At 42.5% G+C, this 110,597-nt stretch overlaps 3 protein-coding genes across 7 annotated transcripts; 2 read left to right on the plus strand and 1 right to left on the minus strand.

Annotated features, from left to right (window-relative positions):
* On the plus strand, positions 31,189 to 73,543 carry LOC110404333 (hepatocyte nuclear factor 4-beta-like). 4 transcript variants are annotated; one of them, XM_021408491.1, is made up of 16 exons: positions 31,189 to 32,826; positions 38,300 to 38,424; positions 41,947 to 42,057; positions 45,066 to 45,294; positions 49,749 to 49,944; positions 50,640 to 50,786; positions 51,759 to 51,886; positions 58,401 to 58,605; positions 60,346 to 60,440; positions 65,767 to 65,873; positions 66,647 to 66,802; positions 67,149 to 67,236; positions 67,803 to 67,955; positions 70,047 to 70,283; positions 70,900 to 71,013; positions 71,851 to 73,543. In XM_021408491.1, the coding sequence occupies exons 7-16, from the start codon at positions 51,772 to 51,774 to the stop codon at positions 71,985 to 71,987; spliced, it is 1,407 nt and encodes a 468-aa protein (XP_021264166.1). In that variant the 5' UTR covers positions 31,189 to 32,826; positions 38,300 to 38,424; positions 41,947 to 42,057; positions 45,066 to 45,294; positions 49,749 to 49,944; positions 50,640 to 50,786; positions 51,759 to 51,771; the 3' UTR covers positions 71,988 to 73,543. The 4 variants fall into 4 exon arrangements, with proteins under 4 accessions (XP_021264166.1, XP_021264169.1, XP_021264167.1 ...); XM_021408494.1 differs by having other exon boundaries at positions 72,062 to 73,543; XM_021408492.1 differs by lacking the exons at positions 31,189 to 32,826; positions 38,300 to 38,424; positions 41,947 to 42,057; positions 45,066 to 45,294 and having other exon boundaries at positions 49,450 to 49,944.
* ZDHHC7 (zinc finger DHHC-type containing 7) lies at positions 74,100 to 92,427 on the minus strand. 2 transcript variants are annotated; one of them, XM_021408496.1, is made up of 8 exons: positions 92,272 to 92,427; positions 87,539 to 87,624; positions 85,382 to 85,704; positions 83,307 to 83,431; positions 78,184 to 78,280; positions 77,629 to 77,710; positions 77,223 to 77,353; positions 74,100 to 76,171 (listed from the first exon to the last, which is right to left on the minus strand). In XM_021408496.1, the coding sequence occupies exons 3-8, from the start codon at positions 85,685 to 85,687 to the stop codon at positions 75,995 to 75,997; spliced, it is 918 nt and encodes a 305-aa protein (XP_021264171.1). In that variant the 5' UTR covers positions 85,688 to 85,704; positions 87,539 to 87,624; positions 92,272 to 92,427; the 3' UTR covers positions 74,100 to 75,994. The 2 variants fall into 2 exon arrangements, with proteins under 2 accessions (XP_021264171.1, XP_021264170.1); XM_021408495.1 differs by having other exon boundaries at positions 92,161 to 92,426.
* Positions 96,377 to 105,305, plus strand: LOC110404484. The gene is made up of 11 exons (XM_021408823.1): positions 96,377 to 96,643; positions 97,629 to 97,763; positions 98,726 to 98,850; positions 99,186 to 99,254; positions 100,156 to 100,269; positions 100,557 to 100,672; positions 101,179 to 101,234; positions 102,669 to 102,721; positions 103,321 to 103,448; positions 103,643 to 103,799; positions 104,806 to 105,305. Exons 1-11 carry the CDS (start codon positions 96,440 to 96,442, stop codon positions 104,936 to 104,938), a joined length of 1,290 nt encoding a protein of 429 aa, XP_021264498.1. The 5' UTR covers positions 96,377 to 96,439; the 3' UTR covers positions 104,939 to 105,305.

The raw sequence follows: 110,597 nt of genomic DNA on the forward strand, positions 1-110,597 counted from the left end.
TATTACATTTCTGCTCCAGATTTAGCTGCTCATCTCTGGCATGTGAACCCAGTGATGAACAAGTGATCATGGGGAAGTGTAGGCACAAAATGTTATTATTTTTGTTTATTTCTCTCTGCAGCCAGAAGAGTAAACACAACTAGGCTGAGCAAATTGCAGTCTTGCATTCAGTCTTGCATTCATGATCTGAATTAGCAGCTCTATAACATTCAACCCCTGATATTTCCTGTCTAGGAAAATGCAGATTTTCTGTAGTGGTGTCACCCTGATGAGGACGTCATTACAGGACGAATAATGTCTATCATGGAAAAAGCAGAACAGAAGATGATATCAAATCTCATGCATATTGTGGCTGTGCAGTTAAAGATGGCAGTGAGGAAAAGGTATGAGCAGCGTCTCCTGTGGGTATCTGAAGGGCTGTGGGGAGGGGTCTGTTACATGGGCTCATCAAAGGGTTCCCTAATTAAAGGGTCATGAACGGTTCTCACAATTTGTTACGAGATATTGCATGGAAAGAAAAAGACCATCAGGTGCCATGGGAAGCTCTGGTCTGCAAACTGCAATGCCTCTGATTCATGTATACGTGAGGCACTATTTTATAACATCCGCTTACTAAATTACAACTGTCTTGGTGATCATTTCCTCATTTATTTTATTGTTTTCTGCTTTAGACTTGTTAAAATAACTGCAGAGTGTTGGTGGGCTGCTGTGGAGCAACGTTGGGGTATTGAGTCATTTGGTTTCTGAATGGAGTGTCTCGCACAGATGGTGCCCTCAGGGCGTGGAAATACCTCTTCCTGAACAACAGTCACTCCTTTTAGTTGGCAATGTGGTGGCTTAGATGCCAACTCTCATGCAAGTGAGTCAGAGGGTAATGGGTTTTCATCATGCCTTATGCTGCAACCCCAACACGCAGCATGGGCTTTTAGTGTTTTATGGCAGGAATAGGAGCTATGGGGGATGGAAGGCATTTAATAGTCCAAATACAGGATTGAGGCCTGCAGGGAACAGGATATGAGTGTGGTGGCTATGGTAGTTGGCTGCACTCACTTAGATCTTTAGTTGCTCTTCTGCCCCACGCTGGCTGGGACAGAAGACTGGATTTTTGGTCAATGGATAGGAAAGCATGTAGTAGCCACTGTGTGTAGCACTAGACAGAGAAGTACAAGTCATGAGAGAGCTTTGGTGCCCACATTAGCATGATCTGAGGGACGACCATTTTCTTATTAATTTTTTTTTTATGGGAAAGTTGAGCCTCTGTCTTTTGAACTCCATGGCATTTAAAATAAGGAATTATCTTTTTCCCTGGAAAACTTTAGTTTTCTCATGGGAAGATGAGAGCACGCTCAGTCTAAACACTAAAGGAACTCACTTGTTGCTTGGCAGACTTCTTCAGTTCTCTGGGAAATTTGTGGGTGGTTGTTTTTTGCCTCCAATCTGTCTTGTAGATGTATCACCTTGACTTCTGACATCTCATGGTATGAATTCAGGCAGCAGCAGACAATTAGCAAACTGGGATACTTCTGATCTAAATAGAGGCATGCCCTTATTAGACACAATTTCTCTTCCTTGTGATAAGTCTTTTGATCTGTTTTGATATCTTGGAAAATCTGTATAACTGCTCTCTGGTACCTCAGAAATACAATTTGAATTCTGCTTCAACTTCCTTGCTAAATGAATGATAATCTTAAAGGAAAGTTTCAATTAAAAAAAAAAAAAAACCTTAATGAAAGAAAATTAACATTCTGCTTTGGATTTTTCATCACTTGAATATGTGGCTCAGTCTGTGTTCTTGCCCGTAAGCTGTGAGACTGAAAATGTAAATGACTTCTTTAGTGTTTGAATAGGACACTCAGTTTTTCAAGGCACGGTAAACCCTCTTTGGCAGTATCAGAGGTGGTGTAAATCAGCACAACCTGATTGCAGTTGATGTATCTACTTTACTTTTTGGCTGCAGGTGTTTACAGACGAAGATATACAATATCATACATGATAAACTCAACCCCATATTCTGAGACATTACGACTGAAAGCAATCTCATCACTCTCCAAGGTCCAGAATATGACTTGGTGTGGCTTGCAATTCTTAGTCATGAGTTATGCCACTGCTGACGATGGTTTCCTGTTACAGCTGTAAAAGCGGCAAGGATTCAGCCAGAGCTGCCCTCTCACAGGGAATCACATTAGCCTGGAAATAGAAATAAACTTCACATGGCATTTCTCCTAACTGACTGCTTGCTCCTCTGAGATACATGATGTAACAAGAAGCCAATGTCAGCAAATGCATCACTCTTCACTTACTATAATGTTATTGCTAGAAGCTAGCTTGGTAACAAAGAACAGAAATCTGATTAAATGGTCAGATGAAGCACAGGGTAGATTCAGCTGTTCTACAGATGTGAAATTACAGAAATCCACTTAGTTCTGGATTTTTTTAGAACAAATCAGCTCCTTCACTTCTTTACCATGCAGTCTCTTAAACCCCACCACAGCCTCTCCACCTCAACAGAAAGAACAAATATCCTCCACATGCGTTTATTCTGCATAGAAAGTCATCTGCAAGAGATGGGTTTTAGACTCTGTAGTTCTAGAGCTGAATTCCTGTTAAGAGAATGGCAAACGAATAGGCAAAAGGATTTCCTCTGTGCATTTGTCCATTGGATGGACTCAACTCTTCTCTTGGCCTTCATGTTTCTTCACTTTTCTTGACATGCCTGACTGGATTGCATATCGAAGTCTTGAGTCCGATAAAGAAACCAATACCTTGTGTCATGAGTATGAAATTAAGATACATTTCTGTCACACAATTGTCCTTTACCCTTTTGATCTATTGCAATGCTTCTTTATGTAATGGCATGCCTCTTGGAACAGAGTTCTTGGAACTCTCTTTTCTCTTCTGCTCTGCTCCCTACATGGTCATACACTGGAAGATATTAAACGAAAAAAAAACAGCAAAGAGGATATGTTTTATATTATTTTGTTTATAAGAACACTCTTGACTGGTAAATAGCTACACCCTTCATAAGTGTACTCAGTTCTCTCTTTGAAATATGAAACAGTGATGCTTTCAAGAAGCAGCTCTTCTTTGTCAAGAATTTTTGTTTGTTTTAGGATACCCGAATAGTCTGAAAATCAAGATCTTTCCAGAAAACATGAAAGTTTGGGCAGGCCGTATTATTATTTCTTCTAAGCAAGCCATGCAAAGTTCAAGCTGTGACTATACAGAAATCATTTTTCATGATGCCAAATGGTTCTTGCTGAGTAGAGTGCTTGTAATAGAGAGTTTGCAACGTAAGGGCTGGGGCTGATGCTGGGACCTTCTATGGCCACAGCAGCTGGTGGAAGTGTCTGTGGAGGTGAACTGACCATGAGATTCAGAAATGCTGGGCCCTTCCAATTTAGAATCAGCTTTTGGACTCTAGAAGTAAATAAGAGCTGAATTTAGGGATTTCTGCAAGCAGAGTGTAATTTGTTAGAGCAATCAGGGCAAATAGCCAAGGACACACTGTCCCAGGAGCAGGGCCCATGTATTTGGATCTCACTACTGAAGTGTTAACGAGACATCCTCAAGTTGCTTGTGGGGATGCAGGATACAGTTGGATGGGCTGGGAGCCAAAGGAAGTGATCTGGAGAGGATGTGTCAGAGTGGACCGAGGCTCAGCACCTGGTGGAAGCCCTTGGGGTCTGTGTAGCCATCCCAATGGCAGTACCAAGAGAAAAAGCAATCTAAGTCCCACTCGGCCTGTGCTGAGGATTTGCTTTCAGTATCGCTTTATGATGGTCCTTGACAGAGATTGAGCTTAGAATCTCAAAGCAACGATTCAGGCAAGTCTCAGCAGTATGGGAAATACAGCTGCAAAAACTGTATGCTTTGTGACTGTGGAGGGATACGTCCTTCCTTTGTCTTCCTGTGAGGGCAAGAGCTAAGAGGGTGGTCAGTCTAGTTGGGCTCAGTTTTGGGGTTGTTTGAAGGGAGACATCTCACATATCTGCACAGAACACCACCCTCTCCCAGCTCTGTGTTACTGCAGATTAGCATCACTGTTGGGCCATTTACTCATCCTGCTTCCCATCAGTGGAATGCAAGCACAGGAAGCTAGCTAGTACAGTGAGAGATGATATGAGCAACTATTAGAAATATTCACTAATGTATGGCCTGTTACCATTATCTCAGCAGCTGTCCATGTAATTACAAAGGGGCTTGTGTGGGTCTGCTGTCAGCCCTATAGCAGCTGCAGGAGAGGGTGCTATCCCCTGCCACCTAGCCATGGTGTGAGTAACCCAGCTTTTCTTCCAGGCTGTGTAACTGAGGTAAGAGAAGAACCCAAAGAAAATGTCTTTCAGGGCAATGTCTGCAAATGGCACACTGTGGTGGGACAAATGAGTCTATTCTTGTTTGCACTTTGACAGTTGGCTTTGGCAGCCTCGGAGTCATTGCAGCCCATGAGCATCAAAGAGTTCCTGTTTGGATATGGGCAAAGCAGACTTTCCCGAAGGAAAAAGCAGGACCACATTATTCAAAGTAGTTGTGTGTAATTGAATAAAGAAGCTTGGCGCCTTGCAGGGGAGGTACAGCCACCGTTTTGTGTCTTGCCATTTCACATCACATAGAAGTTGCAGAAGACTTCAGACATGGGAAGGCCTCCCAGAATAAACATTCATCAAATACAAATGTGCACTGAGACTTGAAAGTCTGGTGAGAAATAATTATATTGCATTAGCTGTGTTATTACCCACGAGGCAACCAGTGTATGTCCATGCTGCAGCCTCCAAAAAGCTGCCAGAAGAAGGGATGCAAGGAAGGTAGAATATTTCTATATGGCTGTATACAGGGCAAACACAGCCTCTAAAACAATGTGATCTGCTAGAGAAAACTTGATTTCTCCAAAAAACTTGAGATGCTGAAAGAAAAACAACTTTATTCTAGTTGGAAGTGTAAAAGTAGTAGTGATAACACAAAATATTTCCTGTGTACTTTGTGTAGAGGAAGGAAGCACAGTATAGTTTGAGAAGTGTTCGGATGTTCTGTTCTAACATATAACTGTGATTGCATCAACTGCAAAATAAAATATCCCGAGTCAGCAAACATTTTCATTTGCTTTGCTCAGTTTCTTCATTGAAGATTTGAAACACTACCTTGAAGTCCGCTGTAATAGAATCTGAGGAGATTTAGACAGAATTTGAATATATTTTCTTATGCAACTGGTAAACACTGAGTAATAATCGTGAAGAGAAATGTCCTAGTCTGAACACAGCATTTTTAAGGTTCAAATCAGCTTGTGTTTGTGGAAATTTTATGCTGTTTTTCAAAGTTTATTTTCTCAAATGAGACAGAAACATCCAGAAATATCACGCCTTACAGAAAACAAGTTGGAGTGAGCCAAATAAAATGATAGTCTCCATTTGGCAGGGAGAATAGATGATGCAATTAGCTGATCTTTGTTAAGAAATGAGTAGAAAGGTATGAATTTGATAGATAGCCTTTTTCTGTCCAGAAATGTCATGGCAAACAGAGCAGAAAAGATAAACAGCAAAATACTTTGGCAAAAATGAACGAGACTATAGTCAGATAATGTTCAACTGTAAGAGTTGAGATCTAAAAAAGAATCAAATAAATCTCTATAGTTTATTTTTCTTCTGCCTTTCAAGTTTCCTTCAAATCTTTCTCCCATTTGCAGAATTTTTCTCTGTTAGAAATCTGGTCTGGTCTTTTGAGCAAAAGGAATACTTTCAGAAATCACAGACAAATAGTTTTCTCTTTGTTCTTTTTCTTGAAGGTATTGGAAAACACAAACGGATTGTGTGAAATCTCAGCTACTGTGAAATTGCTGAAGGCAATTGTGGCATACTGTAGAAGAACTGGGATTGATAAGTAAAACTCAGAACAAGTAATATAAAAAAACCCTCTAATGAGGCTTTGAAAAGCCCTGTCTATGTCTCTGTATCCACTCTTGTTCTTGTTGGCTTTTTTCCCTTCCTTGTCATAAACAGGTACTGAAATACGGAGAGAGAAAACGATGTGTTGTGTTTATGTCAAATGGAAAAGGATTAAACTCGTTCTTAAGCTTGTCCAGAACACCATGAAGCACTTGAACTAGCCCCTGCCATGCCCATTTCCACTGGCTTTCATACATTATTACCAGGTATTTCCTCACGAAATGTAAATGAGACCTAAAACGTGGCACCAGTCACCCATTCATGTTTTGGTAGGCACAAAGTTTTAGGCAACTGCTCTAGTTCTAGGGTTTCAGTGAACCACCAAATCTTTTAAAACGTGCCACTTAACAGCAGGAAGAGCACAATTTGGTGACTTATATTCCCCCCTGAAGCAAACTCAATAGCAGAAACATTTATCACAAAGAACCCCAGGATGGTGTTGTAACTGGGCTTGCTATGGCTTGGTGGTCATGGCATGGATCCCTGAGTCTTGGTTGACAAATCATTGTGTGTTGCTCACCCAGAAATTTGACATCTGTCCAAATCCATATTTTCACGAGCCAGATGCCAGAGCAGAGTCTTCAATGCTGGTGATGCTGGTGTGTGGTTCCCATATTATTTCTCGACCAAATCATACTCTGCACAAGATCTTATCATTTCCTCATACAATAATAACCAAATCTTTTCAATTATATTACATTCCTCTATCAGTGCAACTGACATCCTGTCTGCCTTCTGTGCTACAGCTGCACACGGAAAGCTTCAAAAAAGCTTTAGGAATCTTTTCTATGATCTCCTAGATCTCTGGTATAATTTGCTAGATGCAACCTCTGTCAGTTTTTACAGCAGCTCCCATCTGGGTATGGGGGATAGATTGCTTCAGGGAACATTGCCCAGCGTGGTTGTATGTCATGTAATCAATCCTTGGTTATTTGCATCCTCTTCAAGAAAGCGGAGCCGCTGGTGCGCTGGGAGTTCGGTATGTCCCCGGAGGTTTGCCTGGCATCACAGGAGCACAGGTGCTGCAAGAATTTTGCTCCTGCAGAGCACGGGGCGCAGCAGGGGACAAAATCAGCATTTTTTTGGTGAAACTTGAAGTGGTGCAGAGGAGGTTTTGCAGGCTACTGAGACTTTGGGGGTAGTGTTGATTCTTCCCTTGGTGGCATAGTTTGCATCTGTTTAGTTAATAAGGGTGCAAACGTAACCTTAATGCCACCGTGCTTCTCAAGCACATTAGCAGCGTATGTTACAAAGACCCACTGCTCACTGGGACGAGGACTTGTCTCTTCCACCCATTCCCACTGTATGCTGTAACACTGGCTTATAGCGTTTGTTGCAGCAAACGCAGATACTAGTCTGTTTAGTATTGTTTTTTTTTGAATAACTCTTTCCAGATTGGATTGCACAATGACAGCTGGAACAGCTGAACTGAAAGCCCCGAAACATCTGTGTGCGTTAGCAAGACACCCAAACGTAAGTTTTTACTTTTGACATTTCAGCTCCAAGTTACAGATTGAGTAGCGCTGTCTCTTCCTCTTTATAACCCATTTTTTATTTTCTTTTAAAAAAGAGCCTCAAAATCCTACAGAGGATCAAAACCACTTTTTAAATGAAATCTGACCACAAAGTATCTCTCAGGCGTCATGCTACTTGATGTGCTCAGCTTGCACGTTCCCACAGCACACAATCCAGCCTTTCTGCAATGGCAGAAACCTCAAAATGTAACTCATAGCTCATTCAGGTCAATTGCTGCTGCTCCCAGGGGACAGGTATCCCAGTTATTATGGGCTCACAACAAAAATATCATTGAAAGCAAACAGTGTCCTCATGAGAAAACAGACCACACTCTACTTGTGGTTGGTTTGCCTTTGCATCTGTGCCAAAATTAAGTTTTTACAGCATTTCTCTGGGGTGGGTGAGTGAACTAACATGTTGTTAATATATATATTTACTGCTGCATTCAGGATGTTTGATGTAAAGTGGGGAAATAATCCTAACAACGCATCAGTAACATACACTGTTTATGCCTGAAGATGTGCTCAGGGTTCTCAACTGGAGAAATTCCAGAAAAGGGATTTTGCTGCAGAGGGAAGCAAAATGTCATTTGTTTCTGGGTCCTTGCCCGGGTCCGTGACATCTTGTCCCCATTGGGTACACCTGCGTTGTGTTGGACAGATACCTGTTCTGCTTTTAACAAAGAGTGCACTGGAGGATCAGCTGTCCCCACCCATCCTTTGGATTTGCCATGTTTCATTGTACTCAACCTCAGTTTTGTTCATTGAAAAGACAGTTTCTTTGTGTGCTCCTCACTGGGGTTGTGGAAAGCTCTTGATTCTTGTTTTCCTGATAATGGTATTTGTGTTCTTATCTGCAAATATCCTGATGCAGTTTTTCTAGGTATGGAATGCTCTTTTTTCACCTCTCTTGACAAAACAGTGGTCTTACCCCAGACCCTTTCCTTGCAGTGTTGATTCTGTACTTTTCAATGTGTCCTAGAGCAATAACACTGGTTTCACTTTATTCAAACCAGGGCTATTGTCTACTCTGTGCTTCACATAGCAAAGGAACCCCTTTGCTTTTGTTAGGGGAGAGACATATGAAAAACCTTTGCAAAACAGGAAGCAATGACAAGATGTGAGTTTATTGGGTTATTAGCCCTGGGGCATGAAGTTTTCATTATATGATATTGTTAAGGTGGTAGCATCCAAAGGTCACTGAAAGTGTCAGACCAGAGATGCACGTTAGACTGATGTCTTGCAGTTCAAGTGCTGGATCATTCCATTCATTGAAAGTCATTTGTTAGATTATTAGCATAATTTATGCTAGCCTGGACTGGCATTTGCTGGTGAGTGTGTTCTTGTTATGTAAGATTTATTGTGCAATTTGCTTTGGTAATTTGAGATCCCACTGCATTCCTGGGAACTGTGATGCAAAGAGATACGTTGCAGAGGTGGAACTGCAGGGGCTTTAGCTTATTTTTTCTGGGTCAGGAGAACTCCCTTTAATCGAGCAAGAGCTGCTGAAATGTGAGTTCCCGTCAAGGTATTGTGCAACATACACAGGATCAGAGCTCACAGCAAACTGTGGTTCTGCCATAGTAGTCTATGTGAAGATGTTTGTTGATCATTTTACAGGTCAGGCTCTGAGGGAAGTGGATTAATTGTCTGGTCCTCAGAGGTAGTAGATGTGTTATCTTCTATATTACACTCTAATTGGTTTTCTATTTCCTCCATCTTGGGAATATACTCCCAGAAATACCTGACATACGTGGAATCTACTCAATTTGGAACTAGGAACTACTTGAATAAACCACAAAACCAATGGACTCTCATTTTCTATTTCCATTTCCTAATTACATTTTATTATATAAATGTGATTAAATTTGATAACAATGGAACCCAGTGTACCGAACATTCAGGGAAAAGAAATGAGATTGGAAAGAAAACAACCTTCAACCTTTAAGAGAGTTTGGACTTTTTCTCTTTTAAATAAAACCATCTGTATTTATATTTTGGAAGTTTGTCTAGGCCAAATGTTGACAAACTCTACTATTTCCTAATCTGTAACCTGGATGGTGACCCCTCCAAGTAGCCAGGCATGTCCTTAGACTTTATATGCAAAATATGGTGTGAGAAGCCAGAGAAAGAAATTGTCAGAAGTATTTTTAAAAAGAAAAACAAAGAAAAATGAAGGGACGTATGCTGCCTTAGAAAAAATTCTGTCATTTATCCTTCTAGCAACCTGGAAGTCTCAGCTACCAGGTTAGTCTCAGTGCACTATAGGGTAATAAACAGTTCTCATCCTTTTGGAAAATTTCTGCTTTTTTCCCCTTGATTTCAAGTGCAAACTGGAGATCGAAGCCCTGAACGTGCTTGGATCCAAGCCCTGGTTCATTTCCACATCCTGATTTAGTTTTAACTGTGTTTATGCACATACAGAAACAGAAAAATATCTTAACATCAGCTATTGAATTCATATTAATTAATGCTAAGGAAAATAAGAATGAAGAAAAAGAAGAAAAAGAAGAAAAGATAACATGGGCTCTCATTCAGTTTAGAGTTTTGAATTCAATTCCAGCCTATAACCCGAATTATCTCTGGGCTCTTACAACTGAAGAAACTGGGGTGCCCACACAGCGGGTTTAAATTAGCAGAGCAGCAATAATTAGTCCCAAAATCCATTACCAGGCTAAGAAGCTTATTTCTGTGGGATATTGTGAAGGCTGAGCTATCTTTTGAAGCATAGGCCCATTAAACATGTTGGTTGAAGCCTTTGACTTCAGACATTTCTAAAGCTGTGGGTTTCTTAAGGCTGAAAATAGCACTGGATTTAATCACTACCTCCCATGCTCATATGACCCCTGAACATCACCAGCCCTTTGATCTGACCCAATCCATATGTTCCTGTGTTCTTGCTGTCTTCTCACCTCTATTTTAACCTGAGTTAGCTCATTGGGGTTGACCAAACTGAAATAAAAACATTCTTTCTTTTCAAAATAGCCGTAACGTCAGGCATCTTTGTTCAAACAAAATTCTGTTCAAGTGACTGCAGCAAAACTGAGAAAGGATGTAGGATCCGGTTTTATTTTTAAGTTCTTGCCTCTACGATGATTCAGATTGGCTTGGTTTCAAAAAAAAATCCCTTCCTCCTCATGCAATAAATCAGTGTTCTGGCTTTTGTCCTGATGAAGAGACTTTTTTTCTGTTGCCAGTGTTATCCCCAGTTCTTTGTCATAGTTATAGGAAATGATTATCTTCAGGGCAGACTTTGCCTTGTCAATCCTTCTGACAGCTTTCAAAAGGCTGAGAAACATGACCTTTGGGTTGCAATCCATCTCCTCTCCTTTTCTTCTCTAACCAGATCACATATTTTGGCACAGACTGACAGGGAAGTAATGGAATCACCATCCCTGGAGTTGTTCAAGAACCACAGAGATGTGGCACCGAGGGACGTGGTTAGTGGGCAGGGTAGGATGCGTTGGGATTGGGCTTGTTGACTTTTTCCAACCTTAATGTTTCTGTGATATAAGATTACAGGCTCTTCTCCTTCTTCCTCCTTTTCTTTGTGTTTTTTCTTCTTTTTTTCCCCTGTTAAATGTTGTTTCTCCGAAGGCTTTAGAAAGAATCCAGAGGAATTTCAGTTTTGGAGGTCAGTGCAATAAATTAAGCAAAGAAAGTGAGTGGCTTTGGTAGGCTGACAGCATGAACGTATGGACATAACAAAGTGGAATCAGTTCCTCAGAGACTGTAAATTATTGTGGCTCCTGCAAAATTCATATGGCCACACTGATAAAAAAAAAGAGCTGGGGAACTCATACAGAAAAATGTTAGAGCCACTAAATTGATTTCCAGACTAGGCTTGGAGTTATATAAAATCTTATTCTCAAAAATTTCCTAGTTTTAATCCATGATTTATATCAGCAGCTTGCCATCTAAAACTGAATTTTAGGAATGCACTTAAATGCATGTTTAATTACATTCAAAACAACATGAGATTTATATTAAGTTCCACTAAAATCACACAGAATGGTTGAGGATGGAAGGGATCCCTGCTCAAAGCAATGTCGATAACAGCAGGTTGCTCAGGAGCAAATTCCACTTGAGTGCTCGTCTATATAAATTTCTAAATCGGGACTTTTCCTTCGTATTTGAGGGGAGTGGGACTACAGGAAATCTTGTTTTCTTGTTTTTCTCCTGTCATCTTAAAGTCCAGTGTCCATGGCAAATGTGGTGATGGTTCAACTGAATTGCAGTTATGTGTTACTGTCAAGACAACAGCAATCCTGACTCTTCAATAACTTGTATGGAGAAACTCCCAAAATACTCACTATGAACAGAGCAAACATTTTTTGTTTGTTTGAATTTTTTTGAAATCTGAATGCTTGAGTCCAACATTAAATGCTTCACTTCAAGTTTTTTGTCTCATTCTGCTGCTCTAGGAAGAGTGGCCTATGAAAAGTCTACAGGATCAAAACCAGCAAAGAACTGATTGTGCCACGTCCATATGAAAGTCAGCATCAAGAGATGGCAGCTTAGTGAGCGTGGTCCCGAAGAGGCTGTGAAATCCCTGTCTTTGGAGATTTTCAGAATTTGGCCAGAGTAGGCCCTGAGCAACCTGTTCAGTGGGGATTTGGTCCAACCAGAACCCCCTCCTAACCTACATAGCCGTATGTCTTGCAGCTGGTGCTTGGAGGTGCTTGCTGGCCGCATGGCTTCATACCTCCACAGTCTAAGCTCCACACCAATGCAGAAAGTCTGTTTCTTTACAGGACTCCATCGTTTTTTGAAGCACTCTGCTGCGTTTATCTCCCTGCTCTCCCTGCAGGAAGGCGGGCTGGCTGGCAGCACACTGCAGGGACTGAGGGGCCGAAGAAGTGGAATGTAAACTCCAGAATATTGTCTGGACTGACTCAATGTGCCATCAGGTGTGAGGCTTGGATAGAGATTTGTGGAGCTTGATGCCGAGCCCAGACAGAGCTTGAATTCACTTAAAAGCATGTCCGGCTAGACACAGCCATTGTGTCGAATCCTGGAACATGAATATCCTGTGCACTTTCAATAAGAGCCACAAAAGTATTTGGTTTTACAGGTCACTTCACTTGTTTCTGGACCCCACCTATGATAAATAGCTCTGTCTACTGCACTTGGCTCTTGCAAAGCTGTGTGCTCATGCCTGTAGGTGTACAGATTTACCTGAGATGGTTTTTGCCTTTTGACCTGAGTGGTCCAACCCCCATTCTGGAAAGACATACTTTGTGAGCTTGGCATAAGTGGTATTTATTTGAGTTTGCCCTCCAGGCTGCCTCGTGCTCATTAGACAGGCCTGTGGTGGAGAGCGTACATCTTAGCAATGGCATCAAGAGGATTTATTTGGAGACAAGTTGAGATTAAGAGTGCCACTTTTGACTGTTATAAATGGAGCTGTTTTCTCTTCCCACCATTATTTATGCTGTGATAATATTGCATCAGTAAAATATACCACTCTGGTATTGTCAGCTCATGATCCCACCTGTCTAGGGCTGTGGCCAAAGCTCCTCCATCATGCATGCTCTGTGACCTGAGCTGTCACTGCTCTGTTATACCACTTCTCTACTCTTAACATCACAGCACATGAAGTAGCAGCTGCCTTCAACCACCACCACTAGCTTCAAAACTCCCAGTAGGGTTAAACTCAAGATATTGTCTGCATTTATGAAGACCACGTTATAATCTGCTAAATGGTCACCCAGGCAATAGAGTTTATTTTTTGGGAGCCAATAGCACAGAGGATGTTGCTCTCTTTTGTGTAAGTCTCCATTATTTATGCTGCAATGACACTTTCTGGGCAGCAGCCTGAACTGGAGCTAGTGAGCAGACAGCCTGGGGTCATTCCAAGAGCAGTGACTGCAAAAATAAGCATATTGCTATAGCTGTGCCAGTGCAGACTGGTGCATCAATGCCATCCTGTTTGCTACAGATCAGTGCCGTCAGCCCAGAAGCTGAGACACAGCACAGATCCCCTTGTTGGCAACCTGGCTGAAGGGGGCTTGTGGTCTCCTGTCCACCGTGGATCTTCCTTCATCATGAAAGCAGGTAGGTAGCAAAATACAGCAGTTTTAAAGGCTCGGAGAGGCCAGAAGAATCCTACCTCAGGCTTGGCAAGGCATAGCATTGCAGCACATTCCTTCATCATTGTAACTCTGGGCTGGGCCTTTATGGCCAGACAGTGCTGGCAAGGCAACAGAAAGTTAGTTTGTGTTTTTTGGTGGGGGAATAAAGATTAATGCTACTGACTGTAAACTCAAGGTGAGGAATTTTAGGAGTGCAAAAATGTCCTGACTCTGGATTGTGCCAGAAATTAATATCTTTTGCACAGATTACAATGTTGTCTTTCCACTATAGTCAGGGCCTAAAAATTACCTCTCATCTGAAAAGAATAATGTCTCTGAGGCAGCATATCCGATCAGACTTGGATGGTTTTGCTTTAGGTACAGGTGTCTTGACTCTGTTACTGAATCCGCAGGGTGGAAGGATTCCAAGGCTGAACGGCACATCATTCCCCAGCAACTCATACCAGATGTTAAAGAAATGAAAAGAAATGAAAGTCAGCATTTCCTGGGACAATGGTATCAAGGTATTTCCTAGGCTTTTGTTTCATTGCTTGAAAGCTTACGTGTGTCTCGTGTTTCTAATGAGTTTTTACTTCAGTTTGAGGGGGACAGGTGGACAGTTTGCACTGTAGCTGGCTGTTATTAGTTAAAATGGGGGTTGACAACATTAAAACCAGAAGGAGTGAGTCCTGTGAGAAGGACAAGGGTTAGAAAAGGGGTCATTAATGTTGAGTTCTCTGTTGGCAGCGTGTCAACAGCAGAATGTCTGTCAGGGGTATGTCTGTGCAGGCTGTGATTGTCATCTATGATAGGACAGAGTTCTTGGTTCTGCGTCACAGCTCCTTTACACCAGCCCCAACAGGTCTCCACGTAAATGCCTTAATTTTGTAAAGCTGTCATGCTCTCCATGATCTTTCTAAAATATTTTTTCTGCTGGTCTCCAGCTGCTTATTACCACATTGTGATTGCTCTACTAAAAAGCTCAGAGCTGCAAGGTACCTCTGGTCCCATCAGCCCTTCAATCCAACCAAAATTGTTTGGGAGAATCTTGGGTTGAATTTGTCAGGGACTGAGATAATATGACTATCCATAGACATAATTATTATAAGCACTTCTGAACCACTGTATTCCTGAATGCAGTATCCTACCTAGAATATGTGGAAAGAATGTATCAATGGTGAGTTAAGAACCTAAAAATGTGCTATTGAATTCTCTATTGAGATTCAGTTACCATAAACAGTAATTAAATAGTTATTGGGCTATCCACTGGCATGAGGAACATTGAATACTGTTATGTTTTCCACAGGCAAAGAGCCAGGCTCAGGCCAGAGTCAGTCTTGGTGCCTTTTATTTCATGCAAAGGGAATCACAAACATGAAGCTTTCCTTCAAATCCCTGCAATGAGAACTCCCATGGTATCTCCCATCCAAAACGAGGATGCCATCTGCCTTTCAGTGCCCTGCAGCAAGCAGCAGTACCTGCTACACAGTGGGGACAGCCAAGTGACAGCTCCTCTGGTCCTTGGGACATGCCATTACAAGGGGTACTTGTTCCCCAGCATGGCCCCATCTTCTGGCACATGTCACAGCTCATTCAGATGGTGGGTGGATGCCCAACCTCTGCTTCAAGGAAACAGCAGAGCCCATGGCCACGTCCCAGCAAAGCAATAACTTCTGTTTACTTAAACTTTTCTCTCGCTGCTTTTCCCCTGCAAGCATCCTCCTATCCCGTCCAACTCAGGCTTGAAGTGACCTCCAGCACTTTGGGTTGAGAAAGAAGGAAGAAGGTAACCTGGCTATGCAACCCTGTTTTGGGATATTGAATTCATTAGTCTCCATTATGAATTTTTTGAGACCGTCATTTCCAGCTTCAAGGTTAACAGCAGCTGTGCCAGCACTCAGATTCTTACCGGATGCTGCCTCTCCCTGGGGAAGTATCATCTTCCCCTTTTTCGTGCTTTTCTTTTAAAAGCAAAGAAGATCCCTTGCAAAAGAAATAAAAAATAATCAGAGCAGCGAGAATCGACGTTTCTACAAACAGGGTCTACCCTAACGTGCTGGAGGTTCTGCAAAGCCTAGTGCTGAGAATGTTCAGGGACCTGGGAGGGAAACTGAGGCACTGGGAGGAATGCGCAGTGGGGACAGCAGAGCAAAAGGCGTGAGCCCTAATTCGCTGCTCTAGCTGCTCATCTCTGCAGCTCCTCTAATGCTTCTAGTGAATATGTCAACGGGGTTTACATGTCAAGGTGCTACAGTGACAGGAGTTGTATAAATAGATTAGATAGAGAGGTTTGCTTAAAATCAACTGTCAGGCTCTGAAGGCTAATAGTTTCCATCCCGAACAACTGTCTGAGCGTTCAGCTCGTATAAATCTCAGCTCTGTGTTCACTGCTACTCCAGCTGACGCTTCAGTAGAGTTCTGTGAAAAAAAAAAAGGCACAAAGTACAAAAAGTACCCCCCCAAAAAAAACAGAGAGAAAGCAGAAGATGCAGCCAAGACATTGGTGATAAAGTGGAGCAGAAGAGGCAGCCGAAGCCTTGGACTGCAGCACAGGACATTGTGTACTGGAGTCAGGAGAGGCTCAGAGAGATCAATATTTCTTGTCCTGCCACATGCCAAAGCACTGTGTCACCAGTGGGGAGAAAATCCATCACGGAGATCTGTGGTAAGTGAGTGATACAGTGTGACATGCGGATAACAGTGGATAATGTCGTAAGTCTATAAAAGAAGATATATAGACCATATACTATTGCTTAAAATAATAAGCTGTTTGGTGGATGGTTTTTCTCACTCCCTGAATCTGCATTTTTTTTGGTGCTCCTGTGCTTTGCCTGCTGCTTCCCCTCTGTGTTGCACTCTCACTTTCTTCTCATATTTCCTGAGCTTTGCAAAGAAGAGCAAAACTTGTTATTCCCCTGACTGATAGTGACAGCATCTTCATAGGCTTGGCTGGGAGTAACATTTTCTACCAAGCTAGGGATTCTGGCAACATTTTTCTCACTTCTACCCAGGTTTTTCCACTGCCATGGATAGAAGAGGCACTGGGAAACTGCCTTGTTTTCTCCCATGTATAGATGAAGGCCAGGAAATCTTTGCCTCTGTATTCAGACTGAGATGCCTGAACAAGGGATAAAAGGTTGCAGGCATCTGGTCTCCTTCTCCTTGTCCAGGAGAGACCTTGGGCACCAGCTGTGAGTCTTGGGGTCACACAGCCACACACTACTGCTTAGAATTATGGAATTATTATGGTTGGAAAGGACCTCTAAGATCATCTAGCCCAACCATCCACCTCCCACCACTACTGCCCACTAACCATGTCCCCCAGTGCCACATCTTCTTGTTTCTTGAACACCTCCAGGAACAGTGACACCACCTCCCTGGGCAGCCTGCGCCAGTGCCCAAACACTCTTTTGGATAAGTTTTTCCTAATATCCAGTTTGAGCAACCCCTTACTCAGGAGTTGCGGAGGACTTGCTACCCAGCTATAAATTCTGAATTTTCCCTCTATTTATTGAACTACTCATTGGTCTTCTGGTCTGCCCGGTGGCAACACTGTCCGGTTTATTCTGGAGCTACTTCAGCAGAATCCATTTCCTATGTCACATGTTCATAACAGGTCAGGCTTTGGCAGCTTTTTGGTCGTCTTACTCAAATATGGATATTTACTTTTGGCCACAGAATTAGCTTGCTCAGAGTTTTTATGATGTCTGTTGGAGGCTTCTGTATTGCACTTTGGCTTGCAAACCTGTTTTTGGCATGATGATTTGATGACAAAAAGGATTTCTGTTTGCTTGGAAGATGCTATCATATAATGGTAAAGGGACTGTAAAATGATTGCTGGGATAACATCAGGCTATAAACTACAGATTAGCTGGCAAAATGTAAGGAAGTACTCAAGTAAAATCAGACTTCACTTGTAATCTTTTGGGAGCAGGAGCAAACAGAGAGTAACCCCAAAGCAAAGAAATACATGGTGGGACAGTCTCAGGCAGTAAGAGTGAAGCAAGGTGTCCATGTGTTGGGACTTTGGACATACCAGCTGTCTCTAATACTGAATGCTGAGCCTTTGCAAAACCCTGAAATTGATTTTTAAGACTCTGTTTAGTGTACAGCCAAGGAGCTCCTTGCTGATTTTTTTCCACTATAACTGGCAGAAATGCAACAGATCATAACTGCTTATGAAAGATTGCACATCACTGTCTCCCTGTGAGCCAAACAACAGTGAAAAGCCAAGAGCATCCCAGATACATTACAACTAACATTTAGATGAAACTGTTCCATAGCTACATATACCTGCCAAGAATGTCTCCATGCATTGGATACAAGGACAGAGATTCATTTTTACATCTTTCAAGAATTACCATGAAAATATCAAGAAGTCTAGCTGATATCAGCAGAAAAAAAATGAGTTTTTGATTGTTTCAGAAATTAGTCATAGGTAATGTTCCTTCTGTGGATGGGTAAGAGAATCATTCCTCCAATGCTTGCTGTAACCTTTTATTGAGTAATCATTGCAGACTAATAGAGCTGTACATGAGTGATGGGCAATTTGTTGGCTGCTTTATGGTGCAAAGAAATTTGGATGAGATAAAGCTCTGACCTCATGTAATTTGAAAGGATAATGACTAGCACTTCCTTGGCACAATATTAAAACCAATAGAAAAATTTCTACTATATTTTAGAGAGTAATTAAATTACTCAATTTTGATGGTGCTCACTTGTTAAATCTCCCCCACACTCACCCATGTTCACCAGGTGCAGCAAAATTCAGGTGGATGGTCCACAAAGAACCATAGAATCACTAGGGTTGGAAAAGACCTCTAAGATCATCTAGTCCAACCATCAACCCATCACCACCATGTGCAGGAAACCACGTCCCTTCATAGTGTCTCTCCCCCATTCTCGCCATCTGGTATTAATCTGTTCACAGAAACACCATAGCTGTCTGTTGAGAGAGGAAGAAAGAGAAGTTAACACCGGCAAGATAATTACAGTAGAACTACAGAGGTCAGAAAAATCTTTTAAGGTAATAAGTAAAACAAAGAGACATCAGTTGAGTGAATCCAATGTTTGCAGGAGATGTTGCATGTTCTCTTTCATATTAATGAGTGATCTTTTCAACCAAGGTTTAAATCAGTGATGTTTTCTACTGTAGCTCAATTTCTATGTTGTCTTTCAGATTATTTATTTTTCACTGCTGTTCCCATAAATACTAAATTTATAGAAAATCTGTTCTTTTCTTTTTTTTTAATGTTTAGACTTGTCTCAAGTAAAGGAAAAGAGGACAAAGGGGTTTTCTTCAAATGCTTGAAGAAATACACAGCTGAAGAACATTTGTTTTGAAGTTCATACATGCAATGTTCTCCGTAAGTTACCTATCATAAATCTGAAGCTGATGTTATAGTTTTGATCGTACATTTTTATGATGCATTTTATGTCTCATTTCCAGACAGATTTATAGCCCTTACAGAATACTAGATGAGCTACTCCACATACTTCATGTCAACATGTTATATTTTCTTCTCTGAAATTTCTGCTGTTTAAAAGTGAGCCATATGGCATTCGAAGTACATTTGTCCTTATAATTTTTGAACTGCTCTTGGTCATCTTGGTGAAAATAGCCAAGGGTTTTGACTCCTCAAATAGTGAGCAGTAAATGAGAGTTGATATCTCTATGACTTCCAACACCAAAACCAGGTCTTTATTTTATATACGTGTTGAATTGACCACCCGAGTTTTGAAATGATTAAAGTGCAAGGTGAAGCCTATCTAGCCTACAAGTGTCCTTTCCAAAACAATCCCAGAAAGAGAAACAGAGAGAGGAGAGAACAATGCTCCTCTTTGCAGGCTAACAGATGTGAAACTATCTACAAATAACAGAGTAGCCAACAATAATCCAGCACAAATCATGAGCAGTTGGAAAAAAAATCTTTACACTGGGTTTTGAATAAATGCTGTGGCTTGGAAACAAGTACAGGTTTTGCCCAAATATTCTGGCTGATGCTATGTCTTTGCTGGGTCCCGTAGGAAGGTCTCATCACCATCCTTGCATCATGTTCTACCACCCAAATGTCTGACATGTGTCAAAGCCAGACAAACGAAAACACCAAGTTATTTATATTTACTTGTGAATAAACATAAATGTGTTTATACTCATGTCCAAAACCCTTAAGATCTTCTGAGGACTGACTACGTCTTTTAGAACTGGGTTACTCTTTGGCTTATTCATAAACACGGGACATGCAGGCGCAGGAGGCAGCTGCCCAGGATATCGCATCACTGCTTGCTGTAACTACAAGGCCAACGTGTGTTTTACATGCACTGCTGTACCTGACTCACACAGGATGTGGCTTTTTTGAAGGCGTTCCTTGAACTCACAGTGTGTAAATCCACTCTACTAATCCCCAAAGAGGAATAAGTATTTCCCATGTGGTGTTGCAAGGATGATAGCTGTATCCACAGCATGGTGAAATGAGAGGCTGAACCAGAGGAAGGAAACGATGATGCCTTGATCTTCTGATCAGGCCATCCACTGGGGATGTGTTGTGGCCTGGTGGTGGAATAATCCATCTCCCGTTCTCTGTGCAAGGGGAGAGACAGGCATATTGCTGAGACCTGCTGGGATAAGTCACCTGGAAGGTTCATCAGACCTTATGAAGATGGCATGGGGAAGTTTATGCTAGTTTATCCTGGAGTTGTCCATGTTTTCCAAACCAGGAGAGTGCTTGGAGGCAGCAGCAGTGGAGGGACATTGCAGATGGGTTGGCAAATACATCAAATGCCAGCAGTGGTGAAGGTCCCACAAAGCTATTCACTAATCCACCTTGCTGCAGAGCCCAGGAGCAGCTGGTTTTCAGGGAGCCGCTTCAGAAGCAGAGATTTACGTTGTGTTTGACAAGAAGAAAGTCCATTTCAGCAGCTCCTGTTTGCATCTGGCGCATTGCACGGAGGCTGTTCGTTTGCTTGCTTTCCAGTCCCACATGCTTTGCTTTGGCTCTGGGGATCAGGTGCTCAGGGACATGGGGAATAGCCCCCGTTCAAGGACAGAACATCTTGTTAAAATACTTTCTTTCTATAAAAACGACAGGGACTTTTTTTAAGGCTGTTGCCTGCCAGTTCACGAAGCAGAGCTAAGAACAAATTCCTCATGTGCAGCATATTTCTTTTTATGACCTGAAAGGCAGCACACAGAGCAGTGTTCAGATTTTCTTTCGGCAGCACTGATTTATCTCGCTCCCAGCCCCTGCCCCTAGAAACAGTCTATCTTCTGTTGTTTTTATTATTGTTATTTCTTAAATCTTGGTCTTTGCAAAGTGTTTTTTATAGCAGCCAAGATGCTGCCTGGCCACCTTCTCACTGATGTGCATCAAACTTGGGAGAATCACTACACTTCAGATAGATAGGTTATTAATTCGTGTTGCTTTGGTGAAGGGTTGTCAGGGACAGAGAGAGGTGGGCTCAGCTTCCTCCAAAACTGACTTTTAGACCTTCATGCCTCCACGTTGTGAGGAACGAAGCATCGACCATTCCATTTCTGCCTTTTGTTCTCTCATGACACGTTGCATTTTTGCATTGTACATGTCATTGACCTCACAGCTAACTCCTCCTGGCATTTTCGTTCCATTCTCCATCACTGTTGTCTCCCATAAATGTCTTTGTACCTGCACCTCCATTCTCTTTTGCAGCATCCTGCCCTCTTCTCCCTCTTTGCAAGGCTGAGTAGGGATTTGTCAAAAACTTCCCCTTAAAAGGTTGTCAAAACCATTGAAAGTGCTTTTGACTCAGCTTGAAAACAAAAGGTTCTTTGTTTTCAATTCTGTGCTTTTCAACAAAGATCCAATCTTTTCCCCAGCTGAAGAAGCATTTTCAGTTCATTTCCCTAATACGTTACAGGCTCTCTTTCTCCTACAAATCTCTCTAAATAATATCTCTAGTAATCCTGCTTCTCATGTTCTCACCAGGAAGTGTTGCATATCTTATCTGTCTTGCCCATTTTCTTGTATTTTTTTTACCTAATCTAGCTTAAGCTGTAAATTCTTCAGGGTGAAGAAGAGGGCTACATTTTGGCAGCCTTTGTTTGACAATATTGACTTAACATGGGTTAGAGTGCCAAGAATGAAAGCAGCAGGTGGTACTTTCTGCTCAATGCAAGTTCATGTTTAGAGAAACTGTGGCTTTTTGCATTTTAAATAAGAGAATGGGTTCAAGGCAGAAGAACCTGGTGTTCTTCAACCTACTGTTCTGCAGCTATTCGTCGTGGTTGGATGTTTCCCATCCGTTCCTATATACTAAATAATGGTCATCTCCCCACCCAGGTGCCTGAACCTACTGAGACTCATGGTTTGACCCTCATCCAAGAAGTCTTTCCAGAGCGCCTAAGTGAGCTGAAAATGCAAATGCAGTGTTGAGTTGGTAGCATCCTGTGCTGATTTAGATTTCTTCAATGACTGACCACGTAGACAAGGACATCTTCCTAAGGGATTTGTCTATTTTTCTATCAGTTTCATTGAGGCTATCACAGATTGCTATCTGTGAGAGGAGAGGTGCTAGAATAAGGGCTGTTATGTTTGCAGCCTCTGAGAGACGTGGAGGAAATCGTAAAATAGATTTGCAAAATGTGTACAAGTGGTAGCAAACCGCGAACAATGGAAATGGGCAGGTACTTATGAGTTAATGCTCTTTGCCATGGCTTCTTCCTTGCAGAAATGGAATTTGTCATGCTAATAGGAATTCTGTGTGCTTTTATCAAAATCCTTGAGCTAACGCGATCCAAAATGTTCAGAATTTGTGAAAATATTTACTTTTTAAATCTTTTTCAGTCACTGTACTTACAGAAAAATCATTACTCAAGTCACAGGCATGGGTTGATGGTTGGACCAGATGATCTTGGTGGTCTTTCCAACTTCAATGATTCTATGATTCTAAATTTGAATATGACTCCTTTCAGTGGTATTCTAGGAACAGTGGCAGAAAAAAACAGACCTAAAGATGCTCACGCCTATTATTATGTGATGAAAGTCCTATTTCTGTCTTAAATTGTCACTCATTTTTCAAGACTGATTTTCCACGCAACGCGAGAAATACTTGATTATTTCCAACTGGAGAAATGTATAAAATAACAACGAATTGTTGCACTTGATAGAGCCTCATGGCTGGTGGTCTGGCAGCTGCTCAGACGATACATTTGAACACTTAGATGAAAGCATCTTGGAGGGTTTTAAAAGCCTTTCTTAGAAATGGATATATGTGCGATTTGGTTTGCCTCTTTTCCCCAGCCATGACAAATAAATGTTAGCAGTGTCAGGAGGAAGAGTCCTGGTGAAGGGCAACAGCAGCTGGAAGGAAAATACCAACAGCCCTGCCCTTGGAAGAGTGGGAATGTTCTGAGAGAGGCATCAAAGGAAAACCCCATGTGTTTCCTGCCCCTCTGCCAACTTTTTTCCCACCATTGAGGAATATGAACCCTTTTCCTCTTGGGAAAATGGTGTGACCCCATAGAGGAGCAGTTTTAGACTGGATTCTGTAGCTTTTTCTCTGTGTATGGGAATTTTGTCCAGGGTCAGGGTGGTTAATGACAGATATAATTAATCTGATGTTATTCAAATCAGTTGATGAAAACTGAAAGTAATGACTGTATGAGTAACAGCGGAAGGGAAGATGTGCACTGTGGTGTCTGCTGCAAAGTCTAATTTTCTGGAAACAATGAATAATATGGCTTTTTCAAGGGAGGATTTGATGAACATCCAGGCTGAAGGAACTGGTTTCATACACAAATCTGTTCTTAGAATCAAGAGGCTGCAGCTATTTACTCCTACAGCTCTCCATATTGAGTTCTGGAGTGGAAGGACTCTATTTGTACCATTTGCAGAAGTGTGGTTGCTGCAAAAGGATCAAGGAGAGATGACACCAAAGGTTCCTTGCTGCCTGCTCACATTTGCTCTTCACTATGTGGAGACCAAGCAGGTGTCACCTGAAGTTAGTTTTCAATCTGATGCAACATCTGCAGGTCTTGTGTGGTTGGACTGTGAAACATCATGAACACTACATTTAAAAAGTGACCATTGCTTCTGTTAGCATTGCACATGTTGACCTTCACAGTCTGCAAGGGCTAACAGAAATCACACAATGCTTGCTCGGCATGCAGTAGTAACGCCATCTTGAAAGAGACTAAAGGAGCATTTGTATTCAATAGATCTAACCTTGCTCCAACAGCCTACCTAGCTGGGAGTGCCGGAGTTTTACCCAGGAAAACAAAATGCCAAGAGAAAAGTGAGTCAGATCTGTCCTTCCAACCAGATTTCCATAGGTGAAGCAGAGGAGACCGAAGTGATGGGCTGTGGGAGGAGGCACATGATTGATGGGAACTGCTTTTATAGTGCTAGCAAAGCCAGAGCTTTTCAGCATTACTGAAGTCAATTCAAGCTTCTTCATGTTTTCCTCAGTTCTATTTTTCAGTGTGGTCTAGAAGTCTATCAAGGACTGCGGCTTAATTTTCCAGAGATTTGTCAGGATAAAAAGATGCCATTTCCACACAGCCTGTTGTTCCCATGTAAATATGTTTTTAGGCACAGAGAAAAATAATTTTACAGAGCAGAGAAGCTGCAAACCCTTCTGGCAGTGTCTATGGCAGCGTAAGTGCTCTGTTTCCATCACTTCTATTTATGAAATCCAAAGACCATTTTATCTCTTAGATTCCCATAAGATCTGCTATAGCTTAGTCAGGAACCGTGAATTACTGCTTAGTAGGAGTTATTTCAGGGAAACTGCAGAGGTTGGAGAGAGGCTGTGCCTCAGCACACAGCCATACTGTCTATCCTGGTTCCCCAGAGGGACCCTAGAGATGCCTTCTCTTCTCCCTTCCAAGATGCTAATTCAACTAGTACTGGAAATGAGAGTTTCCTTTAGAACTCAGGTTCAGGTTGGATATTAGGAAAAATTTCTTTGAAGAAAGAGTGGTGATGTGCTGGCACAGGCTGCCCAGGGAAGTGGAGGAGTTGCCATTCCTGGAGGCATTCAAGGAACGTGGAGATGTGGCACTGAGGGACGTGCTCAGTGGGCATGGTGGGATGGGCTGTGTTGGGCTTGGGGATGTCAAAGGTCTTCTCCAACCTTAATGTTTCTACAATTCTATGAACCCCGTTTATTACAGTTGATCTTAGGTTTTGTGTCACTGATCACTGGCACCTTAAGTATGGCATCTCCACAGAGATGGAGAACAAGCAGAAACCTACACAGCCCTGACAGCTGCTCAGGTCTCCCTCAGTCCTGGCAGGGACAGAAGTGACTTTTTTCCCATAGACATTCTGTCACTGCCGAGGTTTTTTTTCTTGAGAAATTCCAGACCAAAAATATATAAAAAGGGAACATCTGAATTCTCCTGGCTGGACCAAGAGAAATTCCTTGTGGTTTCAATGGTTAGACTTCAGCTATGTGCTGGCACGAGGCCCAGTTTGAGGAGAGATGGAGGGATGCACAAATGGCACCGAGACCTTTGGGAGCCTCTCATCAAGGCTGTCTGGGTGTCCTTCAAAATATGCATGCCTCAGCTCAAGGATATACCATGCACAGCTATGCTGGCCCTTGTGCTACGCCATGCATGCCACTCTGAGTGCTGTGCATCCTCTGACTGATGCTGCTTGCTATCGTGAGGTTTGTCCTCATGACACTTTGGCAACTGCTGGCTTTCTGTTTGATTTATATTTACAGTGCAAGAAGCACACTTCTGTTTATTTCTGCTGTTAGCACCTTGTCTTGGTTTACAGCAAGTTTCTGAGGTCCTTTGGCAAAAATAGAGGGCAAAGTGCAATTAGTTCTGGTTTTGTTTTAAAAAATAACCCACAACCTGAAAGACAAATTATTTATTTCCTTGTGTTCCTAGAAGATACTAAAGACATGCGGACTACTCTGCAGTACAATCCCAGGAAGAGCACTGGAACTGAAGACACAGGGGATGAGGTATATGAAATTCTTGCCTTTTTAAAAAAATACAATATTTTAAATAATTTTTTAGGGAAAAACAAGAATGTACAATAAATTTGCTAGATTTTCAAGGAGACATCATAATTTAAAAGTTAAGAATAATAGGAAAGTGACTTTTCTTGCAGAGTTCTAAAAAGTGGGGAATAAAAAGAAGTTCCTGATCTATTTCTTATGGAAGATTTCCCCCTTCTCAGTGTCTCAACAGATGTTTAAAATTATCTTACTTTGAGAATCTGGTATTTCACTAGTTCCGAGGTTTTCTGTCAAGAGGGATTGTCCCATCTCCCTGGAGTTCCCCTATGCAAGCACTGAGTTTACTAGGAAGGGTGTCTGGGAATTTTTCTGTTGCTATGAATGCCAGCCCCAAGCGTAAGCTTCACTGATGCCTTAAATAAATTATACTGTCAGATCCATCTTGCTTTATCCATTTTCTAAACCCAGTAGTTGAGAGAATTAATACAGTTTTGGGAAAATCCGAAATCTCTGTGATAATTCTTTTGTTACACACAACCTCTCTTAACAGAGAGTGAAGTCATTTGGATCAGCTCATTCTTTTCACGACACTTTTAGACCCAGAGGAGACCCAGCAAGAGGGAAGGCGTGCCCATAGCAGGCTGGCTGGTATTTGGCTGGTCAGGTATTAAGTCATGTGTAATTGCTGATGTACAAGTACAGATGTTGACCATTTGCTAGGCAAATTATGTGGGTAAATAGAGTATCCACTGCATCCCTCTTGCCATTTTAGAGGTGTTTGTAACTGAGAGTAGAAAACGTAGAGTCTTTCTTTGGCATCTATCACAGTGAGAGGTAGAAATTATCTCCTTAATAAAACTAATGATGTAATGATGACAGCTACTTATGCCATTATAATGTCAGAGTTGCTTAATTTTGCTCAAGGGTTGGGGACACTGTCTGCCAGCTCTCCCTGACCTGGCGTTGCTCAGATTCATCAAATTACTCCCATATATTACAGGAGCATAATTTAGGTGCTGAGGTTTGACATTATGTCTCTGGCAGTTGATTTCTGCACTGATCTTGGTGACTCTCATTATTACTGTATGTCATCACTGGCCTTTTGCCCTTATAAAGTGAGGAGCAATCAGTGCCAGATTCATCAGCCCTTACTGTAATGAAAACCAAAGCCAGTTGGTTGTTGGTTTGGTAGGGAAAGTACTGGAAGAGAATGCCAGCGTTGGTTCCAGAAAAAGAAAGCAGACAGAGAGAGATGTGTGTTTGGGTTTGAATTCTCTGCACTGAGGCAGAAGACCAAGACTTGCATGCTGTGATAAAATCTCATGCAAATCATAAATGTGCACAAATCCATCCTAGCAGGAAACTCAGCCAGTTTTGGTCTAAGTAGCTGTATGGAGGTTTTTGCTGTTCCTCTGAGCAGTGGTAGCAGTCTGCTTTGGTGCCTCAACCCCAGAGACACAAGGAATACTGGCAATAAAAATGCTTCCTCCAGTAACACCTTCAGGCCTGGCATTGCTTAATGGGCTGTGAGATCACATGAAGGCAGCTGTTTCTGACCATTACAGAGGACACATTACTCCTTTTAGTCAGTTTTAGTACATGGAAACCACAAAATAAGAAAAAAGTAAATCAGGGCTAAAATATGACATTTCCACCTCCACATGCAGGAAACAATAACAGTTTAGTAGTACTGGCACGAAAGGGACTGATCTCAGCTTTATCGTATTGGGAAAGTAATAAACACCCATATTAGAAGAGCTGTAGATCATTTCGTTCTTCCTGCACACCCACTGTGGTCCTCCCATTCCCCTTCTCTTGCCATCCCATGAGGGAGATTAAATAACACAGAGGATGGACTGCGTTGCATGGCCAGAAGATTGCTGAGACCTCAGACTCATTTTATCCACGGTACAGTAAGAAGAAGCAGTCTGTGTTCCAAAAATCTCCTTAGCCTGAAGAAAAGTATCTTCCAAGTGGTTGTTCCTGGAAGATGCCTCCACGGGTAACTCCAGGCCAGCTCAGACAGTAGACACTCCAGACAGAGGACAGCTTGCAAGGCATGAAACTGCTGTCTTCAATGTCAACCGGAGCAGAACAACCCTTAGAAAGAGTAGTCAGGCCCTGGAACAGGCTGCCCAGGGAAGTGGTGGAATCACCGTCCCTGGTGGTGTTCAGGAACAGTGGAGATATAGCACCGAGGGACGTGATTAAGTGGGCAATATTGGTGGTAGGTGGATGGTTGGACTAGATGATCTTAGAGGTCTTTTCCAACCTTAATGATTCTATTATTCTATAGAGCTCAGATCCGAGCCTTGAATTTTGTTAGTAAGAGGAAATACTCAATGCAAGCTACTCTACTAGGATAATACTGATGTGTTACACTGGACCTTTCAGAAGGGACCTCACCTACTGGGAATCCTCTCTCCTTTCCAATCTCCTACATCTTTTTCAGAGCCCTGGAAGAAACTCCTGAATAAACCTGATCTCATGTTTTTGTTCCTGAAATACAGAAGGCTTTGAGACATGTCTTCTTCCTTCGCTCCTCAAAGGGCTGCGGTAGAGAACATGAATTATGATGAATCCTGTGGCTGGTAACAGCATGTCAGAAGTGGGCACCTCCCTTGGGACAGGACAGAAAGCACAGCCTTCCTTCTTCCTGCCTGCTGCAGCCAGAGGTACTGTGTGTGATAAGGTCGTAGTTTGGTTGTGGTTCAGCTAGGAGGGCCTGTTAGCAGCAATCCAGAATTCAGGAAATGCAATGCAATAAATTCCTTCTCCTTATTGTTGTTATTTTTTTTTTAAAGATGGAAGTGAGTGATCGAGTGTTCTGTTTAACTTTATTGGTAACTTGTTTCCTAGGTGTGTTATGATGGATGCTCGAGAATAGGTAGAATTTAGTTTTTGCTTCTTGCGACCAAGAGTGACAAGGATTCTGTTCTTCCATTGTATTTGCTGGAATTCACTACTCTATGCTGAATCAGTTCCTTCAGGTCAATCTGTTCTTTAAAGCCGACTTTAGGCCAGTGCTGCTTTTCTACAAGTGCTTTTGTACTGATCCAAAGCCAAGGTCTGTCTCTTCCAGAGGCTGGTTAACTATGGGTGACATGAGAGCTCCCACTCATATGCATTCCTTACATTGTGTTGGCAATATGCTGTCATGCCAAACTAATCAAGGAAATTCAATATAAGTTAATTCCTTATGAAGTTCTCACATCTTTAGGTGGTCTGCCATACACTTGACCTTGGGGATGGACAGGTACTTGAAATTCACACTTGGGTTTTTCCCAGTTCTTCATTGCTTTTGGACTTAAAACCTTTGAAAATGCATGCAGTGGGTGCGTGAGCACCAGAAAGACTGGTTTACTGTGTCACTTTGCTAGTTACATCTGACTTTGAAAGTGGAGAACTTTAGTGAGGGAAACTGCCCTATAAATCTGACCTGCAATATACCACTGAATGGATAAGTTCATCCCCTGTGGTTCTGCCATTCCCTGATGGTTGAATCTAAATGCAGTTTCCTTCCCTGTGCTTCTGCGTGACAGTAATTCTTACTGACAGCCTTATCTTCAGCACAGCAGGTCCCCTCCACAGCATCTCCCTGCCTATCCCAGCTCTAGTCTTGTTGGAAAACCCAGGTGCTCTGCAGCAATCTGATGACAGCCTTTACAACAGTGTACCCCTGTCAAGTAGCAACTTTTCAGGAATGTTGCTTGAAGAATATCTTGACAAATATCACTGAGTGGCAAGGTGCAGATGCTAATAATTTTCAAAAGAACCTGGTGAACCAGGAGTGGGTTTTGGCTAGATGACTGATCCATCCTTCTACCACTTCCTCCATTGCTGCCCCTCTTGGACCATATCTGATGGCAGACACGTCAGAAAGGGATAAAACCAGCATGTCATATGTCTTTGATGTGGGATTATTTTATATCTATCCATCTGAAAACCATTGCAGTGAGACACTACAAGCATAACATTGCTTGGCTTTTATTAAATAATTTTTCCTTGGCTTCTTTCACATAATACAGCAACTAAAAGTAAAAAAAAAAAAAGAATGCCCTTAGCTTGCATTTTCTCTTCACACTGACTCTCCCTTTTGCTTTATTTCAAATTCAGGGGCTTTCTCTGGAGAGTGAATATGAATAAAGTATATAATGAAAACTTACACGGTGGTCTAAGTTTTACTCTAGGTCTGTAGTTTATTCAGTCGCCAAGTAATCGCTGCACTGAAGCTGCAGCTATAGTCCCAAATTTTAGGGCAAACAAGTGGGAAAAATCATCCTCAAGGGCAGACAGGTCTGTAGTTTCCTGAGAGACTTTAATATTCTCGTTCATTATGGAGGAGAGAGAGTGGAGGAGACCCAGTGGAGTCTTTAGAGCTCAGATCCTTTGGATGAAGCATTTATTGGAAGAGGGAATAAACCCATGTTTCTGAGTTTACGGCAGTGGGTGCTCTTATCATGATGGCACAAAAATGTGTAGCCTGGCTGGCGGGAGGAGCAGATGGTTTCAGGTAAAGTGGTGCTGGACATGGGTTTTCCATCCTGATAGATAATACCCTGATTATTCAGATACTAGGAAAATCTGCAGATAAAGTCATAAAACATGCCAGGGTTCAGGATGTATGAGTGCCACAAATGGATTGGGGCTACTCTGGTGGTCAGGTATGAAATAATCATTTACAGCAGTCTTATGACTGGCTGGTCTGTATCTTTTCATGTTTCAAACATATGCTCTTTTTAATCATTGGGTTTCCATTCAGCTTTTCTGCCCAGAGCAGCCCAGGTTAAGTGGCACATTCTAAATCAGATCTGCTAAGGATGTGCTCATTCATCACAACAGTTGAGATCTGCTCCATGTTTTAACCAACCCAGCAAAATCAAAGCTCTGTTACCACGTAGATCTAAGGTTTATTTCCTCTGTTTTGCTCTCCCCATTAGAAGGAACTCCATGCTGTGTTTTCACAGGCTCCGATTTCAGGAGTAGGGAGCTGATGCAGGAAGAGGAAGATAATTGCCATGCTAAGGTCCACCCTAGTTCAAACCTCTTGCACTGGCACTGTATTTCAGCAGACCATTGCAACAGGGGCAGCAGAAGAGGGAACAACAAATGGAAAGCAGGCAAGACATCCCCATTGATTGTGTGCCTGAATATTACAGGCAAAAGGAGTACATCAGCCATGTGTTCCTTTTCAGAGAAGAACAGGACATCAGGAAGTCTCTTAATCCTTGCTAGGTTGCAAAATGATGGAAACTTGAAAGGCTGCCAAAGAGAACTGGGATCAAAAGCATTAGCATTCTATTTTTTTGGGAAGAAAACTACCTATTCTGTGAAAAAAAAAAAAAAAGCCCTCTAGCTGAGTGAAATATCTGTCTCTGAAAGATATTTGAGATGGGTTCTTAAAATACTCCCTTCGTCACTTTATGATGACGGTTTCGGAGTTCTTTCAAGTGGTTTTTTTGGAGCTCCATTAGATAGTATGAGACAATTCACACTGTTCTTAGAAACCATCAAAGGCCGGCACAGACAGAAGCAGGAGGACACAACATGGAAGGAGATTTTCTACCCACTCAGCAGATCTCAATTTGTGAAAAACTAAAAAAAATACAAAAATACATTCATAATCAATCTGGAAAGCGATAGAAAAAGATCACAACAACTTGTACTTACAAGAATGTACTTCAAAGAACAAGTTGTACTCTTATGCTGAGTTGTTTTACTTTCACTGCAAAATATTTTGAAATTGAGCTTTCCAGCAGGGTTATTTATCCAGCCCATGTGGTTTAGGAGCACTGCAGAGGGTTTCAGGTGCTACCTCTCTGCCTCACTGGGGCTTGGGACAATGAACTGAATCCCATAAACAGATAATTTAGGCACCTGGGACTAAAGCCATGAAAGGAAGTAGCTGCCTGGTAGTGGCTTAGCTCAGCATGTTTCAGTCCAAAGTACAGATCCTTAACCTTTGTTTGGCTGTTACCGATTCAGAAAGCCCCTGAAAATCCATTGGCACCTTCATTTCCTCAATGAGCACCAGGATGTCCCCTACTGGAACTCTGGCACACTGTGTCTCTGGATGAACTGACTATCAACACCCTCAAGAAAAATGGAAGCAGAAGCACAGATGTCTGTCTCTCCTCATTCCCATCCTTGGGCTGTGGGCACTCTTCCATGAAGCATTTGGGTTCTCTGCTTGGCCTCCCCTCTCTGGAGGAATTTGGTTACAAGAGGAGGGTGGTCCCGAGGGATCTGTAGTCACTGCACGCAGTCTTGGAAAGAGAATGACAATTACTCAGCCCAAGTGGAGAAAAGGGCTGTCACCCAGGATCCAGCAGACAGCATAAGATATTGACGTAATTATTGGCACAGGGATAAGAGATATGTCTTGTGCCTCAAGAGCTTGTCCCCTCACAACATAGATCAGAGAACGCACAGTGAAGGCTGGCTCTCATGATTCAGGTGAGGAGTCTGCATTAGATCTTTTATCCAGACATGGAGACTGTCATGGGAAGAATGAGTGGCAGCAGCTGGAGCACCTAATTCCCCCTGAGGGCTGTGGCTTGAAGGCATACTTCTTTTGTCGGCATACTATTGTCGGCATTTTCCCTTGGCCAGCATCCCTCTGCCTCCCATGCCAGCTGTTCAGGAGCCCAGTCCACAGGTGTCTTGCTGTCTCCACAGACTGGAAAAGGAGCCTTGGCAGCAGGGATCTGCTTCACACCGTAGGATGTTCTGGCTACTTGGCTCGTCAGGGGATTTAATGCTGCTTGATTTCCCTGAAGTTATGCATGAAGCATCTCATAGGGAGTGAATTAGACTTGTCTTCCAGTTCTGCTGGAGCCACTGCATACCCTTAGCTGGGCATCTCAGATCCTTAGCTTGGTTCTCAGCTGAGCAGAGGAGCTCAGCTCACCAGTAACTATCAGTGAGTCTTTTCCCCATCTCCGAAATCCCTAAAGAGGTAAATCGCTGTTTTTCTCTCCCCTTCTTTATTCTAATGGCTTTTAAGTACTGTAATTACCTTTCTCTTGCCGATGAACTGAGAAGGAATAACCTTCCTAAAGCACAGTGGGCTTAACAAGGCAAAATCTGCCGAGTCAAGGAGAAGTGTTTGCATCATCTGAGAGAGCAACAGCAATCCCAAGTGACTCCATGACTAATTTGCCACGTGTCATTAATTATGTCTTATCTCAGCAGGGTAATTGGGACTCACGGTTTTCCTGTGTGTGCTCCTAACAGCTCATGCTATGGAAGAGAAGGTTCAGAACAAACGTACTTAGAGCAAAGAGCACGGTGGTAAAGGAAGAGTCACACGGTGTTGCACTGCAAACCATGAGGCACTTGGGCAGGGCGGTAAGTCACAGCGGGTTGTTCATGCGGCATTGAGGAACACAGCAATGTGGTCTCCATGACTCATGAGATTTGAGGTTGGGGTTACGTGTGCCTGAGAAGAAGCAAGAGCATGGTCTAAATGCCAGTGTGCATTTCTTACCAACAGCTATACGTAAGTTCTCCGTTAACTTCACTGGGCTGGATGCCCATGACCTGTTTTTTTTTTTTTTTTTCCTTGAACGTCCAAATTTATTTTCAAACTCTACTCAATCCATTTGCTGTTGGTTGTGTTGAGCACTTTGTCCCCTTGATGTCAGCGCCTTGCTATTAACTCTACTGTACGTGCTTTGAAAGCAGGATCAAGCAATCTGTACTGGTGAAATGAGACACTTGTACTGCCATTTTTGTTTCACTGGCTTGAGCTTTGTCTCCCGAATTTTCCAAGAGGGACACCATTCACTGCTGTCAAGTCCTCAGATGTTGGTAGGGTATGTGGCCCCAATGTTGTTGTGATTTATGGACTTGACTACTCGTGGAAAAGTTGTGGGAAGTCCCTAAACACTGACTTGTAGGAGGGTGTGTCAGGGGAATCACCTTAGGTGTGTATCCTTCTCTACATATACACATTAACCAGGGCAGAAGAATGGGCAAACCTCTACTCTGATGTAGAAGGCAGTCCCATGAGCGGCAAACCAGTATCTGTCAGGCACTTCAGCTGCACCCCATCATACTTTAATTTTTCCCTTTGTTCACTGCCTTTTATCCTTCTTATGGCTTAATAGGCCACCCAAAACAGAGATTCCTGGCTTTTCAGAGCAGGCACTTAGCAGCATCTTGTGCAGTAGCTCAATGTTAGATGAAAGAAATGTTCCCCCAGCTCCGGGGGGGGGGGGGGAACAAAAAAAAGGAAACACAGTAACAAATTGCAGAAGGTTTATTTAAACATGGCTGTTTATTTTTATTGGAGATTGAGTTACCTTCCCTTACAGGAATAACGTTTTGGAATCCTCAGTTCGCCTACAATAAATCTCAGTTTTCCAAAGAAAAGGAATGAGGCTCTTTGTCATTTTTCTTTGCTTTCCTCCATTGGTGAGTGAAAGAAATTCACCATGAAGAATCATTTATAACAAACTTGCTTTTGAAATCGTTGGCAAGTCCTTGGCATGTCGGCTAAATAAATTACTGCCCTATCCCTGGGCAGCTGGAGGACAAAGACATGGCTCTCTTGTTTCTCGCTGTAGACTGGCAGGACCTCTACTATCAGGCGGCACAGAGAAGAAGGAAAGAAAAGAGGCTCACAGCTGGAGCTCAGAGAGGGTGGTGGGGATGGAGGGAGGAGACCCCAGGTCCTGTTATGACTTCAAGCCATGTTTTGTCCCAGCGATTGCCAACAACCACATGGACGTTTTGTTGCTGGTATTGTGGCTTCTTGCAAACCACGGGCTTCATTCCTCAGTGTGGGCAAACAACAATGTGAAGTTGCACCCAGGACTCTTTAATTCTCTGAGAAGGGATGGTATTTAGGCTAAAGCACAGTAAAGAGACCTCGGGGAAGAGCAGGCTGATGATGAAGACTAAGACTTCAAAGATGTTCTGAAATGGCTCCGACTCTTCTCATCCTGAGCAGCTTTTCATTGAGATTTGCTGCTGTGGGCTAAATTGCTTGGAAGTGTTTGGCTGATTAGAACAGCTGGAACTGGTCATCTCCAGCATCCAATAGGCTCTGTTATGATGATTTTATTTATTTATTTATTCTTGCAATCACTTCTTGTTTTTCTCCACAAAGCTCTGAAAAGGTTTCACAGAGGGGAACTATTTTTTGCATCATCACAAATATAGACGGCTAGAAAAACCGAGTTTATGTAAGTAGGTCAGGATCACATAGTGCATCAGCATGTGGGCAAAGGGAGTGTAAAATAATAGCATAGATACCTGGCTGCAGCAAAATCCAGGGAACTTCTATCATTTTTAGTCTAATTTCATAGGGAAATTAATCTTAAGATGCCCATCTCTCTGTATCTGATCGTTTCCTTAAGTTTAAAGAGGGAACAGTGCTGGGATATGCAATATAGCGACAAGTAAATATCTGCGTGGTGGCAGAAGTTGAAATGTTTTAGGAAAAATGACACCTTCTCAGCATTCAGCAACATTATCACAGAAATTCCATTATTTGACAAACTGGACTGCCATTCTCTGATGGACTTGATCTAAAAAATTGCGAGTGTCCAGTTTTTTTTTTCTTTAGTTCTGTTTCAAGATTACTAAACCTTTCTGAGTATTCTGGCGTAAAGTCATTGTGCCTTGAGTGGTATTCATGCATGAGAATGTTGTGTATTCCTCCTTTTCTGTAGTATACATCTGAATCTGGAATGTAGCCATACTGCAGATCTGACCCAATAGTCAAGAAAGTACAAAAGTATGGTTATTTTAGACTTCGCAAGACAGGAAATGGGGTATTTTCCTCCTTTTCAGTTTCCATTTCTCCTTAGTGGGGTTAGGACTTACAAGAATTTAGAGGATGTATGGTTCAGCAAAATCATTTCCCCAGATTAGACAATGCTCATTCTTTGGTCTTGTTTAAAATTATTGTAAGAAATATAATATATAAAGACCATGAAACTCAGAATGTCAAATTAGAGTTTTACCCAAATAATCCAGGTTTTGGGGATCTTGTCATGCTAAGTGCGTTCTCTGGCACTGACTATTTTTATTATGGATGGAGCCACTGTGGAACCACATTAGAAAAGGATATTGTTACAACAATTTAAATATCAACAATGCTGCTTGGAAAGGAGTAATGCATTCCAGATGGCTAGCAATAATATCTGTCCTTTTCAGAAGAGATTTTTATTTAGATGATTTATTCTGATAAAATTTGGGATAATTTAGATTTCTATCAAATTGTCATTAAACATGGAGATAAGGTTATTTGCAGAGCACAAGATAAGTTTATTCTGAAAGGTTACATTCATTTAATTTGTTTAGATATGTATTCGTATTGGTCTTGCTTCTTTCACCTCAAATATTGTAGCTGATTTTGCTTTGTGAAAGCAGACTTTGAAACTGCTTGGTTATGTCCTGGGTCCAGATGCTGTTAGGTGAAGTTAAAATCATTGTAAACATAGAGTCACTTGATTTTCATGGGATCTCAATCACCATTCTCCTTCTTTTTCCTGGTGCTCTTGTACCACTGAAGGTCTGTGTAACACTGATGAGGGCAAACTTTGTTTCTCCTGACATTTTTCTGTACCTAATAATCCTGCACATGAAGAACAGCAAGGAATGCAAAGCTAATATCATCCCTGGATAGGGCAGGTAAAATATTGCCTGAGCAGCGTTGCACAGGATATTTTTTCAAGCCAGCTCCATCTATCTGGTTTGGCAGGGATTTTGATGCTTAGTTTCTTATCTGTCACATGCCACTGTCCCCAAGGATGGCAGTGTGAACAAAGACTGTCATGATGTGCCTTGGTTATCAAAGTCTGTTCTTAAGACATGCTGTTTCTGGGCTCTTACCCAGCTTCTTCTTTGGCCATTGCTTGGTCCCTTTCAATCAGGTATTCATAGGCCCACAGAGGCACTGGAAAACATGAGGCACAAGGACAGCAGTGGGATTTGGGCTGCCCAAGTCTGGCTGCTCTTTCTACTGAGCCTTGTCCATGGTGACCTTCCTTGGTAGGACTCAACGCGCAAGCCTGCTCTCTGCAGTTTCCTCTCTGCTATACCCAGCATCATCCATCCACCTCTCCAGTCACTGGACTTTCTCTCTGAAGATTTGGTTTTGCTTTGTGTATTTCTACAGCAGGCATTAGTTAAGCTACTCAGTGAAAGCCTTTTGAAGACATTCCCCAGAGTTGGTGGCTGCTGAGCATCAAGCAGTGAAAGAGCTTGAGGAGGTTTTGTTAGTCCTGGCTGACCAGAATCCTGTTTCATATTTGAAATAGATCTGCAGCCGGTTGGTTAACAAAATATTATGCTCAGGATAACTACCTGAGCCACCTCGCCAAGCCAAAGATTCATAGTAGGGTTCCAAAAAAGCCAATATTAAATCCAGAGATGTCAACATTAGTGAAGTAGGACTAAATCATCTCCAGCTGGCTTTGCCTCTTGCCTGAGGCAGAGAAATAAGTAGCTCCCTTGAAAAGAAGAAAAGAAGGCTGTATTAATGAGGACCATAACAAGGCTTGTAGCTCAGGTCACGTTCTTTTTCCAGTCCTATCAAGTTCAGTCAGTGATCATCTCTCAGCTCCTGTTGCTTGCCTGCTGGCTTCTCAACTGAAACCCAATTTCCTTGGCAGGGGGGACAGCCAATGTCACCATGCAGCATCAGAGATGTGAGCTGACCTTGTTTTAAGGGGTGGCCCAGTGTAGGCAACATACTGAGTTTCCTTGCAACTTGTGTTGTTCTTGATTAAATTAGCTGTTTTTAACTGTTAATTGCAAGTTAAGCATGAACAGAAGTTGCTACAAAGTGTTTAGAATCACAAAATCATCTTGGTTGGAAAAAACCTTCAAGGTCATCAAGTCCAACCATCAACATGACCTACTGAGTCTTATAATTAAGCCATGGCCCTTAATGCCACAGCCCCAGTTGTTTTAAATACCTTCAGGGATGGGAATTTCTCCACTTCCCTGGGCAGTCTTCCAATACTGAAACACTCTTTCTTTGAAGAATTTTTTCCTAATGTCCAATCTATACCTTCCCTGCTGCAAATTCAGACTCTTACCTATCCTTTCTGACCAGCATTGTTGAGTAGAAGTCTTGAAATGTATGGGGAAAATGATCTGTAAATGTTGTCCATTGCTCTATGCAAAATGCATTTAAGAATAGCAGAATATGAACAAATTAAAAATCACCTTTAACCTGGATATTCAGAAACCTTCACTGTGTCTTTCTGGTCAGTTCTTATGACAAAACTACTCTTTGAAGAAACAGAGATTTTAGATGTGCATTGTGCCATGTTTACTGCTGTGACATGTCTTGGTTTCACTGATAATTTGAACTAACATCCATAGGTACTCTGGAAAACCCTACTTCTGACATGAATCTATGTATATATGTAACTACATCAAAAATACTTGCATTTTATTGGTATTTCATTTATGATTAGAGCCTTTTTCCTTTTTTTTGAAATGTTTGTCTACTGAAAAGGTCCATCAGAGGCAACACTTCAGGGGAAGAGCTACAGGAGAGGTTTCTCCTTTGAAAGGTGATATGAAGAAAAGTAGGAAACAGATTCCTAAGCACAGAGGTGCAGAAGGATGAAGCTGTTCATAAAAGTTAGCATTTGTGCAGCATTTTGGTGCGTTGTATTGGGCAAAATGGAGGTGGGTATAGTACAGCATAGAAAACATAAACTCAGTTGGCCGGGATCACGGAGGGGGGGAATTATCCCTACGGGAAGATAGCAGGTGGATTAGTTACTGGGCCGCATCTGCAATGAGCAATTAAAGGAAAACATCTGTTTCACATCATCTATTTCTTCTTTTCCAGGATACTCCTCTGGTTTGTCTCTGACATTGCAACCTGGAGACAAGTCATTTCTCTAACGAGGCCATGCAAACATCATGTGTTCCTCCGTGGAAAGAAGGGGAGAAGGCCAGGAGCAACAGGACACAGTAAGTAACATCCGGAAACATCTCCCAGCTCTCTTGTTTTATTTTCTATTAGATTCTCCCTTGTTCCAACACAAGATGAATCTGTTTCCAGTGACTCGAGAGCAGAAGTGCAGAAAATAAATCCTGGAGCCAGCTCTGCTGAATGACTCACAGTCTCTCTGCTGCCATCGTGAGTAAGAGGAAAGTCTGAGCATCGGGTCAACATTTTCCCATTTGACTGAGCTGCTCAGAGTGGATTTGTTAAATTAGCCAGAGCAAGGTGATATCTGATGTGCAATGTTTTGTGAAGTCTCTGTTCAAGCCAGGAAAGGTTACCATGTTCTGTAGTGCTTCAAGGTATCTGTGGCTGACGATGAGTATCCTTCTGCTAGTAAAAGCTAATGACAAGTGAAATGTAAATGCTGCACTTTGCATCATATAGCATTGCAAGCATGATTTCTTTGTGCTCTTGATGCATTTAACTGGGCTGAGTTCTGTTCAAAATTATAACAAATCCCAATTAACCATGCTTTAGATGAGTTGATTCTGTAGTGCTGGTGTAGATTTACGTATGCATAGTAAAGAGAATGGTTTCCCTGTTTTCAGTTACCTCTCACTGCGGTAAGTTAGCCAGCAGCCTGAACCTGTTATCTATAGATTCTCAAGGTGCACAGGGAGTTGATTACCAATAGGACACAAATATGAAATGATCATGCAGGTGTGGACTTCATTATTTAATTTATCCTCCTCGTGGACTTGACTGAGTAAGCACTGCTTTCTCTGAAAAGCCCCTTATCATTGTTGCTCTTGTTTGGGGATTTATTTTTCAAGTGGGGATTAGACTGAATGTCCGTAAAAAGATAACTATACTTGAACAGTTGCATGGTTTAGCAATGCATACCAGAGTGTTATCTGCTGTGCATATGGTAAATGCTGGTTTCTTAATGTCTTGAACTAAACTCAGCAACCAATTGTGTCAGTATACAACTGACATAACTCAATTTACAGAAGTGGAGGTGCTCCTTGTTTATACTTTTAGTCTGAGCAAGGGTAAGATTTGACGCTGCTTATTCCTGCAGCAACATGGGAACAGAGCAAAGACATTAGGTTGCTCTTAGAAAATATCAGCATCCAATCATGTATCATTGATAGCAGAAATACAAAAGGCAAAGAAAAGTATCCAGCTTCCCTCAGTATCATTAACATGAAGCATACTCTTTCTTTAAAGTACAATGAAATTGTTGTCTGGTATGAAGTGTTCGAGCAATACGAGAACTCTGTTTTCCCAATCTCTCTTTTAGACAGATTATAATGCAAATATTTCCAGTGCAATAAGAGTTCATTTAAACAGACTATTGCCTAGGGAAATTTGCCTTTTGGCTATGATTCTATCATCTCTCCTAGAAAAGAAAAAAAAAAAAAAAAAAAAAGAACCTAATTAGTGTTGCTTGTTCTCCTGAGCAGAAAACTGGGCCAAACCCACTATGTGCTTGGACATATTGCAACCAGGCGGTGTAAATTGCCTTCTTCTGTTGGGATGGTTTTTCACGGGGGCAAACTTAAGTTACAAAGTCCTAACTAGAAGCAAGCAGAGATGCTGGAGCTGTCCTGGAGAAAGATAGAATCACTGAATCATAGAATCACTAAGACTGGAAAAGACCTCCAAGGTCCAACCCAGTCCAGCCTCAGCTCACCCCCACCATGCCCACTGACCGTGACCCCTCAGTGCCACATCTCCACAGAGCCTGAACACCTCCAGGGACACTGACTCCACCACCTCCCTGGGCAGCCTGTGCCAATGCCTGACCACCCTTTCTGAGAAGAAATTTTTCCTAATGCCCAACATGGAACAGAATAGAGATGGTAGGATGATATATTTTATAAAACCATGAAAACGCTGATATGTTCTTTTATCTTTATCTTCTGTATGTGTCAATGTATTTTTGGCCAAACTAGATGGATTTCAGGCCATAGTGACGTTGTTTCACTTTGTCTAAACTTGTGGACAGCTTCTTGGCTGGTGAGACGGTGCTAAATTTTTTTCTGTGCATGCCGTGGTCTTTCTTCTTTTGCATAAATGAATCAGTGCTGTGAATCAACTCCCTGGTGCCTCTTTAAGTTAAAACAATTACATGCATGATTATACTTTCTCCCACACTGTGAGATACGAATTCAGGAGTGTGTCAAAATGCAGTGGTTGATTTAGTGGGAAAGGCACTATCTGGGGCTGAGCACATCTGCAGATCTGGCCTCTGCTTTCATCCCGGACAACTTGCTTCACTTTCAGTTTTACTTCCCACCTTCTTTCTGCTTTATTTGCTGTAAGGAAGGACTGTTTCTTACCGCATTTCTGAACAGCACCTGGTCTAGAAGCATCTAGCCCCTAAGTGCTGCTGGAATATAAATAAGAACCTTTTCCCTGGGCTAATATTCCGTCTGTGTTTTTTTATGCAGAATTTTAGCCTGGAGCAAAGTATAATTGCCAGGTAGCTTTTAGCTAGAGAGGCCACACTGACCTATTTCAGCAAGGGACAGAGAATAACAAACCCATGTTGTGCTCTAAACATAACTGAAATGAGGAATGAAACCTGGGTTTGAGAGCTCCTCCAGGATTTAAGATAGTTCCCCACCACCACTGCAAATATCTCAAAAATAAAGAAGGACAGAGGTCAGCTTCTTCCACATGGTAGTGGAAAAATAGTTGTAGTACTGGGAATCTGAGCACATTACTTGGCATTGCACTTCAGCTATGTCCACGCAGATCATCCCATTAACACAAATCCTGCCTCCTCTTCCCCTTACGCATAGGCTCCTGCAAGGAATTATTCCTGGAGTTGGTGAAAAACTTCAATTTATCCATTACTTCTTTTTCCTCCATTATTTTTTCCTTCTCTCTTTCAAAATGTAACATAAGGAGGCAGAATCGATGCATGTTAGGCAATAAATAAAAGGACAGGTATGGCAAGCTCGTTACTGGGTTTGGCTCATCAGCACCTGCAGGGGAGCCACAGGATTAACCCAGAGCAGGGCGAAGGGGGATGGAAGGCTTCCCTGTCCCTTCTGCTCTGAGCAGAAGTACACACATCCCATGTGTGTATTTGCATACATGCACATATAGAATAATAGAACAATAGACATGTAGGAGTTGGAATTGTAGAATTATAGAGTGGCTTGTGTTGGAAGGGACCTCAAAGATTATTTAGTTCCAACCCCCTCTCATGGGCTGGGTTGCCAATCACTAGAAGGGGACCTCCAGAGATCATTGAGTCCAATCCCACTGCTTAAAGCAGGTTTCCTACAGTAGGCTGAGCAGGAAAGCATCTGTACTATATATATGTATACATACATACATACATACATACATATTTTTAATGTGCATGTGTCCTTATATATGCTGCTGGATAATCCTCTAAGTATTGCAATATCCTAATACTGTAATATGATATATATGCTCTCCTTTCTCTTTCAAAAATATTGTAAATGCCACTGCTGTTTTGTTGTTGTCTGTTTGTTTTTAATTTGGAATGCATTTCTGCTTTACAGGGGTAACCCAGTGACACTGAATCTGGGAGTCTGATGAAAGCTTCCCCTTGGGATTACTGTTGCACAAACACAACTACCAACAGCTAAGGGATAACTGCTCTGACTGTCAAGGTAAGCAAGCACTGGGTTTTCTAGGAACTGTTTGTTAGAGTGAACAAATGCATGAGCAAACTGAGCAGAGAGAAAGGAGAAAGCAGAAAAATGGCTTTTTTTGTGTCCTGCTACTCAAAGATCAGTAGCACAGGCTGCAGGGTCGACAGAATCATTTTCTGAATCATTGTTGGTGTTCAGAAATTCGGTGTGAAACATAATTATAACTCTCCCTCCCAATCTTACTTTCTAATGAGAAGGCAAATGGTCATGAAATTATTCAGTCTGACAATAACTTCAGCATCTGGAAGCTTGCAGATGGCTGGGTTTGAGTCAGTGAACTGGCTGGAGGGTGCTGTGCGATGTTCTGTGTTTGGTTTGATCTAAATCATTGCAGTCACAGTCATCATAACAAAAAGAAATCCCTTTCCCAGTACAGCCAGAAGAATGGAGGTGGTATTCCTCCTCTGCAGTCTTCCAAAACTGGCTTTAGCCAGTTGGACTGTAGCTATAGCCACACTGGATCCAATTTGAATTGATAGGAATGCTCACTTTAGTGTTCGCACTGTGAAATCATGGCCAACAAATTCTCTTAGGTAAGCGTGCTCTTCTAAAGGAGCTCAAATCTCCAAATTAGGAAGAACTTTGCTCATTAGAGGTAGAAGATAGAGAAACTCACTTTGGGTTCATGAGGTCGTTTTGTTGAAATGAAGGCTTCTGTGCAACTTGCCTCATGTCCTTTGAGATATGATTTAGGCTAGATTCGAACAATTTTTGAACGCATGCAACATGTAGTGTGAACTTGGATTCGGAGCATTTGTTAAAATGTGTATTTTGACACTGGATTTCAATGGTTAACTCCATTTTCTAACTAATTCATTTGATTTCACATAGCCTTTATAAGATGAAATTGGCCTAATTAAAGACATATGGCAAAATATATCCTATATGACGGATGTAAGGAAAACATAATTTTCTGTGTGAGTGGTAAAGCCCAGAGCCACAAATACCTCTCTAGTTTGGTAGCCTCAAAAATGCATCCACAAATATTATTCATCTCAGTGGTCTGTGAAGATTTATCAGGGGTTATAGCTTCCTGAAAACATCTGCAAAGCCAGGAGTCTTGTATATGAACGTATTTGTCACTCAGTAAACACTTCCTTTTACTATGCCCACCAGTCTAAGAGAGCAGCAATTATGAGTAAGGCAGTCCAGAAGAGAATGAAGTATTCAAAAATGTTATATTATGGGGAAAATATAGCTTAATGTTTACAATAATTTCTCCAGTTTAAAGTCATAAAAAGCATCTTTCCAACACGTCAGTATGTTTACTTAACACTTTTTTTTTCTTGTGGAAGAATCTTTTAGTAAGAAAATCTGTCTGAATTTGTCCCAAATACTTCTAAAATAGCTTCTCAGTTTGGATGAAGAAGGCAGAACATAACCACCTATAGAGAAATGCAGTAATCCTGAAATGTCAAGGGTTGAGCAAGATGTGTCTAGTACTCATTGGCTCTGAGGAACAATGGCTTCTTGATTTAAGGCTGTTGTTGAATCACTACATTATATCAGATTTCTTCACAGTCGCTAAGGCATTTTTTAAAAAATATTCTTTCTAGAAATAGAAATTTACTCAAAAGATTCTATGAGTTGGACAAGATGACCTTTGAAGGTCCCTTCCATCTCAAACAATTCTATAATTCTGTGAAATAAGAAAAAGGATAAGTCCTCATGGGTTGTAGGGCTGATGGTTCAATAGAGTGGGTGGGTGTACTGGAGAAGTCTAAAGACTGTAGAGTTACAAATATGCACTTAATTGATACCAGCATTTCTTCCCAGCATTCACTGGAGTGTCAGTAGTATTTCCTGGAGCTTTGGTTTATGAAGAAACCACAGGATACTACTGAATGACACTGCTAAATTAAATATGTGCTGATAATTATAACCTTCTATCTTTCAACGTCTGTCTGAGACAAATGGATTATAATGACTACTTCTGGATGCATGGCCATAGAGGGGGAGAGACACTGATTCCTAGGGACCATTGGATTTCCTCATTCTGTTTTAAAAATATGATCTGCTCCTGTTGTCCAGTTTTCTAGATTAAACTATATTTTATAATGATTTTTCTCATTTTTATTTTTGGCCCTTCTCTTTGATGTTATCCATTAACACTCCCAGATTTCCCCCGCCCAGATAAAATAACCTCACTGTCAGATGAGTGAGGTAGTAAAAAATGAGGAGGGAAGGGAAACTACAGTCACAAAGAGGAAAAATGATGTTGCTGAATGTTTTCTTATGAAAGAACATGGAAAGGAGTAATTTGGAGGAATTCCACGTTTGTTCTAAACTATTAATTTGTCTGCAAAATGACAAAGCTAGAAAATCTAGAGGCCAAGAAGAGAAACCAAAACCACTCCCTAGAAATGCTGCATGATTTCTCAGGTAGGCAACTTGCTTTCGGCTCGTATGTTTACTGGAGCGCAGATGATGATTCGGGTGAACGCAGCCACAGATCAGCTCTTGTTCTTGACTCTTCTCTGGATCTGAGCCAAATTCTATTGATCTTTGTCTCATGTAATGAAAATGCAGTATGAAGATAAAGAGGGGATGGGATCAACAACTTACGACCAGAAAAAGCTGGTCTAGAGATTTGAACCCTCAAATCTCTAGATCTAGATTTCACCATAGAAGTCTGAAAATACAAAAGAAAACCAGCAAAATAGCCAAACACCATAAGAACAGAGGTAGATATTCATAAGGTGCAGGAAAAAAATCTAAGAAGTCCCGGACTAATTCTTGGTAATGTGAAAAAAATTAATTTTAATAATAATAATTTGTTAGATTACATTAAAAATTACTTTATATGATGGCAAAGGTCTTATAAAATAATGAAGGCATCCCCTAAAATAGAATGAGCAACAGTAATGTAAAACACTCATCATGCTTTCAGTGTGAAGTGAGAATTTGTGCTCCTAACCTCCCACATTGGGTCTGGGGCCTGAATCGTGTTTCTGTTTTCCCTTCAGCTGAGCTAATGACAGATCTGAAGAAGTGTCAACACTGCAACCGAAAAAGCTCGAAGCAGCAGGAATGTCGTTCGCAGGGGAGATGGGAGTCACAACAAATACACTTTTCAGGGTTGGTTACTCCTGACTAATGGCATGCCGTTTTCAGCAAGTAAAGCCAAAACCTTGCCCACAGACAGCAGCACTCTCCAGAGGAGTCCTGTGCCTGCTCTGAGCAGCAGCAGATTAGGTAATGTTGCTTTCCTATCCCTGGCTCTTCTCTCCGGCTGCCAGCCCTGGTTCAGGCATGTGTATTTTCTTTAGTCAGAGGCCAGCGTCACCCACAGCCAAGGAATCCAGTGTAGTTCATGATGGCTATGTGTGCTGTACGGCTGTGGTGAGGTGTTGGAACAGGCTGCCCAGGGAAGTGGTGGGGACACTATCCCTGAAGGTCTTTAAGAAAAGGATAGATATATCACTGAGTGACGTGGTTAGTGAGCGCGGTGGCGAAGGTTTGATGGTTGGACAAGATGATCTTTGTGATCTTTTCCAGCCTTAATGATTCTGTGTTCTCTGTTGTCAGGAGGGAATTAATCTTTTTCATAGAATCATAGAATTAGCTAGGTTGGAAAAGACCTACAAGATCATCCAGTCCAACCATCCACCTACCAACAACAACCCCACTAAACCATGTCTCTCAGTGCTATATCTAAACGTTTCTTGAACACCTCCAGAATGGTGACTCAACAACCTCCCAGGGCAGCCCATTCCAGCGCCTGACCACTCTTTCAGAAAAGTAGTGTTTCCTAATGTCCAGCCTAAATCTCCCCTGGCGCAACTTGAGGCCATTTCCCCTCGTCCTGTCACCAGTTACAAGAGAGAAGAGGCTGACCCCCAGCTCACTACAGCCTCCCTTCAGGTAGTTGTAGAGAGCGATAAGGTCTCCCCTGAGCCTCCTCTTCTCCAGACTGAGCAATCCCAGCTCCCTCAGCCGCTCCTCATAGGGCCTGTGCTCCAGACCCCTCACCAGCTTTGTTGGCCTCCTCTGAACACACTCCAAGGCCTCAATGTCTTTCTTGGAGTGAGGGGCCCAAAACTGGACTCAGTACTTGAGGTGTGGCCTCACCAGTGCTGAGTAAAGAAGGACAATTACTTCCCTACTCCTACTGGCAACACTATTTCTGATACAAGCCAGGATGCCATTGGCCTTCTTGGCCTGCTGGCTCATGCTCAGCCAAGCATCGACCAACACCCCCAGGTCTGTTTCCTCTACGCAAGCTTTTGTTACTTTATCTTCTGTAAAAATTGCATGTTGAGAGTAAGTCATCGATGCTCCACATGAACTCTATTTAAAGAGATTGGCATCATCATTCCATTCATCCCCAGTCCCTTGGAGACCTGTCTTAGGTTGAGATGAATCACCTTTTGGACTTGCCAATCTTTCTTTACTTGCTGCAGAGGTACCAATGTTTCCAATCTAGATATGAGACCTCAGTCAAAGTGAAAATTAGGAGAACTAAGTTGTTGTGTGCAGTAGACAGTGATCTGAAATTGGGTGGTAGAGTGATCCCAGTAGTTGGAAAGCACAGACTCCATACTGATGCTACGTGTTGCTGGGGCAAGATTTCATAGAATCGTGTCAGTTGGAAGGAACCCTTGCAGGTCATCTGGTCCAACTCCCCTGCAATGAACAGGGACACCTACAGCTCCATCAGGTGCTCAAAGTCCTGTCCAGCCTCACCTTGGCTGCCTGCAGGGGTGGGGCATCTACCACCTCTCTCAGCAAGCTGTGCCAGTGCCTCACCGCACTTATTGTAAAAAACTTCTTCCTTATTTCCTATCTAAATCTCTCCACTTTTAGTGTGAAACCATTTCTCCTTGTCCTATCACAACAGACCCTGCTAAAGAGTCTGTCCCCTTCTTTCTTATAGCTCCCCTTCGACAGAAGGGGGCTGCAATCCAATAGTTCTCTAAGCCTAACATAAAAAGACAAACAAACAAAGAACAGAAATTCAGTCTGCTGCATGTAGGTATCGGGTATTTGCTGTGAAGTGTTCACCAAAAAGAGACAAGTTTGCAAAGAGAGTTAGAGCCCAGGATACTCCAAGCAGACTATGAAATCAGATTTTACTCAGGTGTCCAAAACAGGAGATTTATTTCCAAGAAACAAATGGCCTGTGGCTACATGAAGACATCTGCAAATCCAGTCTTTATTCCCAGTGGGAGTTTCTCAACAGATCTGAAGGTCAGATTGTTTCATTTAGAAACCTAAATGAGCACTTAGCGCTTCTGAAGTTCTGGCCTTGGCCAAATGCACCGTAGCCAAGAATGAACGTGATATGCTCTTGGAAAGAACAAACTATCAAATTAACCTTTGGTTGCTGGAAGAATATGAAACATCTCAGATTTATTTCCCAAATCCAGCTCAGGTTTCATCTGCGTTGAACAGTTAGTACATCACAGAAATAACTGGGAATTCCATTAATCCACTGACCTGTCTGGGAGCAGGGTCTTTGTGACGTATTTTTGATGGTTTGTAAAGACTAGATTCCATAAATGCACCCAAACCCAGGAAAGTCTTTTTTTTTTAAAAAAAAAAAAAAAAAAGATTTTTCAATGATCTTAAAGGAAGTACTTCAGCATAGTGATCAAAGTTTGCTTAACTTTCCATTTTACCCAAAAAGTGATGCCTTCCATGTCACTGTTTCTCCTTCAGAGAGGGCATCCTCCTACATGACATGTAAGGTTATCCCATGTCCATCACAGCACTGTCCATCACATCTAGGTCCATCATGGGGACTTGAATAGGACTGGTTGGTTAATACCATCCTGCCCGTAGATGCTGTCAAGTCATTTTGGAGAAAAGTGCATGTCCTAACTCAGGCTTTGTTCACTGCCGTAGGATGTGACTCATTGGCTGATCATTGGCCCTGCTCTAGAAATTCGGTCTGTCTCTAAACAACCCCAAATTTATGGGGTTTGGACATCAAAGGATCTCTTTCATGTCCATGGGTTTCTGGCAGGGGATGAAATGAGTGTTAATGCAAAACTGCCACCAAGTCAAGCCCAAAATTTACTGAGGGTTCTGGCAAACTTTTTCTGGGTGAATGTGTAGGTTAGTTGGGTGATTGCCATTAACTTCAAAGAAAATGGTATTAACTGGGGGCTACAGCATTGAGAGACTGTCTTGAGAAGTGAGCAACCTGTCCACTGGGCTATGTAGAGCCCAGCATCCCCAAATGAGGAGTGCAAGTTTGCACTGTGAAGGAAGGAAACCTTGGGGAGACTTCTCTGCACTTCCTCCTCCAAATATGATCAAGAGTAAGAAAACAGAAACCTCATCTCAATAACTGTCAACCTTAAGCCTCATGAGCATCCTCCATGGTCAGTTCAGCCCTTCGACCTTCAGTTTAGGCTGTGGTGACACTGACAACCCCAGGGTATCTGCTGTCCAGATTTTTAAACGCACAATGAATGAGTTGCCCTGATGCTTTTTGGAAAAGCAGAAAGATGCTAGCCAAGAAAGTTGATATACTACTTAATGAGCAATTTAGGTAATACTGCTGGAAGAACAAGCAGCCCCTCACTATAAAAATGTAAGTGCCATGAAACTGTTAATCATCATAAGAAATACTTACTTATTATTGTAAATATAAGGACATAAGTCAAGAGAGATTCTAGTATATCTCTTGTTAACTGTATCACAAGTATGATTTGCTGTCATATACCATAAGAAAGGAGGGAACTGATTTATTAGACATCTGGTCTGGATGAATTTGCTGTTTGCACTTGTAATCATATGCTAATGATATGATTTCACACTGTTTATAATCCCAGCAGCATACTGGTTCTAATTATACTTCAGTCAGAGAAAAGGCCTTACTGGCTTCAGTCTTTCAGTTATTGTTTGTACCCAGCCACCCTCTCACCATATATGTAATGTTACATCTACCATCACTTCTAGTATCTGAGAACCACCCAAGTACTGGTGAATTCCTACTCAAAAACCCTTGCAAGGGAAGGAGAGAATACAATTATTGCCACTTTTCAAGTGGAGAAATCAGTGATAAGGGTTTTCAATGTGTTTCTAAGAACGAAAACAGAAAACTCTTCAACTTTTGAGCCAAAAGCCTACACACATCTCCCACTGCTTATCTTGCCAAAGAAATGCTGCTTCTGACAGCGTGTTCTTGTTAGCTTGTATTCTTACCTCATTAGTCAAGGATTTCTTATTTTTTCTGTACTTCATCTTGACTAATAAGCTCTCCCAAAGGCATCTGATTTTATTCCTAGGAATAAGTGCGTTGTCTCATAGTGACCATGTATTTGTTAGAGCTTGCCCTCTGTCCTTGCTGCAGTGTATATAATACAATTAAACTCATTCCTGTCCTTGTGTTGATAGCAGTGAAAGTGCAGCTGTAACTCAGAAAGTGAAGCAAGAAAATGAGGAAAGGAAAAAGAAGAAACTGCTCACTCCTCAGCAGAGTTTCAGTATTCTTCAGGGCTGGTGGTGTGGTTTGGAACAGGGTGCTGACATCTGTTTGTAATGGATAGAAAAGCGGCATTGCATCGCTCCAACACCACCTTCCATAACAAAGTCAGTCCTGATTAACAGTATGGCTGTGACGTTGAGAGTCTGGTCCTGAACTGTGAATTTTGCTCTATAACCTTTTCTCTTTCCCAATGCCCTTTTGTTGTTCCCAGAACAAGAAGTGCTCAAGCACATCCTCACTGCCAAGCTTTCTTTGGAAAAGAGCCGTAACTCTGTAACTTTGGACTAAGAAACTGAGAACATCGAGGCATTTCTAAACCTACCAACTGTTGATATCAGGGTAGGAGCCCCAACATCCTCTCTCTGTGTCTTGGATGGCCAAAAGCATGGTGAATGACTGTTTTAATGGTGAGTAACCCGTACAAAGCCCCCTGGATCTGCAGAAATCTGAGTCTTCTTCCTTGGCTGCAATGGTAGCAGAGTGCTGAGAATCAGGCAGGATTGTGCCCATAGCTCAGTTCAAAAAGATGTGCCAGATTAGTAGGCATAATCAAGGATGACATTGAGTAAGAGGCAAGAATAACTAATCAGATGCTAACTTAGCTGATGCTGGCATTACTGAAAGCCTGGGGACATAGTCCAAGGTAAAAACATAACGTCTTATCTAACCAAGGAGTCATTTGTGCACCACTGGTTACAACACATACTTAAAAAAGGAAAGAAGGAAAAAGTATCTATGGCACATGAAATTATTTTATGCCCCAGAAATGATAAGAAAAGAAAGGTAAGTGTTCCTGCACCCAATCTTTATTGGGGAAAAGCCCATCTAGAGTTAACCCATTGCAAAGTCTACTGTAAGTAAGTCCCCAGGATGTGGACAAATCCTGGCTGCCCACATGTAGAATGAAGACTGTGTAGATGAAATCAATTTGTGTATATCTGATACATTTTAAAACTCAATTTTGGCATATTTCTTCCTATTTGGACTTTGCTAGGATACATGGGGCCGCCCTGATCTGTGGTTCAGTGAGAGTTCAGGCCGTCTGGCAAGCTCTTTTTTCTGGCAATGCATTTCCCTGTTTCTCAAGACTTCTTTCCCCTAGGTGCAACAGGACGTTGAACTGGATCTCGCAGAACAGCTCATGGAAAGGAAAGGCTCTCTGACACACAACAACGTCACTGGGGAGGGAACTGTAATGTCGGGGAAGGCATCTGGAGGATGAATCCAGGAGTAAACCAACCACTTCAAGGTACAGTTCTGGGGGAAATTCATGGCTGTGTTTTATTTCCAGTCTTTTGTGATACAACTCACAGTGAAAAAAAATGTTGTGCATAATTTGGTAAATTAAAAACCCAACAGCAGAGTCCCTGGGGAAAAGCTGGACTTGTACTTCCATAATACGGGCCTTTCCCAGGAAAGGAAAACATAAGTCAACGTGAAATGCAGCACCACACATCTGTGAGGGAGTCTGCCTGGTTCTTTCCAGCCTTTTCCATTTCGACGTTTGTCATCACTTGAAATCTTCCGCCCCAGCAACTTGCAACTGTAGCTCAGTGGGAGTTTTGAGAAATTGGGCTGCCTGGAGCCAGGAGGATGAAGAAACAGGGGCTGGTGGGAGAAATCACCTCTCCTCTGTGTGTGGGGCAGGGTGAAAGCATGCTGCTGGCTGTAATGACCCCACATTTTCCCCTTCCAGTCGTACCTCGGGATGTGATCCATGTTCTCTTGGCAATGCCTCAAGCTCTGAACACCAATCTATCTTAACGGTCATCAGCCAGTGGTGACACTGACTCATGGCTTCAGCAGCTCCTGGTGCCATCACTCAATCTTTTCCCAAGGGCTGGTAGCCAAGCAAGGTGACATTGCAGTGGCGCAGGAAAAGCAGCGCATATGTGAACGCCTCCCCGCAGCCCTTTTCAAAATGTTTGCACAGGAACGGCCATAAACTGGGCTGTATTGACCCAAAGATGCAATCCAAGTTGTTTGAGTCTAGGCCTTATCTACATCATATTATCAGGACTGAGAGCACAGATGCACCCCGGGAAGGGAGGGGACTACGAGCAAGAAGGAAAGGCTTCGTCCCTTCTCTGCTGGCACGGGGAGGGGACTGCGGGCAGAGCTGGGTAATGATTTGTCACGGCAAGGGCCGGGGTGTCTCTCTTTGCAGAGGAAAACTTGGCCGTGATTGACAGTGGGGCTGTTTTTGCCACTTCCCTTGCAGTTGACAAGTAATAATGAAGCTGTGTCAGTCCATCATGGACATGGATATGCCAGATTACGTCGACTCCCTGGACTCCTCTTATACCATGCTAGAATTTGAAAACCTTCGGGTTCTTCCAAACAACACTGGTGAGATTTCTGTTCGTTTCCTCTCTAATAACCTCTACCGCCTTTGTTAAAAAGCTGAATGCCTAGGGCAGGCAGGTAGGAGGTGTGGGGCAAAGGGTGAAGAGGTTGTATTTAAGCAGCTGACCTTCCAACTTCACTTGCATCGGCAGTTATGTTTGGGCTGAAATGGGACGGCTTCACTTCCTAGTCCTTTTGGGGTTATTCCCTTCCTCAGTGTGCCAAGCATCGTGTCCTGAAGAACCCATAAGATATTGCAAATGCCGGTGGAGCTCTTGATGACACACCACGCATTTGTCTCCCTACATGAGTTATGCAAAAAGTTATTATCACTATTTCTGCCTTAAAATTTATGTTTCAATCCTGTATATGACTTGGGTTCATATTTATCTATTGGGAAAAAAAATACCATCCGCAAGGCTGTTCACACAATACACCATGTGTCCGATTTAACTCCTTCATAGGCATATAGATCAAGAAGCAATATCCAAAGGATCACTTGACTTATTTTTTTTCCTTGTTATCAAGATTGTCTATAAGCTCTTAGGACACATGAAGAACGTGGTTGGGATTCATTAAGTTTTATACAGAAAGACTTTCACTTTATTCACAGAATTAAAGTGTATTGTGTGATATTTGGGATTTGAGTAGTCAAAGGTATTCTAAATTAAACACTATTCTATGACATTAACTGTTCACCACCTGAAAAGCAGAGGGCATTTAAGTCATACAGCGTAAAACCAATCATGTAACTGAATGAGATTCTAACGTTAGCGATGCCTTTGAGGAGTTTTGGCGATATTTCGTTTAAGTTGTTAAGAAGCTTAGTGAAATGGAGATGGGATTTTTATGGTCTCACATTTTCTCATCAGTTGACTCATCAAAAAATAATCAACATTTCTGAAGGACTGTTGTCTACAACATAAAATGTTTAGAGTTATTATTATTGTGGGACATAGAATATATGGCCTGAAGAATTTTGAATTTAAAATTGACTTCAAGAAAAGCTCTTTCTGTCCCTAAATAGGATTTTTCTTTTTATTATTACTATTTTCTCTCTCTCTCTCTCTTTTTTTTTTTTTTTGCCAGATACTTATTTTATTTCTTGGTTTTGTGGAAAGGTTTTGAGGCACCACTCTACTCCAAAAATGATATTTAACACAGTTATTTCACTTTACCACTCACTGCTGAACAACACGATACTTTTTATTTTTTAGAGTGGTATAAATTTCCTCAAAATACAATATAATTCTTCAAATTAACTACCAAAACCAGATAGGGGCTCTTTATGTTTTTTCATTCAGTAGAACTGACAGGCTGAGTCTTTCTGAAGTTTATCTAGATCAGTGTTGGGTTATTTGTTTAGCTGTTAATGAGTAACTGGTTCTCTCAGGAACTAGCTGTTTTGAAATTAGCTTGTTTGTCTTGGGTAAGTGTCCTCTTCTACAGTTTGTAAAAATAACTTGAAAAAAGACCTCAGATGTCCATGCATGGAAATATACTGCTAACCAACCAAGTCATCTCCTGTAGATAACCCAAAACGGAAGTTCATAGAGATTCAGAAATATTTTCAAATTGTTGGAATCAAAAAATAATCTCCTTTTAGATATTTTTAAAAATGTAATGGATGTATTTTAAAATCTTTCTCATTGAGTGAAATTATTCTTTATTTCCTTTACTAAACCTAACTGCAATTTTATTGTGTATATAAACTTGAACAGGATGGGGTGCCACATGTATTTTAGTGGTATCAGAACTGTTTCTTACGTTCTGAGTGATGTGAAAGTGAAAAATAGAATATTTTCAAATAAGGCAATGCGTTCTTAAAAACAACGATTTTCTTCTTTGGAATACTATTTCATCAAAATTTGCGGTTGATTAATGATGTGGACTGATTCGGTGACTAAGCTTTCTGATTCAGGAAGTTACAGTTCTGAGATTTGCCTAGATATATTTTGAATTTTCCACCCCTAACTAGGTCATAATTTGCCAAACACTAGTTCAAAATGAAGAGTAGAATCCATTATGGGAGTAGAGGGGAAGTTTTAAAAACTGTCTGTTTTAAACAGAAAGAAAAGTGAAAGGAAATCAATGACGATCAATGTTAATCCTTTCTTTCCTTTATGAAATACGTGTTGTAACTGCAGAAAAGTTGCCATTTGGTACAAACTCATTTCCTTTACCTTGGCTGGCATTGCAAGCCATGTTCTCACTTGGTTTTTATGTGCTGCTAATACCCATTTCCTTATGCTCTTGTCAGAGTTGTCATCTTGCTTAAAATATGAAGCAATATTAAAATATTGCACTAATTCTTTAGTTGAGTGTCAGTGAACATTTTCTCCCACAGTAGCGCTTGTTTTCCTTTCTCAGCACTCAGACACCACACTGAAACTTGGGAATTTGGCAAAATGTTGGCAAAACCCCGTTCCCAACCCCACTGCACCCTGACCCAGCTCAAACCATGAAAAAGCCATCAAAGATCATTTGCCCATTAGAAAGTGCAAATGATCAGAACCATGAGCCAAGACTGGCTTGGATTTCTGGATGCACAGAAGCAATATCTGGGAAGCACTGTAAGGTGGGGAATGTGCAATGAGAAGAGGAAGAGATTGTCTTGAAGAGATTAGCAACCAGTAGTATAACTGAAAGGAAAAGCAGCAAAGAGGTCTGAGGGGTCAGGTATCATCCTGAGCTCCAACTCTGCGTGGAAGACATTTACCATTCCCCAGTGGTGTGAGACCATCCTCACTATTATTTTTTATCATTATAAAATTTGTCATCTTCATTGCAATCCTTGTTTGGTAATGACTCACATGCTGGTGCAGTACATAACAAGAAGTTATATGCGTTCTTGTTGCAAGTTTGATTGGTCCCAAAGCTGACAAAGACACTGGGATACTCTCATCATGGCTAGGTAGAAGCATAGAATCGTTTAGGTTGGAAAAGACCCTTAAATCATCAAATCCAACAATCCAGTTAGGCTATGGTTCCTCTGCTGCATGTTGGTCATACATAGAATCATAGAGTCATTAAAGTTGGAAAGACCACTAAGATCATCTAGTCCAACCATCAACCCATAGCTCACAAAAGGCATGCAGCTGAAACTTCAGGGATGATCCTAATGAGGAACCTAGTGACAACGACAGGTCTTCAGCTCAGCTTGGGACCCAATCTGTGGCAAGATGACTTATGTTCTTTGCTTGGAGAACATCCTCATTTGCACCATGCCAGTAGAAATGTCAGAGATACTGTGTTGGCATGGGTTAGGAGTTGTTCTGTTGTGTCACGGCAGTGAACATCTATAACTGATCCATCTCTGAGCATCTCTACCCTGGGTGGTGAGGACAGTTGCAAGCTTGGTTCAGATGCTGTGAGCCAGATCCATTTGGACATCTCAGTGCTGAACTCCAGGCAGCAACACCTCTGGAGAGGTACAATGTGTTCCATCATGTGTTGATCAGGGCTTTGGCTTGTGTCAGTTAGAGCTGAAGGAAACGACCTACAGTTTTCAGCTGATTTCACAGGCATGCAACTGTGCTAGCCTGGATCCTGGCTTTCCTCTGCCTTTCTTAGCAGTGATTAGTTCAGGAAAAAGCCAGACATTCCCCAAATACTGGGTAGGTTTGAAAGCCCAAACAAAAGTCACTGGATGTGTACGATATTGTTTGTGTCTTTTCTGTTTTACTGAGCTAATTCTCATTTGGAACTCATCATTAACTGGTGACAGGATTTTGTAATTAAAATTAATCCTCACAAAGAACATGTGCATGCCAGCTTGTGGCTTTCTTTTATCTTTTAGAATTTCTACTCTCATCCAGCTCAGCTGAACAGGACATGTGGCCACCTAATAGAGACTGAACTGTTAGGTATACATCTGCCTGAACATAGAGCCACCAGCATTGTAGCTTATGTCCTTGTTTGTGCTTTCATGGGTACAACGGACGGCAAAATTTGGCTCCATGGGCCCTCACCTATTCAGAGCTGATGGCTCTGCCTCCAGTAGTACCTGGTTTAAGTCCAGAATATGAATTTCTTACTTAACAAACAGTTCCTCACATGTTGTACTCCCAAGCAGGGAAAAGGAGAACCATACTTTTCTGGTGAGAAAATGCTTTTCCAGCATCATTTTGCAATCTGGTCCCAACTGAAGAATGAAGAGTCTATTTGAGAACCAAACTGTATGACCTTGGCTTGATTCGTCTGAAGTCAGTAGAGAAAGCATGGGTGGAGCGAGGAGAAAATTGGCTTTCTTATCTTTATTTCTATTGTGCAAGTTTTTAAATGGAATCCAGCACATTTGGTGTATTTGTTTTTGTTCATATATTCCTTCAAAAAATAATAGATGAAGCAACAGATGCACAAATGTTTAGCAGTGCAGCTACCTTTGAAGGAGTATTCCAGTACAGCTTACTGAAAACTGAGTTATCAAATGAATATTAAAAATAGAATCAGTGTAAGAAAATCTAAGAATCAATTTGAATTACACTTCTGTAAAGTGCTGAAAGCACTTCTGACGTGGAATCTGTTTGCACTTACCTACTGAAGAATGTCAGAGCTGGAGCATTGCATATGGGTTATGGGAACGGGTAAATTGCAGTTCCTATCATTACAACCCAGGAATTATTTCAACGTCATCATTTTTAATTCTCATGTTGCTCCCATCTCACTCCTAGTTACTTGCTCACCCATGTGTTAGTAGGCGAAATAGAGATGAAAAGGTCTTTCCGAGGGTGCAGAAGGAAATCTGAGCTTTGCATTTATGAAGTCTTTGCTAAAAATGTCTTCATCTCAGCCTTGGCTAACAAAATTCCCATTAAAAAAAAAAATAATCAAGCTTTATTGGCTTTTCAAGGGGGCTTTTTATTGCGATTTTCATTGCATAGTAAATATTTTCACTATAAATTTTTGATGTGTATTTACATACAAAAATAATGTTCTCTCTCTGTGTGTATATATATGAGTTTTGTGAGGATGACCCAAAGCTATTTTTGTGCATTATGCATTAGAAAACGTTCTCTAGACTGCCCACATCAAGTTCCAATTCCTCCCCTTCATGTAATTTTCTCGTTTTTCTCATTGTTCAATACAACACCAGCTGAGCTGTTCTTTTTGCCCAGCACTCTTGTCCCAGAGCCTTCCTTAGGTCACTGTAGCACGAGATCAGCTCCTCTGGAGCAAAGAACACGCTCCCAGAGGGGTGATAAATTCACAAAACCCTCCTGCAGTGAGTGCTCAGGTCAGGACAGACTCCACAAACATTCCTTCTCTCAGCAAGATGTAAACACTGTCATCTGCATCTTCTCAAGTGTCTCTCTTTTTTTTTTCGCCCAAACTGTGCCTCGAATTAGGAGGATTAAGAGGGCAGTGAGTCTGGTGGTTAAGGCCAAGGGAGAAGTTGAAAGGGGAATTTTCAGCAGTGTATACACACAGCCCAAGCAGAGCTATTCCTGTCCCAAATGAGTGGGTGCAAACAGTGGGCATTCATATGACATAATTTTAGAAGAATTTTAGCCAGATTTAGAAGGTCAATCCTCCTGCGCTCCTCTGTAACCAGTGGAACGTAATGGCTTTCTTCAGTGGGCAAAGCAGAGGAGGAACCACGTTTAGGGGAACCAAAGTGACTCTTGTTGGAGCTGCTGTCTCTCTCTCCCAGCTTCAGAGGTGACCTCAAGGTGTCTTTCTTTCACCTCTATCGCGTACATGGAGTAGATCATCTTTTCTGTTTCTTCTGTCTCTTCTCTGCTTTCAACTTATTCAAGCTAATGGCATTTTTCTTCCAGTGCTTCTTGTGGCGCAGGCTTTGGACCGTGTTCTTCAGGTGTCTAACTTGGGAGATGGCTCTCCATCCCTCAACAGCACGTATCTCACATCCAGATGAGGGTTCTCTGCATCAGGAAGACCTGAGAGTGACCTTTCAGTATCTAAAGGGCTGTAAGAAAGAAGGAGGCAGACTCTTAAGCAGGGTCTGTTGTGATAGGACAAGGGGAAATGGTTTCACACTAAAGGAGGGTAGATTTAGATAGGATACAGGGAAAAAGTTTTCTACAGTGTGGGTGGTGAAGCACTGGAAGAATTTACCCAAAGATGTGGTGGGTGCCCCTTCCCTGGAGACACCCAAGGTCAGACTGAATGGATTCTGAGCACCTATTGGAGCTGTAGGTGTCCCCGTTCATTGCAGGGGAGTTGGACCAGATGGCCTTTAAAGGTCTCTTCCAATTCAAATGATTCTATGATTCTGTGATCTGTCAAGAAAAGTAGCAGTAATTGTTCAGTTCTCATGAGCACACTGGGTTGTAAGTCTGGAAGTCTTCCTGCTCACTGAGGCAAAGAAAAATACCAGTCCCCAGAAGCAAAGCCAAGTGAGCTAGTGTCAGCTGAGGCTGAGAACAGCATGGCTTCCATCTGGAGGTTTTATCAGCCATACATACTGTGTGTGCACGTGCCGATATGGGGCGGGCTCAGTGCATGATTTGTCTGACAAAAACCAACCTGCTGTCTGTTGATGTTTCCATCACAGAGGAGGCTAATGGGCGCTGTTCAATGCCTGCAGAGAACATTACAGCTGAATCAGCCAACAACAACCTGCTCAGCAATGGCATTGGCTCCCTTTGCTCCATCTGTGGGGACCGGGCGACAGGCAAACACTATGGGGCATCCAGCTGCGATGGCTGCAAAGGCTTCTTCAGGAGGAGCGTCCGCAAGAACCATGTCTATTCCTGCAGGTACCTGCCCACTCGATGAATAAATGCCATTTATTGATACTGTAGGCAAAGTGGAATGGAGATCAAGTCGTACAATGGGGTCCCCATCCCCAGTGTTGAATTAGCGTGATGTGAATGCTGACAATAATGCTGCAGTTTAGCTTGTGGCGAGAAGATAGGGAGCTAAGGAGTAAGCTATGTCCTATCATTTTGGATGCTGGCACCTTTTATGACACTGTCCAATCCATTTCCTGAGTTCATACCGTCATGGTGTGAATCAGGGGAAACTTAGGGTCATGAGGCTTGTGTAAGAGTACAGCTCCTGGATGTGGAGTGACACCACAACCTCATCACAGACCAGCAAGGGGAAGCCAAGGGGGGAAAAGGACCAAAGCTTCAGAGATTTCTTCTCAAAGTCTTAATTTTCCTGGTAACAACATGAAAGCAACAAGCATCCAAGAACCCGTCAGTCCCAGAGTCGCCACAGCTTCTCCATCTTTGTTTTCAGACACATTGAACTATGTATGCTGTCATATCACTGATTATTTTACAATTATTCTGAGAATGTAGCATGGACCAGTGATGATTCACAGTCACTTTGGCACACAGGTATACATTGGAGAGATTTTTTTTCCGGGAGGATGCTATAAATTATAAAGCAGCTATCTTGGTTGGCCTTGGAAAAATGGTGTTTATTTTAGCACAGGAGGAAGAGAAAAAAATTCGAACCCACCCTCAACCTTTTAATCTGTAATTAAAACCTGGAAGTTTTCTTTTTGTTCCAGAGTTCTTCCTCCTTTAAAAGCATTCCATATTTTTGTAATGTAAGTCACTCTCTTTGTTCAAAATGCTTCTGGGATACTTATCACTCCAGGACACAGCAGCCACAAAAGACATCCAATCTGATATCAGCCTCCACCTGCATGGTGCCCATCCCATGCGCTGTGGGATCCCATCAGGAGGAGTGAATAGCTACTACTGATTTCTTTGAAATTTTGGCTCTTTCTCTCCTGGGAGTACAATTGTTGCCCCTCCCCAGGAATCGATGAATCACTGCGACATTTGGCAGCCTGGGGAATCGCAGTGTGTAAGCCAAGCAAATGGTAAATGCTCGCCTGTCTGTGAATCCTTATTTGGTGAGCCGAGCTGTATTTAGCCCAGCTCAAAGCTCTGTTGTTTATCACAGACTTGAATTCCTTGGAAAGTCTTTGGGCTTTTGTACCTTTGGCTTTTTACCAGCCGGGGAATGTGCCTCAGCTTTTACAACCTAATGATGGCCCCAGAGCAACCCGCATTGCCTCCTCTCTGTGCAACAGATTCCTCTTCCATTGCTTCACCCATAGTGGCCTGGACTACCTGGGCCACCACTAGTTCCTCTGTCTCCTGTTGAGATGAAGAGGAGAGTGGAGGCCACTTACCTCCAAAGTAGACTATAGACACAAAAGGCTTTGTGGGCCACGATGCATTTATTCTATGCAAAGTAAGAGAGTGTTAACAAGTTGGTCCAAACCGGACACCCGATAACTGTCTGAAAGTGGGAGATGGAGTCCCCCACTCCACCAGGCACCAACCCAACTTGAGTCGCCATCACACTTCAGCAGCCAAAACCATCACAGTCCTTGTGGGGTGGGTGGTCTGAAATCGCTGCATGCCCAGTTGGCAGTGGGAAGATGGGAAATGGGGCCAAGCCTGCACTGGTTCCACCCATTCCCTGCAAGGCCTTTGGCTCCTCAGTGCTCCATCTTTCACGTCTCTTCCCAGGTTCAGCCGACAGTGCGTGATAGACAAAGACAAGAGGAACCAGTGCAGGTACTGCAGGCTGAAGAAGTGCTTCAGAGCAGGCATGAAGAAAGAAGGTAGGTGCAGGGAGGCTGCTCAGAACCTCCTACTGCTGTCTCTGGCCTTGCTCTATCTGTGGGAGATGGTGGAGAGAAGCAGCAACGCTCATCCTAGATGATGATGTGTTCCTCAGTGAGAGGGTTCTTGTTGCAGCTGAAAACCCCATTTTCCATCTCTTCAGATGGGAATTTCAACTACAGCTTCATGCACATCCTGGGAGGCTTCTCTCGTTAGGTGATTCAATACTGGGAGGGGGATTGCCACCAAATTCGCCCCTTACCAAAGGGGTGAAATCACAATTCCACAGAAACCAATGGGAAATTTGTCACTCATTTCTGGTAATTCATAAGATTTCACCAACGATGACAAGAATCTCTTTCCAAATCCCTGACCATCTGTTTTCCTGGAGAACAGGGTGTCTTGCAATTTGGCATAGGTCATGGATGTAGCTAAAATGCCTGCTGGTTTAATTTAGGAGAAATGGAGTAAATGCACAGCTGGGAAAAAAGTAGTCCTCCAAGTAATATTAGCCAACCAAAGCTGCTCTCAGGTCTAGATGAGGACTGAGCCAATCACCAATGCAGCAAATTCCACCGTTTGGAAAGGCTGAAATCTGGTTATCAGCTCCATTCTTTCATCCAAAGCGTGATTTTTATTGGGTTGATGGTAAAAGTTGTAAAACCTTGGCTCATTCCTTCGTTATTGATTGCAGCTTGATGCACAATGACTCATTTCAAGTTCCACATCGCCACATTCCTTGAAACTGATTTTATGAGTGCATGGTCAGGTTGCGTGCTAACAAACTGCTCATGTGTTTGGTACAGAAGGTTTTAAAGCACCTTGAGCAACTGCTTCGTAGGAATTAGCTTAGCTGACCAGAGCGGTATCCAAAACACGTGTGCAGAACTGTGAAAGAAATTTTCTTGCACAATTGTGTGTACAAAAAGAACGCCATTGTTTGCTTTAGGTTGGTTCTAGATTAATATTAAACAGTATTGCGAAGCATTAGGGGAGAAGAGAAGCCATGTCTTGGGATAGAGCAGCATCGGGATGATAAAATTGTTTATAGAAACGTTTCAGTGGTATGCACCAATTTGAGTCAGAGCCACAACATCCACACTCAGTGCATCAAGTTGTCCCAGCGCTGGCACGCAGCACTTTGACACTTGTTCTCTGGCACATCATTTTTCAACCAGCTCACGTAACAGCAATCAGACTTTCCAGGGTGTGGTAACAGCACTATTTATTCACCGTAGAGGGAAAGAAGATGGAAACGATCCTTTTCCCAGCCTGGGTGTGACAATACACCTGGGGTGTGGCGGTGGGGTTGTGTCACTTTGCCTGCTCCCGTGGCTGGCACCGTGCTGACCCACTGCTCCATGGCGCGGTATGCAGCACTGGAAAACTTGCTGTTCCCTGCATGTCCTCAGCCTGGCAGAACTAACGGATAAGCTAGAGCTTTGGATCCAGAGTGATTTTTCTTTGTTTCCAATCTTCCTGTGCTGTAAGACATGATGTGACACTTTTGGATCTTTCTCTCTTGGTTCCCACGTTGGAAACAACTCTAATGGATAAGAGAATGAGTGAGGCTATGTTAGCCACTCCGGTGGAATAGCAATTTCTGCCCAAAGAAGAAGCTGTATGACGCAAAAACCAGGTTAGGGTTAGGGTTAGGGGCAGGTACATGGCTGACTGCCCAGTCTGAATTTGATTCTGCTTTTTGAAAGAATGTCCCACACTTCAGCCCTACACCTCCAGAGAGAAATTTTGGCAAAGGAGTGTCCAAAATATCCAGCCATTGCTTGTGCTGTGAGAAGGGATCCAGGTCCCATCGTCACCAGCAAGAGTAAAGAAGGGCCAACACATGGGTCTTGTGGAAAATAGTCTCCAGATTTCCTAGAAATTAGCTCATTTAGGAACGCTCCTACCCCTAATCACATTTTTGGTCTCCATCACTCATTTTAATAAGTAAACACTCGTTGAAATCGGGACAAGCGGCGAGGAAAAGGCTTGCTTGAATGCGCACCGGATCTCAGATAGTTGTAGGAGATCTGCTCCCTTTCTCTTGGCACATGGTGAAGGCTGGGGCAGTGCTGCAGGGTGGTCGATGTGCACTCTGGCACCTCCATCTCTTTCTTGTCCTTTCTGGCTGTTCTCTCTTTGCACAGGAGAAAGTTCGATCTCTATTGTTTTGCACAATGCTACCAGGGAGGTTTTTGGCCAGGAAACCATCTAAGAACGAGGAGTGCACCTGATATTAAACACCCCCAAAACGCAGCAGGAGACTATTTTTAGCAGCTATTTGACACCGTGCTCAACCTTGAACAAATTAGCAGGCTGTGATCTCTCAAATGAGCCAGGCCACCCGCTCACGTGAAGCTGAGCTAATAACCTTGGTGGCTTTTGACGTGTCCAGCACCGCGCTGTTAGGATGCAGTTTGCTGGTGAAGAAAGAGGTTAATCTTTAACCTCTCGTCCCCTTTAAAGAAATTTATGAATGTACATGAACTCCTCTGGTTTTATGCAGAAGTAAAGAATGATTACTGCCACCGCACAGTGGGAGGACCTGAGGCTGTTATTTATTCATTCTTGTTAAATCAGACGGGTTTATAGGATGGTTTTATTAGCATTTCATACCTTTTGTTTGCACGTCTTTTCTACCAGCTTGTAGAATTCTGGGACCGCAGTACATTGCAGAGGGAGGTGGAAAAGGTAAAGGATCTCCCCAGCTTTGTGATGGTCATAAACCAGCCCACAGCATGCGGAAGGATTAAATGTGCATGTACCATTGGCTTTTACGTGCAAATAAAATACACCACCCCTACAAAATCAGAGATAGCATGGGGAAAGAAATGATTTGTGCACAGAAATTATTCCAGCAGCAAGAAGGAGCGAATCTGTCAGCAGAGGTGTACACATTGTGAGCTCCGATGGAGCACTTAGAGCTCCTCCTCCTGCTGTCCCCTTGTACGCAGCTCACTTATTAGCGCACTTCCAACCCAACTGGCATTAAATAAGGATTGTTTTAGCAGAGTAATAGTGTACCCGTATGCATTAGATTCTCCAGAGGTTCCTTGTCACGTGCTCTGTACCGATGTGGCAAGGCAGCAAGGACAAAATGTTTGGGAAACGTGGGATTGTTGCAATCCCACAAACACAGCGCTGTTTGCCCAAGAGCCGCAGCGAGCGCTCTGCACGCCAGCATCCTCAGTGTGCTCATGGCAAAAGGGCCCGGGGTTGCTCCGAGTATGGAAACATCAGATGGAGGAGATGTTTGTTTTCTCTTCTGCTTCCCACAGGCTGGGACATGTGGTGAATTCCTTGGAGGCAGATGTGGGCATCGTTCTGCCCCCCCCCCCCCAAATTCCCTGGGGGGATGTCCAGGCCAGCAACACGCTGTCCCTGGCCAGCAGCATCACAGGGACATTTTCCCACTGACGTCCACTTGTGTGGGGTTGCAGTGGTTCTTCCCATCCCTGGCACCTATCTGCCTGCAGGGATCCTGAGCTATTTGGGGTCGGGGAGCAGAGCCACGTGCATCACGTGCATCATGGTTGGATATTAGGAGAAAATATCCTATGAAAGAGAGATCAGGAGGCTGCCCAGGAAGGTGGGGGAGTCCAGGCAGGTGTCCCAGAACCGTGGAGATGTGGCACTGTGGGCATGGTGGGGTGGGTTGGGGTTGGGTTGGGGATCTTGGTGGTCATCTCCAACCTGAATGATTCTATAATTCTATGGGCTGCGTGTGGTCCCTCAGCCATCAGCTTGATCCAGGTCTTTCCATTCATTGGCTTTGGAAACCAGAACAGCAAATAGAGGACAGCATGAGAGAAAAAGGATGGGGAGTGAGGCTTTTGCTGGGCACATACTGGAAATAGCAGGGATTTAGTCCTTTCTTACTGTCTGCAAAGCTGAGATCACATCCGAGCCAAAGCACCTTCTGCACAGCGATACCTCACCACCATGACCTACCCCTTCCCTTTTACAAGCACAATAATTATGGCAATATAATTACCCCATAGCAATAAATTATTTTTGTGGCCGGTGAAACATTAACTCCCTTTTGTATCTAATTCCACAGCATCTTGGGTACTTTCAGCGACAACACCCAACTCACCTTGAGAAAGTCAGCCAGAACATCCACTTACACTTGAGATTGAGCTTATCAGGGCATGAGGAAAGCACTGAAATATGTGCCATAAAAGCAGCTGGGAGAAAAACAAGCTGGAGACTCTTAAAGGAGTCTGTCACAGGGGAGCAGGAGAAGTCTGTGGGACCTGTGTCATAGTGTTGATTGATTACTAAGGGAAAATTGTTTGTTTTGTCTTGGGAGTGGGTGAAAAGAGCCTATTCATTCCAAGAGAGCAACTGCTATGGAGCTAGATGTGAGAGATAGGGCAGAGACTTTCCAGGAAAGGATTGGTTTTGGGTTGGCTTCATTCTGTTCCAAGCTGGATGCTGTCTGGTGTACAGAAAAAAAGCTGCGAAGGGTTAATCTGTTCAGAAGGTTAAGCATAGGCTGTGGATGTATTTCCAGTGACTGCTCATCTTCCTTTAAATCAGCTTCTAAGTGCCTCAGACTGAAGAGGCTCCACTGCAATGTGCGTGTGCAGCGCACCTGTTCCAAATGGACACCACCAGAGGTGGCTCTGAGGTGTAAAACCCAAAATTGGCTCTGGGGTCTCGGCCCTGGCAGCCCCTTGCCCAGCACACCCCGTTCAGCTGCCAGCAAGGCTGAGCTCCGGATCCTGAAGAACAAACAGCAGGCTTCTGCCCGACATGGGAAATATTGATTTTGCTGCCGTTGCCTGTTTTCTGCCCTTTCACTTTGTTGGCCTCTCATCAGGGGCCGGTTAGGAACACAGATAAGAGGTTTGACCTGAGCTGACAAAAGAAGCCCGTAAATCAGGCACCTCCCCACCCCATGTAGGAAACAGTGCCGGTGGCTCCTCCACTATTTTGGGGAAATCTGGAGAAATGTGCCCTGAGCAAAGAATCACAGAATCGTTAAGGCTGGAAAAGACCTCCAAGATCCCCCAGCCAAGCCCAACCCGCCCCACCATGCCCATAACCACATCCCTCTGTGCCACATCCCCACAGCTCTGGGACATCTCCAGGGATGGTGACCCCACCACCTCCCTGGGCTGCCTGGCTCATCACCGCTCTTTCAGGAGAAGAAATCTTCCCTAATATCCAACTTGAAGGGAACCTGAGAACGGACCAGTGGGATGGGCAGGGCTGAGGGGATGGCTGTAGTGGGGAGCAATGGGTTGAACTGAAGATTCTTCTCATCGGAGCTTCTTTAACGAGGTGATTCCTCCTGCTCCCTGGCTCTCATTGCAGCGGTGCAGAACGAGCGCGACAGGATCAGCATCCGCAGGAGCAGCTACGAGGACAACGGCTCGCTGTCCATCAGCGTGCTCACCCAGGCCGAGGCGATGGCACAGCAGGTAGGAGACCCGGGGACAACCCCCAGATAAGATGCAGCCTTTGGGGTGTGAGATGCAGAGCTGCAATTCCGTGAGCTGAGGGATGCCCCAGGTCCCTCTGCCCGCACCTCAGTTATTGCTGCTCCCCCAAAGCTCCCAGAAGTTCAGGCAGAAGTTCAGCCCTCGTTGCTGCACAATGTGTCCTGGCCGGAACGCAGTGTTCCCATCACGGCCAATTATATCTTTCATTTGTTACTTCTTTTTTTTACCAGGGAGAAAAAATAAAGCTAACAAAATCTGTCCTCAACAGATGCTGATTGCTTTCTGGTTTCACAACGGATTTCGCCCTGAGTGTCCCCTAAATTATTATGCTAATCGCCTCTCGCCACTGAGGCATATGGGCCAGATGTTGTAGATTACATGCAACGATGCATCCATTTCCTTTGCAAAAAATCATTACATTTTAACTCCCTCCCCGCCATGCGGCTCTTTAGAGATCAAAGCAGGTGGGTTTCAGCGCAGAAATCCACCGCGTGGGAGGCATTTTGCTGGGTTGCTGCGAAGCTGAGCCCCAGTGCTGTAAGAACAGGGACACGGAGCAGGTTTTGTCATGAGGCAGTGAAGGAGGCGGGGATGGGACGTGATGCTGGGACCGAGCACCACCTCGTGGTGCTTTGCCTGGGGAACAAATGTGCAGCCATTGCTACGGAGGGAAGACGCGGCTTAGAGGGTGGGGACGGGTACTTTGAGTGGTAGGACGGCGCTGATCTGGGTGCGCGTTGCTTCTCTTTCAGTATTTGCCTCTGAGCCCCGTGCACAGTGCAGACATCGCAATGAAGAAAGTGGCGACCATCAACGACGTGTGCGAGTCCATGAAGCAGCAGCTGCTGGTGCTGGTGGAGTGGGCCAAGTACATCCCTGCGTTCTGCGAGCTGCCGCTGGACGACCAGGTGATGGGCAAGCGCCTTTCCCTGCAGTGCTGCTGCCTTCCACGCTAATGCTCAGCCATACCTTTCAATCTGACATCATTACGTATTACTACGCAGAGCAATAAACTGGCAGGAGATGAAGAATAATAAAGGACAAAGGCAACGAGTTCAGTAGCCAAAAAAAGCCCCAAAATACAGAACTGGTCACCCCAGTGCGCACAGGGACCCAGACAGTGAGGTTTTCCCTTTACTAAAACCTTATAGATGAGTATAAAAGCCATTCATTTCTTAAGAACTCAAGCCAACCCCCTTTTTGCTCGTTGAGTTGACGTTCCATTAAGACCTCTCTCTTCTGTGCTGCCTGCAGGTCGCCTTGCTCAGAGCCCACGCGGGGGAACACCTACTCCTTGGGGTAGCCAAGCGGTCCATACCCTACACCGATTTTCTATTATTAGGTAAAGTACTGGGAGCACTCCAGCTTTTATTATCCGCACACATGGAGCCTGGATGGGTTGTTGCACATCTGGCTCGGGATTAAGTGCTCAAGGAGGTCTCTGGAGAAGAGTAGAAAGGGAGAGGCAAATACACTGTGACTTTTCATAGAGTCCTTAAGGTTGGGAAAGGCTGCTAAGGTCATCCTTTACACCTGTGCCCTTATGCTTTGAAACTGTGGCTGGGGAAACCTCAGTATTAAGTGGGATCTCAAACAGCTGTGTCTTGGTTTTGCACCAAATTGCCAAGGCACAGTGAGGTATTTGGGCATTGGTACTGAAAGCTGTAAATCAGAGCAGAAGATGAAACAAACTTTGAGTATGGTATTAGTGCACCGATATGTGCAAAAGTAAGGGCCAAAGGGGCAGATCCCCACCTTGCTTCTCCATTGTGAATCTGGGTGTGAAGCGGCATGCTGGAACTCTGCTCTGCATGGCAGTAGGACTACCTGGCAGCCCAGGTCTGGGTGACTGACAGGTGAGACCATGTCTGCAGAGTGTTCAGTGTTGAATTTCTCCCTTGTCCCCAGGGAATGACTTCATCATCCCAATGCACTGTCCAGAGCTAGAAATCGCTCGTGTGGCCACCAGGATCTTGGATGAGCTGGTGAAGCCCTTGCGGGACATCCAGATCGATGACAATGAGTACGCGTGCCTCAAAGCCATCATCTTCTTTGATCCAGGTATGCGACTTTCCTGCTTGCTGGGGCAAGCACAGGGCTTTAGGAGTTGGTGTGTAACAGGATATGGGAAGCAGGACAGTGGGTGGGGAAACGCAGCTCTTCCTCCTGCTTTTGCATCCCTAAGAGCAGCCCTGAGTACAGAGGGAGTACAATCCCTTGAGTACTGTGTCCAGTTTTGGGCCCCTCACTGCAAGAAAGACACTGAGGCCCTGGAGCGTGTTCAGAGGAGGGCAATGAAGCTGGTGAGGGGTCTGGAGCACAGGCCCTATGAGGAGCGGCTGAGGGAGCTGGGATTGCTCAGCCTGGAGAAGAGGAGGCTCAGGGGGGACCTTATCACTCTCTATAACTACCTGAAGGGAGGTATCAAAGAAATATTCAGATATAGCGGTGAGAGCCATGGTTTAGTGGGGTTATTGGTGGTAGGTGGATGGTTGGACTGGATGATTTTGTAGGTCTTTTCCAACCTAGCTAATTCTATGATTCTATGACAGCCAGGCTGAAAACCCCTTGGCAACAGCTCTGCATTTCACCCTATTCCTGAACACTTCACCATTTAGCACGTAGTAACTCCAGCCAGACAAACGTGCAAGTCTCGGCAGAATTCAGAGGAGTTTTGCTGCTTCTGCAGGTGGCTTTGGGAAAGCCCATTAGTCTGAATTAGTCTGATGCCTATTAAGGTCATATATGCTTATATTGAATTATGCATAAGCTAAATTAGTCAGCTGAGCAGCAGTTTGAAGCATCCATCAGAGTTCTGAGCTGAGAATTAAAAACCATAGAGAGCTGTGGACTGTTCAGGGCACTGAGTGCCCAGAGACATCAAGGATGTCTGTTAATGGATCTTGCTGGCAGCCAGCATCAGTGAGGGCAGAGCTGGGCTGGCCAGGGTGGAGAAGAGAGCAGAGAAACACAAAGCAAAGAAAAACTTGCTTTGCATCATCCCTATATTGCCATTCCACAAACATCCCACTCAGGTTCCCCCTAAACACATACCTATAGCATGCACACTGTCCCCTCAGTACAACACTCAGCTTCAGGTGCATTGCCCTGTAGCTGGGAGGAGACAAGGAGGAACAATTCCAAGCAGAGAGCAACGCCCTTTTGTCTTTGGCATCTATTAGCATGGAAAATTAGAGTACCATCTTCCATTAATCATTTTTTTGCTGTGTTCTCTGATTTGAAATCAAGATACAGGAGTTCTACAAACATCATGAACTTTGGCTTGCCAAAGATCCCGCTGCAAACCTGTGTAGGGATGGCGTTATCGTGTTGTTAGACAAATTACCTCCTCAGCTGATTGGTATCTCAATTAAGCTTTAGATCATTGCAACAATGAGGCGCCGTGATTTCATCTCAAAGAAAAAAGTGCCAAGTTCTACAGAAGCAAAATTCATTCATGCTAACAAGGAGGCTTATGCATGGAGTTGCATGTTGGTGTACAATAACTTGCTAACCACTTTATTTAATCTCTTGGCATGATGATCCCTAGAATGCAGTGCTTGGCCATTCTTTGTAGACTGAAGGAAATTGTCCCATAGCCAGAAATTTTTGCTTTAGATTGCAGGAAAATCACGAGTGGAAAGCTGTAAATCGTGCACTTCACCATACCTTGAGCATTTATTTGATTAAGCAAAACTAGACCGGTGGTCCGTGGAAAACAGAGTGACCGTGGGTCAAAGACAGGAAATCAAGACAAGAATCAGGTGCTAGAGCTCATATATTTCAACTGATAAACTCTAAAACTGTGTGGATTTTGTGTCAAGAGTTGGCATTCAAAATTTATGGGTGAAAGTCCCAGCTGTTTACAGGACAAATACAAATCAGCTTCTAAATCCTTCCTCTTTGCTTATATGCCCTGACACATCCATCTGAATTAAGCTCTTACTATTTGCACTGAAATAGCCTATTCCATCTGAGATATGAAACAGTGACAGTGCATTGTACATCTGTCAGATAGACCTGCACACAGAGATAACTGCTGGAGAGTCACTTCTATCTCAGCCTTTTCCCTCCCTGGAGTCTGGTTGCCAGAGTAACGTTTTTTGGCTACCAGGGTCATCAATTCACTTCATTTCTTCCACTCCTCCCTAGACTGCAAAGGCCTGAGCGAGCCTGGGAAGGTGAAAAACATGCGTTTCCAGGTCCAGGTCAACCTGGAGGACTACATCAATGACCGCCAGTACGATTCCCGGGGCCGGTTCAGCGACATCCTCCTGCTGCTGCCCCCGCTGCAGAGCATCACCTGGCAGATGATCGAGCAGGTCCAGTTCGTCAAGCTCTTTGGTGTGGCAAGGATCGACAGCTTGCTGCAGGAGATGCTGCTGGGAGGTAGGAGCTCTGCTGGGAAAGGACCAAAGGGGTTTTATTATGAAGCCATTAAGGGGCTTCCTGCCTAGATTTTTGTGCTCTGGAGGACGTTGGTAAGGATAGCATGGTCCTGGGAGGAGGGAATTGAAGGGTCAGGTTGAACTGTAGCTTGAACACGGGACATTCTCACTCAAGTCCAATTCCCAGATTGCTCCCTTCCAGCCTATCTGACCCAGGGACAGTTTACAGGAGCGGGTACACCCTGTGCGCTTCGCACCAGAGAGGAACTTGACTATTATGCAGCCTACTAAGTAGATGCAAGCTGCAAGGAGACAACACATTTTAGCTAGTAATATACAAAAGTTATACGGGAAACACTGATAAGAGCAGTAATTCTGAAACACACACACAGATGAACAGTGCGGTTGGTTATTAGCTGAAACCCCAACCATTTGGGAACGAAAAGGCTGAAAGCACAGAGAGCAAGAGCAGGAAGGAAGCAAAGAGGAGCCAAGACATTAACCCCCACCCACAGAGTTCACCCATATTCCCTGGAAAAAAAGCTTTGCGCCAGATCATCTGGCTTCTCGGTAACGATGCAGAGAATAATGTCTTTCTTTTCCCAATGACACCGCAGGAACCACCATTGATGTCCAGTACCAGTCAGGACCTCCCAGTCTCAACCTGGACCCGCTGCCAGGACACGTCCTCCCAGGCAACATGAGCTCTGTGATTCACGCCGTCCCAGACCGTATGTGCTCGTTTTTACGCTATTAGTGTCGGCATAATTAGGGGACTGGGTGGGAGACAGGATTAAGAAAGCGTAGTTTGGTTTATTGACCTATCTAAGCATCACACTGAATCTGAGTTCACATCACCCCTTGCTGGCTTCCTTTACTATGAAGTCTGGAGACGTCTTCCAAAGAGAAGGCGCGGTTTTTCAATTAATACCACTAATTAATTAATACCTGATGGATTTTGAGATGCAACTGAACACAAGAGTTGGGGGAAAAAAAGAAAAAGAAAAAAAAGAAATGAAGAGCAGTGACAGCGTGTGTCTATGAACGTAGACAGTGCTGGGTAACACCACAAAGGCTCACACACAGTTTTTAGTGGCAAGAGGTTCCCTACATAAAGCATCTTGGTTGCTGTCAACCAGAGCAAAATATGACATGAACACGTGTCCACCTTCAACCACTCTGGACACTGCTGCCAGGCAATGGGTCTTTGCTAAGGCATTTATCCACTGTAACAGCAAATGGGCTGCACTATTCACAGCTACTGCTGCCATGTAATCATGTCTTACACAGTTTCCTTCCGCAAGCTATGATCATACACCTCTTACAGCCTATTTTGCTATTTCTCAGCCATGTAAATCTAAGCATCGTGTTTTCTAGCTTCCTCTTTTTTTTCGCAACCCAGGAAGGAAGGAAGGATGTGCCTGGACTTGGGATTGCTCCCCTATCCCCCCCCACCTCCCCAGCTTCTGGTCTTTGGTTCATAGGGTGGTCTGCTGATTTTATTTGGGCACTGCTTTGCCGAGCAGCATCCAAGTCCATTTTAATTCTGTTTCTTTTCTCTCCCACAGCATCTCCTGAACCATCCCTTCCATCTCCTTCTACAAGCACAGGCAGCGAAGACTATAAACTAGGCTCTAGCGCAGGGCCCAGCACCGTAGCACAGCTCTTACCTCAGACACTGATACCCAAGCAGGAGATTTTATAGGGAGAGGTGGAAGGAGAAGCTGGGAGCAATGTGGAAACCGCGCAGAAAGTGAACCAGGTCCTTTCTTTTTGCAGAGGCAAAGCACAGCAATCCCCTGCCTGCCACCGGACCTGGGGGTCACGCTCTTCCCTGTCAGTGAGTAAAGCAGCAGGCACCAAGCTGCAGCAGGAGCATCACCATGGGTCATCCCAACAGCTCATCCCACTGATCTCACCCTCATTTCACACGGACCAAGACTGTAAGCTCTTCAGAGCAGGCCTTGATTGCGTTTGTTATCACCTAGCTTCCTGTGATCACAGCCCTTCTGAAGCCTCTGGTTGCTATCATCATAAAAACAAACACCCTGTGCAGCTCCTGTAAATTGGCAACGAGTACAGCCTGCACTGAATTATCAGTATGGAAAGGTCTATCCCCATTCAAAATGTAATTGCACTCCTAATTCTCCCACTGCAAATTAAGCTTTAGAAAGAACATCTTCCTAACTCTTCCATCTTCATTACCCTCCCAGATGTGACTTGCTCCACACAGACCAGCTAACCTTTAATACCGGTCAGTTCTTATTTGTGAGCAGGAACGGCAAGGTCTCAACATTTTGATATTTTCCATACTCCACACTGTATTTGGAGTCCGTCGGTGAGGCATTTGCATCCTCTGCTTTATTGGAGTATATATACCTAAAACCACTCAGAGACAGCAGCAAGGAGCTCTGCATCTGACCATGGTCTGGCAAAACCCACAAGCAGTAAGCTCAAGAAACCAGCTCTAACCATGGTACGACTTAAAACAATCCCCACAGATGACTATACGACCTCAAACATGCCTAAAGTGCAGTCGCAGGTACAGTGTTTATTTGTATAAATTGAACATCACTAGAAAGCAGACTCCTGGATTTCCATAGAGCTGATGTTCCTTTCCATAAAGCCCAACGCCCTCCATCAGTCAGCTCTTGAGGCATTAAGGACAGACTTATATTGAATTGTAAGACACAAGGGGGAATTCTTTGTTCTGTCACAGCACATGAAACTGCCAGCCCACAAGCACGGACCCGTCCATCACAACGCTGAGATGATGGTGCCCAGCAAAGGCTTCGTGAGGCTCATGGCACTCGTGCTCGAGAAGCACTCTGAGATCCTTGGATGGAATACACTACACAAATGCAATCTTAATGCAAAAGGAAGAGCATCCGAACCTGCACCAAAAGGGTGTTCCTTTGTCCTGTTTGGGGAGCTATTTTAGAGTTACTGTTCCACCGTACAACAGATTTGAGAACCACTGAAGCCTGGGTTGAGTTTCACCCAGCATCTCAATGTTTTATTTTTCTAATATCTGTGATGAATTTGACCTGATATTACACACTGATCGCTTTGATTTGACACAGCTGTATCTGGAGAACAAGTTCCACTGCGAGCGTTTCTGCTGCATCTGTTCCTGTGTAACACTGCTTCCAGTTCCTCCATCATGTAAATTACACTGCTCTGCTCGAAATTAAATATACATTTATACCCATTAATGGTAAGAAAATAAATCTAGTGGAAATAAATTCCATATGGTTCACAGTTCTCAGAATAACAGCTTGCCTTTCTTGTTGAATTCATAACAATGTTTTCAAGATTCTCTGTTGGTTTCTCCAATGCAAATGCCTTAGGGATATACACCCACAACATAAGAAAAAAAGAATAATCTATGTCTGCAAAATACAGCTTTCTCTTGAGATCAATATAGCTAAAACAATCTAAGTTAGTACTTAATAGAAGAAAATAAAGTTGTCTCAGAACAAGCAGGTATCAGATTCAGGTTCTAGTGCATAGTTAGCCTGGTAAAGACTTCCCAGTAACAATAATTTGTCTCACACCAGGCCTGCATTTCAGGCCAGAACAGATTCACAGCAAAAATCTTTCTGGCACCTCTATGGCAAATGCCAGCCTAAATTAAAACCATGTTCTCGGAAGGAGCATCTTTAATTTGGACCAGTGTCAACCATTGCTTGATATACAAGTACATGTAAATTACAAACCAAAGGATGCAAGACCATTACCCTGACGTTACTGAACTCTGAAAAGATTTGAATATGCACATTTATGTGCAAAAGAAGTCATACATATGGAGCAAAAGTTAATCAACTTTAAGACTTCAATTACTTTATTTCTTTACATTAAAAAATTACAACGTAACAAGGGTTTGAAAAGCCAAGTAAACCTGATTTCACACACGCACACACTTGCTAAGTCACAGAGTTCATCCATTTGAAGTGATATTTTCTGATTTTCGTCAGGATATTTTATTAAACAATATACACATCGAGAGCCTCATGACAAAGCCAGACACATTTTTTTTTTTTTCCCAGCATTTAAGATGTGCAACTGAATATGCAAAGATTCTCGTGGAACTTCTGACTTCCCCCTCACCTGCATGACATGTAGCTTTGTTCAGTTGGCTGCAATTTCATTGGATGTGTCCACCCAGAAACCCTCCAGTCTTGCACACCATCTCCACCAAGCAAAGTGAACGTACTACACAGTATTGCACAGTTCTGTTTGCAGGGTCATGGGTAACACTCGGACCCTTCAGTAAGTTCACTCACTCAATGGTATAAAACCTGGTGAATCGAGATGCCACAAACTACTACAAAGAAATGGAGAAGCAGGTCACTGAAAAAAGGAAGTACAACTCCTGCAGTAAGTAAACTTACGTAAGATGCTTGAGCACACTGAACTGCTTGAGGTGGGACAGATCATCAGTGCAACTTGCAAAGCAAAAGCAAGAACAGGACAGTTTTAAGGCAAGTCCCAGATCAGGGAGCTATTTACTTTCTAGGCACGATTTCAAGCTATGCATCAAGGCTCCTGTTTTATCCTTTATATTGTCAATAATTTATAGAACAAGAAATAGTTTTAATTTTTCCAAGAATCCACTTGTAGTTAGATTTCATTACTGGCAATTTGCATTTCGCTGCTTGGAGACTTACAAACATTTCTGAGCACTACTGTTGTTTGTCAGGCCCACATAAAGCAGTTCTAGATCTATACTGCTCTCTTCTCTTTGCATGGAAGATGGTGAAACTCAAATTAATTCCTTTTATTGCAGATTTTCCTACTTTGAAGATGTGTTGTACTTGATGCCAATCTGCAGTATTTTTCATTTTAACAGTCACTGGCCCCAGCCATCCCTGCTCAGAGGACAAGATACAAACTTCAGAACGCTTCCAAGTTCCTCTAGAATCAATGCACAAGAATCAGAGATGCATATCTGAGGGCAGAATGCTGCCCTCAGCTGTTCAAAGTGTCATTTACTGAAGATTTAGAACTTACCTAAATGCCACATGAGATTAATACTGCCGAACACAAGACATGCTTCTGTGAGCCTGGGAAGACATTTGGCAGGGGTGTAATAGTGCCTCTGACATGTTATGCTGTCGTGTGCACAAGTCCCTTGAATCACTTGCATATGAGGAATATGTGTCTGAGGTGGGACACAAAAGTATAGCTCTGTTTGTTAGGACAAGCTGAAATATAAATCAAAACTGAACAAACCGTTATTCCCTGAAAACTGGATTTAGAAGGCTGGGTCTCATTTGAGATCACCTTTCACCAGAATGCTTCTCCTTATGATTGACAACTGCACTTAAGAATATAATTTTTTTTTTTTTTTTTTTTTTTATAAAAACACACTGGTAATTCCCCAAACTTTTATCAAATAAAAAGGGTTTAACAAAAAAAAAAAAGCATAATTAATCTCAAAAAATAAATTACAGTAGCATGACAACATTTGGCTTCTTTAGTGTGACCACGTGTTTCTTCTATGTTATCTTGCCGTTAAGACCATTACAGATCCAGTTTGTGTCTCTGAAAGTTAATGAGATGTCTGTGACGATAAACATATAAAACTCTGCTTGCTACAAGCAAATGTCTGATATCAGTTTCACCTGGTCACAGATTATATGTAGACAGCCTTTTCTGGCCCCAAATAAATATTATATAGTATTCTTGCAAGTTCCAGCATAACTAGTCTCAAACAGAAAATTCAGGTCCTCCTTTCTTCGATCTCAGTAGAATTTGTCTGATTCTAAATCCTGCGAAAGGATTGATCCATAGGAGTGAAGGCTGACCCCCAAAAACAGATTTCATTCCTTCCCATCGCAGTCTCCGCTCCCACGTTGGCTTTTCACTCTTCAGTCTTTCAATCTCCTGTATGCAAACAGATGTGCAGTGACACACTGCCCAAAGTCTACAAGGAATTACCAAAACTGATGTTTTCACATTCTTTTTTTTATAGATAGCGAGCTGACCGATGTCTTACTGTTATTTATTTAGCACAAAAGAAATAAGAAAAAGCTGATTCAGCCCTGCAGGTAGACAGAGGAAGACTTAGAACATACAACATATACAAGTCAGGCTGGCCTATTTCTACTTTTTCTCCCAGCCCTCCAAAACTGAAAGACAAAATGAGCAGAAAAGCTGATGCTAAAGCTAGAAGATCTGCACGCAATATACCTCCACTGAATGTTCTTTACTCGTTTAATGACATCAAGTAATAAGGCTTCCAAGAAGACGCTCATGCTGTAATTACTGAAGCTAGGCTTACTCTCCCAAACGCATTGTTTTCTTAATTTCCCACTAATGAAGGTCAGATATTTACTGATCTGTTTTTCATTTCCGTAACACACAAAGGCCTTTAATACAGGAGAACTCTTTTAAACAGCCCCAGATGAGAAAATTCTGAACAGCCATAATATTCAAATTCCTTATGTTTCCAGTCAATTATCTGGCCTAAAATATCCTCTCGATGCTCGAAACTGCAGATCTCAGGGCAAGGGAATCAGATGTCCAAACTATGATTATATTCTAACTAAATGTATCGAAGTAGAGAAGAAACGTGAAGAATTAAAACAAAATAGCTAGTGTAAGCATACAGCTGAGGAAAGCAGTCATTTCTCCTGACATCTCAGGAGTTTCTGATGGTTGAGAAGTCCAAACTGAAGTTGGAAGTTGTGCAATCTGTGTAATCGAAAACCTAACTATAAAATTTATGTCAGAAAAGGAAATGATGCAAGAACACCCGTTAGAAAGCATAAACTGAAGCGCTCTCTCAATTTTATGACTGAAATTAAAAAACTGTGATTTATTTAAGATTTCAGGCTTTGTACAAAATAAGAGTTTTCCCTCATGGAAATCAAACCATGTCTAATCACATCTTCCTAGAAGAATTGTTATAGTATACAAAAGCAGCAGTCTTTACCGTTTCATCATTGCATATTGAGTGGATTTGGGTGCCAAACATGACTGCAGTGAAAGTGAGAAACAGAAAACCCTCAAGGCACAAGAAGATCATCAGGATCACAGTTACAGGTGGGGAGAAGTCACTGCATTCTGTGAAAACAACATATTTAGTTATGAAAAAAATAGATCTACAGAGCTTGATCACAGTAAGATATCTCCTCTTCAACAAACAGCAATAAAAGCTGTTTGATACTTGAAACATCTCACAATTACACGAAACTTAAAGAGGTATGAGAACATTTTTAGGACCACGGAGAAAAAGACTTAAGTCCCATATTATATCACACATGGAATTGAAGTAAGTGGAAGTGAAGACTTTTCCTTAACTGCTAGATTATGACAGTGAAAGTGAAGAGTTTGCTTACCAGTCCACTGCCCTCGGACACAGGAGAAAAACTGAAACCCACACAGTATGAGCGCATGAGCTGAAATTAGGGCTATATACATCTGGAAATGAGAGAGAGTGCTTACTTTTGACTGCAGCCAGGTAGTAAACCAGACATAGTTTTCAGCCAGCCTTTACCGCTTCACAGCAAATATACTTTCCTATTCCCAATTTTAATTCAATGCAATGATGTAAAAACAAATTCTAATTAAGTTTGAATCTAAAAAACATGGGCAATGATGAAAGTTTATAAAGATTAGCTCCCTAACTCACACTACAATTTCAGTAATTATTACTACGTAAAACAACAAAATCGAGATGACTTAAAATAACAGCACATTACAAAACAGGTTAAAATGGATATGGGCAGAAATACCTTCCTACCTGCAGAATTACTTGGATAGATGGGAAAAAACCCAACAAAAATCCCAAGGTAATTTTGCACTTCAGCCATTACTCTCTACAAACACAACCAAAGCAGTTACATTGAAGGTAGCTTTGTACTGTAATCATGCTGCTGTTGATTTTCCCTTACCGTAAACAAAACAAAAAATCTCTGATTTTTCTCCCCCACGCAGTTATTCACCCAAGGGCAGTGGTGATCCATCTTCCGAATACATCGTTTGCAAATGCTAGAGGAAAGGAAACAAGACTTCAGTCGAGAAACCAGAAATAAATGTATCCGGTGGCCTAGAAGATGATGTGCTGAAATGAAATTTTCTTGACAAACTTAAAACAGTGATTTCACTGCCATTTGCTTTGCACTTCTTTTTTAAAAAAGAAACTGTTTGGTCACTTATGCCTCAGGTTTTGCCTGTTATAAACTGACCATGGTATCATTCACATCAGACAAACAGTATTAATACGCTGTAGAGAATCATTACAGTAACTTGTTTTAAACACTTGTGGCGCTGATTAATCACAGAATGGCCTGGGTTGAAAAGGATCATAATGATCATCGAGTTTCAACCCCTCTGCTGTGTGCAGCATTGCCAACCATCAGAACAGGCTGCCCAGAGCCACGTCCAGCCTGGCCTTGAATGCCTCCAGGGACAGGGAATCCACAACCTCCTTGGGCGACCTGTTCCAGCGTGTCACCACTCTCTGCATGAAAAACTTCCTCCTAAAAGCACAAGCTTTAGGCAAAGCCTCAGTCCTTTGTACATCCATGCAAGATAAAAACAAAAAAAACAAAAAAAACTAACCCTTTTAGAGAAGGGTTTGATGTTGTGGTGTTTTTGTTTTTTTTTTTTTTTAATTAAAAAAAGAAAATCTTTCTGTCAAGTCTACAGACAAACGAGTGGCAAATGTCGTTTGTGCAGAAGGAAGAAGATTTCACACCTTCAAGAAAGAAATTGCTACTCTTGAGGTTTCAATTGGCCATACAACTCTAAACATACGCTATCAAAATCTAAACCAAAGAACTGCTTACCACGCCACAATTCACTTCTTCAACATAAAACATAAAATTGAAACTACATGCAGCACATGTTCTTCGCCCACTTATTAATGAATACTTAAACATTTATGTTCTTTGCTAATACTGCAACAAATTACTTAGTTTCTGTTCTGAGTCACGATTATCCCCAGGAAGAAGTCAAATATTTCAGTAGTTCATTTTACATCTGGCCATACAGCACCAGAGGGCTCAATTCTTTTATATTCAGGCCCATGTGCAGACAAATGAGTTATATGGAGGAAACAGAACAGCTGCAAATGCGTTGAACTTCTTCCTTTTATCAATAGCTTAAGATAGGCACAGACTCAGAGTGTTCCACATTATGTTATGCATTTTCATTTCAGCAAATATAGAGCTCAATAAGCCTCACGAATTCAGGTGCTATTATTCAAAACGTGTGCTTATTGATGCATAATACCTATGAATGCTGCAGCAACAAGCCATGAAGCAAAGCTAGATCATTATTAGAGTGGAGAAAGTTGGAAAAAAAATAAATGCTCCCATGCATAAAGTAATTTTATCATTGCATATGGATGACTACAAAGTAGTTTAGGAAGAAGCAGAACACACTCCTGTGTCAGTTACAGGAAGGGATGCCAAATCTTACACAGCCCCTCTGAAGCTCCCTTTGCTCTGGGCTATCATGACCCACTCCTATGATCCCACTGCTTCTTGTTTCAGCCATGACAGCTCCTCCGATGAAAATCACTGTTCAAATAGTGCTGTTCACACACAAGAACAGCACCATAAGGAAGCACAGCTGAGAAGAAAACAGGTATGATTCATGAGAAGACCTTCAGAAGGCTCGCCAAAAGATTCTCCTTCCAGAGCGTGAGCCCCTAAGTTCAGCCTCTCCTTAATTCCTGAGCCGTGGGGGAAAGATGAGCTAATGCTAGTCACCATGACCATGCAAGTCTTCTCATGGAACACAGAAAATAAACTGCCGCTCTGAGGAGACTATTAAGGTGAAGTACTGAGTAAAATCACACCCTGATCCAAATCAAGTCAACCACTTCAAAGGATGGGAAGTGGGCAGGAATCACTTTTGCTCATTCAGTATTTCTCACAAGCCTACTCAGCTCTCCCAAGACATCAGATGTCTGGAACCCCGCCTTCATTTCTAATTAAACACCGTGATTCTACCACTGCTTCCAACCATCAAATTGGCGGTGATGCTGAAAACAGTGGCACAGCTTTCCTCCCACCCCAGCCATTTGTGTGCTGCTCCTTCCCCGGTCCCAGCTCTGACATTCATGCAGCAGCAAGAGTTCAGAAAGAAATGACTCCACCCGCTGCAATCTGGGTCATTTCACTGTACAGCTGCATGAACCCTGACACCTACACAACAAGAAGGAGCAGCATGGCAATAAGAAGAAGCAGCTGCAGACAAAGGAAGGTCTTCTCCAGCCTGCTGCTGCTGAATGCACTCAGGCAACCGCAGGTGCAATTACAGTTTTGAATGCCAAGGATAACATCCAGAAAGACACAGCTAGTGGCTTAACAGAAATTGGCCTGGCTAACAGGAATTGTCAGAAAAACTGAAGCAAGCATCCCAGTGACTTGATTCCGAGCAACAGTTCCCCACACAGAAACACAGGCACTCGGAATAGGGTGGAAATGATGACAGCTGTGCTTCTGCAGTAACGACACAGCATTCACTTAGCATAACCTCCTCCTTATGCAGGAAGTGTTAACTGCTCAGTAAAATCTTGGTTTCAAGTGTCTGGTGGAGGCTAGACATCCGAGTTGTAAATAAAGGTTTCTTGTTTGTTTTCCCTCACTAATGGTATTATGAAATTATTTTTCTTCCTCAGAATGATTTCTGCAGTGTTGCACAACAACTTTCATAACTACACCATAAGAGTCTCTTCTGTTAATAATTTACTACTCAAAATCTGCACTGTGGCTTTGAGTGCAACTATTTCCCAATAGAAACCGACTTCAATTCCCATTTTCAAGTCTCTTTTATCAGCAAATTGCCACTTTGACTACTTGGGACTAGACCATCTTTTTAATACACTCAGAATGGGTTTGTAAGCCAGTGAAGAGCTGGCAGTATAATCAAACTAACTTTTTTTTCCTATTTTGTACACTTCTGCAGTGCTAAATCTATGGCAAAGAAGCAGATTTGAGTAGGTGTTTTCCAGCCCATTTACCTGTCCATGCAACACATATTCAACATGCAGGAAACTGCAGAAAAGAAATCCTTTGTTTTTTAACAAAAAGTTAACAAACTACTAGTAGCATGGTATGGGTAACACAAAGAAAGTTACACCAGATATCCAACTGCTGAGAAAAACATGACAGCAGGCTCACAAAGGACAGCACATACACTTTCAGGTTCTACCTTTCCCTTTCAGAATGCAGAACATCTCACAGACTATCTTACCAAAGCACAGAAAAGTAAAAAAAAAAATTCACAAGGTCACAGAATCATAGAATGATTTGGGTTGGAAGGGACTCTAAAGATCATCTAGTTTCAACCCCTGCCATGGGCTGTGACAACTTCTACTAGGCCAGGTTGCCCACCTGAATACTAATTTTTCAATCAGCATCGCCTTATCTGGGATCATAGGCTACTGGAACATTGCTGTGCCTGGAGGAGGAGGCCCATATATAATCTAGCAACTCTATAGTTTCATCTGAAGCCCCCACAGTTGTTAGATTCAGATCTACCATTCAAGCAGTGCCTGTGCAGAGTCACACAGCTGCATGGGCTCCCGCCTCTTCAATTCTCCAGCTTTTGTTCATTTGCAGAGTTCAGTATAAAATGTCTTCATTTTCCAATTTAGTAAATCCTACAGGGATTGAAGATGTGGGAAACACTTTACAAAGACACCTGTAAAGACTGTAGGAGCCAGCCTAAATCTGCCATGAGCAAATTAACAAGATCCAGCCTACACTCAGCAGAGCCCCCGGGTATCCCTTTGCTAAACCAATGGTAATCCCAATGCTAAACCATCTGAACAGATGGCACAAAGCTGCTCTGCCTCCCCATAGAATAACAGTTTATATTCTAGCACAAGAAAGCAGCTGCACTGCTTCCACCCCCAAGCCTGCCCAGCTAACAGCACAGCTGTGTTCATGTAATGCTCTGCTGGAGCTAATACTGCCAGCCAGAATCAAACTCATTGCACATGAAGCCAGGCCTGGTGTCTGCATCCGTGCCACAGCTAACCTGAAGCAGAGAAATCAACTGAAAGAAAATGCTATACATGGCTATTTATATATGACACTTTTCCCCTCACATTCCAGATATAAAAACCCACTCACATCTGAGATAAGAGCAAGATCTCAGTGCCAAAGCAGAGTATTTATAATGGAAAGAGCTTTTCAGCCATAACTTTCACACAGACATGTGACATACGCTGGGACATTTAATTTAGAAACCACACATTTACAGAACACGTGAAGTGTCCTGACAAGACTTCTGTTCTTTTGATGGCTACTAGCTCAGAAACTTAAACTTAATATGCCACACAACTCAGTACACATCACTCTTCACATCCAGACAGAGGCACCAGAACATTTACATATTTATGTGAGCCCTGATTATGCAGGCATATCTATTTTCAACTCACACAACAAATATTACAGATGCACATTCATACTGCCTGAAAACTCAAGATACTGAGAATTGATCAAAAACATGAATATTTACTATCCCATGCATAGCCCACTACGTTCAAATTACCATCACTTTGATTGTAATTAAAATGAATCTTCAACAAACAGAAATACATTTAACTGATTATTCATCAAACTTTGAGAAAATAAGGAACCAATTCGCATATTTTTTTCAAATGAAGCACTACAAAATCCATCTGCATTTCCTTGATTTAAGATTGTAGGTGTCAATTATTTCATCGGTTTCTATCTGAAAAATTCCTGGAGATTCTTTCCTTTGCCCTGCACAACTAAAGTGGCACAATAATTAGAATGATGCACAGGAAAATATTGTTCACAGATCAAAAAAAAAAGTAAGAAACCACAGATTTTAAAGATTACAGCATCTCTTGCTTCCTTCCCCTCATCCACATTCATGCTACAGTATAAGCCATTCTGCAACGTATAAATCTCTAAAAACTTTATTGAATATCAAAAGAAATCAGTGGGGAAAAATTGATGTATAAATCAGGAAGATTATTCCAAGATTCAACACGTTTAAGTGCTTTAAAAAAGAACAAACCATGGCATACCTGCAATGGTGTGCACGTTCAGGTTTGATACTACAGCACTTTGGACATTTGTAGATCACTTCTCCTGGTTTTAGTTGCAAATTATCCATGTACTCTTTAGTGGCATTTCCTTTGGGTACAGCCCCCTGAAATCATTTCAATTAAAAGAGAAAAAGCTGCTTAAATGGTATGAAAGTGTTTAATAATACATTTTATAGACTCCACACCAGTAACCTCAGGATAATTGGTGAAATAAGTTGATTTACTTGAAGTTCATCTGCCATAAGCCAGAATCACTTCCAAATGAATGCTTGTCCTCAAGTTCAATTTCATTTCAGCAAGACACAGCTATGGCCAAGTAGTAGCATACTTCTGCCAGCATCTGCTGTTGCTTAAATAGAATGATGAGGAAGACACAGCATTACATGCAGATATAGGCACTACAGGTACAATATTGGTTTACAAGTTACTCCAAGTTCAGCACTACTAAGAGAGAGGCTTCCACATACATGTGACATTCTATTATTAGGCCAAGCCATCCACAAAAGTAAACTCAGCAACAACTACTTGAAAGATATTATTTCAATGCTCTGATTCCAAGCTTTTGCTGTCTGTCCCATGTACACAAAGTTTTTTTAGAATTACATCTTCTTTTTTTCCCTCTGCACTTAAGCACTTAGGTTGCACACTGCCAGTATAACCACCATCAGCTTTTCCATTTTGCACCCAGCATTTCCTTCTGCCTTTTGCTACTGTGAAAGATCTTCATGGCAGACAGCTGAAAGAACCAATTCAGAAGGAAAATAAACCACCCGGAAAAGAAATCATGTTTTAATTGATTAGTTTTCCAAATTGTTCACCAAAAAGCTGCACTAGCAGCTGTTCTCACACAAAGGACAACGACGAACAGTCAGGAATTGGCAGGATTGCTGCTTCCAGTAACAACACTGGAGGCCATAGGCAACAATCTTGCATTTACACTGCTTGAGAGACAGTTCAAGTCCTGCCCCAGATACATTCTGCACCACAACAAAGCTCTTAAGCTGAATGGGGCTTTAAACTCGAACCAACTGGTCTTTGAAGGGGCACAAACTGGAAGAGAGCTTCTTAAAGACCATCCTGTAGTGCTGAAGTGCTTTTTTTGCAATACACTCTATATATTGCAATGTATTTTGCAATACAGTATATTGTAACTTAAATGTGAATGTGTAAATAATATAGTACTTCACTGTAGAAACAGAATTATCTCAAAGACAGAGCTAACTCCTGAATACACAAGTTTATCCTGCTCCAAGTATATCTATGCTTAGAAAACATCTCACAAATTCACCTATTCACCTGCCCCTAAGCACAGCATCTTCAGACCATGCCCTCAGCATTCTGATGATAAAAACCACTTATATTATATATTTCCTACCCTCCAACTGTTGCTAATTCCTTTCAATTTTATCCATAAAGAACGACACAGGTCTAAAAAGAGACACAGTTTTACCAGTGCATTTTCTGAAGTAACCTACCCTTAAACTTCCTTAGCTGTCAGTCTGTAGAAGTCATAACATTTTCACCAACTATTATATACGCTTTTTCAAAATCCTAGAGAAAATAGTGCTTCCCCTCTCATCCCTCTTCCAACAGATTTATTTCCTGGAAGTGATACGTTTTAGTACAAACTAATTTAACCTCTTGAATTCCTAAATTCAAAGTCCTGAAATGGAATGCTTTTAAGACCTCTCACATCTATCGTCACAACAGCATGAAAATAAATCTATGGAAAGAAATTAGGATAAAAAAAAAGACTAGATTTATCAGCTTCTTCACAATGGGTTAATATTTAACAAATGAACTGTACTTCTCATGAGCCTGCCTCTGCCTTGTAATTTGTTTTATATTGTCTGCTCCTCAAGTCAAAGCTTATTTGTGGTTTCATTCACATAAAAACAGGTGAAGTGTAGATACAGTCCCTCCAACTTGAGTAGCTTGTGTCTAACACTATTTTCCCTAATAGGAGGGAACAAATACCGTATTTCCAAATTCCCCTGCTGCTGACAAGCAATATGAAAGAATACTCCAACACCAAGGAGTGATTGCATACTTACTGGATCGGTTAGCATGGTTCTCAGATGTGATGACAAAGCTAGCACTGCCAAGCAGTTAAAGAGAACACCGTTGATCACAGAGTACCAAAAGTCTTTGGAAGGCAGCAGCATGACAAAAGTCACTACGAAGTCTGCATAGACAACCAGAAGCCATGTCATTATAGCACAGACCATACCACAGCCATCTCGGATGAACCAAACCCTCTCTGCCATGTCGGCCTCCGAGGAAGAGGAATCATAGCTGTCATTTTCAGCAAGAAGTGGGTGGTGCTCAACATCACGGAACCTGTGCCCCGATGACTGCATGGTTCTCTGGACTTGCCCTGCAGGAAGCAAAGATACCATTATTACACCTGAGGAAACCAGAAATATGGGTGTTCTCCTTTTCCATTTTTGTTAAATTAAAACATACTCAGCTTCAAAATAATTAACGGGATTGTATGATCAAAATTTAACAGTTCTACGACTGCATAAGGAATAAATATTTCTGTAAGACACTAATTTAGGAAGTTTCAGCAACAATTTTGTAAGCAATTTATTTTGCGTTCTAATTCCATAACTTCATTTTCATCACAATTTGATGCTTGATAAAGAGATTTTAGAACAATTTTAATTTCACCTTGCTATGCCTGTAAACTACTCTTCTCTTGTTAAAAATGTAACCTGTTTTCTTTTAGCCCTAATTATTCCAAATGGCAAACTCTTCATCAAATTACAGCTTATATCTCTCAGAAAATACCAAACTATGACATTAGCCTGTTGTACTGCTTCATAAATCCAGAGAAAAGTAGAATAGAAATACCAGTGCTCCAGAGCACTGCTAACAAAAAACCAAAGCAAGTCTGAAAGCAGCTAAATTTGTTGACAAAAGTGCAATTGAATTTAAAATTTAAAAAACTCACACACACACACACAAAAAAAAAACCCACAAAAGCATAACCACACAATGAAACTGTTTCAAAATAAAAAAAGATTGCATATATGTGAAAGACATCTCAGATCAGACCAGACCTAAGGGAAACAAACGGCAGTGGTTAAATTAGCACAGCAACGGATTGCATGACCCGGATTTTCAAAGAACACATTCATTAATTTAATTTCATCAAAATGCTTTTAAGGCTTTGTTGTTGTTCCAATGTGAAACAAAAACAAGATTCAAAACTGTATCCGTCTTCGTGAAAAGAGTTATTTTTCAAACATCTCTAGCCAGCAAAGACACACAATGGCAGCACTGATGCACTATCAACAAACTGGAAGCAAATTAAAGCTTAAAGATTAAGACTGGACTACTACTTTGAAGTATACTGTGTTCCAAAAATTATATTGATTCATGCCATTAAAGGCCATATCAAAGAGAACTGTGAAAGCATTACATTAATTGGTGGCAGCAATGAAGAAGTCTCGGGTTTTCCTCATAATAATGGAAGTCTATATGGGACTTCAGGTTATGTCCCAAGACTCTGAATATAGACTGAAATGGTCAAGCAACCAGCACCAAGCAAACAGCCTCACATTTGAGACAGCTTTCAGATGAAGCTCTGTGTTTTTAGAACCTTCAAAAACCTCTCAGTCCTATCGACCAGGAATCAAGAATGATAAACACATCCTGCTTAACAAATCCTTCTGGCCCTTTAACTTTAATGGGTAGAACTAGGCAGGAATCATCTTGAGGACTAGAAACGAAAGCAAGAATATGCAGATTACAGTGCAGAGATTCCAAAGTAACATTTTAAATAGCTGCTCTTCCAAGATCCCTTGCTGCATAGATGTTTCCAACTATTGGAAAAGAATCAATGAAGCAAAAAATCAAGCTTCCAGTTCTGAAGCTTCAAATAGAACACAAATTTGGAATTTCATCCAGATAGGGTGCAGCATCTCAGCAGAAGAAACGTGCAATTATTTTTCAATCAAGGCCAGTTTTCAGCTGCTCAGACCAACAAGTTATCATAAATCAGGACATCAAGATTCTGAAAAGAAATAAATCAGTATCTGCATACCCCCTTACAAATGTGAATTTAGATTAATTCTGCAAACAGCTACTCCAGTGTGCAAATGAAATGGCATAAAACTGCTGCATTCACTTCGTTTAATTGTATAAAAGACAGACAAGACATTTTTTAACACAACGGGAAACATTAAAATGAAGAACTCACACACCTCACAACTGTTTTGTACGTTATTCTGACATCATGTCCTTCCTTTGGGCTACACTGGGATATTCACATAGTCATATCTGATGAAATCTGAAAAGACATCATCAAAAAACTGATTAGTAAAGCACTCTCGCTTTGTCAGGAAAATGTTAAGTAGAAATAATGTGCTATGATAGGAGTACACTACATGTAATTACAGCAAGCAAGCTTCTGACCAGAGGGGAAAACAGTGCCCAGAAGTTTGCATTTCCTGTTTGCTGCTCCTCTATGAATAGGAGATAAAGTATGCAAAAAAAAACAAGCAAAAAAACAACTTTACTTGATTGACTTCATTGCTTATAGCAAGGTTTTTGGTAGCAAGTATGCCTACCACTATTTTTGTAATTCTAACATAAGCTAGGAACAAATGTTTTAAAACTAATTATTACTCCAGATAGGGACAATTTAAAATATAGAAGCTACTCTTTCCAGAATCTGTATATAAAAGAAAATGCTCCACAATTAGGCCAATGCAAACATGCACTTAGAAAGTTCTCCATGCTGAAATTTCAAATATAGTCAAATAATTATTATACGACTTATGATGTACAAGTCAGTATAAGAACTGAAATGCCAGCACGAGCTGCTCTAACCACATCTTATTTCACAATACAAGTGTTTCACAAACTTTAATCGTGCTCCTTCCTTTTCACTAGAATATAACACTCATAGCTGTCTTATTTAAACAAACTTGTATCACCCACAGAAGCCTAAATGGTAATGAATATTCTTCTTAATGCAGGCGTAACTGAGCAAAGCTATTAAATCCTTTCTGTTTTGCTTTATGAATAACCTTTTATACTCTTGTTAAAGAAGTTTTCACAATGTTGTGAGAACTACAATCATTAAGTTGTCACTGACGTCGCGTTCTGAGGAAGTGAAACTCACAAAGCAAAGAAAGGTTGAGTACATCACATTAATTTGCAGCATCACCCACCCGTTCTCTGAGTTGAAGATGACAAGCAATAGAAGAAGACATGTTAAGCCTCTGCTGGAAAAATATTGAAGTGAGAGGAATCATTTGAAATTATTAACAGAGAACTCAGTGACAAGACAGGGACATGATTCACTTGGTCAGTTCCCTAATCCTCACTGCAGCTGTATGTGATATGTCAGTGTTTCTTGCAGCATCTCCTGTTCTTGCTTTACATGGAAGTGCCAGCACAGTTCAGCTTTTGCACGAATAACAGATACAGTCATTCTGATGCGACTCCTCCCTCCCTGGCCATTTTCACTACTCCTCTCTAGCTGCCTACCCCATTACCCCCTGCCTTGGTCCCCTTCAAGGGGAGAAGGATCAACATTTGAAAAGCACTGACACTTTATCAAGAGCTACGCATCCCCACCAAGACGCTCACAGCTTTCCTGTAGGTGGCTGATTTATTCACTGCAGCATTTGTCCCCATCAAAATTTACGCTGTGTCTTTGTTAAATAGTTGAAGTACAAACATCCAGGGCAAAGCGTAATGCTTTAAACCTAATATTTTCAACCAATGGTTTTCAATTTGACCTTTTTAAAGTCTTTATCTGGCATTGGAAGATAACACTGAATCATTCAACATTTCATGCAAAACATAATCTCTTTACACAGGTGATTATATTAAATCTAATCTAAGGCTGTTCCACTGTTAGGAGTTATTTGAAATTCTCAGGTTAAGTATGACTTATCTGGCCTACATCTCATTGTTAACAAAATGCATGCACAAACAGCAGGCACTTCACTGGAATAACAAGGGTATTAAGAAGTGACAAGGAGGCTGCTTAGAAAGCATGTGGAAACATGAAGAAAAATTGAAGTTACATTAAAAACTCAAAATCAGTGGAAAGATGGTCTTGTAAAATGGCCATGCCTGAAACGCTTGCAGTGTTCCTGTGGGGCTAAAGGAGAGCCACTGCATCAGCAAATCTCCCTTCTGTAGGTTTACTGGAATAAGGTTACCATGGGCTTCAGAAAGATGAATGATATTGTACTACAATTGCACTGTGAAGTCCCTCAGCTGTGAAAGAAATAAGAAAAAAGGGCACTTTAAAGTTAAGTCCTGTCCTTTCCCACTGTTACTTTTTTGAAGAAGAAAATTCTTTATTGTTCTAGAAAAAAAAAACAACCAACGGTTTTCCACAGATATACAGAAAAGAATTGATATACACGTCTAAAATCCATCAGCTGTTGAAACCCAAATGTTTTGGGGTCACTTTCTAGTTATGCAACGGACAGTTCTTTAGATTCCTCCTATTTCAGTTACAATGCAGTAAAGAAAATGCTTTTCCTTCAGCTTTGCTGACTAAGTACCAGCAAGTCAGAAGTTGTAGGGATGCTATCAGGTATCACACACTTCCATAAGCAGGGCTTACATAAGATTGATTCAAATCCCTCATAGAAAACACAGCATTGGTGGCAAATCAAAATAACAAAATGGTAGTCTCATTAATATGAGACAGTTTAAACATTAGCTTCAAAAACTGCAAAATTTAAAAGCAAACCAGATGGGCAAACCTACTACTGTGTCCATTATCATGGGCAATCCGGACTATTTGTTGCTGATAGAGGGATAACCACCAGATAACACCTAGACATAACCTTGCCTCACCTAGGTAACTTACTTTTCTCTGCAGATGCATGCAACCAAACTGAAAAGCCATTTAATAAGTAAACCGTGGCTTGTTTCAACTTCTCTCAGTGATTGAACTAGCAAACAACCTCACAACAAAGAAAACTGCTCCAGCGACTCCATCAACCAGTAACTGTATGGAAAACACTCTCAGCCCATGCACCAGTCCAGCTCTGTAGCAGGAAACTCTGAATCAGTCCAACATCCATCAACTATAACCCCAATTCTGCCTTATACCCTCAGAGAGGAAGCTCACCATCCCTCTAAAAACCCTCTTTAACATATTTTATACCATATTTGTCTCATGAATTTCTTGTTTACGCTTTGTTGCCCTTCTTTGTACTAAACAATATCTCCTCCACTACAGGCACACGCTGGCAATTTACAGTGGAAACACATAACAAATGTGACGCTGTTTGCATGCACAGCAGGCAGTGAATTCAAGAGATGATCTTCATTAAGTATGTATTTAACAGGGAAGTTTAAAGCCACTGCAATGATTCTCCTTATGCCAATCTTATATAGCAAGTAGAAAGACACAAAACAGTGGAAGTGTTCGTTTCCAGCTCTGAAAAGGGGATGTGCTTCTCAGAAAAGAAGGGGAACACAGAAGCAATAAAGCACATGTATGGATGCTTTACTAGGAAGCCTGTCATCAAATGACTCGTCTCTTTACAAACATCCCCAAAACCCAGAAGTGTGAATTCTGGACAACAGAAGTTATGCAAAACAAAAGAAAAACTCTGGAAGCCTTCAGAACTTGTATCTATATGATGAATTAAAGACCTTTGCTCATCAGCAATAAACCTGATAAGAGCTGCACTACCAAGTCATTTTTCCATATGCGCCAAAACCCTGAGTAACACCTGAGATGCTCAGCAAGGTATCTTTTTTGTTAACAGCTTTTTTTCCTCTATAGATGTGGAAGACAAAGAGAATGTATTTCACAAGACTTAAGCACTCAGCAAAGATCGACAGTAACCAATTTACCACGAGCTCACTAGCCTACAAGAGCAAGGACAAAACACTTTTGGATTCAAGAACAACCTTTACCCAAGGACGGACACAAGCACAATTTACGTGAGTAACAGCCAGCCTTTATAGCTTACCTATTTTGGAACAGGGCCACAAACTCCAATTGAGATTAGACTCTAGAAAGCTTAAACAACTATCAGCGTCGTTGCCTGGAAGCTGGAAGCTTTACTCTTTTGTCAATGACAAATGGATGTCACATTCTACTTGAGAGAACGATTTTTTATCGCAACCTTTACATTTATTACATTATGCAATATCCTTACATTCATTTGAAGACAGCTTGCATATCGCCATCACTGACTGCACTGCAATCTCAGGCTACAGTTTTTTGCCAGTTATTATATCCATATCCACATGCGATTTTTCCTTCAAGGTTCCAAGAAGTAATGTCATAGGTCAAAGCTGGAATATTTCCACTGGCAATTTTCAGTATTGCTTAAGAGAGAGTTAAAGCCTTTGCTCTCATATCAGTTAAAAAAAAAAAAAAAACCTGTCCTCACCATTCCTTAGTCTTTCAACCACTGCAGTATGCAAACCATCTGCATCCCTTGGAGTTCTACGCCTTCATCAAAGGCATAAGCAGGAAATTCATGAAGAAAATACAGTACAGAATGTATGAATTCAGAGTAAAAGCACGAGACTTTTAAAGAGAGGTAAAAATCGCTATCAGTTTTTTTTTTTTTTTTTTGTCACGTACTGAACTCTAACCTAAAACCTCTACGTTTTCATTCTATCCCCTAACGAATCAGCACAGCTCCACTTCATCGGTACACTTTCCAAGCCAGAGAGCATCAGCTTCAAAAGATCTAATTTAAGGCTGTTAATGTGAACAGCCACAGCGACTTGAACCTAATTACGTCTTCGGCGAAGCTTACTATAACTCAGCATCAGATCCCCGTCCAGACGCTGTTAGGGCTCTCCCAGGGCTCTGACCCCCACTAACCTTCCCGCCTCGTCCTTCGCCCGGGCCCGACGGAACCGCCGTTCTGCGCCCAAAGACGAACCGGCTCCCCGAGGAGATGGCTGCGGGGGAGAGCAGAGGGGATGCATTTACCTCAGGGCGGCGGCCCCGCTGCCCTCAGAGCCGTGACTGGCGCCGTGCCGGCGGCGCGCTGGGCCGAGCCGGGGCCGAGCCCCCGCCGCTGGGCCACCGCGGGCGCCACCGTGCCCCTCCGCCGTACGCTCCGCGGAGCCGACGACTCCCGGAAGTGGGCAGGGTAGCGCCGCAGGAGGCGGAAGTCGGGTGCGCCTCACTGCGCAGGCGCAGCGGCAGGCAGGTCTCGCCGCTGGAACCAGTGCGCATGCGCTCACGCCCGGGGGGTGGTGGTGTGCGCAGTTCGCATGCGCACGGCGCACGGCGGGACGTCCTTGGCGCCTGCTGTGGGCTGGGTGGGTAGTGCGCATGCGTGAGGTGACGGGATGCCCGATGGAGCGGCGGGCTGCCTGAGGGAGAAGAAGGACCAGGCTTCGTCCAGCTGTTGAAGCGAGACATTTTCCTTCCAGATGTCTAAAAAAAAAAATCGTTGTTTGCGTCTAAAATTGTACTCGCAATCTTCTGAAACGATCTCTCTGCGGTAACAAAGGTTACAGAGTGAAGATGCACAAGGCTCCTCAGGCAGCTCGGGCCTGTGGGAGAAGCCTGAGCTGCTGTGCTCCTGTGGCCTTAAGACAGCTGTGCACAGCCCTGCCACAGCCTGCCAGGCTGCCAGTGCCTCCCCAGCCCCAGGCAGTGTGGGCCAGGATTGTTTGTCAGCACATCCTCTGCCCCTTTGAAATCTGTCCCCATGAGAACTGACTGCAGACCCAAAGGGGTTCCCTTCAGTGTGACCAGGCAGGGTTTATGCTAGGAGCCTGACGCTCAGTTCCACAGTGATATTCCTTCATGGCTCCTTGTTCAGCAGCCCCTTCTGTTGTTCGCTAAATTTGGTGAACCTAGGCTCACCATCTAGTCAAATTAATTTCATGCGGAAATACAGTATGTGACAATCGTTCAAATCTTGCCATAGTGTATTAGGAAAAGCAGGTACCTAGTCGCTTTGAAAACGAGATACAAAACAGCTAACCTGGCAGTGTGTGAGATGAGGGCGTATTTAAAACACATTAAGAAAAAGCTGAAGGGTGACATTAAGACAGCTCAGACACACTTTTCCATCTTGTTTTTTTCTTGTAGCATGAACACCATCTAGTGGGACATGGGCAGCAAGTGCGTGAGGGGTTGTGCATGCTGATACATGCAACAAAATACAGCTGCCTGCGTGTCTATGCATGTTTCTATGCTTTTTTTTTATTATTATTATTTCCTTATTCTTCTCTGCCAAAATATTAGGGACTTCAGAAAATCTTGCTTTTGTGTATAGCCTTCTATTTCCCAACAGATGGGTTTCATACAATGGGGGGAACTGCTATTCAAATGACAGTACACAAACGTCTATGCACAGAAAATCATAGAAGGTGATCTCTTTCTAACGCTTTGTTCTCTATCCTTGTCATTATAATGCAGTGGAAGTGTCCCAACCCATTTCAGTGGAACTGATGTTTCATAATTTGTCACTGCAGTGTAACTACTGTCACTGCTTTTGTCCACTGGATGGTGCATCACTTGTTTCTGCAGCTGGAGGGCATCTGAAAAAATATTGGAGTCATACTGACCTTGGCAAGCAGCATGCATCTCTCCACACTTGAAAATGGAGGGAGAAATAGTATAGATAAAGCAATTGTTTAGCAACTAAAAAGTATAATAATCACATATAATGTCATGTGACGTAAATACGAGCTGAAACTAGGACATTCTCTCCCAGACCAGAGCCTTCTCAAAATTCAGGCGTATCTGGGTCTTGTACTACACATGTGAGTTTTGCTGGTGTTGGTGGATGTAGTTCTGAGAATCTAGATTCATTTGCAGCTCTCTGAGGATTAGAGACCATGAAGCATTTTTTTTCTTGAAAGCTTTGATTTCCGCTCAAGAGAGCTTGAATAGGGCAAGGCAGCAAATCAGTGCTAACCATAAAGTCTGAAATTCATCTTGCTTTCTTCTCTGTATTTTTATCACTGTGCAGGTTTTTCATTTCCTCCTGAACTCAACACCAAACAAATCAGTTGCACATTTTACTCCCCACATTTTTGCTAAGTGCGTGGAGCAGGGCTTGGGCAGCCTTGTTTTAACATGCACAACATTGTTTTTGCTGTGCTAAAAACATTACCAGACATGTCAGGACTTCGGTTCTTCTGCAAGTCCTGCTGTTCTGGAACCACTTCCACAGCAAACAATGCTGCCAAGATAAATTGTTTGTCAGAGATAACTTCAAGTCTTCCAACAGATTACCTAAGAAATGTTGAAAAATAATGCTGCACAAAGCAAATTGTTTCCATGCTTCCTGTCCTCATAGGAAGGAATGGAGCTTATCTCTGTTACAGATTCCATAGAGACAGCCGCAGTACCTTAACCAATGCACTGTTTAAACTGGGAGAGTTTTGGAATACTTCAGATATCAGAGAAACACATGAAATATGCATGCCCTGTTGTTATTCCTGCCCTCAGAAATGCAAATACTGACATTCAAATGATTTGTATAAGGACTCCAATGGTTTGGCAAAGCGCAGTAAAGCTGCTCTCAGATAGCATAAGAAAAAAAGAGTTCAGCAGAATATGTCATTTCCCATAGGCAAGTCTCAAGACAACAAGTGCTGTTTAGGGTTTAATTATGCATGTTTGTAAAGTGCCAAAGATTTGTCATTTGTGTGGATTCTTGCTCACTGAATATTGCTTTGTGTCAATGTTTTCTTTAAATTTGAACTAAAAATAAAAGCTGTTCTTCATAACACATTCCATTGCAGCCTGACTCTGTACCGAGCCATTATCTGCTCTGCTGCAGGTGTAGTGATAACACTGTGACATATTCTATCTTGTGGCTGTTTTTAGCCATTCTATGGCACAGTCTGAAATAAGAAAATCACCTTTTTGTCTCTCTGGCTCTCTCTCTACTGTAGGTAGTTAACTTTAACACTCGCTCCTTGAATATTAATTCAAGCAATAATGATTTATAGAAATAAGCTTTTGAACCTCATTGGTGCCTTCTACTTCTTAGTTCCTTCCCTTCTAGTTTTGATGTCCACTGACGGCAATAAAGCGATACAGTACAGCTGTGTCCAGCCTCAGAAAAGGGAAATTGTACAAATAAGGGAGATTTTTAAGAAGAAGATAAAACAAACATCTAAGACAATACTTTTGAAAGATAGACAGATACGTGATCGTAGAGGCAGAGTAAATGCACATCAGTACCATAAAAGTCTATGTGCACCCACTGAGAAGTCTGTAGAGCTAATGGGGAGACCAAACTCAGAAAACTAAAGAAAGCATGGCATCTGAGAGCCCTGTCTTTCTTCAAAGCAAGATCAGCTACACTTCAGCCATTCCTGAGAGACTGGATCTAACTTAATGTAGGGAAATGAGACAAAATGCTTGCTAACTGCACAAGGAGTAAAAAGATCTATTGTGAGGCGAGCCAAGAGGCATCAAAAGTAAGGCTTCCAGAAATGGTATCTACCAAGGAGGCTGAAAGGATGCCCACTGAGATTCTGCTTCATGGCTTGGATGAAGAGTGCTGCCAAGCCATTTCCCTGCCCATTGGCTGCAGCTGGCAGTGGAATGATGCGAAGGACCCACTGAAGCTAAAAGCTGAATGAAACAGGGCCAGAAATCAAAATAGGAACGGAGATCCCAACCCAGGAGCTGGGAACAGCTTCAGGTTCAAGGCTCAGGGCCACATACTGCTCTGGGAAGGAGGAAACCACAGAAGCCACATCCCCTGCACCACACCATTTAAGCGGGAGGATTCCCTAGAACTCGGCTGGCCCGCTCCAGGGCAAATGCCTGAACTTCGCTTCAGTTCTGTACAGCTGTGCAAAATGTGTGCTGAGATCATGTTTCTCGGGAAAATAATGAGAATGACAAGGATAGTAACGGTAACAGTAAATAAACAAACAAATAAATAAACCGAGCAAATGCAACTTACGATAATGGTAGTAACTGTAATACTAGCGGTAACAAGTCCATAAATACATAAATAAACAAATGCAACTTCCGAGCGTGACCTCAGCGCGCCGGCAGCCCGGACGAGCCCGTAAGCAGCTTCTAGGCGGAGTTTGGCGACGGACGGAGCGATCGGCCCCGCTCTGAAGCGGCTGCGGCTGCAGCTCCGCTCCGCGCCCCGCTCCGCTGCGCGATGCTGGCGCTGCTGGCGCTGCTGGCGGCCGCGCTGCTGGCGCTGCTCGGGGCGCGGCGGGCAGCTGCTCCCGGTGCCTGGGTCCCGCTGAAGCGCTGGGCCCTGGGCGGGCTCCTGCTCCTCCACGGCGCCTGGAGGCAGCGGGCTGCCGGCGGAGGGGCCGCGGAGCCCCGGAGGCCGCGCCTGCTCCGTCCCGACCCCCACGTGAGTGGCCTGATGTGCCCCAGCAGCTCCAGTGCTGGGACTCGCTTCCCTGGCACCCTATCTCTCTGGCACCCTGTTTCCCTAGCACCTCTTTCTCTGGAACTCCTTCCCCTGGCATCTACCTCCCTGGCACTCCCTTCCCTAGCATCCTCATCTCCTTGGCAGCCCCATCTCCTCAGCATCCCATCTCTATGGCACTCTTTTGACTGGAACTCCATCTCCCCAACACCCTGCCCAAATGCATGCCATCCCCAGGACCCCCATCCCCTGGGATGCCCACGGCATCCCAATGCAATGCCACCCCCAGGACCCCCATCCCCTGGGATGCCCACGGCATCCCAATGAAATGCCACCCCCAGGACCCCCATCCTCTGGGATGCCCACGGCATCCCAATGAAATGCCACCCCCAGGACCTCCATCCCCTGGGATGCCCATTCCCCCAGCACCCCTCCACATTATCTGCACCCCAGCACCTTACATCCGCCTGCATCAGGATGCCTCCTTCCCCTGCATCCCAATGCTGAGCTTCCCTCACTACCCAACCTTGGAACCTGCACCCTTTTTCTCCCCTAAACACATCTCTGGGAGGGCAATGTGGGCATATTACCTTCGTTGTGCCTTGCAGGTAGAAGTGGAGTTGTGGATTTCTGTGCCTTATCATTTTTGAAACTTGAGTTGTTAACATTGCCATTACTTGGCAATCATGGCAATGAAGTGCTGGGTTTCCTGTGGCAAGGAGCACACCTTGCATGGCTATCATGCAGTAATTATGGTCCCTTGTTAAACCTGCTCTATCTCTTCTTCCTGACAAGGAAATGGGCAAAGAAGAAAGGAATAATGCTTTTTAGTTAATGAACAATGCAGTATTAGATACAGAAAGTGAAAGTAAAATCCAGTTCCTGAGAAGAAACACAGAAAACAAAGCATGGCTCACTTTCTCCCCCCCTCCCCAGCCTGAGCTGAGATCTGTTTCCTTTTCCCTAGGCACTTGATTCAGTTTACTTCACAGGCTTTGCGGAGACCAACAAGAGCTTTGTGATTGCTCGTCTTGCCAAGCGTCCCAATGGCATCTGTGAGATGTGGCTCTTCCTGAGGGTGGATGGAGTAGGAGAGTTTGAAGTAAGTGCTGGGCATTCAGGAGCAGAGCTTAACTCCTATTGCTATGCTAGCAACCCAAGTGAAAATTAATCATAGAAACATAGAATCACTAAGGTTGGAAAAGACCACAAAGATCATCTAGTCCAACATTCAACCCATCACCACCATGCATGGTCTTCTCTGTGTCTTCATTGATGTTGTACTGAGGGACATGGTTCAGCGAGAGCTATTGGCAATTGGTGGATGGTTGGACTGGATGATCTTGGAGGTCTTTTCCAACCTTGATAGTTCTATGATTCTATGATTAACATCCTAAACCATCAGTGCTGTTACAAGGCAGCTACAATTTGCTTTGCTAAGTAGCCATGACCAGGAGGTATCCTATTCACAGTAAACCAGAAAAGTGAAGATTGATGTGCATTATTTGGTTTCCTAGTACTATGTAACAGTACAACTGTGCTATTTTGTGGCTTTGTTATTTGAAACTGCAGCCAAGTTGAGGACCGTCCTATACCCTTCCTTATAGCAGCAGGGATAAGATCTCCTTTAGGAAGCTGACAACCTTAGGAAATGAGACATATTTTTCAAAGAGCAGCTGACAAGTTTTGAGAACTTGCATGCACTAAAAATTTAAATCACATTTAAACAAAATCATCTGTTTCATCATAGTCAGCCTAAAAATAACTTTTACCCCCCAATGCCCTGCACTGGCTTGGATGTAAGCTTGAGCTGGGCAGTTACAGTGGCTTTCCTTCACACAAGTAGTTCAGCTGTATTATCCGAAGCAATAACAAACTATCTGCAACTCTGATGTTTTAGATGCAGTCTTCCTTTTCCAATATGTGGTTACCAGAAAGCAGATGGAACTGAAAAGCCAATTCAATCAAATGTTACTCCTGCAGAAGGCCATCACACTGGGAATTCACCTGTGTTGAACCTGCAGAACTGGGTTAAACAAGTGTTTTCCTGAAATGTCTCTTTAGCACCCACAACATCCAAACATGATGGTGAATGATGAATCTGAAGAGATTTGGAGTGGAGGAGGGCTCACTATTGAATACTTAGAGCTCGAAGCACGCTGGAAAATAAGCTATGATGGATTCCTCAGGTATTGCAGCACTGTGGTTTCATACACACGAGGCTTCATACACATCAAGGCTTCTTGAACGCTACCTGGAAAACTAATTAACCTACTTGAGCCAAAATCTACTTGATACAATAGCATGCATTGCTTTTTATGCAATGAAAATACAGCTGGTAATATCTGCATCCAGTTCTGTTCTCTGCTTCTTCACTGCAATAGAGAGTTACTGTCCTTCCTTAGCACACAATGACACCATTCTTCTGCGTTGTCTTCTGTTGATTCCATTTTCAAATACAAAAAAAAAAATGTTCAGTCGTTTGTTTTGGAGTTATACAAATTTATGGTGCTTTCCCTTACAGAAAAGGACCCTACCGACAGCAGTGGAGTGAAGAAGAGGGAGAACTTATACCAGTTAAATTCTCTTTTCAGTAAGTGCATTTCAATTTGCTTTGGTTTGTGTTGTGGGTTTGTGGTTAAAGATTTGGTTCTTCAGTATACTCTTGAGGAAATGAAACCAAACTCACTGCATAGTGGGAACTTTACTATTGGTTCTTTGGGGGGTTATCACACTAAAGACTTCCATGTCTGGTGTATTTGTCTTTGAAGAAACTGCTTTAAAAGGATTTTGGTGCTACGGTTTCAAAATACACTTGTCCTGTCTGGCATTGTTTCTTGCCTTTTTTTTTCTGTTAATAGTAGAAACAAAACCCAAGCTACAGTCATAGAATGATTCTAGCATGTATTTGGATAAAAGCTCTGCTCATACAACTAGGAAACAGTATACAAGATAACCACCCTCAAAACCACAATCTCTATTTGAAAATATTTATTTGTGGCTTTATTTCTCTTACCCATGTAGTTATTGTTTCCGTAGTAGGGTCACGTGCCCAAAGTAATTCATGCCTTTCTCGTCTCTGCTTGTTCTGCCATTGCTTCCCAGCAGTGCAAATAATTTATGGACTGTTTGTCCAATTAAAAATGATTTTCTGTCGGAGTAGCATGGTATTTCTGGCATCATGCTGCATTTGTACCTCTGGGTAGACTGAATGAGAGAAAGCATCATTCTTTTACTTGCGGCTCTGCCCTTCCAGCTTCCCTTCCTAGGCAATCTGCTGACCCTTGCCGAGCCATTCTGCAGGACATTGTACCCATTCTCTGTTTCCTTTTATTTGTTTTCTTGAAAAGAATAACATATTAAAAATGGAAGAAATCAGAAATTTTCAAACACCATAACATGCAAAGATTCTCACTGAAGTAGCAAGTTCACAACCTGGCCTAATACGACCTGCAAGCTGATAATTGCTTTTGCTTTTTCCCTTCTTTTTCTAGTTGGGAGAACTCTACAGAAGTCTTCAGCTTCAGTGATGACAGTCACCCCAGCACATTTGTCCGTGCTTTTGCTCAGGAACCATGGACCGCTGAGTTCTTCCAAAGGGTCAAAAAGTGAGAGGCAAGAGTAATGTCTTCTGGGGTTATAGTATATATAATTCTGGTTATAATTACACTACAGACTGCTTCAGAGTATGCCTGTGTGTTCTGACAGATATTTTGCAGCAATAATGGAGAAATCTGAAAGTGCTTGCTAATGGATCTGGCATAGGTGTGATCTAGATGCTCTGAAACCTCTCCTTCATTTCTGGGATGCACGTCCATTGGATTGGCACTGTAGGTTCCCTAATAGTAGCCATGTTGATTTTGCCAATTTTGATTCAGTCTTTTCTTTGTTCCAGACAAAGGGAACAACATTTCCGACACGAGCAGTGGGGCCAGTCTGTTGGAGAAATTGAAATAGAAAATCATGAGAAAACCAAACTTTCCCTCAAAGGTGTTCGAAGCCACTCTTATGGTAACAGCAGCAGAAATATTCCCCTCGCTTGGCCCCAGTAGATCCCAGTAGGCATTAATTCACTCTGAACCACTAATCCCCACCTCCTCACCTCCTTAAAGCCTGGTGCTCCTCCGGGCAGCAGTATTCCTCTTTAAGGGAGGGATGATAAGTTCACTGTAGAGACTTGTGATGGTGATCATGTGGTCCATTCAGCCTCCTGAGCTGACACACTTGGAACTTTAATTTAATTTTATCTTTTATGACATTTTCCTAGTTTTGGTCAAGAGAAACCTTTTCTCAGTCTGACTCGATCTGTTACTCTGCTTCCCTTTCAACTATAATGGCCTTGAACTGATAGAAAAAGAGAACTACTCCATGGCTGTTTTGGAGACTAGCACATCCTCAGAATGTATCAGTTACTGCAGGGCTACTGTATCCAAAGTCAACGTCAAGTCAGATACTGTTACTTCATGTTTTCCAGCGATGGCATACTTTACATTGAATGATTTTGTTCTGTTTTGCAGGTGTCCGCAACTGGTCTGAGATTTACCGTTATGTCATGATTTTGGCACGCTTTGAGGTAGGTATTAGCATGCCAGTATGCTACTTAACCATGACACTACTGGTGTTTCTGAATTTATCAGTTATATTTAAATATCCAGACATAATACATTGGGAGCATTTCCAGTGTGCAGTCAGAAGTGCTAACTGTTGCCACCATTAGCACATGTCAGTGTTGGGTACAGATCTCAAAAGCTGAGCCAAGTGTTTAAAAACTGAATGTTTCTACACTGGCTTAACTACAAAAAAAAAATGTTTTGGTAACTTGAAACTGTTTGTTTTGGCTTTTTAAGAAAAAATAGGCAGCTTTACTGGACAGATTTTCTCCTGCTGCAGATACCCAGAGCTCAGTGGAGATGATGTTGTGCTGATTCACAGCCTGAGGTATTTGAAGGCATTTTAAGTCTTCATGACAGCAGTCAGCAAACATTTCTGCCTGTGCTCAGCTCTAATTCCCTGCTTTGCTGTGGTGGTTGTGCTGGAGGAGTGGCTGCTGAGAGCACAGCCTGGGGAAATTCTGAACCCTGGCATTCCAGGCTGGCATGCAACCTGAGCAGATGCTTCTGAAAAGGCATTTCCTTTGCCAGCACAGGCGTAAAAAAGTCTGTTATATTCAGCATTACATAAGCTGAGACTGAAGGCAGAATAAAAATTCTTGCCCAGATACATGTTGGCCGGCAGAAAAACACACCTTGGAAAGTCCCACATACGTGCAGATCCAGTTGCTGCTGTGATCTAACTTATGCCTGTGTACCTTTTAATAAGATTGTGGTTTTGCACTGTGATGTGCATAATCAGTCAGTAACCTCTCCTTTTTCTTCATAGTTATTCAGGACTCAAAATAATTGCTGCTCTTCCCCTCCTAATTAAAAGCCATCTAACTGTTTATTAAGAAACAATTAAAGTTAATCACTGATTGAAATTTGGAGTCCTCACATCTCAATGTCTGTACATGTAAAACTTTGCAACACAGGCTTATATTTACCTCCTAGCAGCCCAAGTGGAGCGTGAAGAAATTCAGACTCAGGAATGGAAGAGAAGCGAATAAAAACATGAAAATCCAGTTCCTTCTTATTTAACATTTTTCCTGTATGCTCCTCTCAAGCATGGAATAATATAGGTTAGAAGAGATGTCTGATCAAAGAAAGGTCAACTTTGAGAGGTGGCCTTGCAGTTCTGAACACAGCTAGCTGAGGTTTTTGCAGTTAATGTTTCCCTCCTTCTACTATATCTACTTTCTGTAGACTTTCAGTTGTCCTTAATGTCCTTAATTTGTCTTTAGTGTATCTACTTCACATTGTTGGGCTTTCATGTGCAGCCATGCTTTCAGAGAAAATTTACTTAGATTTTAAAAGTACAAAGTAATAGTATGCTGTATAATCTGAGTTGTATCCAGTGTCTTCTTGGTCAAGTCAGCATATGAGACTGCTTTTCTTTTATCTCTGTCTTGCAGGATGGGACCGCAGCACATTTAACAGTTATAAACATGCCTGCTACCACAACGAAGTAAGTAACCAAGGAAGTTTGCCCTGATGAAAACACACATCTCTAAGGTGACAGAAGTTGCTCAGCAAGAAAGCTGTATGCACATTTTTGCTTTGAATCCACCTAGCCAGATTTCCATCCGCACCCTCTTTCTCATGGTCCCCACTCCCTCTGTCCAATTTTCCAGCTGCAATTAGTTATAAGGACAGCTTTCACCTCCAATTACTTCTTTTCCTTTCAATTACTATTTGGCTGATGCAGCTGTCTGTCTTACTGTCTAGATGACTAAGAGGTGGGAATTGAGCACTTGCAGCTATTTTTGAACGTAATGTTATGCTTCTGAATGGTGGTGAGCTTAGACCTTCCCATTCCTGACCCTTCAGCTTTGTGACCAAGTGTGACCAAGTGACCTGCCTCTCCTTCCTGCAATCCTCATCTTCTTTCCTACTTCCATGGCCTCCCATGCCCAACATTTGCAAGATCCCACAATGCAACCATTTTTATGCCGCTTGCCAGGGATGGAGGCCATACCCAACTTTGAACTCCCCTGGAAGGCCAGCATGTTGGTTCATTTGAGCTTTGGTTGAACCTTTGTTCCACTCCATTTCTTTCCCCTTCAGCCTCACTGTAGGTTATGTCTTTTTCCCTGATGGGAAGAAGGCTGGGATTGAGTGGTCCAACGCCTCGCTGGCTGAGATGGCTGATGATGGTGTAATCAAGGATGAATACAGAGTCAGTTTTACTGCTGGTAAGCTACACATAGTTTTGAAAATATTCCTCGATCAAAGATCTGTCTCAATTCACAAAGCAAAGAGGAAAACTATTGCTCTTTGGAAAAGCATAAGAGGAAATCTATATGCAAAAGTAGTAGATCTTGTGAATTAATGAGATTAAATACAATTGAAGGCTGGAGACATTCTTCCCTTTTTGCATTTATCAAAGGTGGCAAGCACTTTGATGTTTCTGCAAGGCTGGACAAGCAAGCTTGCCCTGTGGTATACAATGGCCTGACTGGAAGAGGCGTTTTCCATGAGTGCATTGCAGATTTCCAACTGAATGGGTTAACACAAGGCTGGGGCTTGGCTGAATTTTATTACAGGTAAAATAATTACAGATTTTTTTTTCTTTTTACAAGGAAGAAGAGGTAGAGAATTCCCATTGTCCTGTATTGACCTATGTAGCTACCGCTCTACAGATAATGGATGCGTACACACGCATTTTTTTGTTTGGCATAAGGAAGTGTTCTTTGTTTAATGCTTGATGCGTTCATTAATTTTACAAATACATGTAATTTGAAAAAGAAGGATTGTACAAGCACTTCTTGTATGCAAACAAACCATAAACACTTATTCAGTTGCTTGCTTTATAGCTTTATATAGGTCTTTATATAGGTCTCCATATAGGTTTACGAGTCCTTGGATGCATTACGAAGAGGATCTTTAGGCAATGTGGCACATAGAATGAATCCTCTACCCCTAACAGCAGGCTGGCCATTTACGAGGCAAAATTTGTCGACACAAAAATGTGTCAGAATAGAGCACAGAACAGATAAATGTTCAGCAAATCAATATAGCAATGCCTTTTATAGGGGAAAGGATTATATCCACAAAATCTGTGTTTCTCAGTGAACTGCTGTGTCCCTTGCCACATGATTACCACAATCTTTTACTGCAGCCTTTTCCCTTTTGAATTTTTCTCTCATAAAAAAAATAAAAAAAAGGCAAGTTTACTTGTTTTCATTTAGATTGCTTTTAAAAGCAAACACTGATTCTTGGCTGTCAGAGGAGATGCCATAGATGACTTTCAGAAAATGAGGAGCTCAGCTTCTTCCGATAATCAGACATTTCTAAAGCACATAAAATAGGGCACTACACCCCAAAAAGGCACACTGGTAAACCTGGGCCTGTAGCTGCTGCCAGGTACCTGCTCCACTCCATCCATGACCCATCTGGGAGATATCTAGGCAGTATTCATATGGCAATGCTGACAAAATCCACGTAGACTCCTTTTTTATATCTGCTTCCAGGTCAAAACCATGTCAGAAATTAAAAGATGGCGGTCTGATTCTTCCCCCCCATCACTCAGCATTGCTACTTTTCTTGCAGGGATGAAGCCGCCCAGAGGGTTCCCAATTTGCAGCTTGGTCCCAACACCGACGGCCCAGACCTCTCCTCCCCGTGCCCGGTGAGCAATGGTTCTCCTCCCAGAGCACCTGCAGGCTTGTCCCAGTGGTGGTAGCAGGCAGCAGCTTTCCAGAAGTGTTATCTCCAGCAAAATGCGCAATTCCAAGTGTGACACATGTTGTCACAGGATGTTCCAGAGGTCAGTGGTATAAAGGGATTTGCAGAGAAATGAGGAACATTTCTCTGCAGTGTTGCTAACCATGGTGCCTGGAGGCAATTCAGAGGAAATCTCTGCACGGCTGATTGAAAAGAGTGCACAAGAAGAGATCACTCTGTGCTCAGGCTTTTGGTATTTTTCCTGACCTGTCATTTGCTCTCCGGTGTGAACAGCAGGGCACAGGGCTACATGGATCTCTGACCCACATAGCAGTTCCTCTGTTCTTGCAGCTTTGCTTTTGAAATAAAAGCTCTATCTTTCTGAACTCTGGTTGGTGTAGTCATTAAAGCATGGGCATAAGCTACTACAGGAAACTACCTTGTTTGGTAGTCCTTAACTGTATGAGAGGTCAAACTGGAAGGAATAGGAGAGAACACATCTAATTGAGGTGTCTTCTAGGAATAGCATTTATGTATAGGCTAATTAAGTATGTGATACAAACACATTTTTCAGTTGTGTGTAGGGAATCCAGAGTCTGGTAGTTCAGTTTCAATGATAATCTGAATATCTCATCATTCACTTGAACATAGATGCCATATTCATCACAGCATCCATGATAGTCACCGATAGGCTCTGGTCCATGTAACCTACAGTCCATTCTCTGCCCAGTTATATCTTGCCATTATGTACTGCAAATTAAGCATATATAAAATACATCAAGATAGAAAACAGTTATAGGTAAGATTATATATAAAAATCATATAGGTGTACATACATGTTCCATGCATATTCACAATTTCTGCTTACTTCAGTAACGAAAGAGACTTTAAAGAAGACTTTCTCCTTTTTGAGAAAGTTCTTGCACTTATTACTACAGCAATGTTACATGCAGAAGAGGTATCCAATGTTTGAAGGTAAAATTGTTGAGCCTATGTATACCGTGGCAATGACTCCTTATTCAAATTTGGGATGCCTAATTGGACTTTGGGCATGAATGGCTTTTGTCAATTATTCAGCCCTCCCAGTCAGCACTTTCTCAGGGCTGTGGTGCCATACTGGTGGAACTGGAGTTTGTGAACTGGCCTCTGCACATTTGGCTGTGGAGCCCCTCCTTGCACCCCAAGCCATTGGCTGTGTGCATGAGGCAGCACTATGACTGCATCTCTTTGGGGACTGTCATTGATTCAGAGCTTTGGATTCTGGCTGGTCTTCTCTTATAAATACATCTCTAGTTACAGTGGTATTAAGAAACACATTCTTGGGAGCCTTGCACAAATTTAAAGGTGTCTTAAATCTGTCTGTGCTCTGGAAGTCTCAATGCACTGAAAGAGGGAGCTTCTAAATTATTTGAGACAATGGTACTTTGACAGAAGCAAAGGCTTTGTCCCTCTTTTTACACTCAAGAAATCAGTCAAACAGGTAGTTTTAGAAAGGTTAAAAAAAAAAATCAACATTATACACCACAATCTGTTCCTACTAAGTGTGTGCATTTGTTTTGCTACGATCTCAGGAACATCTGCTACTTCTTTCTGTGGAGTTTTTGTCACCTCTCTCTTTTCTTTCCCTTTTTTTAGATTTAAATATTAAAATTTAGAAGAAGAAATATAGGTATGTAATCAAGAAAAGAATTCTCAGGCATGCCCTTCTGCCAGAGAACGCAGATAATGAGGAAAGTTGGGAATTGTTACTCCAGAATGACATTTGAAGACGTTTCAATACAAATATTCCCTGTCCATGTCAAAAACTAAAAATCCATTCCGTTGAGCAAGGAATTGGTTTGGCTATTGCTACCTTGCAGAAACTGGGCTACAGATACAGCTATAAATGCTGTGGGGCAAATGGCAGCTATGTCCCCAGATCGTCATTTCTGAAGTTCCGTGTTCCCACAGTGAGGAGGTAGAGGAGGTTGATGTAGCCTTCATTCCTCCCCTTCCATGCATTTTACTTGTTTCTCTTGGTTCCAGTGGATGGAGAATTAGAGCACTCCTGAGCTCGGTTTAGAAAAGTTCAAGTACGGTACAGAAAATGATTAATAAAGTTTGGAGCTGGCAGGTTTATTTGCCAGGTGATGAACTACTGGTAAGGTATTTCAGCTTGAAGGACTGAAAAAATGACTCTTGGGGGGTTTTCTCCACGGATTTTAAATTAGTTTATAGTGAGCTTGTGTCCAGGACACATGGAAGAACTTATTTAATTTAAAATAAATCTACCAAGCCCCACGCTTTGACCATATGAAGTGGTCCTTCTCTTGCGGCTCCTTTCTTGGTGGAAAAATCCATCTTGGGAAATGCTTCTGCAGCCCAAAAGCATTAATTTTGAGCAAAAAAAAAAAAAAAGCAGTACATGGAGGAAAATCCTGGCCAGAAGTGAAATGTAGCATACAATCCGCTCTCGTCCGGCACAAACTGGGGCAGCTGGAGCCTGGGCAGGATGAGTTGCTCTCCAGCATCCCTGCTTTGCACGTCTGGGAGGAACTGAGCACCTGTAATTCCTGCTGCTGTCAATGGGCCAGTGCCTGACACGGCAAAATGCTCGCACAGAATGCTTGCACGTCCCAATGGAGCTCACGTGCATGTTAAATTTCAAGATTCAGGCACTGGTAACGAGGTCATTTAGAGGCTGTCAGCCCCCAAACTAAGCATTTCCCATCAATCTGGTCTTGGCTACTGATGTCTACAACAGTAAATATTTTACTGGGCTTATTTATTCTCCTTCCTTTTTGCAGTCTTTCATGTATGCATATATATAAAGGCCATTTGCTGTGACACTGTATTTCACTGACAAAGAGGAAGAAAAAAAAGAAAAAAAAAAGCCCTTTTTCTGTTTGGATTTATGTCTTGGCTTTACAGTTGTTCAAGCAAAGTGACTGATTAACTAAAGCCCAGGGAGTTCCACAATCTATCAAAAAAAAAAGGAAAAAAAAAAAAAAAGCATGCTATGGCTGCATTATCTCTGCAAAGCAACCAATTATTTCAAAAGTAGACTTTTCCCTCCATGAAAACGAGCCAAATGACTCAAAGACATTCCAGACGGAGTGGCTGATAACCACCCACTCCCTTCTCCTATTTACTGGAACCCGGCTGCCTTGTGCTCCCACTTGTTTACCATAAAAAGCCACATTAGTCTTATTCCATCCAAAATTGCTCTTCTCTAAATTGTGGCATCTTTTCTTGCTGCTGCTCTCCTAATATTCTTATACTAAGAGCTCAGGTGTCTGAAGCAGGGCCTCTGAAGGAATCCCTCCAAGGGGGCTTTGGGGGTCTCCACCAGCGTTTGGAGATATTTTCCTTTCCTGGTTGAGGTTGTAATTAGTTGCAGCATTGATTTTTACTTTTATTCAACACAAAAACCTTACCAAAAACACAGTGCAAGTGAAGTTCATTCTAATCTGGCCATAAAATTTTACGAGGGATGTAAATCAAAGAGAGGAGTGGCAGCTAATGCTCTGGAACAGTTGAGCCCTGTTCAAGCTTCCTCAATAGAGTTAAATCCCTCCAGGAGCAATTAGCCTAACAAGCTGTTTGGTCCACTTATAAATAACGTCACCGATGGAGACGTCTGGAGGTGTCTGCTCTGTGTACCAGACTTTCCAAATATGCTGAGCACTGAATGGCTTTTTCTTTTTTCTTGATCTGCAGCGAGGGGTGGAGATGCTTATCTGACATGTCCCAGCAGCTTCCCTCACATATTTATAATGTTTTCCAGGAAAGATATAGAGTGGAAAGTAGGAGTGCCACGCTCACTGGGGTGTCCTCTTGTATCGACTGTGGGACAGCACGTCTGAAGTGCTGACCCCAACAAGGTGGAGATTTCTTCTGCACATGACCAAGTGACTGGTTTCTGTACTCAGCGACATCTCTGGCATGTCCGTGCTCCATCACCTTGGCTAACTCTACATCCTCATTTTCCCTCCTGCTTGAGTGCTGACCTCAGTTTTCCCCTTTGGTCCTTTGGCTTGAAAGCTTCATTCTTTTTTTACTTTTTCCTTTATTGTCACCTGCTTGTCTTTTCTTTTTCTAAAATACGATGTAAATTTATAGCCTTTGTGGTTTCTTGACTATGGAGGGACTTTCTGTAGCACGTAGAGATCTCACTCCACAAAACTGGCTTTTAAATGCAAATTAGAAGTTTTCAATTGCAAGTAAATGACCGTCTGTATCCCTGTAGATTTTGACTCTTCAAAATACGGCTGAAAAGGGATCTTAGCCAACCTCTGCCAAAGCACTAGTGAAAAACCACCCACACAAGGAGAAAACATTGGCATTGGATATTTCAATTCATTTTAAGGTGACGCCATTCAACTTAAAAATTGGAGTCTTTCAAATTCTTCATTATTTCTCAAAGTCTTGACACTGTCTTTTATGAAAAGGCTGATTTAAAGTCAGCCATCCCAGCCGTAATCTGATAAATGTTAGTAAAGTAACAAAATTATAATATTTAATTATGGACGAAGGATGGAAGCCTTTGATCTCTTCCTGCTTACACCTTGAAGGGACAGACACAACGCATCTAGATAGGACTCTACTACTGCTGAAGCAAGGAGATAATGTCCTTTTATTTTCTGCACTCAATGTTAATTAATATACTTAGCATTTGTTGTTGTTTTTGTTTGTTGAACAGTGATATCTTTAAGCACATTAACAGTTCTCTTCATTTAAGGTCTTCTGCATTCAAAGAATTCGCCATCAGATCTTTGCTACTATTTCTGTGAAACATTTTCCTTGGGAAACATTTTTTTTTCCTTCTGCAAAATGGCCCCAATTATGAACACTTGGCATGTTTTGATTAATTTTCTAAACCTTCCTTTGGGATGAAGCATGAGAAATTCCTTCAAGTGGATAATATGTTGATAAGGGATTAAAATAAAAACTAATTAGGGGCCCCAAAATTGTAGGAATGTTTAATCATGTTTTGCAGAGATGAGGAGTAGGAAAAGCCCTGAGGTTACACGATGTGCTCTGCTGCTGGTTGTCTTTACCAAAGCATCCAGATCTCAATGTTTCCTTTCCCAGTCTTGTTTCTGCTGTTATTCTAAGGCATGTAGGCTTCTACCACATGTTTATAAGCTGATAAAACCATAATGCCAGGAATGTTTTCCTTCCTCTATTAGATTAACAAAATGAGTGACTTTTCAGATACAGCCGTGTTTACCACACTCTCCACACCAAAACAACAACAGTGAATAGATGCCGTAACTCACAGAGAGGTGAGGAAATCAGAGCTGCTTGGCACAAAGGCAGATCTGAGCTATATCTGTGCATCCCAGTCCTGGTGAGAAATGTTCGTCTTTCCTGATGGTGTGCTCCTTAGGGGAAAAGTGCCTAATAACTACAGACAAAATCCATTTGCATGACAAATTACTCCAGCATTCATGCAGAGGTGGGCTAATTGTATGTGTCAGGCAGCCTTGCGACTACATGGGGTTTGGCTCGCATGAAGACAAAACGGCCACACAAAGCCTGCTTCATAACGAAGATGGAATATTTTAAATGATCTGTAATGAGATTTTCCCAAAGCCATAAATACAATCCTCTTGATCTGGAGTGCACTTAGAGCAGCCATGTGTTGTGTGAGGCTTTCAGAGCAAATACCAACACAAAAGAGTTTTGGGGATGAG

This window comes from Numida meleagris, chromosome 10 (assembly GCF_002078875.1).
Source record: "Numida meleagris isolate 19003 breed g44 Domestic line chromosome 10, NumMel1.0, whole genome shotgun sequence".
NCBI classification, from domain to species: domain Eukaryota; kingdom Metazoa; phylum Chordata; class Aves; order Galliformes; family Numididae; genus Numida; species Numida meleagris.

Bases quoted from the DNA above. Each gene is read 5' to 3' on its own strand.
- LOC110404484 (XM_021408823.1), top strand. From the start codon at position 96,440: ATGCTGGCGCTGCTGGCGCTGCTGGCGGCCGCGCTGCTGGCGCTGCTC. The intron at 103,449-103,642 runs GTAAGCTACACA...CATTTATCAAAG, and splicing joins CAGAGTCAGTTTTACTGCTG to GTGGCAAGCACTTTGATGTT. The intron at 103,800-104,805 runs GTAAAATAATTA...CTTTTCTTGCAG, and splicing joins TTGGCTGAATTTTATTACAG to GGATGAAGCCGCCCAGAGGG.
- ZDHHC7 (XM_021408496.1), bottom strand. From the start codon at position 85,687: ATGCAGTCATCGGGGCACAGGTTCCGTGATGTTGAGCACCACCCACTT. The intron at 78,281-83,306 runs GTATGCCATGGT...CCTTTCCTCTAG, and splicing joins GAACGTGCACACCATTGCAG to CATTTGCAAACGATGTATTC. The intron at 76,172-77,222 runs GTAAAGACTGCT...GTTTGCATACAG, and splicing joins CAATATGCAATGATGAAACG to GAGATTGAAAGACTGAAGAG.
- LOC110404333 (XM_021408491.1), top strand. From the start codon at position 51,772: ATGAAGCTGTGTCAGTCCATCATGGACATGGATATGCCAGATTACGTC. The intron at 66,803-67,148 runs GTGATGGGCAAG...TGCTGCCTGCAG, and splicing joins AGCTGCCGCTGGACGACCAG to GTCGCCTTGCTCAGAGCCCA. The intron at 70,284-70,899 runs GTAGGAGCTCTG...ATGACACCGCAG, and splicing joins GCAGGAGATGCTGCTGGGAG to GAACCACCATTGATGTCCAG.